The following is a 144,179-nucleotide window of genomic DNA, read 5'->3' as shown; positions in this document are numbered from 1 at the left end:
GTAACTGAGGGGCCTTTGTCCGAATACGCTGGCGATGTGGGGGGCGGGGCACTACGTGCCCACCTGGTGGGGTCTTGATGCTGGCATCATGGACTTCTCCGGGCCCCCATTCTAGGGAGTCCAGTCCTTTTGGTGGGTCTGGGTCTTCCTTCGTGCTCCGCTGCTACGGCCTTGCCACGGGGTTGGGTTTGCCCTTGACCCCGTGATTCTGGGGGCAGTAACGAGGTTGTTCCTCCGTTCGTTCCCGGGTGGCATGCGGGTTGTGCGTGTGTGTAGTCGTGGGGTCAAGCCACGGTCTGCTCACCCTGTGCGTTGAGTTGCTTGAGTGCCTCTTCGCACGGTCGGGTCCGTCGCCCTCCCGTGACGTCCCTAATAGGGGGGCTACCCTCCATTAGGGGGGGTCGGGGGGGCTCGGCCCTCCCTGTTCTGATGGTTTTGGGGGGCTGTCAGCGGGGTGTATTTGTCAGCCAAGTGGCTCCGCTTGGCCTCCCTTGTGCAGTAGCGATGCCAAGCTAAGCCACTAACGATACAGAACGTTAGGTTATGACTATAACCAAGTTCTGTTAGTTAGGGGCGATGCTTGGCATCGGACGGCCGCTGCAGCCCTTGTCCTCACCTTGTGGTGAAAGCTTGGGAAGGAGGAGAGCAGGTGACCACACACCTGCTTATGAAGGTAAGCTGATGAGGGGTGTGGTCAGACTAATACTGGTATTAGAGGTACATTTGTGGTTTATTCAGTACGCGTGCACGTACGCGAGATAGTGCAGTAGCGATGCAGTAGCGATGCCAAGCATCGCCCCTAACTAACAGAACTTGGTTATAGTCATAACCTAACGTTTTTGTATACCGTAATGTTACACCCCTAGTACTACTAATGTATATACTTTATACCCAGTTTAATCACCTGTACATTGTATATTACTAATGCACTTTATTGTTTATAAGTTTGGATGCCAAACTTCTTTTCATTGTACTGTACTTGTGCTGCATGATGACGATACATCTGAATCGAATCTAAATAAACATCTGGAAACGTATTTGAAGTACTGATTTGATTTGATTTGATGTTTTTTATTTCCGTGTCTTACATACAGGTGTATGCCCAGCCCATATGGGCTTACAAGACACATAAACAATAAGTATACTTGACAAATTACTTGACAAATTATGACATTGACAATAGGTTATATAGTTATAGACTTATAGACCAAGATGGCCACAAAAAAAAAGAAAACACAATAAGACGTAATGTAACAAGCTGTAAGCAATGTATGTAAACAAAGAAACAAGAGGAATTCATATACAATTATATAGGATATAGTGTGTTTAGTCTCAAGTGCCATGATTTCTCCAAAAATCCTGCAAAACTGAAGATGTCCTCCACAAAAAAACAACTGAACATACAACTCTCAGATTGCCAAAACAGATTTACAATTTGAATTTACTGACTGCTCTGTGTCCTTCTCTGGCAGATGGGGACGTGGGTTCGGCCTGGTTCAGTTCTTCGTGGCTCCAGACAATTTCCTGAACCAGCCCAACAGCATCCTGGGCATCATCTTCTACACTCTGCAGCTGGGCCTGGGTCAGCCCCCCCCCACACACACACTAATTATACTCTGCAGTCACCCCCCCCCCCTTATACTCTGCAGCCCCCCCCCCCCCCCCCCCACCACACTAATTACACTCTGCAGCCTCACCCCCCCCCCACCACACTAATTACACTGCAGCCTCACCCCCCCACCACACTAATTACACTCTGCAGCCCCCCCCCCACCACACTAATTACACTCTGCAGCCTCACCCCCCCCCCCACCACACTAATTACACTGCAGCCTCACCCCCCCCCCACTAATTACACTGCAGCCTCACCCCCCCCCCACTAATTACACTGCAGCCTCACCCCCCCCACCCTACTAATTACACTGCAGCCTCACCCCCCCCCCACCACACTAATCACACTCTGCAGCCTCACCCCCCCCCCCCACTAATTACACTGCAGCCTCACCCCCCCCCCACCACACTAATCACACTCTGCAGCCTCACCCCCCCCCCACCACACTAATCACACTCTGCAGCCTCACCCCCCCCCCCCCCCACACTAATCACACTCTGCAGCCTCACCCCCCCCCCCCCCACTAATTACACTGCAGCCTCAACCCCCCCCCACCACACTAATCACACTCTGCAGCCTCACCCCCCCCCCCACCACACTAATTACACTCTGCAGCCTCACCCCCCCACACTAATCACACTCTGCAGCCTCACCCCCCCACACTAATCACACTCTGCAGCCTCACCCTCCCCCACCACACTAATCACACTCTGCAGCCTCACCCCCCCACACTAATCACACTCTGCAGCCTCACCCTCCCCCACCACACTAATCACACTCTGCAGCCTCACCCTCCCCACCACACTAATTACACTCTGCAGCCCCCCCCCACCACACCAATTACACTGCAGTCTCACCCCCCCCCCCCCCCCCCCCACCACACTAATTACACTACAGCCTCCCCCCACCACACTAATTACACTGCAGCCTCACCCCCCCCCCCCCCACCACACTAATTACACTCTGCAGCCCCCCCCCCCCCCCACCACCACACTAATTACACTCTGCAGCCCCCCCCCCCCCCCACCACCACACTAATTACACTCTGCAGCCTAACCCCCCCTCCCACCACCACACTAATCACACTCTGCAGCCCCCCCCCCCCCACACACACTAATTACACTGCAGTCCGTCCCCCCCCCCCCCCCCCCCCACATTACACTGGGCCTCGTCAGCCTCACCCCCCCCCCCCCCCCCCCCCCACACTAATTACACTGTCTGGGTTTTTGTGTATTTAGACCAGGGACCCATGTTTTTAGAGAAAAAGTATGTTGCAGCATAGTTTCAGAGCCGTAGACTTCAGAGAGAGCCATAGATATTGATTCCCCCCAGTGTCAATCACATTCATATTGATCCCCCCCAGTGTCAATCACATTCTATTGATCCCCCCAGTGTCAATCACAATCATATTGATCCCCCCAGTGTCAATCACATTCTATTGATCCCCCCCAGTGTCAATCACATTCATATTGATCCCCCCAGTGTCAATCACATTCTAAATTGGGCAACAGTGTCTCAGGAGGTAGAGCGGTCGTCTGTTAATCAGAAGGTTAGGGTTAGACAGTGTCTCAGGAGGTAGAGTCTGGTAATCAGAAAGTTAGGGTTAGACAGTGGCTCAGGAGCATAGGCGGCGGATGGGCTTATGTTCTAGGTAGGCTGTATTGGGAACGCCCCCTCGCGCGTAGCGTGAGAAAAATTTGACCTTTTATTTTTGGTTTCACGCAAACTGTCCAGGTTCTGATTTCATATACACACACACTACTAGGCTATACTACAGCGAGCCCCACTCATTTATATATAGTGCAAATTAAGTGTTCAAATGAAGGCATCCAATAATATATGAACCATTGTCTTACCTTAATGCAGATAAATGCGACGTTTCGTCTTGGTGAGAATTGAATCACAAGTTAATAATAATTTAGGACCTGCTCCGAGGTCATCAATTGGCACACATGCGATGCATGCATGCAATTCGTATCTGCGATTAACCCATCCCGTCGTCCTTCCCCCCCAAGGGCAGCCGGGAGCAGACAGGCGTCAACGTGAGCCGCGCCAGGGGACCAATCCAAGTGCTCCTGTCCGTCTTCGTCAAGGACGCCACAGCGTTAGCGATCTTGTTGTTGTGCATGTTTTTCCATTGGGTTTATCTTATCGGGGGGGAAACCCTTGCGAGCACGGGGAGAACATGCAAACTCCACACAGAAAGGCCTGGGAGATACCCCACCTGGGTAACTGGCATCATGGAAACCTGGTCCCCAAGCGGGAATCGAACCCTGGACCTTCTTGCTGTGAGGCGACAGTGTTAACCACTACACCACCAGTGTTAACCACTACACCACCGTGCCGCTTTTTTTTTCTTGCAATGAAGTGAAAGTTTTTCGTAATTTAGATCTCATCATGCTTTGAAAACAATGTACATACAGTAGCTCTAAAAAGTTTCCACGATTTGATGAACTCGGACTCTCATCATGTCCTCTTAGAGCAAGCCCTTGTTTGCCAAGATAAAACAACATACAGCCTCAGGTGATCGCTAGTTATGCCTCCTCGCTTCTCTACAAAGCGATCGGCGGGCTGAAATTCAGAACACAGATGTTTGCTTTACTCTGCCTGCGGGATCAGATTCAGGATGATCATGTGAATGATGTGATTGGCCACATTATTTAACCTGAGCCTATGCGTGATTGGTTACTGCCTGTATACCTGGAATGTTAAACGCTGCCACAGATTGACACCTTCGTCGTTGACACCTCGGCCAGCGAGCCGGCTGCAGCACAAGACACACACTAGCCAGCAGCCTGCGCATATATATTATATACATTTCAACAGTAGCGGCCGCTGGCGCTGGTGCCTTGTGGTTCGCAGTTCGCGTTAATAGGTCGAGTTGAAAATGTAATGCTCTGAGATGCTCTGGAGCAATCTCTCTCGGTCTCTCGGATCAATCAAATCAAATAATTAACACATGTATGTTGTCATTTTAAACAACTCACCATTCATTCATTATGCATTAGCAGCAGCTAAATTATGTTTATAATGTTTGTATAATGTTTATACAAACGGGTGCGACACACACACACACAGACAGGCTGCCTAATTCTGCAGTATGCCCAATATTATTTATATATAAATGCTAAATATTTACATCAGACATGTACAGACAATGTACAAACAAACAATAATTCTACATATTAGGTACAGGCAAGCATATGGTGTTAGAGTTCTGCAGGGATGTTGTTGACAAGTTCTTTTTTAACCATGTTTTGAAGTGGGGGTGGGTGGGGGCTCCTGCCAGTCTTCAGTGTATTCAGGCCGTCTGGAATGTTAAGTGTCACCACACCTATCCATTGACGGACCCCAGCCCCCCCACACACACACAGGTACACAGGGGAAAAAAATAAAGGCTACATTTTTTTTTTTTTTTTTTTTTTTTTTTTTTAAATAAATAAAAATAATGTGTCGACTGGTCTGGGAAGGCACAGCCTGCCCCAGCCTTATACACCCGCCGCCCATGCTCAGGAGGTAGAGAGGTCGTCTGGTAATCAGAAGGTTAGGGTTAGACAGTGTCTCAGGAGGTAGAGTCTGGTAATCAGAAGGTTAGAGTTAGACAGTGTCTCAGGAGGTAGTGTCTGGTAATCAGAAGGTTAGGGTTAGACAGTGGCTCAGGAGGTAGAGTCTGGTAATCAGAAGGTTAGGGTTAGACAGTGTCTCAGGAGGTAGAGTCTGGTAATCAGAAGGTTAGGGTTGGACAGTGTCTCAGGAGGTAGAGTCTGGTAATCAGAAGGTTAGGGTTAGACAACTGTCTCAGGAGGTAGAGTTTGGTAATCAGAAGGTTAGGGTTAGACAGTGTCTCAGGAGGTAGAGCGGTCGTCTGGTAATCAGAAGGTTAGGGTTAGACAGTGTCTCAGGAGGTAGAGTCTGGTAATCAGAAGGTTAGGGTTAGATAGTGTCTCAGGAGGTAGAGTGGTCGTCTGGTAATCAGAAGGTTAGGGTTAGACAGTGTCTCAGGAGGTAGAGTCTGGTAATCAGAAGGTTAGGGTTAGACAGTGTCTCAGGAGGTAGAGTCTGGTAATCAGAAGGTTAGGGTTAGACAGTGGCTCAGGAGGTAGAGCGGTCATCTGGTAATCAGAAGGTTAGGGTTAGACAGTGTCTCAGGAGGTAGAGTCTGGTAATCAGAAGGTTAGGGTTAGACAGTGGCTCAGGAGGTAGAGAGGTCGTCTGGTAATAAGAAGTTTAGGGTTAGACAGTGTCTCAGGAGGTAGAGTCTGGTAATCAGAAGGTTAGGGTTAGACAGTGTCTCAGGAGGTAGAGCGGTTGTCTGGTAATCAGAAGGTTAGGGTTAGACAGTGTCTCAGGAGGTAGAGCGGTCGTCTGGTAATCAGAAGGTTAGGGTTAGACAGTGTCTCAGGAGGTAGAGAGGTCGTCTGGTAATCTGAAGGTTCCTGGTTCGATTCCGTCTCCTCCCGGCAGCGTGTCGAAGTGTCCTCGAGCAAGACACTTAACCCCTAACTGCTCCTGATGACGCCGCCTCCGTGTGTGAACGGTTGAATGTGAGGCATGAGTTGTAAAGCGCTTTGGATAAAACCATTTAAGTGGTTCAGTAAATAGGTTTTACTAAAGGTTAAAGGTCAGTCAGCTGGATGTTCCCTGTGCTTCCTGCAGGTCTGTCCGCCTCCCAGAGAGCCGCGGTGCTTCTTGTCTCCACCTCCTGGATGTCGGTGGCCGGCTCCGTCTACCTGGCCGGCGTGCTCCTCTTCGTCCTCGGAGACTTCTGCATGGTCTGCGTCTCCACCTACGCCGTCAACTTCGCCTTGCTCTTCACCAATCAGACGCGGAGGAGAGGGCTCCAGGCGGTCAAGCAGAAGTCTGGATAGAGAACGGGACGGATTTCAAGCCTTCGTTTGTCTGTTTGATGTGATGGTTTCAAGCCTTGGTTTGTCTGTTTGATGTGATGGTTTCAAGCCTTGGTTTGTCTGTTTGAGGTGATGGTTTCAAGCCTTGGTTTGTCTGTTTGATGTGATGGTTTCAAAACTTTCAAGCCTTGGTTTGTCTGTTTGATGTGATGGTTTGCCTTGGTTTGTCTGTTTGAGGTGATGGTTTCCTGAAAACCCATGATGGTGATGACCATTCTGGTGGCCATTCTGGACGATGGCGTTAAAGATGTGAAGACGGCCTCGACCTAAACGTCACATTTTCAATGCCGTCGTCTAAGAAAGGATCGTTGTCAAAGAATATAATGTTGTTCCTGTTTATCACAGTGTTACTGCTCTATCTCCAGCTCCATCTCACTTAAAATATGTAAATAAAGTAATTATCGACCTGGAAAAAGGTACATATTGTATGTTATGTTATAGCCATAAGTAATATATTGACGTATTTACAAAAATGAACAAATAAGTACATATATTACACATTCAACATTTTTAACTGTCAATGTTTTTTGAAAACATTTGAGTTCCCCTGCTGGGGAACAAACCCAGGACGCTCACATGGGAGCCTTTACCTCAAGAAGCTAACCCTAACCTTAAACACTGTGTCCTTAAACTAACCAAAACTAGTACAAAACGCCGCTGCCAGACTGTTGACCAGAACCCGTAAGAGAGACCACATCACCCCTGTCCTTGCATCCCTTCATTGGCTTCCAGTACGCTACAGGATAGATTTTAAAGTTCTCCTATTTGTTTTTAAAGCCTTTAATGGTCAGCCCCCCTCCTACATCTCAGACCTCCTATTCCAACACCAGGTCCCTCAGGTCAGCCGATCAGAGGCTCCTGACAGTCCGGAGGTCTAACCTTAACCACACTGTTACCTTAAACTAACCATAACATTAAGGTAACAGTGTTGTTACGGTTATGGTTAGTTTAAGGTAACAGTGTGGTTAGGGTTATGGTTAGTTTAAGGTAACAGTGTGGTTAAGGCTAGGGTTATTAATGTTATGGTTAGTTTAAGGTAACAGTGTGGGGTTAGGGTTAATGTTATGGTTATCAATCAATCAGATTTATTTATATAGCACATTTAACATGACACATGTCAAAGTGCTTTACAGAGGGTAGATACATAGATACATATAGACAACGATCACAACTCCGTTTTACGGGAGGGCACACAGGCAGGCACACAGGAAAACAGGGCATGAGTCAGTGAACGGGAAAAGCTAATAGGTAGAAGTGGGTTTTGAGCCTAGATTTGAAGGCATCTATCGAGGGGGCAAGCCTAATGGAGGTGGGGATGCTGTTCCACAGTTCAGGGGCTGCGACAGCAAAGGCACGGCCGACCCTGAGCTTAACCACACTGTTACCTTAAACTAACTATAACATTAACCCTTAACCACACTGTTATCTTTTCTCTGTGATGCATTGTGTTTTTGTTCTGTCTCTTATCACTTGAATGGTTCTTGCTTTTTATTTTTATATTTTATTTCTGCTGTATGTAAAGCACTTTGTGAGTTATCTCTGTGAAAAGTGCTATATAAATAAACTTTGCTTGCTTGCTTGCTTGCTTGCTTGCTTGCTTGCTTACTTACTTACTTACTTACTTACTTACTTACTTACTTACTTACTTACTTACTTACTTACTTACTTACTTACTTAAACTAACCATAACATTAACCCTAGCCTTAACCACACTGTTACCTTAAACTAACCATAACCCTAACCTTAACCACACTGTTACCTTAAACTAACCATAACCTTAACCACACTGTTACCTTAAACTAACTATAACATTAACCCTAACCTTAAGCACACTGTTACCTTAAACTAACCGTAACCCTAACCTTAACCACACTGTTACCTTAAACTAACTATAACATTAACCCTAACCTTAACCACACTGTTACCTCAAACTAACCATAACCCCACTGTTACCTTAAACTAACTATAACATTAACCCTAACCTTAACCACACTGTTACCTTAAACTAACCATAACCCTAACCTTAACCACACTGTTACCTTAAACTAACTATAACATTAACCCTAACCTTAACCACACTGTTACCTTAAACTAACCATAACCTTAACCACACTGTTACCTTAAACCAGTGGTTCTCCATCTCTTGCTGTCAGGACCTCCTTCCAGGGCCCCGTTCCATGTACGTGGTTCAACTAAGTCGATCAACATGTCCATTATCCAGCTTCAGTTAACCCGATGTTCAAAGCCGGGATTTTCCTGTTTCACAAAGGAGGATTCAGTCTCGTTAACTCAAGCCAGACTTGAGAGTCAGGCTCAAGTCAGGCTAGATGCGCGCTCCCGTTTTAGGTGGAAAGCCAGCACGTATCGATGGCAGAGACCCTGATTCTCAACGGCATTGATTGATTAATTGATTTAAGACTTTATTGACAGATTGCAATAGGCTCAATCGCCTCGCCGACAAGTTAAATGCGTTATCTATAGGCTAATTCTAAGTCCCTCATTACCTCAATCAATCAGATTATATTTCTTTAAACTTGCCTGCTGGATTGAATAATCAAATGAGATCCTGCTAGCGAAAATTATTAGTTAACTGTTATACAGAATTACGATACGGCTCTCTTACCCATTGATTGATGTATAGTCAATCTTTTACTTATCTTCTCTGTGGTGTAACGGGTTCTTCTTTTGACTTTCACACGGACGACCGGGGTTCAAGGCCCTAGTCTTTTCCTTCTTTTTGCAATATAGGAATAATTCAATTTGGTGCACGTTGAGAGCTATATAAAGAATGACATCCTCAATGCATGTAGATTTATAATATTTTAACTTAAAACCAGGCTACTTTGGCGTATAATCATTAATATTATATTCAAAAAAATCATATTGGAAACACGGGGATTTGAACCCCGGTCGCTGAACTGGCAGGGATGAGCACTACCGCTGGGCCACTGGGCCAGATGGGATAAATTCATTGTTTATACATTAATGAACGAGAGACCCGTGTTTAGAATATCCGTTGTTTTGAATGAAGTTTATCTCTTCATCCTCATTCATTAATGTGACGTCAACGGCTCATTCAATTTCTCAAATCCGTCAAACAGCGCATCTCATCAGACATCTTAATCCCAGTTACAATTAAAATAACCACATCATGTGTACATCGCACGAGCGAGCGCCACCGTCGCCACGGTATATATAACGTGCATTATTTAGGACAAAGTGAATTTAATATCAGCATTTTGGGTCTATTTTACATTTCAAAAGCCCCCTCTGGAAGAATGGAGCACAAAAACGTAATTCAGAATGGTATAATGCAGATCGTAGACTGTGGGAATAGTTTCAGGAAACGGGCTGTCACTTCTTTGCGGGGGCGTGGCGATAGTTCAGGCTAACTTGAACTTGAACTCTGCTTTCGAGCAGGCTCAAACTTTTGGATATGTTGTCATGGTGATTTGGGAAATCCAGGTACATGAAATCGGAAAGTCAGGCTAACACAGTTAGCCTGATAAAGTTATCCGGCTAACTCGGTTATCCCGGTACATGGAACGGGGCCCAGGACCAACATGTTTTGCCCCCTCATCCCAAACTAAATAGTCATGAAATGGGTCAAGTTTAAATGTATTGAACATTTGAAATAACATCTATATCATGAGCTTAACGACTTGTTAACGACTTAACAATAACATTCTACACCAGTAACAATAACCAGAAACTGGATTGTTAAAGATAATTAGTCTAATCCATGTCTCACACACACACGCACACACACAATGTGCAACATAATATCCTTCCAGAATAAAGTATTATTTAATAAAACATTTTAAATTATCGATGTTCAAGGGATGCTCCTCAGCAGCTTTAAAAATAATATATATTTTTAGATTGTTTTCATAAAACTACAGTCTGGACCTTCAGAACCTGCAGTGAAATCGAGTCCAGGACTGATTTTCATGACGCATGACTCGGACTCGGAAGGTGCAGACGAGGACTCAGATTGTTAATTGATAAATACAATTATTTATAATAAATTTAAAAAATGTAATGGACCCTAATCATTTGGCATAAGATATTGATGGCTAAGTGCATTTGTTTTGCTATTGTGTCACAAAGTAAATAAACTCCCTTTGAAACAGTGACCGCTGTGTGTTTAATGTGGACCTTTTTTAATTCGTACGTCACCTCTTTGACTGCCAGAGTGGAGTGGACTCGACCTTGATGACTCAGACTTGGACTCGGACTAGGGTAATACTAATGGGGACTCGACTCGGACTTGACTCAGGCTCTTCTTTGGTGACTTGGACTCAGACTCAAACACTGGGGACTCGAGACTCGACTCTGGCTCTTCTTTGGTGACTTGGACTCTGACTCAAACACTGGGGACTCGAGACTCGACTACACCACTGGCCTCCTGTTACTAAAATAGGGTGGAAACCTGACTTTAAGAAATGATAATAATGTGTGCTCGTGGTGTTTATTATTATTTAGTCTATGTCAGGGGTTCTCAAACCTTTTCATACCGCGACCCCATTTTATTTAGGATTTTTTTTGGGGACGCCACACTTAATGTATCGTGTAATATCAAACGTGGAATTAAGGAATATACAAATAAAAGCGCACGTCGTTGAACTCGATCATGCATATTTATTAGAAAATATAATTACAGCACTGTGTTATCAATACACATTTATAAAACGAGGCATATTTAGCCAGAATATGTTGCCAGAACATAAATACAAAAAAGTTTACTATTATTTTTTAACTTGCCAATGCCCCCCCCACTGTCATCTACCCGCGACACCAATTTGGGTCGCGACCCGTAGTGTGAGAACCACTGGTCTATGTCATTGTGTGAACTCCTGTCTACTTGTGTAACTTCTTCTATTAGTACTGACAGATTTGACAACCTAGGATGGCTTAGAGTAGACGACAGAGTACAGCAACTTGCAATGGGCCTGGTCTACAAGATACACTATACGACTAAGGTACCCATGTACATGTCAAAATACTTCCCAAAGGTCAGTGAATACCACAACCACTACACCAGAGGAAGCTCAACAAATCATGTTAAACCCAGATTCGGCTCAAACAAGGGACTAAATACGTTTCGCAATTATGCCACATCAATGTGGAACGCCCTACCCAAAGCTGTAAAGGAATGTGAATCCCTACCCACATTCAAAACCGCTCTTAAAGAGCACCTACGGGAGGCTGCAATTCGAAACTGGCCACCGTAAATGCCCAAAACCCCCACCACCTCCTAATAGACAGTCTCCTCCCCACCGCATGTATATATTCCCTCCCCGCCGTATGTATATTTCTCTCCCACCCACCCACCCCCTCCTAATGTACAGTCCCCTCCCCATCATATGTATATACTCTGTCAGGATCTAGGGGTAACAGTACTGTATATTTTAATACCGTTTATGTCACAAATGTATCAGTACTAAATACCTATATGTCCCTATGCCATAAATGTCATGTATGTTGTGTATGTCATAAATGTCTATATGAATTGAAAATGGGGGACCCTGATGGAAACAAGACAAACGTCTTTCTCAGGTCTGCATCCCCTTAACAATTGTGTGTATTGAGCCGTACTGTATTGTACCCATTCTGCAATCTGTTAAATAAAGTTTTCATTCATTCATTCATTCATTCACAGGAGGTATCCATGTTGTGACATAGTCTTACCGGCAGATGGAGCCAAATCGTGTTTCTCTGATAATGCTGTGGACTCAGTAGCTGTGTTTGACTTGGACTGATTTAGTATCTATTTCTGAGCCTGCTTTTGTACTGCAATTCAGGTTATAGTAGATTCAAGTACAGTACAACGAAAAGAGGTTTGGCATCCAACCAGAGTGAAAATGTAACAGTAAAGTGCAATAGTAATATACAATGTACAGGCGATTAAACTGGGTATGAGATATATAAATTGTGTGTTATCGTGTGTATATTTTATTGGGATTAATATCCGTATTGGCTCAAACAGCCAGGGGTACAGGGGCTGTTTAAATATGTGTCACTCTTATCATTTACAAAATATATATATTTGATTTATATTTAAAGCAGTGACTGTTTCAGCTGCTTTGACTCAGTGACTGTTTGATTGATTGATTGATTGAAAACTTTATTAACAGATTGCAGAATGGGGTACAATACAGTACGGCTCAATACACACAATTGTTAAGGGGATGCAGACCAGAGAAAGACTTTCGTCTCGTTTACATCAGGGTCCCCCATTTTCAATTCATAATGACATACTGTATGCAACATACAGATATATATCTTGACATTTCTGACATACAGGTATACAGTACTGAGCGTCATCCCTCGTGGACGTATTGGTATCACAGTGATGTTTGAGTTATTTCAACCTCTTTTATTACACCACTGTTTCCAAATCAAATGTATTTGTAAGGCCCGGCAACACATTAATGTCCCCATGGGCCGGATACGTCTTCTTTAAACAAGTCAAGAAGAAACATCACAATAAATCAAGAACAAAACATGAAATGAAATCCTAAATAAAATGTACAATAAATAAATGAATGCAACACTCCCAGACATACCCCACGCGAAGGTAAGGAAAAACGCACTGAAAACCTAGCAATAGGAAAAAAGCACCACAGGCAATGTGGAGGAGAGAAACCTTAGAAGGGCCGTTCAAGGGGGGATCTCCCTTAGATGTCGGTGATAGTAGTTGTAACTGAGGGGTACAATTCCCTGACTGTATTACTAGATATGATACTTACTACCACTACCTTTGTACTTAATATTCGGCCACCCAGTACTCGGCATAAATATATTATGATGAACACTGTCACGTAGATGAAACGGATCCAACACAAATGTACGAATTAGAAATAGGTCTTTATTTCTACACAGCGATGGTGTGTAGAGCAAGCACTTAATCAAATCAATCACATTTATGAATGGGAATTAGTATGCACTTTTATGGCAAGAGTATTCGTCGGTATATCAATAGAGAATGTCCAATCTCTGAAGGCGCAGGTGGTACATATACGACCTGGAATAGTTTAAGGAATAACAGCAATGATACTTTAATGATTATAGGCTGGATACACTAGGGGGGGTTAATCCGGTCGCTTGTAAGCCGACAGGAGTAGGAAGGGGGGGGGGGGTAGAATCCGGCTGCCTCATCCGGCCAAGGGTATCCCAGGTGAACCCACTGTAGTGCCGTTCAATGCGCCGGCGATCCTTGGACCACAGATGAAAGCAGATGGACTCTTTGTGGGCCGGCGTCCTCCGGTCCACGGAGGAGAGACGTGAAGCGACCTCGTCTTGCAGAGCGTCTCCTCACCTTGCGTCCTCTCCAGGGGGGGGGTTCCAACACACGGCAGTGTCGGGGGTCTTTATCCATGGAATAATCAACGTATACAAAGCATAATCCGTGCCTGGGAAGGCGGGCTGTCGTCGGTAGAATAATCCGGTATACAGGTCCACTCGCTCGTCGGCTCTGGGGCTCCTCGGGTGCAGCTTCACGTGGGGTCAACCACCCTGGATAAGCAGCCAGTTTTCTGCCCGAAACGATGGGGTGCTGACTACGGTAGTATTCTCACCGCACGAAGCACTATATATTAACAGACTATTATTAGCTTAATAGACTACGTCCAACTCGACGATATAGTGCCAAATATGACTATTCGAATATTAATATACACGATGTCTCAATACCGATGGTAAGCCGAACTTGGCCTTACTCCCACACGTGGCGTCGCGGGGAGGCTTTACGTCTGTGACTCTATTGGAGGGTAAGAAACTGGACTGAAAAGAAAGTCCTACTTTAGTAGCGCAGTATATATACGCACTATGAACAAATAGTCCCATTAGTGGTGCGGTAGCCAGATTCCTACGCGGAACTAGGACTTGTTCGTACATGTTGAGCGGTACGTTTGAACTGGGTCTGAGGGGTATGGCAGCCTGGCACCAAGGTCTCGACCAATAGTAGAATGGAGACTATTATGGGAAGTTCAGTAGGCTAGAATGGATATTCAATGCATATTGTACAAGGAATATACAAGGGATATCAGGGAATATTAGAGAATATACAAATACAATTAAATATATATATATAAATAAATATATATATTCGGTTTAATCTGGCCCTTCACAACAGCCACCCCCTGATTGGTCCCAGACCTAATCAGTTAAACAGAGACAGATTAATCGCGTTGTCTATTTACACATAAGGGTTTGCTGTAGGGGTCAGTCAACTTCACAAAGTCATAGGGTTATAGGGTCATGGTCATCATCGATTGTGTCTGGGAGTCGGGGCAGTTCTATGAGCCTCGCCACGGGACGGGTGTAAGTGCGACCCTGGACGAGCACTTCAGCTGCTCGGACCTTGCCGTCGGCACCGGTGATCACTTTGCTTACGCGGCCGGCCGGCCACATAGCTCTGGGCAGTGATTGATCAATAATCATGACGACTGTTCCTTCTGTCAAATTGTCTCTCTCCTTTACCCACTTCTGGCGGGTCTGTAGAGACGGTAGGTAGTGCAGTAGGAAACTGTTCCAAAACTTGTCGGCTAATACTTGACTGTACCTCCACATTCGTCGGCCGTTCGCTTCTTCAGGCCGGTACATTGTCTGGGGTAATGCAGGATCTAGCCGCCCCATCAGGAGTGTGTTGGGGTCTGCGGAGATAACAGTGCTCAATCCACAGAACACAGGCTTCTTATTCTCAGCCTCCTCCTGACTGGCTTCCCTCGGGATAGGCGTGGGCCACTCTCCTTCCGGGAGCTTTAGGAATGCTGGGCCATCACTGTAGACATTGCGACGGGTGAGGTCATCCAGGGGCATCCCCCGGGTGATGACGTCAGCTGGGTTCTGTTTTGTATCAACGTAGCGCCACTCTGTTTCTCCGGTTAACTCTTCGGTTAAGTCTTGAATCTCGGTGACTCTGACTCCCACGAAGACTTTGTACTTGCATGAGTCCGATTTGATCCAGGCGAGTACTGTCGTGGAATCTGACCACAGGATTGTTCTAGACACCGGTATGGTGAGCTCACGTTGGATGAGCGTGGCTAGGTGCGCTCCGGCTAGGGCTGCGCAGAGCTCTAGACGTGGGATAGATTGTTGCTTGCGTGGGGCTATTCTCAAGCGGGCGAGGACAAATGCTGTGTAGATCTCTCCCCCCTTTTCTTGGGCCCGCAAGTAGGCTACTGATCCGTATGCGACCTCTGAGGCGTCACTGAAGACGTGTAAGTCCATTTTACATGTCTCTGGCCTCACCGTGGGTGGGAAGTAGCTTCGGCGCATATTAACGCCTGGGAGTGAGTGGAGCTCCATCTCCCACTCTCTCCAGGTGGATGCAAGGTGTGCAGGAATGGGGTCGTCCCAGCCCTGGTCCTTGTCCCACAATGCTCGTACAATCATTTTTGCCCTGGTGGTGTACGGTAGAATACATCCTAGCGGGTCATATTGTCGGGCGAGTGTTGTGTACACACTCCGTCTGGTGGTCGGCGCCGCCGCCGGCCTTCCCTGCGCCGTAGTCAGGGGCTTGTGTCTGTAGTGAAGCGAATCTGTTTTGAATCGCCACACCAATCCCAGGGTCATCTCCTGGGCTTCTCCCGGGATTGTAGCCATCCAGGTCTCGCTGCTGGCTGCCTTGTCCTCGGAGGAGAGGCTGCGCAGTACTTGCGGATCGCTGCTGGCCCACTGCCTGAGATCAAAGCCGCCTTTGATCAATGAGGCGCAGAGTTTAATCAGGAGAGCCTCGGCTTCTTCCTGGGTTGAAAGGCTTTGTAGACAGTTGTCTACGTAGAAGCTGTTCTTTACGCTGTGTCGGACCTCTTCGTCCGCTGCTGGGTCCTCTGCTACATGTTTCTGTAGTGCAAATGTAGCACAGCAGGGGCTGCACGTCGTTCCGAAGGGGAGGACTTCCCATTGGTAGATGGCTGGGTGCTCATCTCCTGGCTTCTCTCTCCATAGGAACCGTAACAGGGGCTTGTCCTCCTCTACTAATCTCACCTGCAGGAACATTCCTTTAATGTCCCCGCTGATGGCCACCTTTTCCTGGCGGAAGCGGAGTAGAACGGCGAGTAGGGAGGGGCCGAGTGTGGGACCGGGCAGTAACTCTTTATTCAGATTTTGGGATCCGATCTGGTAGCTGCAGTTAAATACTATGCGGTCTTTACCGTTGTGATGGACCTTGTGGTGAGGCACGTACCACGATTCAGTGGTCTGGTCAGCCTCTTTAATGTCCATCTTGGTGACGTGTCCCGCTGTGATGAGCTTCTCAATCTCAGCGCGGTATACACTCTCTTGGGCGGGGTTCTTGGCTAAGCGCCGCTCCGTGTTCAGCAGGTACCGTTCTGTGGCGTCTGTCTTGGCGTGGAAAGTAGGCATTCCTTCTCGCCGCAGGAGTGGCGTGGCGTATCTCAACACGCCGTTGACCGGGACTCTCTTGGTCCCTGTCTCGAGGAGGTGAATGGCGTAAATGTCATCTTTAGAGCGAATGTCTTTCTTTCCGTTCTTAAAGGGCATTTGTTCCAAGGTCCATAGCCGCTCTACGTGTTGCAGGAGTGCGGTTTCTCCCTCTGTGACTCGGGAGTGGAGACATCTAGTGGCTGTACTTCGGTTGAGAGATTTGGCGAGCGGGCCTTGGAGAGTCCATCCCAAACGGGTCTCGACTGCTGCAGGACAGCCTCGGGGTCCGGTATGAACCCGGTCTATCGGGACAATGAGGTCTGCATGGTCGGAGCCTATCAACAGGGTCGGCATAGCATTGTCTATGAGCGGGATCGGTAACTTGCGCAGATGTACATATTTCTCCATCAGCTTGGCGACGGGGTATGTGTACCGCGACAGTCCTATTTCTTGGCTGGTGAAAGCGTCTGTAATCTGGTACCGTCGCTCAGGCTGGCCGCTTGCTGCGATAGAGAATGAGACATTCTCGCCCTTTATCGTCTTCAAATCTTGTCTTATTGTCCGAATTGTCATTTGGGTTTCGCTTCCCCGCAGCGGAGGCGAGCAGCAGGGTCTTCTCTGACCCGTCATCGAGGACGGCGTAAGTGTCCAGGACTTTATTCTGGTAGCTTAGTGTCACACGCACTACTTTTAGGAGTACTCGGGCTCCACTGCTGCTGGCGGGATCGATGTACATGACGCTCGCTTTGCTGCTGGATGGTGCGGGTGAAGGGCGCCGTCTGTTACTGTCGTGAAGTATGTCCAGATGGGCTCCATCGCACTTGGTGCACCTTTTCTTTAAGCGGCATTCAGCTGCCATGTGTGAGCGCGCACAGCGAAAACAGCGCTTGTTGGACTTTATCCATTGACTTGCTTCCTCCGCGTTCAGCTTGGGGAAGGAGTCACATTGCGCTAGCCAGTGTTCTTTCTCACAGTAGGGGCACACTATCTTCCACTTCTCCGTTCTGGAGGGGGTACTGTGGCTCCTGCTGCTCGGTACTGACTCCGATTGGTGCATCACAGTCACCGATCTTCTTCCATCATTTAGTCGTCTGGTTCCTTCTCTGGAGCCAGGGGTGCTCCGTCCGAATGTATCTAGCCGTAGGCTGCTGACTTCTCTCGCCAGGAAGTCTGCTAGATCGAGGAGGTTCGGTTCGGGGCCATTCGGGTCTCGGTGGTCTCTCTGTCGCCTAAAACGCTCCTGTCGAGCGGGCGGCAGCTTCTCCAAGATCCTTTCCACATTTGAGTTGGCGTAAAGTTCATGCCTCCCCTTCTCTCTCTGCGCTCCCAACATCCCTACCAGGGACTGCACTCTGATGGACAGGTCGTCCAGTGCTCGATTGTCTATTGCTGGGGGTAAGCGGTCGATGTGTCAGATCTCCTGGATCACGTAATCCCATATGCGCCCATACCTCTGGTCCAATGCTACCAGCGCTGCTGTGTATGGGGTGGTGGAAGTCGCGTAGGCGAGCGCTATATTATGTGCGCGGGGTACCTTTAAGTGCTTCAGTAGGATGGCGTATTTATGGCGTTCATCCAATACATCCACCAACATGGTCTCCAGACACATGCGGAGTTCTGTATACTGGGCCCGGTTCTCTTGGGTGAAGTCGGGTACCATAGGCGTGCCAATGTATGACGCTGACTGTGGATACATCGGCGAGCGTTGGGGGAGAGGCCTCCTAGGCGAGTCTCCTCCCGCTCCTTGGTATGGGCTGGTACCGGCAGTGTACCATGGCCCGCTTGTCCAGGTGCTGTTCCTCGGTGCGGGTCGTGCGTCGTGCTCACCCGTGTATAGAGTCGGGGGTCTGTAGCGCAGCTCCGCGGGAGTATAGCCTGGGCTGTACCGGACCTCCTGGTCCGGTAGAGTACTGTGCTGTCGTCGGGCGTGGTTCTCCTCCTCTTCCTCTTCGTCTTCAGTTAGGTCATCCAGTGCTTGTAGTCTCTGGTTTAGCCTCTCCACAGGATATGCTGCTCCTTCCCGGTTGCTAGGTCTCGCTTGGACCGGTGGGGGGAGGTGGTCTGTGGGGGGTATAGACCTCGTCTGTTGGTCAAGTTCAGGGTTGTTTACTCGGCTAGGGGATGCCGCCCTGGAGGTGTGTCTAGACGAGTTCCTGGAGCCTCTGGCGTAGGGAGAGGGTGTTGTCCGTCTGATCAGCTGTTCTATTAGTTGCGCTTGCTGTCTGTCGCGCTCTGCGTCCCGTAGAGCACCAGCAGCTGCTCGCTGGCTGTCTGCTCGGTCTCGGGCCACATTCTCTTCCCTCTGAATGCGTCTTATTTCTAGACGTATATGCTCTTCTTCGCTCCGCTGCTGGATCTGCAGTCGGTCGCGTTCAGCAGCGGCGTTCAGGCTGATGAGGAAGGCCTGCTGTAGGGTCCTCTCTGCCTCGCTGGGGGAAGGCGGTTGTATAGGGGAGCCTTCCCTCGGGGTACTCCTTGCGGAGCCTTGGAGCTCTATCTCCACGGTGCTCTCCCCGTCTTCTTCCGTGCCGAGTTCTGTCTCGGTAGCGTTGTATTCCTCCCGGGACTCATCGGGGACTACTTCTTCAGTACTGGCGGGGTGTGAAGTCATGTCTGGTTCCCACTGGTCCCCACCGTGAACTTGGTCAGTTACATTAGAACCCGTAGGGGCCTCTATGGTCGGGGTAGTCTGGGCGTTGGGGTTAGACATACTTTTACTTTCTAGTTTTACCGCGTTTACTGTTAGTAGAAGACTAGGTTGTTGACTGACAGCGTAAGCCTCTAAGTACTGAGGGAGCCGTCGTTCGCGCTGCGGGCGTTGGTTAGGAGGATCGTTTCGTGGAGTGTTCATCATAGGCCATTTCAATATTAATAACACTATATTAATATTACACTGATTACCATCCGGCTCGAAGGACCAATTGTAACTGAGGGGTACAATTCCCTGACTGTATTACTAGATATGATACTTACTACCACTACCTTTGTACTTAATATTCGGCCACCCAGTACTCGGCATAAATATATTATGATGAACACTGTCACGTAGATGAAACGGATCCAACACAAATGTACGAATTAGAAATAGGTCTTTATTTCTACACAGCGATGGTGTGTAGAGCAAGCACTTAATCAAATCAATCACATTTATGAATGGGAATTAGTATGCACTTTTATGGCAAGAGTATTCGTCGGTATATCAATAGAGAATGTCCAATCTCTGAAGGCGCAGGTGGTACATATACGACCTGGAATAGTTTAAGGAATAACAGCAATGATACTTTAATGATTATAGGCTGGATACACTAGGGGGGGTTAATCCGGTCGCTTGTAAGCCGACAGGAGTAGGAAGGGGGGGGGGGGTAGAATCCGGCTGCCTCATCCGGCCAAGGGTATCCCAGGTGAACCCACTGTAGTGCCGTTCAATGCGCCGGCGATCCTTGGACCACAGATGAAAGCAGATGGACTCTTTGTGGGCCGGCGTCCTCCGGTCCACGGAGGAGAGACGTGAAGCGACCTCGTCTTGCAGAGCGTCTCCTCACCTTGCGTCCTCTCCAGGGGGGGGGGGTTCCAACACACGGCAGTGTCGGGGGTCTTTATCCATGGAATAATCAACGTATACAAAGCATAATCCGTGCCTGGGAAGGCGGGCTGTCGTCGGTAGAATAATCCGGTATACAGGTCCACTCGCTCGTCGGCTCTGGGGCTCCTCGGGTGCAGCTTCACGTGGGGTCAACCACCCTGGATAAGCAGCCAGTTTTCTGCCCGAAACGATGGGGTGCTGACTACGGTAGTATTCTCACCGCACGAAGCACTATATATTAACAGACTATTATTAGCTTAATAGACTACGTCCAACTCGACGATATAGTGCCAAATATGACTATTCAAATATTAATATACACGATGTCTCAATACCGATGGTAAGCCGAACTTGGCCTTACTCCCACACGTGGCGTCGCGGGGAGGCTTTACGTCTGTGACTCTATTGGAGGGTAAGAAACTGGACTGAAAAGAAAGTCCTACTTTAGTAGCGCAGTATATATACGCACTATGAACAAATAGTCCCATTAGTGGTGCGGTAGCCAGATTCCTACGCGGAACTAGGACTTGTTCGTACATGTTGAGCGGTACGTTTGAACTGGGTCTGAGGGGTATGGCAGCCTGGCACCAAGGTCTCGACCAATAGTAGAATGGAGACTATTATGGGAAGTTCAGTAGGCTAGAATGGATATTCAATGCATATTGTACAAGGAATATACAAGGGATATCAGGGAATATTAGAGAATATACAAATACAATTAAATATATATATATAAATAAATATATATATTCGGTTTAATCTGGCCCTTCACAACAGTAGTGTTGCTATAAAACAGGCGAAACAGTTGGTAAGCATGTACATATACGTGTAGTGAAACACAAATATGGACATGCAATAGCAACTGGGGTACAAAAGAAAATGTTGAAAGATTGAAAATAGAATAGAGCTGATGACGGATCCATTTGAGGTATGGGGGCGACGTAGAGAGGATCGCATCATCACGGGACGTCCACCGCTCCGGTCATCACCATGCGACATCCACTCACAGGGAGACGGGGACAGTTTGCGTGTTTGTGATGGGCGGACATAGCAATAGATACATGTAGTAAGCATATATGTGAATAGAATAGATACATGTAGTAAGCATATATGTGAATAGAATAGATACATGTAGTAAGCATATATGTGAATAGAAGTACTTAACACGGCAATGAACTAGAACAGGCATGGTTTAGACATTGTAGGTCGGACAGAAGATGGTATGAAGCTGATCCATGACCTCAATGGTGCACATAACCAATGTGGGGGTAGAACAGTCGCTGCAATCTTGGCCATCACACCGAGACATCCACCACCTTGGTCAACACTACGAGACAACCACTCAGAGAGATGGGGGCAGGGGTTAGAGAGTTCCCATGTTTGTAGTGGGCGGAGTTGGAGCAATAAATACATGTAGTGAGCATATAAGCATACATGGTGACAATAGAATCAAAGTATATGAGAGAATTGTGAAATTAAGTATTAGATAGAACTAAGAACTACTGCAAGCGTATGTATACAGGATGAGATGCAAGACGATGGCTCAGGGCCCTATGCCCCGGGGGGCAGGAGAACCCATTCAGAATAGGTCAAGGCAGAGCAAGTAAGGTTCAGCACTGCAGGTCAGACAGAAAGCGATGTAAAGCTGATCCATGGGACCGGCGGTGCTCATGTCCAGCATGAGGTAGAAGGTCACTGGAATGTCTATATCGATATATTCACTGAGAGAGACAGGGACAGGGGTTAAAAAATTCTCCCATGTCTGCAGAAAAGCAGACATCCTAACTAAACTAGACAGATTAAGCTATACTAAGGGTCAGTCGCCGACCAGGTGAGATCAGGGTAGGTTGAAGGAGAGAGAGAAAAGATGGGTCTTAAGCAAGGATTTAAAGGCTTCGACAGAGCAGGTGCCCCGGACGACGGCAGGTAATTTTGTTCCACAGGTAGGGAGCGCGGTAGACAAAGGCTCTGTGGCCGGCGGATTTCTTTTTAACCCTAGGAATCAATAGAAGCCCCGCATTTTGTGAGCGCAGAGCATGAGCGGGTGAGTATCGAGAGATGAGATCGGATAAATAGAGCGGTGCAAGCCCATTTAAAATGTTGTAAGTGAGGAGTAGCACTTTAAAGTCAGATCTGGCTTGAATAGGAAGCCAGTGTAGGAAGGACAAGACTGGTGTGATGTGATTTTCTAGTTTTAGTTAGTATCCGTGCAGCCGCATTTTTCACAAGTTGAAGATTTTTGATGCTTGAATTACTGTAGGTAGGCCTGAAAAAAGTGCGTTACAGTAGTCTAGACGTGATGAGACAAATGGATGAATTCCAGGTCAGTCTGTAATTCTTTATCCACTCTTTTATACTTGTGTATTTATTTTAATGAGTATTTAATGTAAAGATTGTTTTACTACAGCTCATGTTGCCAGGTCAGCATTGCAAATCTTTTCGCACCTACTCCCGAACTACGCATGCGCAGATTGATGAACCTAGACTCCGTGGGCAATCTGCTCATGCAGAGTTCGGGAGTATAGGTGCGACAAACTTTGTTTGTCCGAGGTAAGCGACAGTTGTGATTGGAGGATCAAGAAAAGAGGGCAGGATTTGAGATAGGTCCATTGGATACACGAAATTGGGATGGGAGAAAAATAGAAAAATAAGGAGAAAAAGTGGATAAAAAAAAAAAGTTCTCATCCACATACATTTTCTCCCCCCACTCTCTCCCATGATTTCAGAATACCGGAAGTGTTGCGGTGGTCTATGGTCTGCTTCTCCACATCACAGCTGGTTGGTAGTATTGATTGATTGATTGATTAAATTGATTGATTGATTGGTTGATTGATTGATTGATTGAAAACTTTATTAACAGATTGCAGAATGGGTACAATACAGTACAGCTCAATACACACAATTGTTAAAGGGATGCAGACCAGAGAAAGACTTTCATCTTGTTTACATCAGGGTCCCCCATTTTCAATTCATCAGGACATATATGACATACATGACATACAGATAGACAGTACTGCTACATCTATACATTTATGACATACCAGATTTGCAAATACAGTACTGTTTGTGATACAAAAAGAGTCAAGAAAAGGGAGTATATACATTTGACGTAAAAACTGTACATTGGATGAGGTTGGGTGGGGTTGTGTGGGGGGGGTTGGGTACATTGGGATATTGACAACCATACTGGGTAATTTACATTTGAGGGGTTTGGGGTGGGTGGGGGTAAACACTGTACAAACAAGCAAAACTGTACATTGGGGGGGGGGGGGGGGGGGGGGAGACACTGTACAAACAAGCAAATCTGTACATTGGAATATTGACAAAACCATACTAGGTAAATTACTGTACATTGGAGGGGGTTGGGTTAGGACATTTACAGGGGCCAGTTTCGAATTGCAGTCTCCCGTAGGTGTCCCTTGAGAGTGGTTTTGAAAGTGGGTAGTGATTCACATTCCTTTACAGCTTTGGGTAGGGCGTTCCACATTAGCCTAGTAATATAATATATAACCTAGTTATATAACCTACATAGTTCAAGTGTTGTTCCAGGCCGTGTGCCGGTGGCTCGTTGCTGACGGCTCTGCAGGAGATTATTGTCAGGTGCTGCGGTGCTGAGAGACGGGGCTTCGGCAGGACAAAGGTCTCCGTCAGACACAACTGTCCGCGCCGTCTATATTTAGTTCCACATTCCCCGTCTCACGCACACACTGCAGTTTGCTTCTTCAGTAAAGGTCACTGACATCATCATGACAACGCTCTTCACCGAAGACGACGACAGACGATGACACATGATTTAGCATTTCTTTTAGTTGTTTGCATTCTTGTACCTCATTGTTTGCCTTTTGCACCTCATTTGTGCTTCAGGTTGTACTTTAGTTTGTATGGGTCGCCGATGAAATTGAGTCTCTGCACTTGACCCGTCCCGTCGTTAAATATCATCCTTCTGAAGTATAAACAAACTATACTGCTGTGACGATTTCAATAAAACAGACCATTCTGAGTCAATGGTATGCAGTGGCGTTGCGCAATATGTCGGGGCCCCCCCGCAGGGCAGATCACTCCCCTAAATCAAACCAAGCAGACCATGTACAGTATACAGTGGCTCGGCGGCCCGATCAAACCAAGCAGACCATGTACAGTATACAGTGGCTCGGCGGCCCCTGATCAAACCAAGCAGACCATGTACAGTATACAGTGGCTCGGCAGCCCGATCAAACCAAGCAGACCATGTACAGTATACAGTGCTCGGCGGCCCGATCAAACCAAGCAGACCATGTACAGTATACAGTGGCTCGGCGGCCCGATCAAACCAAGCAGACCATGTACAGTATACAGTGGCTCGGCGGCCCGATCAAACCAAGCAGACCATGTACAGTATACAGTGGCTCGGCGGCCCGATCAAACCAAGCAGACCATGTACAGTATACAGTGGCTCAGCGGCCCGATCAAACCAAGCAGACCATGTACAGTATACAGTGGCTCGGCGGCCCGATCAAACCAAGCAGACCATGTACAGTATACAGTGGCTTGGCGGCCCGATCAAACCAAGCAGACCATGTACAGTATACAGTGGCTCGGCGGCCCGATCAAACCAAGCAGACCATTTACAGTATACAGTGGCTCGGCGGCCCGATCAAATCAAGCAGACCATGTAATTCAATTCAATTCACGGCAGAACATATAGTTTGGCTCCACACACACACACACACAGCGGCATCACTTATGAACGGTTATTCGGTTACTCACCATTGTTGCAGCTGACGCGCCTTGCTCCAAATGTGTAGACAGTGAAACAAAGTTCTCCTCCAAGTCCTGTGGGTATTGTCTCCTCAACATTTCTGCAGCTGAGCGAATTGCAGTTCTGCTCAATGAATGAATCCGAGAGAGGAATCTGAATTTCCCCTCTAACTAGTGCTATATGCTTCATTGCGTCATTAATAAAGTTTTCAATCAATCAATCAAACAATGCCGTTTGTTTAAACATTCACAAGACTTGCATAACGTTACAACATAACGTTAGCTAGCAAGCAAGCTAATCGACATTATCTCCTTCCTCCATTGCAACGCTATCTACAGTACTAGAGAATTCAAAGTGCCCACGAGGCGATGACGTTGTTGTTGTTGTCATGTTTAGCTTTTATCGCAGGTGTATATATATATCATCAAACGATGCACAATAAGTTCATGAACAATAACAAAACACTCCACCCTGGGCCTGGTAGCTGCGGTGGTAGCCCTTTAGCTACGTTAGCTCCAACAAGTTAGCTTCTTAAACGGAGATACAAATTATTTTGTAAACAAGCTGCAGAGCCGCAGTACGGCGAAAGAGAAACCATTATCTGATTGGATCACAAGGCTGTCAATCATTCTAGCTGCAGAGCCGCAGAGCAGCAATAGAGAAACCATTCTATGATTGGATCACAAGGCTGTCAATCATTCAATCCCCCATTCAATGGCAAGAGTTTAACTGCACGGACCGTGCTTAGATGACGTTAATAGCCTATTTTGATTGGCTATTATTTATTATTTATTTAATCCTGGGTCAACCTGTGCAGCCATCTGCACGAATATTTACTGCAGTCATTACATTACAGCCTGCTCAGAGCTGTCAATTTTGGCCATTTTTGAAAACATTTCTAATAAAAAATATAATAATAATAATAATTAAAAAAATATATATATTATGTGTAAATTAATAATAATTATGAATTATGAGTGAATTTGTGTTTCACGTGTTGTCATAGAGAAACCTCCACTGCTGGCAATGCAGAAACCTGGTCGCCAAGCGGGAATCGAACCCAGGACCTTCTACCTGTGAGGCGACAGTGTTAACCACTACACCACTGTGCCGTATATATAATAATATTAGGGCTGTCAGTTTATCGCGTTAATTAGATTAATTAATTACACAGTAAATTATCGCGTTATGAAAATTAACTCAAAATTAATTACAATTTTTTATTTTGTTTTTTTTTATAAATTCCATGAGAATGTAGAATACACATTTACAGACTTTTTTTAATATGGTCCATTTGCATGTTCTTGGTATCTGATTCTAGGGACATCTATGAATCTCAGGGAATGTATTCCCAGTGTCAGAAATACTGTGGGCTAGATCCACAAAGAATGGATTGCACGGTGCAAGTTGCACCCTTACTTACAATTCATTATGAATTGAAAATGGGGGACCCTGATGTAAACAAGACGAAAGTCTTTCTCTGGTCTGCATGCCCTTAACAATTGTGTGTATTGAGCCGTACTGTATTGTACCCATTCTGCAATCTGTTAATAACATTTTCATTCAATCAATCAATCTGCGCAGTGATTGATTGAATGAAAATCTTATTTTGAGTCAATTGTAATGAACCAAATGAGAATATCAATAAAAAAAATGTTTGACTGTGAATAACACCATGCTCAAATTGACCAGACCTGAAAAATCTAAGCAAATTAATAGATGGAAGATGATTAAACAGAAGGTTTTGTAGATACAGTACTGAATTCTGCCATCTGGACACATGCAATTTGAAATATGATTATAGAATATAGATATTTTAATCGCACTAAATAATATATAATAATAATAATAATAATAATAATAATAATAATAATAATAATAATAATAATAATAATAATAATAATAATAATAATAATAATAATAATAATAATAATAATAATAATAATAATAATAATAATAATTATTATTATTATTATTATTATCATTATCATTATCATTATCATTATCATTATCATTATTATTATTATTATTATTATTATTATTATTATTATTATTATTATTATTATTATTATTATTATTATTATTATTATTATTATTATTATTATTATTATTATTATTATTATTATTATCATTATCATTATTATTATCATTATTATTATTATTATTATTATTATTATTATTATTATTATTATTATTATTATTATTATTATTATTATTATTATTATTATTATTATTATTATTATTATTATTATTATTATTATTATTATTATTATTATTATTATTATTATTATTATTATTATTATTATTATTATTATTATTATTATTATTATTATTATTATTATTATTATTATTATTATTATTATTATTATTATTATTATTATTATTATTATTATTATTATTATTATATAATATAATAATATAATAATATATATAATATATATAATAATATATATATAATAAAATAAAATAACTGATGTGAGCAATAAAAGAGAATTGGGCACTAAGGCTTGCATGTGAACAGAGCCTGAGAGCTGCAGGTCTTGGTTACATGTGGATAATCATCTACTGCCTCAACACACAGGGCCCCCCCAGGGCTGTGTTCTGAGCCCCCTCCTCTACTCTCAACACAGGGGTCCCCCAGGGCTGTGTTCTGAGCCCCCTCCTCTACTCACAACACAGGCCCCCCCCAGGGCTGTGTTCTGAGCCCCCTCCTCTACTCTCAACACAGGGGCCCTGTAACGTTTGGGGTTTCTATCCTCTCTCAGGAGTGGAAACCCTACTGCCATTCTGGAGTACTTCACCCTGTTCTCTGCAATTAACTCTGATTGATTGTCACCTGTGATTTGTTGTCACTAATTACTGCGTGTGGTTTGCTGGGTATTTTGCCTTTATAGTAATCCTTTGTTCTCCTGTCTGTTGTCGGATCTTCAACAGAAGTACTGCGAGCAGTCAGCCTCGGACAGAAGTGGGACATCTGGTCCGGTTTTGTTATTATGTTGTGTTAAACTATTTTCTCCGTCTTGTGTACGGTTTTCGCTATGCTAATTATCTCTCAGTTGTAGCCTGGCTACATTATGCTTTCTCGTTCCATTATCTTGCTCTAGTGTTTCTGATAATAAAATAACACATATTTTGAGAAGAGCAACACCATCTCCGCCTCCTTCTTCCTCTCTACAATTGGACTCAAAATTCCTACCTTGAATCATAACAGGGCCCCCCAGGGCTGTGTTCTGAGCCCCCTCCTCTACTCTCAACACAGGGGCCCCCCAGCGCATGTGTTCTGAGCCCCCTCCTTTACATGTGGATAATCATCTACTGCCTCAACACAGGCTTTTTATGAATGGGAATAAGGAAAGGCACGGGTCCACGCCATTGGTCGAGATAGAGGCACCTCGACTGGGCAGTGCTGGTGAACGGAGAGGAACGCGAGGAAGGCTTCCCGTACAGATGATTCGACCGGAGGGTGTCAGCTGAATGGGCAGATACACTACGTCGTACTCCTGATCAACGCAGCAACCGGGTTATACCGGTGGCGTGTGTAAGTATTGCAATACGGGCGGACTGTCCATGATTACCAACACCTGTTAGAGCTGTCGCCACTATAGGCTGTTGGAAACGGAAAGACTGCCATCGCTTTGTGATTTCAGGTCTGAGGGGGATGGACGTCCAGCTCTCTCCGGCTTGGAGACAGACGGCATCCTTCATGCACACACACAGTTCACCCATGCTACTGCTGGTTCTGCACCACGCTTGTTTGCACAATGCCGTATTGCACATTTTGTAGTCTCAATTATTTTAAGAGTTATTGGTTTATTTAGTTAGTTGGCGCCATAGGGTTTTGTATTATTGTATTTTCGTATTTTTGTAGTATTGTAATTTAGCATGTTTTTATTAGATTCTTATAAATATAATTTTATTTGTTATAATAAATATATATTTCTACATGTATGAACGGTTTCAGTGTCAGTCTCTCTCCTGCCATGTAAAGGTTGTTTTGCTTTCACCTGGTATAAGAAACGAACCTATGTGTATCCTATCATTTTCTATTTTTTATTTTTTTATTTACCATTTTAATTTAAATGGTATCACCCGGGGACTTTAACCTCGAAAATAAAAGTGGCATAGTCGGCAAACAATTAGTCTTTATTTGGTTTTACAGTAATCATGCACTCTGCACTTTATACGGTGCAAACCAATTAAATGATTGCTGCCATTCTTAAGAGTAAGTTATATGTGACTGAATCGGCCACCGTCACAAAGACAGAATGGTGAACGCATCAGACAGAATGGTGTCAGGATGGAGGTAGGTGAGTTCCAATTGTTGTAGGCAATCACAGAGACGGAGAAGGTATACTCTTGAACAGGTTCGACTTTAATAGTAAAGAACACAAAGAGTAATACTAGGATACTATGCCAAGGTAAGGGAAAGAGAGAATAGCTAATGGAGCTTAGTGGTGGTCCAGAACTGGAACCGGCCGCGTTATCTCCGAACGCCTATAGTGAAGACCTGACGAATGACAAGCAGATGAAAGGAATGTTACATAGCCACCAAATACCAACATTCCACACACACCCCTGTGACAGCCAATCAGAAGCCAACCCCTATGTGACAGCACTAAATGACAGGGAAAAACAAGTGACAGCAATCAAGTGACAGATGACAGAGAAGGTGGGTGGTTCCCGACCGTAGTCAAGAACCAGAATCATAACAGAATGGTGAACGCATCAGACAGAATGGTGAACGCATCAGAATGGTGAAGGCATCAGACAGAATGGTGAACGCATCAGAATGGTGAACGCATCAGACAGAATGGTGAACGCATCAGACAGATTTGTGAACGCATCAGACAGAATGGTGAACGCATCAGACAGATTTGTGAACGCATCAGACAGAATGGTGAACGCATCAGAATGGTGAACGCATCAGACAGAATGGTTTGCATATAACACAGAGGAAACACCATTTGGTTTAAAAGTGTGTAACCACACCCAAAACTATTTATTAATCCAGTATGGAACATAGAAACAATCTTTATAAAATATTGTACTGATAAATTCAAAACTAAACAGGACGCTTTTTAACCATTGTTAAGTTGATTTAAACAAGATATATAGTTTAAAGTAAGATTGGATTATTAAATTATGTTTAGCCTATACTTAGAAGATAAGTAATAAACTTAGGAATCAAAATAGAATAAATATAGTCTCTTTTGTTAATCATAAGACCAAAAATAAGCTAACTAATGTATTTTTAATGTTACAAAGATCTGCTAAAGATTGGAATAAAATAGATTAATTAATGGAGAATAATCTCTAGTTGGTAAAATACTAAAATTATATTAGACTATAGTTAAAACGCTAAATAGAATAACATGTACATTTCTATGGTTCCAAAATAGGGAAACACCCACAGATCTGGAAACGATCCTTATTTAGAGATAGTCTAAATCCAAGATGGCAACGTCAGCAAAATGGCGGCCGTCCGGAATATTCAACCAATCAGAGAAGGCCTCACCTCTGGTTCATGCGTCACCAGACGACAGAACTGGAGGCGGGGCCTAGGTCTTTTAACAGAGAGCCGACTCCAGAGAGACACAGAACACAACCACCCCGTTCGAGAACAGAGAAGATCAGCAGACGATTGCACGAGACGACCTGTGTTGCCAGGACAACGCATCAACAAACCTCATCATCACAACAACGAGAAGACGCAGATTATTATAGATATAATTCAAATACCTGTTCATCATTAGTTTGTGTTTTTGGATTGAATAAACACAAACTCTGTTTTTAAGACTTTAGACCTTCGTCAGTCTCGTTTCCTTCATTCAAGCAGCATTTGGGTGAAGCTTACTAGACCTGGTTTGATACGACGCAGAGAAAGAAACACCACTATACCAGCTTAGAATTATCACTGCAAAGCTTTAGGCTTGCAACGACACTACCCTGTCTATGCCCCATGACAGGGGAGCAAGAATAAGGGCCTCTGGGACGATGGGATGGGGTCTCTCCTCTCGGTCCGTAGGATCGAACTGACGGGAGAGCGCGTCAGGTTTGATGTATTTATACCCGGGCCGAAAGGAGATGGAGAAGCGGAAGCGCGTGAAGAATAACGCCCACCTGGCTTGGCGAGCGTTAAGGCACTTAGCCCCCTGGATATAAGCCAGGTTCTTGTGGTCGGTCCACACAATAAACGGATGTGCGGACCCCTCCAACCACTGCCTCCATTCCTCCAAGGCCAAGTTCCCGATTCCCCACGTCGTAGTTGCGTTCGGCCGAGGACAGACGATGCGGAAAGAAAAGCGCAAGGATGCACTTTCCCGTCCTTTAAGCATCTCTGAGAGGGCGGCTGGGTAGCACAGCGGACTAAGCGTCTGTCTACCACCGCAGAGACACTGGTATTGACACTGGGTGGTAATCTGGTCGTTGTAAACAGCAACTCCTACAGGTCGGTCAGGGCGCCTGCACAGCGAGGGAGGGAAATGGTGAAGGTAGTGTGACCTCCCACGCGTTACACTTCACCAATAAGAGTCCTCGCTGCCAGGTGAAAAGAGGCTGCTGGCTGTCTCCTATCGGAGGATGCATGTGATAGACTTCAGGGCTCCCTAGACGACCAGTGGGGGGCACATGCGTGCAACAACCAGGAAGGGGAGGGGGGAATTGGCATAACGACTAAATTGGGATGGGAGGAAAATACAGAAAAATAGGAGGAAAAAGTGGATAAAAAAAGCATATCTGAGAGAGCACCCCCCCACCGCGACATCGGAAGCATCCACTTCTACCATAAATGGAAGCTCCGGATCGGGGTGGATCAATACAGGGGCAGGTAAATCGATGTTTGAGGTCACGGAAAGCGTTCTCTGCCCGAGGTGACCAGTCAAAGCCTGGTCGTGAGGGCCGTTAAGGGAGCAGTACAAACCCTAAAAAGGACACCGTATCTGTATGGAAAAAACGACATAGTGTCTTTATTTTGTAAACAGTGGATAACTCAATGGCATGTAGCAAACAATACGGGTGAGATAAGGAATCTCCACAACCCGGTATAAGGAGGAAAATAAAAGACGAGACAGCTGAGTCTCTGCAAAAGGATAATACAAAACAAAACACTTCACAGGGAAAAACAACGAAAGAAGCCAGACTCCAAAACGGGGTGAGTTATAATAATAACACGGCAGTTGATGGTGCTGCGGTCGTGCACACCAAAGTACATACACTCCGTTATTACTCTGTACAAAATAAGTCAGACACAATAAACCATGAACTCCAGACGGGAGCGAAAAGGGTAGCGTTTTGCACGGGTACTCACGTTAACTGTCAGTGAACGACTGACAAAGAATAGGACACCGGGGGGAACATCAGAGGATAGGACAGCGGGCGTCAATCAGAGCAATCAAGACAATTTAGGAGGAAGGAAAGGGTGAAATACTCCAGGCTAACACCAGGGCCCTCATTTATCAACAATGCGTAGAAAGTGTTCTATTTCCGTTCCTACGCACAGAATTTAGAATGTGTGTACGCACAGAAAAATCGGGATTTATCACACGTGCGTACACAGGTCCTACGCACACCTGCAAGTACTCCGTGTTGATAAATGCCACTTGTTCTACGCTCCGCGCTCGTGCACGATTTTAAGTATAGAACCGCCCGTAATTATCTATATACGGTAATGAAACACCCCCATGAAATGTGGAAAAATGGACTAAGCGGAGCGAACGCGTGTTATGGGAGAAATACGCGACAGGCTGACAGACGTGCACACAGTGATGTCGGATATGATCTTCCTAAAGACCATTGCTGCCTGGGCAGCGCAAACACTAATAAAGACCGTTAACCACTGTTTGCCGTTGGTGTCATTAATAACCATGCTGTAATATGACTGCCTTTTTTCGTTTTGTTCGATTAATACCCAGGGATTAAAGTTCTCCGTCAATTTTATTCCAAATCGCGACGGATTTTCCGTAAATTTTCTACCTGCATGGTTTAATATGATTTGTAGAGGCATACAATCTATTTTGATGTCGGTAGGTAGCCTATATAAATGATATATAACAGCATAGCCTACATCAGTGGTTCTCAACTGGTCTAGCCTCGGGACCCAACATTTTCCTTAGTCATTAAGTCGCAACCCAAATTTTTTAACGACTATGATTTTTTTCAAATGTTGTTTTTGCAGCACTGTTAAAAACATGAAACAAACACAAAAAAGTGCAACAAAAGTGCAACTAGGGCTAAAAAACCAATGAAATAAAATAATAATAAATGCTTCTTAGCAGATTTCTTAGCTTAACATAACAGACCTAAGTTTGGGGGAACTAATTGGATAACTGGGGTTGCAACAAAAGTGCAACTAGGGCTAAAAACCCAATGAAATCAAATAATAATAAATAATATGCTTCTTAGCAGATTTCTTAGCTTAACATAACATACCTACGTTTTGGGGAACTAATGGGATAACTGGGGTTGCAACAAAAGTGTAACTAGGGCTAAAAACCCAATGAAATAAAATAATAATAATAATAATAATAAATAATTATGCTTCTTAGCAGACTTCTTAGCTTAACATAACAGACCTACAGTAATAATAATAATAATAATAATACTTTGTTTTATATAGCGCCTTTCAGAGGACCCAAGGTCGCTTTACATAAGGGGGGGGGGGGGGGAGATAACAAGTCAACAAACATAGTGGACAGACACAACACATACATATAAAGTGAGAAAGTTAGGGGTTGAAGGCCAGGTTGAAGAGGTGGGTTTTGAGCAGTTTTTTAAGTAAGTTTGGGGGAACTAATGGGATAACTGGGGTTGCAACAAAAGTACAACTAGGGCTAAAAACACAATGAAATAAAATAATAATAATAATAAATAATATATCCTTCTTAGCAGACTTCTTAGCTTAACATCCCAGGGAACTAATGGGATAACTGGGGATGTTGTTTGCTCCTGACAAGAGTCTCAAAGTCTGGGGTGATGGTAGACAAAGCAACTCCTGAGGTCATGCTCAATGTCCAATCTGTTCCTCTGCTTTGTCTTCAGCTGGACCAGAGCTGAGAAGCCACTTTCACAAAGATAGCTAGTGCAACAAAAAAAATATATACCGACCCACCAGTTGAGAAACACTGGCCTACATTATGCAACAGTAATTTGCGCATAACGCAGCATGGCACAGACACGTCACACGGAGTCCCGCGAAGCCTGCATACAGTAAACTAACTTGATCGTTAATATAACTGTTGTCCTTGTATCATTCTATACGCTTATGAAAACATTTAATAATATTTATAGGCTATAGGCCCTCGTTTGGCCATAATAGCCTATTCGCAATGGCTAAATCTCCTCGCTGACGGACCCATGTATAGCCTATATCATATTCCTATATGTCTCCAAGGAATCGTGGGGCTCGGGGAAGAAAGGTTGGGAACCCCTGCTATAGCCTATATCCTTTATAATGTTATAGGCTATTTTATGTACAGTAGTCTATTTATGATTTGTTTCCATAGCCTGTATTGTGCCGAATTCGGATTCCCTGCCAGAATTGGACCCCCATGGGAAAACGCGCATACACTCATCATCCTACCCAGCATGTAATACGTTCTTTGTTAGAACTCAACTCGTTATTATTTTGCGCATAGATACCTGTGCCGCGCCCCAGCACCACTCCCTCGTCGCAAGCATTATCGCCGTCGTGGGAAGCTAGGCGGCTATCTGGTGAGACTGAAAGCCGGCTTGGAATACAGATCGGGATATGGACCGACCTCATGGCCTGTCGCTAACCTTGCGCCCACTGGATCCGGCCGGCACCTGTCTGGTACCTGTCGTGGGCTCGGATGAGCTGTTTCAGCCCCGCGGCTACTGCTCTACTCGCCCCCACCTTCGCGGGGTGAATCTGCGAAATCTCCGGTCTCTGTATCGTGCTCCCCAGGCCGCTGATGGCTCGGACCCGCCGCTCCCCTCCAGATTTGGCCTGGTAAATGCTAGATCACTGGCTAACAAGGCTTTCATACTGAAGGATTTCTTCATTTCCCGGGGACTGGATTTCCTTTTTATAACCGAGACCTGGCTACATGATGGTGAGTCCAGCACAATCACCGAACTCTTGCCGACAGACTGCAGCTATTTTAACACCCCGCAGATGTCAGGCCGAGGAGGGGGGTTAGCGATTTTTTACAAAAGTGGCTACAAGTGTAAACCACTATCGCTACCTTCACCGTTCTGCAGCTTTGAGCTGAGCATGTTTGAGATCAATCAAACCGTGTTGTGTGATGTGATCTACCGCCCCCCATAAGTACAATAAGGATTTTATTAATTACTTTTCTGCCTTCCTGGCCGATATCATGCCAAACTATGATCATGTCCTGATTGTCAGGGATTTTAATGTGCATGTGTGTTGTTCCCAGCGGTGCGTTCCTGATATCAACTCTGATTGCACCAGTGGCGGCTGGCCGATAGGCCCTCCCTGGTTAAAAGAAGAAAAAGATTTTTCTTTTTTATATATATTTGTTGGGCCCTATACATAAAATAAACATGTTTAAAATGAATAATATTTACTCATTTTAAGTATGTTTGTGTTTCCAATGCACAATATAACGTTAATATATCAAATATAAATAATTGTTTTCATTAACAGGAAGTGACTCCTTTCCGTAGCCGCATTTCTCTCGGGCTAGACGCAATAGTCGTCTATTCTTTTCGTAGCCGCATTTATCTCGGGCTAGACGCAATAGCGCTTACAGTGGGCGTGCACTGGTTTCATCGCTGTATCCGTCGCAGCCAATCAGTGCGTAACGCGCTGTGCGTTGAAATATGATGTATTATGATGGAAGCCGGGCGCTTTTTCAAGCGATCTATTATCATCTAAGCAAGCAGCGTCTATACTTTCCGTAGCCGCATTTCTCGGAGACGCTCTCTGATTGGCCGACGCCAGTACTTTCCGTAGCCGCATTTCTCGGAGCCGCTCTCTCTGATTGGCCGACGCCAGTTTCTGGTTAGGCTTAGTTAGTTAGTTAGTTACTCGATGCTGTTGTGTTGTGATGCAGTCACCACCTGGGGTCTGCCCGTCAGGAAGTCCAAGACCCACTGGCAGAGGTCATAGTTCAAGCCCAGGTCCCTGAGCTTGGCTATGAGTTTGGAGGTGACTATGGTATTGAATGCCGAGCTGTAGTCGATGAATAGCATTCTCACATAGTTCCCCTTCCTCTTGTCCAGGTGTGATGCTGCTGTGTGCAGCACATGGGCTATGGCGTCCTCCGTGGACCTGTTGGGGCGGTATGCAAATTGCAGGGGGTCCATGTTGATGGGGAGGGAGGAGCAGATGTAGCCCTTTACTAGCTTCTCAAAGCACTTCAAGTCAAGTCAAGTCAAGTCAAGAGTTTTAATTGTTACGGCATACAGGTATACAATGAAATGCGGGTGGTCTTGCCCGCAACGATGTGCAATACAGTGGTACAACATATAATAGAATCAAAAAATGAAAAAAACAACATTGTGCAGTAAACAGGTAACAGGTAACATGGAGTGACATCTCGGTATCTGTACATAGTTATTTACAGAGCATATGGGACATGCTAGTTAGCTTTGGTAGTGCAATACACTTTTCCTGTTATTCTAATTTAAAGTGTCCTTTCCTTTGGCCATAAGTGTGCGTGTGTGCGACATGAGTGTGTGCCCGCTCATGTTAAAGTGTTAAGTGGCTGCTCGTGTGTGAGCGTGCACAGCGTGCGTGTCGTGTGTGTGTTCATGTGTGCTTGTGTGTGGATAGTTCAATGTTCTGAGCACTCAATGTTCATTGTTCATGGCTCTGATGGCCTGGGGGAAGAAGCTGAGCATAAGCCGCTCTGTCCTAGTAGCTGGGGTTCGCAGGCGTCTGCCTGACCTCAGCAGCTGAAACAGGCTGTTATTGGGGTGGTGAGGGTCTTTCATTATCCTGCAGGCTCTGGATTTGCACCTCTTGTTGTATAGAACCTGCAGGGGGGGTAGTGCAATACCCGTGGTACGCTCGGCTGAGCGCACCACTCTCTGTAGGGCCTTCTTGTCCTGTGCCGTGCCAATTTCCATACCAGGCAGTGATGTTTCCGGTCAGGATGCTCTCTACAGCTCCTGAGTAGAAGGACTGGAGTATCTTCCCCGATACTCTGAACTTCCTTAACTGTCTCAGGTGGTAGAGGGGCTGTTTCGCCTTCTTTACTACTGTGTCTATGTGTGTTGACCATGTCAGGTCCTCTGAGATGTGGACCCCCAGGTACTTAAAGCTGCTCACCCTGTCCACGGTGGCCCCGTTAATCATCAGTGGTGTGTGCGTCTCCTGCTGTCCTCTCCTATAATCCACGATCAGCTCCTTGGTTTTACCAATGTTCAGGAGCAGGCTGTTGTCCTGGCACCAGCGTTCCAGTACCTCAACCTCCTCCCGGTAGGCCTTCTCGTCGTTGTCCGAGATCAGCCCCACCACCACCGTGTCGTCTGCGAACTTCACTATGGAGTTGGAGCTGAACTTGGCCACACAGTCGTGTGTGTAGAGTGAGTACAGCAGGGGGCTCAGAACACAGCCCTGGGGGGACCCGATGCTCAGGGTGATGGTGTTGGAGGTCTGACCCCCCACCCTGACCGCCTGGGGTCTTTCGCTCAGAAAGTCCAGTACCCAGGCGCTCAGGGCGGAGCTCAGACCTAGCTCGATCAGCTTGTCCACCAGTCTGGTGGGGACTATGGTGTTGAACGCTGAGCTGTAGTCAATGAACAACAGTCTCACATAGCCCCCCTTCTGACGGTCAAGGTGCGAGAGGGTGCTGTGCAGTACCTGGGAGACCGCGTCGTCGGCTATGGCTATGGAGGTGAGAGCTACAGGGCGGTAGTCGTTGAGGCAAGCAGGCTTGGATTTTTTGGGTACAGGGATAATAGTGGACTTCTTCAAGCAGGTGGGGATGACAGCCTGTTCTAAGGACAGGTTAAATATGTCAGTGAATACCGGGGCCAGTTGGTCGGCACAGACTTTTAGGACGCGGCCGGGGATGCCGTCCGGTCCTGCTGCCTTCCTGATATTCACTTTTTTAAAGGTCCGCCTCACCTCATGCTCTGTTACCCTGAACACTGAGTCTCCATCAGCAGCAGACCCCCCCCCATTGCCGTGGCTTGTGGGCTGGTGTTGTTATTACCAGCATCAAACCTCGCATAGAAGGTATTGAGGTCATTTGCTAAGGAGATGTCACTGTTCAGTTTGAGGGAGGTGCCTTTGTAGTCTGTCATCGTTTTGAGCCCCTGCCACATAGCTCTGGAGTCAGCCTGTTCAAACTGGAGTTCAATTTTATCCCTGTAGCGCCGTTTTGCCTCTGTCACTGTCCTCCTTACGTTGTATCGCGCCACCTTGTGGTCATTCATGTTGCCTGCCACCAGGCCGTCGTTGTATGCTTTGGTGCGCGCTTTCAGAGCTTCACGGACGGATTTGTCTACCCAGGGTTTTTGATTTGGGTAAACTCTAATTGTGGTAGTGGGGATTGTTTCTTCCACCAAAGTACGAACAAAGTCCAGCACTGTCTCCGTGTAGACATTAATGTTATCTGTGTCGCGGAACACGCTCCAGTCTGTGCACTCAAGCGCAGCTTGGAGCGTCTCCTCTGACAGGCAGGGCAGGGCATCTGTGCAGCCTCGTTTATTCACTGATTCCATGGAAACGGTGATGAACACAAGGTCTGGGCTTCCTTACATAGAAAATACTTAGAACAATAGTCTGTTTGCTTTTCTGATTACTGCATCGTTGCACAACTCGCGAATGTTCAGACAGGCCTTGCTCAGGGTGTGTTCATTTCTGTGTGTTATATAATGTCTGAAAGGCTGCTTTCTCCTCATGCATGTTTGCGTTTAACAATCAGTAGTAAATGATGGATGAGTGCGCTGTGTGTGGATCTGTCACCAAGAGCCAGTTGTTGGTGTTGTTGCTGCACCTGTAGAATTCCTTCCTCTGTCACGCTTTCTTCAAGAGCAGGAAGTGGAACAATTAGTCAGCAACGGTTTCACAAGCAGGAAGTGTCAGGGAACAGCAGACATGTGATTCATCTTGACCCTGTGTATATTATATATTTATTATTACCATATATATATATATATAGGCTGTCAAAGTTAATGTTATTAATGCGTTAACGCACAATTATTTTAACGCCACTATTTTTTTAAGGCAAGATTAACGTTTAAAAAACATTTATAATAATAATAATAATAATAATAATAATAATACAAGTCCTCAGCCCTTGTGTGGGTGAATGCAACAAGTTCCCAATGTTTTCTTTCCCCTATTATTTCATGCACACTTTATTCATTGTTTTAAATTATTATTTTCCTCATCATTTTGTGTTAAATGGCTGCATAAAGCAAGCATTTGTTGACTCTCATGTTGATAAGAGTATTAAAACTTCAGATCAGGTTAAGGTAGATTTAGAACAGATAAAAAATATGCGATTAATTTGCGATTAATCGCGAGTTAACTATGGACAGTCATGCGATTAATCAGATAAAATATTTTAATCGTTTGACAGCCTTAATATATATATACCTGTCTGTACATACCTGCATATAACCTCTATATATCTACATATCCCTTACCTAATCTTACTAGTTATGCTGCTGGTCAGATTTACTACCATAGTGTCTTTATACCTGCCCATTAATACTACAACTCTGTACATACATCTCACTGTACATACTATTACTCAGTAGTACTAATTTATATATTTTATACCCAGTTTAATCACCAGTACATTGTATATTACTAATGCACTTTACTGTTACATTTGCACTCTGGTTGGATGCCAAACTTATTTTTGTTGTACTGTACTTGTGCTGTATGATGAAAAATACAAATAAATAAATATGAATCTAATATAATCTAGTCTAATGCAATGTAATATAGTCTAGTCTAATCTAATCTAATCTAATCTAATCTAATCTAATCTAATCTAAACTAGTCTAGTCTAATCTAATCTAATCTAAACTAGTCTAGTCTAATCTAATATAATCTCATCATTATGTGTGTATGCGCTATAGTGCACATGTAACAGCATCTAATCTAATCTCATCATTATGTGTGTAGAGCTATAGTGCACATGTAACAGCATCTAATCTAATCTAATCTCATCATTATGTGTGTAGAGCTATAGTGCACATGTAACAGCATATAGTCTAATCTAATCTAATCTCATCATTATGTGTGTAGAGAATAGTGCACATGTAACAGCATATAATATAATAGAATATAATCTCATCATTATGTAGAGCTATAGTGCACATGTAACAGCATCTAATCTAATCTCATCTCATCATTATGTGTGTAGAGCTATTGCACATGTAACAGCATCTAATCTAATCTCATCATTATGTGTGTAGAGCTATAGTGCACATGTAACAGCATCTAATCTAATCTCAGCATTATGTGTGTAGAGCTATAGTGCACATGTAACAGCATCTAATCTAATCTCATCATTATGTCATTATGTAACAGCAGGAAGGACCATAATGATTAGAGAAAACGGCTCCTCCCCCGGACCGCCAGGACTCATACCGCTGTCCCCTCCCTCAGTTCCCACCAATGAAGGGCTGTTGAGCAAGGCACTAACTGCTCCTCAGACACGTGGCTGCAGCTCACTGTTCCACTCTGTTTCACTCTGTTTACACAACAAGCCCCTGACTCGGATGGCTTCATTGGAATAGCCTGACGATCGCACCCTGTCATCAACACAAGGCAGCAGTGACGTAACCAGGGACTATTTCTGTTCTTGTAAACAGAGCGATTCATCCGTGCCTGTCATGCCGTCACACTGCTGCTGAAACCACGATTGTTCTGCAAACAATGGCAGCAGACACTCGAAATGTCTCCACTATTGTAATCCATATACTATAAATATAATGTTCCATTCTTCAGTGTTTCTCAACCGTAGCACATGTGTTTGTCTTCTCTTACACTTGGCTTTGGAAAGGTCTCATACTTGACCAGCTAGCCTAAAGTCTCATAACTGACCAGCTAGCCTAAAGTCTAATAACTGACCAGCTAGCCTAAAGTCTAATAACTGACCAGCTAGCCTAAAGTCTCATAACTGACCAGCTAGCCTAAAGTCTAATAACTGACCAGCTAGCCTAAAGTCTAATAACTGACCAGCTAGCCTACAGTCTAATAACTGACCAGCTAGCCTAAAGTTTCATAACAGACTAGCTAGCCTAAAGTCTCATAATTGACTGGCTAGCCTAAAGTCTAATAACTGACCAGCTAGCCTAAAGTCTCATAACTGACCGGCTAGACTAAAGTCTAATAACTGAGCAGCTAGCCTAAAATCTCATAAATGGTAAATGGTGCACTCTGGTAAACTCTTTTATCCAAAGGGCTTTACATTATGTTCCTCACATTTTACCCATTCAGTCACACATTCACAAACCGACAGGGGAGGCAACGATGCAAGGTGCCAACCTGCTCATCGGGAGCAATTAGGGGTTAAGTGACTTTGACACACTGCCCGGGAGGAGCGGGAATTGAACCAGGAACCTCCGGATTACCAGACGACTGCTCTACCTGTCTGCAATACAGCTTTGATAAAGATCTGGTTCACGTAAGGTCCTGCGTCAATGTTTAGGCTACACTACATGGCACTATCACTGCCAGTGTTGGGGGCTCCTATATGTTGCCCAAATATTCCAAGAAAGGTGATTGTCAACTATGTCAAACTCTCCCAAACGTTGAGTCTGGCCATGTGATTGCATAGTCCCCCCCACCCCCTAGAGTCACTGCATTCCACTCTCAAGTCAACCGCCCCACACAACAACATAAGAAGGAACGAGGAAATTGTCGAGCTTTTATGCTGACATGTGGGAGGGGCTCAATCCAGGACAGGTGACAGGTGAGGTGGGACATTGTATATAAAGAGTGAGTAGGGTGAACTCTGCAGTCACACGATGGCTGTGAGGAGGTTGGTCTACGTGCTGGCAGCGCTGAGTCTCCTGGCTGCAGGTGAGTCAACACAATGAATTGACTGATCACTGCCGCTTTGGGAACGGTTGTCGTTGCTAAAACAACTCGTGACAATATGATGCTTTGGCCTCACAAACACATGGTGGCTCACCTGGCAGGTGATGTGTTCATGTTTGAGACACGGGGGCTCACCTGGTTTCAAGTTTCTTTAATAGTTGTCATACAGAAGTACAGAATACTTTCATACAAAATGCTTCTTACTGTTACGCTCCAGAGACTGTGCTAGACAAGATAGTATCAAATAACATAGTATAGCATGTAATTTAGAAGAAGAAAAAGAGGTCACAGTGTTCGGTATAGACATATGTACAATGTTCTGAGTTACCATATAATATACAATACTATGCAGTGTACTAATGTACAGTACTATATAGTGCAAAGCAGAAATGGGATGAGGTACAGTTTAGGTACAATTTACAGTAAGGTGTACGAGTTGTAGTGCAATCCTTCATCAATAAATATAAAGTGTGGGGAGTGGGTGCTACAGTGTGTTTGTTTAAAGTGAGTGTGTGCTATAAAGTGTGTGGAGTGGGTGCTACAGTGTGTCTGTTTAAAGTGAGTGTGTGCGTGTGGATGTGTGTGCTATGTGCGTTTGGTGGTTGTTGTTGTGTAGTGTTCATTGTTCGTTAAGCAGTCTGATGGCCTGGGGATAGAAGCTTCTTCTGAGTCTTTCTGTGCTCGCCTTGAGACTCCGGTATCGCTTGCCTGACCGCAGCAGTTCAAAGAGGCAGTTGTTCGGGTGACTGGAGTCTTTAATGATTCTCTTAGCCTTGCCCTTGCAACGCTTGTTGTAAATGTTCTGGAGGGTGGGGAGCCCCCTTCCAATTGTGCGTTCGGCTGAACGTGTCACTCTTTGTAGTCTGCTTCGGTCTTGTGCAGTGCTATTCCCAAACCAGGAGGTGATGTTGCCAGTCAAGATGCTCTCTATTGTACATGAGTAGAAGTTCTTAAGGATCTTCTGACTGACTTGGAACTTCCTTAAGCGCCTGAGGAAGTAGAGGCGTTGTCGTGCCTTCTTCACAACACTGTCAATGTGTGTGGTCCATGTCAAGTCCTCGGATATGTAGGCTCCGAGGTACTTAAAGCTGTTGACTCTCTCAACCGGTGCCCCGTCGATGCTGAGGGGGCTGTAGTCCTTGACCCCCGACCTCCTGAAGTCCACAATCATCTCCTTTGTTTTGCTGACGTTCAGGGAGAGGCTGTTTTCCTGGCACCATCCCGCCAGGACCTTGACCTCTTCCAGGTAGGCCATCTCGTCGTTGGCAGAGATCAGGCCCACCACCACTGTGTCGTCAGCAAATTTGATGATTGTATTGCTACTCCGCTGAGCCACACAGTCGTGTGTGTACAGGGAGTAGAGGAGGGGACTCAGAACACAGCCCTGGGGGGCCCCTATGTTGAGGGTGATGGATGAGGAGGTGCAGTTGCCTGCTCTCACCACCTGGGGTCTGCCAGTCAGGAAGTCCAAGACCCACTGGCAGAGGTCATAGTTCAAGCCCAGGTCCCTGAGCTTGGCTATGAGTATGGAGGGGACTATGGTATTGAATGCCGAGCTGTAGTCGATGAATAGCATTCTCACATAGTTCCCCTGCCTCTTGTCCAGGTGTGATGCTGCTGTGTGCAGCACATGGGCTATGGCGTCCTCCGTGACCTGTTGGGGCGGTATGCAAATTGCAGGGGGTCCATGTTGATGGGGAGGGAGGAGCAGATGTAGCCCTTGAGTGAGTGATGTGAGTGAGTGATGTGTTCACCTTTGAGACGCGGGGGCTCATCTGGTGAGTGATGTGTTCACCTTTGAGACGCGGGGGCTCACCTGGTGAGTGATGTATTCACCTTTGAGACGCGGTGGTTCACCTGGTGAGTGATGTGTTCACCTCTGAGACGTGGTGGCTCACCTGGTGAGTGATGTGTTCACCTTTGAGACGCGGTGGCTCACCTGGTGAGTGATGTGTTCACCTCTGAGACGTGGTGGCTCACCTGGTGAGTGATGTGTTCACCTTTGAGACGCGGTGGCTCACCTGGTGGCGTGAACACTTAAGGTAACCTACTTGCGTTCAGCGTTTCGTTCCGCGTTTCTCTGATTGGCCACGACGCCCACGTGACCACGCCTAGCACGCCCCCGCGGCAGAGCGCTCTCCTTCGCGAATACGCTGGTTCAGAACGCAAGCCGCCATCTTTAATGTGTCACATACTGTAGGTCGCATAGGTAATATTAATAGGTTGCCGCGGCATTATGCATTCGTAATCCCCCCTACATAATAACCATGCAGGTTAATCAAGCAACGCTCGCGCAATACCTAGCTTAATAATAAGTAGGCAATTGGCACAAGTGTAAGTATACATTCGTCACTCAGTTTTAATATCGATGGATAGCTCAACTCGTTCGTCAGCTTGCTGTAGAGCCTATGGTCAGTCGGTGACAAGTTCAAATCACTTCAATTTTTTTTTTATTTTTTTTTAAGTTTAATTAATTTATCATCTCTCTATATAAACGTAACTAGCTATTCATATCAATCGAAATAACGTTCATCTCAGATATTTAAACATGGTCCCCAAAATGAATGGAAGCGAATGAGGAGCCTGACACCTGGGAGGAATGGGGGTGTTGCAGCGTTGGGGATGTTTAAAAAATATAATTTAATATATAATATAATATATTATACGGCATGCAAATTTCTCGATTCTGATTGGCTGAAACAGTCATTTTACACGTCTTTATTGGCAACAATCCACGCTGCTGGCCCAGGACCCGCCCACAACCGACCCACATCACATCACTCCGCCGGATCACAAGAAGGTGGCCAATAATATTTACAAATGGATATGTTAATGGCGACTAAACGACTAAATATGAAGCGATTCTGTCAGGGGGAATGTGTTAGCCCTTTAAACAATGTTGGATGATGTAATTGATGGGTCTTGAGGCAATCTAGAACAAAAGAAAAATCGCGGTTTGATTGATAGATTAATTGATTGATTTAAATTTCTACTTCCTTCTTGCTACTGACTGCAGCGTTCTCTCTCACTGTCCGACGCTGGCGTACCCACAAACACACACACACACATACACACACACACACACACACACACACACACACACACACACACACACATACACACACACACGCACACACACACTGTGACACACACACACACACACACACACACACACGCACACACACACACACACACTCCTGTCTGCAACAGCGGGGGAGTCAGACTGAGAGAGAAGCAGCGCTGTTTTAAGTGAGCATGGTCTATTGAATTGATTGATTGGTTGATTGCTAATTTTATTACTGTACCCCTGGTTTCCAACTGGTTAAGTTTAGGCTAAAAGAAATAAATAAAAAAATAGGGCGAAGAAAACGTTTTTTTCCTATGCATTCCCTTAACAATTGTGTGTATTGAGCCGTACTGTATTGTACCCATTCTGCATCTGGTAATAAAATTTTCAATCAATCATTCCAATAATACACAGTTGGATGTGTTAGTTGGTTGGATGCACTTCAAGCTGCTTCCACATGAGGCAACTTCTCTCAATCATTCCAATAATACACAGTTGGATGTGTTAGTTTGGTTGGATGCACTTCAAGCTGCTTCCACATGGAGTTGTGGGAACTACTTTTTCTGGCGGATGGTTTTTTCAATAAATCTTCGATTAATGTGTGTTTATTGTATAGAAATAAGGTTGGATGAATCTGGCAGTTGTATAAAAGCTTTACACCACGTGCAGTCGTGATTTGTGACCAATAAACCATGCCTAGGGGGGTCTAACGACCCTCGGCTGCGCCTCGGGCCTAACAACCACCCCTAGGCATGGTTTATTGGTCACAAACCACTCCTGCGTGTGATGTAATGCTTAAATAATTTGTGCTTCACCTAAGAATTTGGTCAGCAGCCTGCACTGATGTACAGTGTTGTCACGCGAAATAACGTTATGAATAAAAACACGAAATAACATTATATAACGTTGCGTTACAATGTACAGTTTCTAGTTAATCAGTAAGAGTGTACTGTACATACAGAGTTAAGAGTGTACTGTACATACAGAGTTAAGAGTGTACTGTACATACAGAGTTAAGAGTATACTGTACATACAGAGTTAAGTGTGTACTGTACATACAGAGTGTACTGTACAATACATATAGTTAAGTGTACTGTACATACATAGTTAAGTGTGTACTGTACATACAGAGTTAAGTGTACTTGTAACTGCCCCCCGGCTTGGTGTTGAAATAAAGATGCGGTTATGTTTCGTACAGATGCTTTTATTTATTTTCTCTTTTTTCTCTTGCATTTCAGCTTAGCAGTACTGTAGCTTTTCTTTGGTAGTTGCACCGTGTTTGTACAGGTAGTGACGGTTGCATCATTTGCTCCGTTTGCACCCCGTTTGCACCGTTGCACCGTGAAAATTGTCCGGCAGCAGGTGCCTTTGATTAGAATCTACTTCGTGAGTGCACCACTTTATATGTTTATAAATGTTTGGCGGTTACACACATAAATATACAACAACATATCTTCAACAACAGTAATAATAATAATACATTTGAGTGTTCGACATACCTTATTCCGCTTTACCAAGGGTAGTTAATTTAACTGGAGTAAGGTCCTTTTATCATACATATTCGCTGCCTGCTCCGTCGTTATCTCTGAATTACTTCCGCCTTGGTCACACAGGAAGCTGTGACTTTATACTAAAGGAAGACGAGCTCTGCCCCCATGTGGACACTAAATGAAAGTGCACAGGTGGCTCCGAAATATTATTTTCTTAAATAGATAAATAGAGGGCTCAGTATTCTGAGCCAATACAGAGAAATTGATCATCTAGACCAACGCAAATCAAAGCTTACTGACAGTAAAGATGATAGGCATCTTTACCCTTGGCGGTCAGTTACACTCCCACCAAATCCTGCTATGACTGATAAGCACAAAACAATTAATTTAGTCATACAGGATTTCCTTTTAGATTTCACATAGCATCAAAATAATACAATTCAAGCGTTTCTATACTAATTACTCTCGAGGAGGAGTACCAATTTCTGGATCGGTCGCTCGAGGACTGAAGGTCTGGTAGAGTGATCTTTTCGCTCCCCAGTCTGTATTTTTACTCAACGTACTAGACCGTCGCTCTCTGGAATGGCTTCGACGACCCGACATAGTTGCCACTGGCTTCTTGGTAGGTTACTGTCCTTGAGGATGACTATGTCGTTCACCTTGAGGTTACGCCGTGGTACGTGCCACTTCTGGCGTGTAGAAATGTTCAGGAGGTATTCCTTCTTCCAGCGGCTCCAGAATTGTTCAATTAGGTACTGGACTCTGCGCCATCTCTTGGTTGCATACATGTCCTCTTTAACAAATCTCCCAGGGGGTGGAAGAGCGAATTTAGACTTCATCATGACTAGATGGTTTGGTGTTAAGGGTTCTAGCGCCATAGGATCGTTGATACCATCTACTGTCAGTGGTCGGCTGTTTACAATAGCTGTAGCTTCATAGAAGAGTGTTCTAAGAGAGGCGTCATCAAGTCTGCCTGGACACAGAGCGATAGTGGCGTTCAGCACATTTCTTACTGTCCTGATTTGACGTTCCCAGACACCACCTGCATGGCTGGCGGATGGAGCGTTGAAGACAAATTCACACTGTTTCTCTGCTAGAAAGATCTCCAGTAAACTGGCGTCACATTGTTTGAGTGCTTCTTTAAACTGGTTTCTAGCTCCCACGAAGTTAGTACCGTGGTCGCAATGAAGTTGCCGAACAGCTCCTCTGAGGCTGATGAAGCATCTCAAGGCGTTAATGAATGAGTCTGTTGATAAGTCTTCAAGCATCTCGATGTGGACAGCTCGTGAAGCTAGGCAAGTTAGTATCAGGCCATACCTTTTGTACTCCTTTCGAGCCTTTTTAATCAGAAAGGGGCCGAAGCAGTCCATGCCACTGTATGAGAAAGGCGGTGAGTCTTCCACACGCTCTTTAGGGAGTTCAGCCATTTGCTGCTCTTCAGTAGGTCGTTGGAGTTTCCTGCATCGTACACAGTTGTGAATCAGCTTGGCTACTAATTTGCTCCCACCAATGACCCAGAATCCATTTGCTCTCAGTTCCATTTGGGTTTGACTTCGGCCTTGGTGACAAACTTGAGCGTGGTGATGAGCCGTAATTAGCTTGGTGATAGGGCTGTCTTTTGGCAAAATGATGGGATGTTTCATTTCTTGACTGAGGGATGAGCGTCTCAATCTTCCACCCACACAGAGAAGTTCTTGATGCAGAATTGGATCAAGGGAATGAAGAGCACTTGAACTTGGAAGAGCATCTCCTTCCTGGCATCTCTTAATTTCCTGAGAGAAGGCTTGCTGCTGGACAAGCTTGATCACTATTTTGGCAGCTCTTTCTCGTTCTTGACTGTCACCAGTTCGGTGTTGTGTACTTTTCCCGATCCCAGCCTCTTGATTCTTGCGACTACTTTCAGGATCTTTGACCATGAAGAGATCTGATTTAGGCGACTTAGAATGTCTGTACAACTGTTAACTTTGGTTGTGAAAGCTTGGACAGCCTTAACCTCAGGATCGCCTACGAGTAGGTCTGCGAAGGGATTCAGTTTGGGATGTACTTCTTGCTCCCAGAGAAATGTAGGACCCGACATCCAGTTTGTTGAAGGAATGTGAGATGCCTGAAGGCCTCTGGAGGCATGATCTGCCGGGTTCTCTGCTGTTCCGATATAGTGCCATTTGCTTGGGTCAGTGTTTTCTCTTATCAGTTGGACTCTGTTCGCGACGAACACATGGAACCTTCTTGCCTCATTATTGATGTAGCCCAGAACTACTTGTGAATCTGTCCAGAAGAATTCTTCATCGATCTTCATCTGCAGTTCTCTTTTCAGCAACACACTTAATTTGGTTGCGACCACTGCCGCTGAGAGCTCTAGTCGTGGGATGCTTGAGACCTTGGTGGGTGCTACTCTTGCTTTGGCCATCACAAGACTGGAGTGTACTGTATTTTTGTCATTTTTGTACCTGAGGTGGGAACAAGCGCCATACCCCATGCTGCTGGCATCGGCAAAGTGATGCAGTTCCGTCTTGATGATGTTGCCGAAGTCATGTGGGTGATAGCATCTAGGGATTGTGAATTCCTTTAAGTTATGTAGCCCGATCTTCCATTCCTCCCACCGTGGCTTTAAGTCATCTGGCAGTGGATCGTCCCATCTTATGCCTCTGCGGCATAGTTCTTGGAGTATGCGTTTTCCGCTTAGGGTGAATGGGGCAACAAACCCGAGTGGGTCATAAAGAGAGGCGACGATGGAGAGGATTCCTCGACGGGTTGAAGGCTGGTCTTTCATGTTGACATTGAAGCTGAAGGTGTCGTTGTCTATAGACCACTGAAGGCCAAGTGCATGCTCAGTTGGGGTCGCTTCCAGCTTAAGTTCGAGAGGGTCAGTGATTGTTGCTCTTTCTGAGGGTTTCACACAGTCGAGGACGTCTTTGTGGTTAGAGTTGAATTTGTGGAGGCGTAGGCCTCCTCGTTTGCACAATTTTTGTGCCTCGATGATCAGTTTCTTGGCCTCTTCGACTGATGAAACGCTGGCTAACCCATCATCAACGTAGAAGTTCTTCTCAATGAAGGCTGAAGCTGCTGGGTAGTCTTCTCTATGTTGGTGTGCCATGTACCTTAGGCCAAAATTGGCACATCCAGGAGACGAAGCAGCTCCAAAGAGGTGAACTGCCATCCTGTATTCCTGTGGTTCCGTTTCCAAATCACCTTCTCTCCACCACAGGAACTTGAGGTATTTTCGAGAGTCAGGGTGGACGAAGAACTGGTGGAACATTCTTTCCACGTCGCAGATTATGGCCACGTCTTCCTTTCTGAAGCGGCATAGAACTCCTATTAGGGAGTTGATTAAGTCGGGACCGGTCAATAGACAGTCATTTAGGGAAACTGCACAGAATTTAGCTGAGCAGTCAAACACGACCCGTAGCCTGCCAGGCTTTTGAGGGTGGTAAATGCCGTGATGAGGAAGGTACCAAGCGATCTCTCCATATGAAGTGGTATGGTCAAGTTCTGCGTCACCTTTCTCGATGATGTCTTTCATGAAAGCCTTATAGCGTTCGTGATACTCCTTATCCGTCTTTAGCTTCTTCTTTAGAGACTGGAGGCGGACTGTAGCTAGTCTCTTGTTGTTTGGTAGGGATGGTGGGCTGCTACCCTTGAAAGGTAGAGGCATCTCGTAGTGTCCATCTTCTTTCTGTCCGATGTTCTCGCTGAGGAATTGTATGAAGTGAACATCTTCTTGAGACACGTACTTGTCCTCGTAGTTCCTTTCAGAGAAGTCCGACTCAAGTACTTTAAGGACATCTGTTGTAGACGGGGCTGGTATTTCTTTTACTGACACTCTATGTACAAAGCTCTGGCTCCCTTATCGGTCCAGATGAGGGTTAGATGAGCCTATTATGCTCCAGCCAAGCTCTGTCCTCTGTGCAAAAGGTTCGTTTTCACAGCCTGTGATGACTTCGAGTGGAGCTAGCGCTGAGGGACAATCGCATCCTATTAACATACCCACTTCACAGTCTAGAAGTGATGGTAACTTGTTTACGAGATGCTTGAGGTGAGGCCACTGTAGCGCTGTTTTACCAGTAGGAATGTAGGATTTGTCTACTGGGATGAAGCTACGAGTGTAGGCTTGTGGCACTCTGATGTTGTTTGCAAAATGGAGTCCTCTGATTTGTAGGCCGCTGACACTCTTGCTGGTTATAACTGTATTTACAGCAGTCATTGTACTGAGTCTCAGCTTCACAGGTTGACTTTCCACACTTAACTCCTTAAGCAGGTCCTCTAAGATAAACGTTGTATCACTCTGTGTGTCGAGTAGTGCGTAAGTGAGCACCGTTATCTGTGGCTCTTGAACTGAAGACACAAGGACTGGGACAATGCTTGAGGTCGCAGAAGCACATCGGGTTGTAGTGTGAGACACGACTCTGCGGACTTCTTGGCCCCGGTAGTTTGCAGTAGATGTGCCACTCTGGGTTGTCTCTGGTGCTTGTGACCTCTCTTCGTGCAGACACGTTGGATGACGACGGTTGCAGGTGTTGCAGGTATGTCGCCGTTTACAGTCCTTGCTGGAGTGTCCCTTCTTTAGACATCCAAAGCAGAGGTGATTTTGGTAGATGTACGTTCTCTTATCCTCTATAGACCTTGATGCGAAGTTAGTGCATGTAGCAATGCCATGATTCTCATTCTTGCAGATTGGGCAAGGTGGTCTGGCTCTATAGGGTGAATACTGTGTCTCCACGATGTTGCTCTTTATGTGAGTGCTTGTATTCAACGCTCTGGCTCTCTTGGAAAACCTCTCGTCTGAGGCTCTGGAGTTCAACAGTAGTGGGGTAGCGATGGGGTTACAAGCTATTCGTGCCTCTTTGTTCAGAAACTTTGAAAAGTGTGCAAGACTTGGATAGCTTCCAGATTTATCTAGCTCTTCTACGATGATCCTGCTCCATCTTCGCACAATCCACTCAGGTAGTTTCTTGAGCAGTTTGTGGTTCTCTTCACAGTCGTTCAAGATGTCCAGTCCTCGGACATGTGGAATTGCCTCTGTGCATCCCTGTAGGAAGTCTGCAAACTCTCGGAGCGCCAGAGGATCGTTTGTGTTTATCTTAGGCCATCTCATTAGCTTGTCTCTGAACGCCCTTTGTATAATGAAGGGGTTTCCATACCTCTCTTCCAACACTCTCCAGGCACCTTTATATGCTTCTTCGGAGTCTCTGTAAAAGAATCCTTCCACAGACTTACGAGCTTCTCCAGTAAGGTACATTTTCAGATAAAACATCTTATCACTTGTTGGGAGAGGCTTTCGGTGTATCAGGGTCATGAAGGTCATCTTCCAATCAACAAATTTCATAGGGTCACCGTTGAATATTGTTGGTTCTGGTGTAGGTAGGCGATTCATGCTTAATGCACTTGTGATAGCTTCGGCTAGACTGAAGGCCTCTTGGTTTGCCGTCGCGCTGGGAGATGCTTGACGTTGGAATGCTGTAGGATGTAGCGGAGCACTATATTCAGGATTTTGGTGAGCAGTATTTATTTCATGGTCAGTGACTTCTTCTTCTTCGTTGTCTAGATCACTTCCCGAACTGTATGCCCTCACTCGGGCTGCTGCTACCTGGACTTCCTTCTCTGCTTGTAGCTGCTGTAACTTCATCCTCTCCTCCTCCAGCTTACGTCGACTCTGCACCTTCATCTTCTCCATTTCCATCAGCATGGCTGCCTCTTCCCCCTCTAGTTGGAGGAGACTGGTTTGCTGAGCCTGGATCACTTGAATGGCCTTTACCTCTTCTTCTTTAGCCGCGAGTTCAGCTTCCCTCCGCCTGTTTGATGCCTTGGAACGTTGAGAGTGAATTGTTTCAGTATTTGTGTGACCATATACAGATCTGTACTCTTCTTTGTTCAGAGCTATTCTCACCCTCTCCTTCTCAAGTCTTTCATTAAAATCTTCCTCTTTTGTTTCCAGCTGCTTACACACAAGCTCTTGGGTGTCTGTCGTCAGCTGAATACAGGCGTCCATTTTATTTGCGATCTCAGGAGTCGTGGCATGGTTACGTAAAATGGACTCATATAAACTTCTTACTAAGTCACAACTTGCTTGAATGTCTTGTTTTAGTCTTTCAAGTTCTTCTGCTGGACAGAAGGTTCTTAGCTTCCCTCTTGCTTCCTTGGCTATCTTCTTCCACTTCTGATAAGCTTTGTTAAAAGCTTTCTCATTCCTCTTATCCTCCACTTCACGGTTTTCTTTTCCTTTCTCGGTTAGAGTTCTTTGGCGAGCACCTGTTCTGTTCTGTTCCAACTCCAAGAGGTTGCCAGCTTCGTCTTCTTGGGCCGACATTGTGCTTGATCACATACACTCAAAATATCAAATAACTAGATGGTATTTAAGAGTTCCACTTGCTGGGATGGATATCAGACAGCATAATATTCATTAAACATACAGGAGTTGCCACACGTCCGTGGTATTGCTGGGATGGATACCAGACAGCATGAGGGTAATTAGATATACAGAAGTTGCCACACATCCGTGGTATTGCTGGGATGGATACCAGACAGCATAGGGTTAATTAGATATACAGGAGTTGCCACACATCCGTGGGTTTGCTGGGATGGATACCAGACAGCATAGGGTTAATTAGATATACAGGAGTTGCCACACATCCGTGGGTTTGCTGGGATGGATACCAGACAGCATAGGGTTAATTAGATATACAGGAATTGCCACACATCCGTGGTATTGCTGGGATGGATACCAGACAGCATAGGGTTAATTAGATATACAGGAGTTTCCACACGTCCGTGGGTTTGCTGGGATGGATACCAGACAGCATAAGGTTAACTCAGTAGGCTCATTCTTCCTTCTCTTCATACATGTTGTTGTGAAGGGCCAGATTAAACCGAATATATATATTTATTTATATATATTTAATTGTATTTGTATATTCTCTAATATTCCCTGATATCCCTTGTATATTCCTTGTACAATATGCATTGAATATCCATTCTAGCCTACTGAACATCCCATAATAGTCTCCATTCTACTATTGGTCGAGACCTTGGTGCCAGGCTGCCATACCCCCCAGACCCAGTTCAAACGTACCGCTCAACATGTACGAACAAGTCCTAGTTCCGCGTAGGAATCTGGCTACCGCACCACTAATGGTACTATTTGTTCATAGTGCGTATATATACTGCGCTACTAAAGTAGGACTTCCTTTTTAGTCCAGTTTCTTACCCTCCCATAGAGTGACAGACGTAAAGCCTCCCCGCGACGCCACGTGTGGGAGTAAGGCCAAGTTCGGCCTACCATCGGTATTGAGACATCGTGTATATTAATATTTGAATAGTCATATTTGGCACTATATCGTCGAGTTGGACGTAGTCTATTAAGCTAATAATAGTCTATTCATATGTAGTGCTTCGTGCGGTGAGAATACTATCGTAGTCAGCACCCCCATCGTTTCGGGTAGAACTGGCTGCTTATCCAGGGTGGCCGACCCCATGTGAGGCTGCACCCGAGGAGCCCCAGAGCCGACGAGCGAGTGGACCTGCATACCGGATTATTCTACCGACGACAGCCCGCCTTCCCAGGCACGGATTATGCTTTGTATACAGTGATTATTCTATGGATAAAGACCAACACTGCCGTGTGTTGGAAACCCCCCCCCCGGAGAGGACGACAGGTGAGGAGACGCTCTACACGACGAGGTCGCTTCACGTCTCTCCATCGTGGACCGGAGGAAGCCGGCCCACAGAGAGTCCAACTGCTTTCATCTGTGGATCGAGGATCGCTGAGGCACCGAGCCGCACAACCGTGGGTTCTCCCAGGATACCCTCGGCCAGACGGATACAGCCAGACTCTACCCCCCCCCCCCTTCTCCAGTTGTCTTACAAGCGACCGGAATTCCCCCCTAGTGTATCCAGTTCTATAATCATTAAAGTATCATTGCTATTATTCCTTAAATATTCCAGGTTGTACATTTACCGCCTGCGCCACCAGAGATTGGACGTTCTCTATTGATATACCAACGAATACTCATTTGCCATAAAAGTGCATCCTATTTCAAATCATAAATGTAATTAAGTGATTGCTCTACATACCTTTTGCTATGTATTAATTATTATTAAACGCAGACTTTCGACTTGGTACATTTGTGTTGGATCGTTTCATCTACGTGGGAGTGTTTACCATAATTATTTATGCCTAGTACTGGGTGGCCAGAGTCTAAAGTACAAGAGGTAGTGGTAGTAAGTATCATATCTAACAATACAGTCAGGGAATTGTACCCCTCAGTTACAATTGGTCCTTCGAGCCGGATGGTAATTAGTGTAATATTAATATAGTGTTATTAATATTGAAATGGCCTATGATGAACACTCCACGAAACGATCCTCCTAACCAACGCCCGCAGCGCGAACGACGGCTCCCTCAGTACTTAGAGGCTTACGCTGTCAGTCAACAACCTAGTCTTCTACTAACAGTAAACGCGGTTGTTGTGAAGGGCCAGATTAAACCGAATATATATATTTATTTATATATATATATTTAATTGTATTTGTATATTCTCTAATATTCCCTGATATCCCTTGTATATTCCTTGTACAATATGCATTGAATATCCATTCTAGCCTACTGAACATCCCATAATAGTCTCCATTCTACTATTGGTCGAGACCTTGGTGCCAGGCTGCCATACCCCTCAGACCCAGTTCAAACGTACCGCTCGACATGTACGAACAAGTCCTAGTTCCGCGTAGGAATTTGGCTACCGCACCACTAATGGGACTATTTGTTCATAGTGCGTATATATACTGCGCTACTAAAGTAGGACTTTCTTTTCAGTCCAGTTTCTTACCCTCCAATAGAGTCACAGACGTAAAGCCTCCCCGCGATGCCACGTGTGGGAGTAAGGCCAAGTTCGCCTACCATCGGTATTGAGACATCGTGTATATTAATATTTGAATAGTCATATTTGGCACTATATCGTCGAGTTGGACGTAGTCTATTAAGCTAATAATAGTCTGTTAATATATAGTGCTTCGTGCGGTGAGAATACTACCGTAGTCAGTACCCCATCGTTTCGGGCAGAGAACTGGCTGCTTACCCAGGGTGGTTGACCCTATGTGAAGCTGCACCCGAGGAGCCCCAGAGCCGACGAGCGAGTGGACCTGTATACCGGATTATTCTACCGACGACAGCCCGCCTTCCCAGGCACGGATTATGCTTTGGATGCTTTGATTATTCCATGGATAAAGACCCCCGACACTGCCGTGTGTTGGAACCCCCCCCCCCTGGAGAGGACGCAAGGTGAGGAGACGCTCTGCAAGACGAGGTCTCTTCACGTCTCTCCCCCGTGGACCGGAGAGAGCCGGCCCACAAAGAGTCCACCTGCTTTCATCTGTGGTCCAAGGATCGCCGGCGCATTGAACGGCACTACAGTGGGTTCACCTGGGATACCCTTGGCCGGACGAGGCAGCTGGATTCTACCCCCCCCCCCCCCTCCTACTCCTGTCGGCTTACAAGCGACCGGATTAACCCCCTCTAGTGTATCCAGCCTATAATCATTAAAGTATCATTGCTGTTATTCCTTAACTATTCCAGGTCGTATATTTACCACCTGCGCCTTCAGAGATTGGACATTCTCTATTGATATACCGACGAATACTCCTTGCCATAAAAGTGCATACTATTTCAATTCATAAATGTAATTAAGTGATTAAGTGCTTATTCTACACACCATCGCTGTGTAGGAAATAAAGACCTGTTTCTAATTCGTACATTTGTGTTGGATCCGTTTCATCTACGTGAGAGTGTTCATGATAATATATTTATGCCGTGTACTGGGTGGCCGAATATTAAGTACAAAGGTAGTGGTAGTAAGTATCATATCTAGTAATACAGTCAGGGAATTGTACCCCTCAGTTACAATTGGTCCTTCGAGCCGGATGGTAATTAGTGTAATATTAATATAGTGTTATTAATATTGAAATGGCCTATGATGAACACTCCACGAAACGATCCTCCTAACCAACGCCTGCAGCGCGAACGACGGCTCCCTCAGTACTTAGAGGCTTACGCTGTCAGTCAACAACCTAGTCTTCTACTAACAGTAAACGCGGTAAAACTAGAAAGTAAAAGTATGTCTAACCCCAACGCCCAGACTACCCCGACCATAGAGGCCCCTACGGGCTCTAATGTAACTGACCAAGTTCATGGTGGGGACCAGTGGGAACCAGACATGACTTCACACCCCGCCAGTACTGAAGAAGTAGTCCCCGATGAGTCCCGGGAGGAATACAACGCTACCGAGAGAGAACTCGGCACGGAAGAAGACGGGGAGAGCACCGTGGAGATAGAGCTCCAAGGCTCCGCAAGGAGTACCCCGAGGGAAGGCTCCCCTATACAACCGCCTTCTCCCAGCGAGGCAGAGAGGACCCTACAGCAGGCATTCCTCGTCAGCCTGAAAGCCTCTACTGAACGCGATAGACTCCAGGGTGAACGCGATCGATTGCAGCTACAGCAACGGAGCGAAGAAGAGCACATACGCCTGGAAATAAGACGCATTCAGATGGAAGAGAATGTGGCCCGAGAACGAGCCGGTGCTCAACGGGACGCAGCGCGCGACAGACAGCAGTCGCAACTAATAGAACAGCTGATCAGACGGACAACACCCTCTCCCTCCGCCAGAGGCTCCAGGAACTCGTCTAGACACACCTCCAGGGCGGCATCCCCTAGCCGAGTAAACAACCCTGAACTTGACCAACAGACGAGGTCTATACCCCCCACAGACCACCTCCCCCCACCGGTCCAAGCGAGACCTAGCAACCGGGAAGGAGCAGCATATCCTGTGGAGAGGCTAAACCAGAGACTACAAGCACTGGATGACCTAACTGAAGACGAAGAGGAAGAGGAGGAGAACCACGCCCGAAGACAGCACAGTACTCTACCGGACCAGGAGGTCCGGTACAGCCCAGGCTATACTCCCGCGGAGCTGCGCTACAGACCCCCGACTCTATACACGGGTGAGCACGACGCACGACCCGCACCGAGGAACAGCACCTGGACAAGCGGGCCATGGTACACTGCCGGTACCAGCCCATACCAAGGAGCGGGAGGAGACTCGCCTAGGAGGCCTCTCCCCCAACGCTCGCCGATGTATCCACAGTCAGCGTCATACATTGGCACGCCTATGGTACCCGACTTCACCCAAGAGAACCGGGCCCAGTATACAGAACTCTGCATGTGTCTGGAGACCATGTTGGTGGATGTATTGGATGAACGCCACAAATACGCCATCCTACTGCAGCACTTAAAGGTGCCCCGCGCACATAATATAGCGCTCGCCTACGCGACTTCCACCACCCCATACACAGCAGCGCTGGTAGCATTGGACCAGAGGTATGGGCGCATATGGGATTACGTGATCCAGGAGATCCGACACATCGACCGCTTACCCCCAGCAATAGACAATCGAGCACTGGACGACCTGTCCATCAGAGTGCAGTCCCTGGTAGGGATGTTGGGAGCGCAAAGAGAGAAGGGGAAGTATGAACTTTACGCCAACTCAAATGTGGAAAGGATTCTGGAGAAGCTGCCGCCCGCTCGTCAGGAGCGCTTTAGGCGGCAGAGGGACCACAGAGACCCGAATGGCCCCGAACCGAACCTCCTCGATCTAGCAGACTTCCTGGCGAGAGAAGTCAGCAGCCTACGGCTAGATACATTCGGACGGAGCACCCCTGGCTCCAGAGAAGGAACCAGACGACTAAATGATGGAAGAAGATCGGTGACTGTGATGCACCAATCGGAGTCAGTACCGAGCAGCAGGAGCCACAGTACCCCCTCCAGAACGGAGAAGTGGAAGATAGTGTGCCCCTACTGTGAGAAAGAACACTGGCTAGCGCAATGTGACTCCTTCCCCAAGCTGAACGCGGAGGAAGCAGGTCAATGGATAAAGTCCAACAAGCGCTGTTTTCGCTGTGCGCGCTCACACATGGCAGCCGAATGCCGCTTAAAGAAAAGGTGCACCAAGTGCGATGGAGCCCATCTGGACATACTTCACGACAGTAACAGACGGCGCCCTTCACCTGCACCATCCAGCCGCAAAGCGAGCGTCATGTACATCGATCCCGCCAGCAGCAGTGGAGCCCGAGTACTCCTAAAAGTAGTGCGTGTGACACTAAGCTACCAGAATAAAGTCCTGGACACTTACGCCGTCCTCGATGACGGGTCAGAGAAGACCCTGCTGCTCGCCTCCGCTGCGGCCCAGCTAGGGCTGCGGGGAAGCGAAACCCAAATGACAATTCGGACAATAAGACGAGATTTGAAGACGATAAAGGGCGAGAATGTCTCATTCTCTATCGCAGCAAGCGGCCAGCCTGAGCGACGGTACCAGATTGCAGACGCTTTCACCAGCCAAGAAATAGGACTGTCGCGGTACACATACCCCGTCGCCAAGCTGATGGAGAAATATGCACATTTGCGCAAGTTACCGATCCCGCTCATAGACAATGCTATGCCGACCCTGTTGATAGGCTCCGACCATGCAGACCTCATTGTCCCGATAGACCGGGTTCATACCGGACCCCGAGGCTGTCCTGCAGCAGTCGAGACCCGTTTGGGATGGACTCTCCAAGGCCCGCTCGCCAAATCTCTCAACCGAAGTACAGCCACTAGATGTCTCCACTCCCGAGTCACAGAGGGAGAAACCGCACTCCTGCAACACGTAGAGCGGCTATGGACCCTAGAACAAATGCCCTTTAAGAACGGAAAGAAAGACATTCGCTCTAAAGATGACATTTACGCCATTCACCTCCTCGAGACAGGGACCAAGAGAGTCCCGGTCAACGGCGTGTTGAGATACGCCACGCCACTCCTGCGGCGAGAAGGAATGCCTACTTTCCACGCCAAGACAGACGCCACAGAACGGTACCTGCTGAACACGGAGCGGCGCTTAGCCAAGAACCCCGCCCAAGAGAGTGTATACCGCGCTGAGATTGAGAAGCTCATCACAGCGGGACACGTCACAAAGATGGACATTAAAGAGGCTGACCAGACCACTGAATCGTGGTACGTGCCCCACCACAAGGTCCATCACAACGGTAAAGACCGCATAGTATTTAACTGCAGCTACCAGATCGGATCCCAAAATCTGAATAAAGAGTTACTGCCCGGTCCCACACTCGGCCCCTCCCTACTCGGCGTTCTACTCCGCTTCCGCCAGGAAAAGGTGGCCATCAGCGGGTACATTAAAGGAATGTTCCTGCAGGTGAGATTAGTAGAGGCGGACAAGCCCCTGTTACGGTTCCTATGGAGAGAGAAGCCAGGAGATGAGCACCCAGCCATCTACCAATGGGAAGTCCTCCCCTTCGGAACGACGTGCAGCCCCTGCTGTGCGACATTTGCACTACAGAAACATGTAGCAGAGGACCCAGCAGCGGACGAAGAGGTCCGACACAGCGTAAAGAACAGCTTCTACGTAGACAACTGTCTACAAAGCCTTTCAACCCAGGAAGAAGCCGAGGCTCTCCTGATTAAACTCCGCGCCTCATTGATCAAAGGCGGCTTTGATCTCAGGCAGTGGGCCAGCAGCGATCCGCAAGTACTGCGCAGCCTCTCCTCCGAGGACAAGGCAGCCAGCAGCGAGACCTGGATGGCTACAATCCCGGGAGAAGCCCAGGAGATGACCCTGGGATTGGTGTGGCGATTCAAAACAGATTCGCTTCACTACAGACACAAGCCCCTGACTACGGAGCAGGGAAGGCCGGCGGCGGTGCCGACCACCAGACGGAGTGTGTACACAACACTCGCCCGACAATATGACCCGCTAGGATGTATTCTACCGTACACCACCAGGGCAAAAATGATTGTACGAGCATTGTGGGACAAGGACCAGGGCTGGGACGACCCCATTCCCGCACACCTTGCATCCACCTGGAGAGAGTGGGAGATGGAGCTCCACTCACTCCCAGGCGTTAATATGCGCCGAAGCTACTTCCCACCCACGGTGAGGCCAGAGACATGTAAAATGGACTTACACGTCTTCAGTGACGCCTCAGAGGTCGCATACGGATCAGTAGCCTACTTGCGGGCCCAAGACCAGGGGGGAGAGATCTACACAGCATTTGTCCTCGCCCGCTCGAGAATAGCCCCACGCAAGCAACAATCTATCCCACGTCTAGAGCTCTGCGCAGCCCTAGCCGGAGCGCACCTAGCCACGCTCATCCAACGTGAGCTCACCATACCGGTGTCTAGAACAATCCTGTGGTCAGATTCCACGACGGTACTCGCCTGGATCAAATCGGACTCATGCAAGTACAAAGTCTTCGTGGGAGTCAAATTCACCGAGATTCAAGACTTAACCGAAGAGTTAACCGGAGAAACAGAGTGGCGCTACGTTGATACAAAACAGAACCCAGCTGACGTCATCACCCGGGGGATGCCCCTGGATGACCTCACCCGTCGCAATGTCTACAGTGACGGCCCCGCATTCCTAAGACTCCCGGAAGGACAGTGGCCCATGCCTATCCCGAGGGAAGCAAGTCCAGAGGAGGTGGAAATTAAGAAGTCTGTGTTCTGTGGATTGAGCACCGTAGCCTCCACCGACCCTAACATAAACGATTGCACGTCCATAGAGAGTGCACAACAAAGAACATTCCTGCGGTACCACCCGGAGTGCAAGTCCCCCGCTGATATGTCAGCAGCTAACTACGAGGAAGCAGAATTGCTTCTACTGCAGCGAGCCCAGAGAGACTCGTTCCCCGATGAATTGGCCTGTCTACAGGGAGGAAAGCCCGTCCCATCCGACAGCAGATTAATTCACCTGGCCCCCGAGAGCGACGCTCACACCCTCATCAGAGTGGGTGGTCGCCTACGCAGAGCCCCCAATCTACCGGATGACATTAAATACCCGATCGTATTGAACAGCCGACACAAGGTCACAGAGCTGATTATAAAGAAATACGATGAGGATGTACATCACGCAGGAGCAGAAAGAGTCTTCGCGGAAATCAGACGTCGTTACTGGATCCTACAAGGAAGAGAGGCGGTACGACGCTTCCAACGAACATGTCTAGACTGCCGCAAGTGGCGCGCGCAGCCCAGCATACCAAGGATGGCTGACCTTCCTCCATGTCGCCTCCGAATCGGTGACAAGCCATTCCACTCAACGGGTATGGACTGCTTTGGCCCGCTGCACATAAAGAAAGGAAGAGGAACCGAGAAGCGGTGGGGTATTGTATTCAAATGCATGACCACCAGAGCGATACACATCGAGCTTCTCCCGACCATGAACACAGACTCATTCCTTATGGCCTTCCGTAGATTCACATCACGGAAAGGAAGACCGTCTACCCTATTGTCCGATCATGGGACAAACTTCAAAGGCGGCGAAAGAGAGCTGAGAGAGAGCTTCCAAGCTATGGGCCCAGAACTTAAGACCCACCTCGCTCCAGCACAGGTTGATTTCCAATTCAACCCCCCAAACGCACCCCACTTCGGTGGCACTTGGGAACGAGAAGTGCGCTCCATAAAGACAGCCCTGTACGCAGTACTTGGGGCCCAGACTGTGGCGGAAGAAGTCCTAATGACAGTCCTCACGGAGATTGAGGGAGTACTTAACTCGAAGCCCCTCGGATATGTCTCCAGTGATGTGGCGGATATCGACCCAGTTACCCCCAACATACTCCTGATGGGGCGGCTAGATCCCACATTACCCCAGACCATGTACCGGCCTGAAGAAGCGAACGGCCGACGAATGTGGAGGTACAGCCAAGTATTAGCCGACAAGTTTTGGAACAGTTTCCTACTGCACTACCTACCGTCTCTACAGACCCGCCAGAAGTGGGTAAAGGAGAGAGACAATTTGACAGAAGGAACAGTCGTCATGATTATTGATCAATCACTGCCCAGAGCTATGTGGCCGGCCGGCCGCGTAAGCAAAGTGATCACCGGTGCCGACGGCAAGGTCCGAGCAGCTGAAGTGCTCGTCCAGGGTCGCACTTACACCCGTCCCGTGGCAAGGCTCATAGAACTGCCTCGACTCCCAGACACAATCGATGATGACCATGACCCTACAACCCTATGACTTTGTGAAGTTGACTGACCCCTACAGCAAACCCTTATGTGTAAATAGACAACGCGATTAATCTGTCTCTGTTTAACTGATTAGGTCTGGGACCTATTCAGGGGGTGGCTGTTGTGAAGGGCCAGATTAAACCGAATATATATATTTATTTATATATATATATTTAATTGTATTTGTATATTCTCTAATATTCCCTGATATCCCTTGTATATTCCTTGTACAATATGCATTGCATATCCATTCTAGCCTACTGAACATCCCATAATAGTCTCCATTCTACTATTGGTCGAGACCTTGGTGCCAGGCTGCCATACCCCTCAGACCCAGTTCAAACGTACCGCTCGACATGTACGAACAAGTCCTAGTTCCGCGTAGGAATTTGGCTACCGCACCACTAAGGGGACTATTTGTTCATAGTGCGTATATATACTGCGCTACTAAAGTAGGACTTTCTTTTCAGTCCAGTTTCTTACCCTCCAATAGAGTCACAGACGTAAAGCCTCCCCGCGACGCCACGTGTGGGAGTAAGGCCAAGTTCGCCTACCATCGGTATTGAGACATCGTGTATATTAATATTTGAATAGTCATATTTGGCACTATATCGTCGAGTTGGACGTAGTCTATTAAGCTAATAATAGTCTGTTAATATATAGTGCTTCGTGCGGTGAGAATACTAACGTAGTCAGTACCCCATCGTTTCGGGCAGAGAACTGGCTGCTTACCCAGGGTGGTTGACCCTATGTGAAGCTGCACCCGAGGAGCCCCAGAGCCGACGAGCGAGTGGACCTGTATACCGGATTATTCTACCGACGACAGCCCGCCTTTCCAGGCACGGATTATGCTTTGGATGCTTTGATTATTCCATGGATAAAGACCCCCGACACTGCCGTGTGTTGGAACCCCCCCCCCTGGAGAGGACGCAAGGTGAGGAGACGCTCTGCAAGACGAGGTTTCTTCACGTCTCTCCCCCGTGGACCGTAGAGAGCCGGCCCACAAAGAGTCCACCTGCTTTCATCTGTGGTCCAAGGATCGCCGGCGCATTGAACGGCACTACAGTGGGTTCACCTGGGATACCCTTGGCCGGACGAGGCAGCTGGATTCTACCCCCCCCCCCCTCCTACTCCTGTCGGCTTACAAGCGACCGGATTAACCCCCTCTAGTGTATCCAGCCTATAATCATTAAAGTATCATTGCTGTTATTCCTTAACTATTCCAGGTCGTATATTTACCACCTGCGCCTTCAGAGATTGGACATTCTCTATTGATATACCGACGAATACTCCTTGCCATAAAAGTGCATACTATTTCAATTCATAAATGTAATTAAGTGATTAAGTGCTTATTCTACACACCATCGCTGTGTAGGAAATAAAGACCTGTTTCTAATTCGTACATTTGTGTTGGATCCGTTTCATCTACGTGAGAGTGTTCATGATAATATATTTATGCCGTGTACTGGGTGGCCGAATATTAAGTACAAAGGTAGTGGTAGTAAGTATCATATCTAGTAATACAGTCAGGGAATTGTACCCCTCAGTTACAGCGGTAAAACTAGAAAGTAAAAGTATGTCTAACCCCAACGCCCAGACTACCCCGACCATAGAGGCCCCTACGGGTTCTAATGTAACTGACCAAGCTCACGGTGGGGACCAGTGGGAACCAGACATGACTTCACACCCCGCCAGTACTGAAGAAGTAGTCCCCGATGAGTCCCGGGAGGAATACAACGCTACCGAGAGAGAACTCGGCACGGAAGAAGACGGGGAGAGCACCGTGGAGATAGAGCTCCAAGGCTCCGCAAGGAGTACCCCGAGGGAAGGCTCCCCTATACAACCGCCTTCTCCCAGCGAGGCAGAGAGGACCCTACAGCAGGCCTTCCTCATCAGCCTGAACGCCGCTGCTGAACGCGACCGACTGCAGATCCAGCAGCGGAGCGAAGAAGAGCATATACGTCTAGAAATAAGACGCATTCAGATGGAAGAGAATGTGGCCCGAGACCGAGCAGACAGCCAGCGAGCAGCTGCTGGTGCTCTACGGGACGCAGAGCGCGACAGACAGCAAGCGCAACTAATAGAACAGCTGATCAGACGGACAACACCCTCTCCCTCCGCCAGAGGCTCCAGGAACTCGTCTAGACACACCTCCAGGGCGGCATCCCCTAGCCGAGTAAACAACCCTGAACTTGACCAACAGACGAGGTCTATACCCCCCACAGACCACCTCCCCCCACCGGTCCAAGCGAGACCTAGCAACCGGGAAGGAGCAGCATATCCTGTGGAGAGGCTAAACCAGAGACTACAAGCACTGGATGACCTGACTGAAGACGAAGAGGAAGAGGAGGAGAACCACGCCCGACGACAGCACAGTACTCTACCGGACCAGGAGGTCCGGTACAGCCCAGGCTATACTCCCGCGGAGCTGCGCTACAGACCCCCGACTCTATACACGGGTGAGCACGACGCACGACCCGTACCGAGGAACAGCACCTGGACAAGCGGGCCATGGTACACTGCCGGTACCAGCCCATACCAAGGAGCGGGAGGAGACTCGCCTAGGAGGCCTCTCCCCCATCGCTCGCCGATGTATCCACAGTCAGCGTCATACATTGGCACGCCTATGGTACCCGACTTCACCCAAGAGAACCGGGCCCAGTATACCGAACTCCGCATGTGTCTGGAGACCATGTTGGTGGATGTATTGGATGAACGCCATAAATACGCCATCCTACTGAAGCACTTAAAGGTACCCCGCGCACATAATATAGCGCTCGCCTACGCGACTTCCACCACCCCATACACAGCAGCGCTGGTAGCATTGGACCAGAGGTATGGGCGCATATGGGATTACGTGATCCAGGAGATCCGACACATCGACCGCTTACCCCCAGCAATAGACAATCGAGCACTGGACGACCTGTCCATCAGAGTGCAGTCCCTGGTAGGGATGTTGGGAGCGCAGAGAGAGAAGGGGAGGCATGAACTTTACGCCAACTCAAATGTGGAAAGGATCTTGGAGAAGCTGCCGCCCGCTCGACAGGAGCGTTTTAGGCGGCAGAGAGACCACCGAGACCCAAATGGCCCCGAACCGAACCTCCTCGATCTAGCAGACTTCCTGGCGAGAGAAGTCAGCAGCCTACGGCTAGATACATTCGGACGGAGCACCCCTGGCTCCAGAGAAGGAACCAGACGACTAAATGATGGAAGAAGATCGGTGACTGTGATGCACCAATCGGAGTCAGTACCGAGCAGCAGGAGCCACAGTACCCCCTCCAGAACGGAGAAGTGGAAGATAGTGTGCCCCTACTGTGAGAAAGAACACTGGCTAGCGCAATGTGACTCCTTCCCCAAGCTGAACGCGGAGGAAGCAAGTCAATGGATAAAGTCCAACAAGCGCTGTTTTCGCTGTGCGCGCTCACACATGGCAGCCGAATGCCGCTTAAAGAAAAGGTGCACCAAGTGCGATGGAGCCCATCTGGACATACTTCACGACAGTAACAGAAGGCGCCCTTCACCCGCACCATCCAGCAGCAAAGCGAGCGTCATGTACACCGATCCCGCCAGCAGCAGTGGAGCCCGAGTACTCCTAAAAGTAGTGCGTGTGACACTAAGCTACCAGAATAAAGTCCTGGACACTTACGCCGTCCTCGATGACGGGTCAGAGAAGACCCTTCTGCTCGCCTCCGCTGCGGCCCAGCTAGGGCTGCGGGGAAGCGAAACCCAAATGACAATTCGGACAATAAGACGAGATTTGAAGACGATAAAGGGCGAGAATGTCTCATTCTCTATCGCAGCAAGCGGCCAGCCTGAGCGACGGTACCAGATTACAGACGCTTTCACCAGCCAAGAAATAGGACTGTCGCGGTACACATACCCCGTCGCCAAGCTGATGGAGAAATATGCACATCTGCGCAAGTTACCGATCCCGCTCATAGACAATGCTATGCCGACCCTGTTGATAGGCTCCGACCATGCAGACCTCATTGTCCCGATAGACCGGGTTCATACCGGACCCCGAGGCTGTCCTGCAGCAGTCGAGACCCGTTTGGGATGGACTCTCCAAGGCCCGCTCGCCAAATCTCTCAACCGAAGTACAGCCACTAGATGTCTCCACTCCCGAGTCACAGAGGGAGAAACCGCACTCCTGCAACACGTAGAGCGGCTATGTACCTTGGAACAAATGCCCTTTAAGAACGGAAAGAAAGACATTCGCTCTAAAGATGACATTTACGCCATTCACCTCCTCGAGACAGGGACCAAGAGAGTCCCGGTCAATGGCGTGTTGAGATACGCCACGCCACTCCTGCGGCGAGAAGGAATGCCTACTTTCCACGCCAAGACAGATGCCACAGAACGGTACCTGCTGAACACGGAGCGGCGCTTAGCCAAGAACCCCGCCCAAGAGAGTGTATACCGCGCTGAGATTGAGAAGCTCATCACAGCGGGACACGTCACAAAGATGGACATTAAAGAGGCTGACCAGACCACTGAATCGTGGTACGTGCCTCACCACAAGGTCCATCACAACGGTAAAGACCGCATAGTATTTAACTGCAGCTACCAGATCGGATCCCAAAATCTGAATAAAGAGTTACTGCCCGGTCCCACACTCGGCCCCTCCCTACTCGGCGTTCTACTCCGCTTCCGCCAGGAAAAGGTGGCCATCAGCGGGGACATTAAAGGAATGTTCCTGCAGGTGAGATTAGTAGAGGAGGACAAGCCCCTGTTACGGTTCCTATGGAGAGAGAAGCCAGGAGATGAGCACCCAGCCATCTACCAATGGGAAGTCCTCCCCTTCGGAACGACGTGCAGCCCCTGCTGTGCTACATTTGCACTACAGAAACATGTAGCAGAGGACCCAGCAGCGGACGAAGAGGTCCGACACAGCGTAAAGAACAGCTTCTACGTAGACAACTGTCTACAAAGCCTTTCAACCCAGGAAGAAGCCGAGGCTCTCCTGATTAAACTCCGCGCCTCATTGATCAAAGGCGGCTTTGATCTCAGGCAGTGGGCCAGCAGCGATCCGCAAGTACTGCGCAGCCTCTCCTCCGAGGACAAGGCAGCCAGCAGCGAGACCTGGATGGCTACAATCCCGGGAGAAGCCCAGGAGATGACCCTGGGATTGGTGTGGCGATTCAAAACAGATTCGCTTCACTACAGACACAAGCCCCTGACTACGGAGCAGGGAAGGCCGGCGGCGGCGCCGACCACCAGACGGAGTGTGTACACAACACTCGCCCGACAATATGACCCGCTAGGATGTATTCTACCGTACACCACCAGGGCAAAAATGATTGTACGAGCATTGTGGGACAAGGACCAGGGCTGGGACGACCCCATTCCCTTGCATCCACCTGGAGAGAGTGGGAGATGGAGCTCCACTCACTCCCAGGCGTTAATATGCGCCGAAGCTACTTCCCACCCACGGTGAGGCCAGAGACATGTAAAATGGACTTACACGTCTTCAGTGACGCCTCAGAGGTCGCATACGGATCAGTAGCCTACTTGCGGGCCCAAGAAGAGGGGGGAGAGATCTACACAGCATTTGTCCTCGCCCGCTCGAGAATAGCCCCACGCAAGCAACAATCAATCCCATGTCTAGAGCTCTGTGCAGCCCTAGCCGGAGCGCACCTAGCCACGCTCATCCAACGTGAGCTCACCATACCGGTGTCTAGAACAATCCTGTGGTCAGATTCCACGACAGTACTCGCCTGGATCAAATCGGACTCATGCAAGTACAAAGTCTTCGTGGGAGTCAGAGTCACCGAGATTCAAGACTTAACCGAAGAGTTAACCGGAGAAACAGAGTGGCGCTACGTTGATACAAAACAGAACCCAGCTGACGTCATCACCCGGGGAATGCCCCTAGATGACCTCACCCGTCGCAATGTCTACAGTGACGGCCCAGCATTCCTAAAGCTCCCGGAAGGAGAGTGGCCCACGCCTATCCCGAGGGAAGCCAGTCAAGAGGAGGCTGAGAATAAGAAACCTATGTTCTGTGGATTGAGCACTGTTATCTCCGCAGACCCCAACATAGATGATTGCACTACCATAGAGAGTGCACAACACAGGACATTCCTACTGCACTACCTACCGTCTCTACAGACCCGCCAGAAGTGGGTAAAGGAGAGAGACAATTTGACAGAAGGAACAGTCGTCATGATTATTGATCAATCACTGCCCAGAGCTATGTGGCCGGCCGGCCGCGTAAGCAAAGTGATCACCGGTGCCGACGGCAAGGTCCGAGCAGCTGAAGTGCTTGTCCAGGGTCGCACTTACACCCGTCCCGTGGCGAGGCTCATAGAACTGCCCCGACTCCCAGACACAATCGATGATGACCATGACCCTATAACCCTATGACTTTGTGAAGTTGACTGACCCCTACAGCAAACCCTTATGTGTAAATAGACAACGCGATTAATCTGTCTCTGCTTAACTGATTAGGTCTGGGACCAATCAGGGGGTGGCTGTTGTGAAGGGCCAGATTAAACCGAATATATATATTTATTTATATATATATATTTAATTGTATTTGTATATTCTCTAATATTCCCTGATATCCCTTGTATATTCCTTGTACAATATGCATTGAATATCCATTCTAGCCTACTGAACATCCCATAATAGTCTCCATTCTACTATTGGTCGAGACCTTGGTGCCAGGCTGCCATACCCCCCAGACCCAGTTCAAACGTACCGCTCAACATGTACGAACAAGTCCTAGTTCCGCGTAGGAATCTGGCTACCGCACCACTAATGGTACTATTTGTTCATAGTGCGTATATATACTGCGCTACTAAAGTAGGACTTCCTTTTTAGTCCAGTTTCTTACCCTCCCATAGAGTGACAGACGTAAAGCCTCCCCGCGACGCCACGTGTGGGAGTAAGGCCAAGTTCGGCCTACCATCGGTATTGAGACATCGTGTATATTAATATTTGAATAGTCATATTTGGCACTATATCGTCGAGTTGGACGTAGTCTATTAAGCTAATAATAGTCTATTCATATGTAGTGCTTCGTGCGGTGAGAATACTATCGTAGTCAGCACCACCATCGTTTCGGGTAGAACTGGCTGCTTATCCAGGGTGGCCGACCCCATGTGAGGCTGCACCCGAGGAGCCCCAGAGCCGACGAGCGAGTGGACCTGCATACCGGATTATTCTACCGACGACAGCCCGCCTTCCCAGGCACGGATTATGCTTTGTATACAGTGATTATTCTATGGATAAAGACCAACACTGCCGTGTGTTGGAAACCCCCCCCCCGGAGAGGACGACAGGTGAGGAGACGCTCTACACGACGAGGTCGCTTCACGTCTCTCCATCGTGGACCGGAGGAAGCCGGCCCACAGAGAGTCCAACTGCTTTCATCTGTGGATCGAGGATCGCTGAGGCACCGAGCCGCACAACCGTGGGTTCTCCCAGGATACCCTCGGCCAGACGGATACAGCCAGACTCTACCCCCCCCCCCCCTTCTCCAGTTGTCTTACAAGCGACCGGAATTCCCCCCTAGTGTATCCAGTTCTATAATCATTAAAGTATCATTGCTATTATTCCTTAAATATTCCAGGTTGTACATTTACCGCCTGCGCCACCAGAGATTGGACGTTCTCTATTGATATACCAACGAATACTCATTTGCCATAAAAGTTCATCCTATTTCAAATCATAAATGTAATTAAGTGATTGCTCTACATACCTTTTGCTATGTATTAATTATTATTAAACGCAGACTTTCGACTTGGTACATTTGTGTTGGATCGTTTCATCTACGTGGGAGTGTTTACCATAATTATTTATGCCTAGTACTGGGTGGCCAGAGTCTAAAGTACAAGAGGTAGTGGTAGTAAGTATCATATCTAACAATACAGTCAGGGAATTGTACCCCTCAGTTACACATGTATTTTCTTTAGTAGGGTCCTCAACATACATGTGTTCTCTTCAGAGTATGGTCTTCATTGTACATGTATTTTCTTCAGAGTGAGGTCTTCATTGTACATGCATTTTCTTCAGAGTATGGTCTTCATTGTACATGCATTTTCTTCAGAGTATGGTCTTCATTGTACATGCATTTTCTTCAGAGTGAGGTCTTCATAATACATCCATCTTCTTCAGAGTAAGGTCTATTTCACATTTATCCACTTCAGAATGAGGTTTCATAATACATTTATCCTCTTCAGAGTATGGGTTTTTACTCACTGTTTATCATCTTCAGAGTATGGGTTTACTCACTGTTTATCATCTTCAGAGTATGGGTTTTACTCACTGTTGATCATCTTCAGAGTACGGGTAAGTCTTCGCTCACCACTGGTCGGTAAGTTTTCACTCACCACTGGTCGGTAAGTTTTCACTCACCACTGGTCGGTAAGTTTTCACTGTAACTGCCCCCCGGCTTGGTGTTGAAATAAAGATGCGGTTATGTTTCGTACAGATGCTTTTATTTATTTTCTCTTTTTTCTCTTGCATTTCAGCTTAGCAGTACTGTAGCTTTTCTTTGGTAGTTGCACCGTGTTTGTACAGGTAGTGACGGTTGCATCATTTGCTCCGTTTGCACCCCGTTTGCACCGTTGCACCGTGAAAATTGTCCGGCAGCAGGTGCCTTTGATTAGAATCTACTTCGTGAGTGCACCACTTTATATGTTTATAAATGTTTGGCGGTTACACACATAAATATACAACAACATATCTTCAACAACAGTAATAATAATAATACATTTGAGTGTTCGACATACCTTATTCCGCTTTACCAAGGGTAGTTAATTTAACTGGAGTAAGGTCCTTTTATCATACATATTCGCTGCCTGCTCCGTCGTTATCTCTGAATTACTTCCGCCTTGGTCACACAGGAAGCTGTGACTTTATACTAAAGGAAGACGAGCTCTGCCCCCATGTGGACACTAAATGAAAGTGCACAAGTGGCTCCGAAATATTATTTTCTTAAATAGATAAATAGAGGGCTCAGTATTCTGAGCCAATACAGAGAAATTGATCATCTAGACCAACGCAAATCAAAGCTTACTGACAGTAAAGATGATAGGCATCTTTACCCTTGGCGGTCAGTTACAGTACTGTACTGTACAATACAGAGTTAAGTGTGTACTGTACATACAGAGTTAAGTGTACTGTACTGTACAATACAGAGTTAAGTGTGTACTGTACATCCCCAACGCTGCAACACCCCCATTCCTCCCAGGTGTCAGGCTCCTCATTCGCTTCCATTCATTTTGGGGACCATGTTTAAATATCGGAGATGAACGTTATTTCGATTGATATGAATAGCTAGTTACGTTTATATAGAGAGATGATAAATTAATTAAACGTAAAAAAATAAAATAAAAAAATTGAAGTGATTCAAACTTGTCACCGACTGATCATAGGCTCTACACAGCAAGCTGACGAATGAGTTGAGCTATCCCTCGATATTAAAACTGAGTGACAAATGTATAATTTACACTTGTGCCAATTGCCTACTTATTATTAAGCTAGGTATTGCGCGAGCGTTGCTTGCGTAACCTGCGTGGTTATTATGTAGGGGGGATTACGAATGCATAATGCCGCGGCAACCTATTAATATTACCTATGCGACCTACAGTATGTGACACATTACATTTCCGCATTTAATTTCCGCGAGCGACCTCTGCCGCTCGTGCCGCGCTGCAACACACAGGAGCGGCAGGCGGCGATAAGGGGGCGGGCTAGCGCACGGTCACGTGGGCGTCGTGGCCAATCAGAGAAACGCTGAACGCAAGTAGGTTACCTTAAGTGTTCACGCCACCTGGTGAGTGATGTGTTCACCTTTGAGACGCGGTGGCTCACCTGGTGAGTGATGTGTTCATCTTTGAGACGCTGTGGCTCACCTGGGCCCTGTTTCTTGTACGTGGTTCAACTAAGTCGATCAAGATGTCATTATCCAGCTTCAGTTAACCCGATGTTTGAAGCCGGGATTTTCCTGTTTCACAAAGGTGGATTCAGTCTCGTTAACTCAAGCCAGACTTGCGACTCAGGCTAAATGCGCGCGGCCGTTTTAGGTGAAAAGCCAGCACGTATCGATGGCAGAGATCCTGATTCTCAACGGCATTGATTGATTAATTGATTTAAGACTTTATTGACAGATTGCAATACGGCTCAATCGCCTCGCCGACAAGTTAAATGCGTTATCTATAGGCTAATTCTAAGTCCCTCATTACCTCAATCAATCAGATTATATTTCTTTAAACTTGCCTGCTGGATTGAATAATCAAATGAGATCTTGCTAGCGAAAATAATTAGTTAACTGTTATACAGAATTACGATACGGCTCTCTTACCCATTGATTGATGTATAGTCAATCTTTAACTTATCTCCAATGTGGTCTAACGGGATGTTCTTTTGACTTTCACACGGACGACCAGGGTTCGAGACCCTAGTCGTCTCCTACTTTTTGCAATATAGGAATAATTCAATTTGGTGCACGTTGAGAGCTATATAAAGAATGCCATCCTCAATGCATGTAGATTTATAATATTTTAACTTAAAACCAGGCTACTTTGGCGTATAATCATTAATATTATATTCAAAAAAATCATATTGGAAACACCGGGATTTGAACCCCGGTCGCTGGGTTGGCAGGCTTGAGCACTACCGCTGGGCCACTGGGCCAGATGGGATAAATTCATTGTTTATACATTAATGAACGAGAGACCCGTGTTTAGAATATCCTTTGTTTTGAATGAAGTTTATCTCTTTATCCTCATTCATTAATGTGACGTCAACGGCTCATTCAATTTCTCAAATCCGTCAAACAGCGCATCTCATCAGACATCTTAATCCCAGTTACAATTAAAATAACCACATAATGTGTACATCGCACGAGCGAGCGCCACCGTCGCCACGGTATATATAACGTGCATTATTTAGGACAAAGTGAATTTAGTATCAGCATTTTGGGTCTATTTTACATTTCAAAAGCCCCCTCTGGAAGAATGGAGCACAAAAACTTAATTCAGAATGGTATAATGCAGATCGTAGACTGTGGGAATAGTTTCAGGAAACGGGCTGTCACTTTCTTTGCGGGGGCGTGGCTCTGCGTGATCCGGCTAACTTGAACTTGAACTCTGCTTTCGACCAGGCTCAAACTTTTGGATATGTTGTCATGGTGATTTGGAAAATCCACGTACATGAAACCGGAAAGTCCGGCTAACCCAGTTATCCAGTTAAAGTTATCCGGCTAACTCAGTTATCCAGGTACAAGAAACAGGGCCCTGGAGAGTGATATGTTGATTGATTGATTGATTGAAAACTTTATTAACAGATTGCAGAATGGGTACAATACCGTACAGCTCAATACACACAATTGTTAAGGGGATGCAGACCAGAGAAAGACTTTCGTCTTGTTTACATCAGGGTCCCCCATTTTCAATTCATCAGGACATATATGACATACATGACATACAGATAGTCAGTACTGCTACATCTATACATTTATGACATACCAGATTTGCAAATACAGTACTGTTTGTGATACAGAAGGAGTCAGGAAAAGGGAGTATATACATTTGACGTAGAAACTGTACATTGGAGGAGGTTGGGTGGGGGGGGGTTGGGTACACTGGGATATTGACAACCATACTGGGTAATCTACATTGGAGGTGGTTGGGGGGGGGGGGGGCACACTGTATATACAAGCAAAACTGTACATTGAGGGGGGGGGGGGGGGGGGGGCACTGTACAAACAAACAAAATTGTACATTGGACTATTGACAAAACCATACTAGGTAAATGACTGTACATTGGAGGGGGTTGGGTTAGGATATTTACAGGGGCCAGTGTTGAATTGCAGTCTCCCGTAGGTGTCCCTTGAGAGAGGTTTTGAAAGTGGGTAGTGATCCACATTCCTTTACAGCTTTGGGTAGGGCGTTCCACATTGATGTGGCATAATTGCGAAACGTGTTTAGTCCCTTATTTGAGCCGAATCTGGGTTTAACATGATTTGTGGAGCTCCCTCTGGTGTTGTGATCGTGGTATTCACTGACCTTTGGGAAGTATTTTGACATGTACATGGGTACCTTGGTCGTGTAGTGTATCTTGTAGACCAGGCCCATTGCAAGTTGCTGTACTCTGTCGTCTACTCTAAGCCATCCTAGGTTGTCAAAGTGGGCAGGGGTGAGGTGGGTTCTAGGAGTAAGGTCAAGCAGTAGTCTGACCAGTTTGTTTTGAGATGTTTGTAATTTTGTTTTTAGCGCCTTTGAGGTGCTTTGGTACCATGAGGTGCAAGCATAGTCGTAGTACCCCTGAATGAGTGCTCCTGCCAGAGTCTTCAGGGTATTCTTGTTTACCAGAGAGGAGATCCGGTACAAGAATCGAGTTCGTTGGTTGACTTTTTTTATTACATGTTCACCTCTGAGACGCGGTGGCTCACCTGCTGAGTGATGTGTTCACCTTTGAGATGCAGTGCCTCACCTGAGGGCCCTCATTCATCAACCTGACTTACGCACAGATTTGTGCTTAACCTGTGCGTACGATCATTTCTAAGCAAAGAGTGGGATTCATCAATTTCAACTTGAACTTGACTTAGTGCTTATGTGTACGCACAGCTCGGACCACACTTAGCTGACGCCCAGTGGTAGAATATATTATTACAACAAGGAAATGAGCTTCTGTGCATAATAACACTGGCATGTTCTGTATGCACCGTAGTTCATTATAGTTCATTGTAAAATAGCAACAGTAGTGTAATTATGGTCAAAACCCTATAAATAGCATTTGGAATAATAGATATTTCTCTCAGAATGAATGCAGCATGGTTTATATAGCGTTATCGGAATATACGGGGTGTAGGCTACTGACTGACTGCGCTCCGCGTAGCTTGATTGATTGATTGATTGAAAAGTTTATTAACAGATTGCAGAATGGGTACAGTACAGTACAGCTCAGTACATACAATTGTTAAGGGGATGCAGAACAGAGAAAGACTTTCGTCTTGTTTACATCAGGGTCCCCCATTTTCAATTCATCATAAATCATAAAGCTCAACTCGTTATTATTTTGCGCACAGACCGCAGAAACACGGGAACGTTTTGATTATATTTAAAAGGCTTTACGTTAAACGAAACAAGTGGAATGTCGAAGCTGTAAGCAGAATACAAGTCATATGAACACCCACGATATAGTGTTCTTCCCCCTTTTTACTGTATAAGAAAGAATAGAAAACGCATTGCAATGACACCAGATAGTGGACAGACTATGTATATGATGGGATTCAAGTTCGCGTTTATGTTGATCATAGGCATGCTGTCAGAGTATGATATCTTAATCAAACATTCTAGAACATTTGTCGTCACAGATCATGTCCTAATAGAACATAGGCTATGGCATGGTCCATCGTGATATTGTGTGGACTGTTATTACTCTACCGGTACCACCCATTGTGACAACAGCCTTGTGAGTCCCGCACACAAACATGATGGAATTCAAGTTCATGTATTGAAAGGCAGGCTACATCATACATGCAGTGAGATTCATTGTTCTTGTATATGCTCTCGTATTATTGTTTATATAGGCTACCCAATACTGACATCAAAATAGATTGTAGTATGCCTCTAGATATGCAGCAGGTAGAAAATTGACGGGAGATCCATCGCGATTTGGAATAAAATTGAGGAGAACTTTAATCCCTGGGTATTAATCAAACAACACGGGAAAAGGCAGTCATATTCCAGCGCGGTTTTTATTAGTGTTTGCGCTGCCCAGGCAGCAATGGTTAATAGATATCATATCCGACATCACCGTAAGTGTACACGTCTGTCAGCCTGTCTAACGAGTTGAGTTCTAACAAAGAACATATTACATGCTGGTATGCTGATAGAGTAAACTATTATATGAATATGATATGATATAAGGTATACACTGGTCCGTTGCATACACTGGTATGCGCAAGTTACTGTTGCATAATGTAGGCTATGGCTGCTATTATATGCAATCCATATAGGCTACCTAATAGTATATGATTTTTAGAGGCATCTATTTTGTTGTCGGTAATACCGACAACAAAATAGATGCCTCTAAAAATCATATAGCCAATCGAACACAACTAATAAAGGCATTCATATTACAGCACGGTTATAATGACACACAACCAACGCCAAACAGTGGTCAACGAACGGTCTTTATTAGTATTTTGAGCTGTCCAGGCAGAATTGCAGCAATGGTCTTAGGGAGCCGTTGATATCTGACATCACCGTTTACAAGTCCGCCTTTTATTTATCCCATAATACGCGATAGTGTCTTCTTGGTTCGACAGCAGTGAACATTGAACAATCTCCGTGAAGTTTCTCAGAGTTCCGCTCGGGTCAGTCCATTATTTCACATCCCATGGGGGGTGTTTCCTCACTTTCATGACCATATATGGATAATCATGCACGAGCATTGACGGTAGAACAAAGTGGTATTCATCAACACGGAGGAGCATAGGACCTGCGTACTAACGGTTGATGAATCCCGATTTTCCTGTGCGTAGTGTACACTGATTCTACATTCTGTGCTTACGTGTGGAAATAGAACATATTCTACGCACACGTTGATGAATGAGGGCCGGAGAGTGATGTGTGATGTGTGTGTACATTTTCTTTTTTCTTATTTAATATTTTCATCTTTGATGGTGAATAACACCATGCTAAAAATGATCAGACAGCTCGTTCAGCACCTTCTTGAGATCACATGTACAGAAAACCAGCAAATGAATAAAGGGAAGATGAATAAACAGAAGGTTTTGTAGATACAGTACTGAATTCTGCCATCAGGACACATGCAATTTGAAATATGATTATGGAATATAGAATATCAGGCCTATAAATGACCTTATTATAGCCAAGTCGCACATCTATGGATCGGGCAGTTTTTTGCTAGACGTTCACAGAAAGGTAGAGAAACGAACTCTCATTTATGCCAATAACGTTCAGGTTTGTGGGAGATAATCCCGAAAAATAAGATAAATAAAAAAGTTTATCCACAAGTCATATGATTTACAGGATCTGGCTTGAGCTGGGTTTTGGTAGTGTAGTTTTTCGAAATTAAAAAGCCCATCGAAAGACCTGGGTCTCCTCTCCTCATATGACTACAAACAAAATGGCAGTGCGCAATTCCTAGCGTCAATATTTGCCTGTTTCCGACTAGATTTCCAAAACTCATTTTTCACTAATAACACTTTAAACTATTGGTAAACAAACGTATTGCTGAAAATATACACTATGGCTGCGGTTTTGACAGGGTTAGGGTCTTTACTCTTGGCTACATTTGAAAACGAAAACGCAACATTAATTCATAGTCTGTAGAGATGGATTTATGGCGGGATGTCATTTTGGGTTCGGCGGTACCGGACCCATCGAGCTTAAAGCTCATATGGCTCTGGAAACAAAGCTCTTTCTAAAACGAGTCTTTCTGCACATGGGCAGTCTATACCTAGAAGCAGATGGTCTTTCTGCACATGGGCAGTCTATACCTAGTAGAAGCAGAAGGTATTTCTGCACATGGGCAGTCTATACCTCCAGATCCAGAAGGACGAGTAGTCACTCTAATTATCTCACTGGGATAGCTTATAGTAAATTAAATTGTGAATTAAATTGTTAACTTCTATCCCTAACCCTGGGCTCTATGCTGGGAACCATTGCTATAGGCTACGTGGAGCATTTGTTTTTGTCACGATTTGGTGCCTAACTCAGATTAACATGGTTTGTCTTTCCCAGATTCACATTCTCAACTTGATGGTAAGTTCATTCATTCATTCATTCATTCATTCATTCATTCATTCATTCATTCATTCATTCATTCATCCATTCATCCATCCATCCATTCATTCATTCATTCATTCATTCATTCATTCATTCATTCATTCATTCATTCATTCATTCATTCATTCATTCATTCATTCAGTCTTTATTTAATCTTGAAGGATCCTTGAGAACAAACTCTCATTTACTATGACGTTGAGAAATACGAAAGAAATACGAAAGTCAATCAATTAAACATTTAAAATAAATGTAAAAAAAGGAACTACAGTCTGTGGTGAAGTGGTTTTCTCTTGAAGATTTAAACTGATCAACAGATACTAATGAATTCAGTTTTAAAGTGCATTGCAAAACATTTCATGTTTCTGGGGCACATAAGCTAAAATCAGATTTTCCTAATTCAGTGCAAACTCTAGGAACCTTAAGTGTATAAACCAATCACCAGAGTGAGTATGATGATGACGGGCCAGAGCTCCAATCCAGCAATGAGGTGATGTAGGGAGATCATCAATAATGAGGTGATGTAGAGAGATAATCAATAATGAGGTGATGTAGGGAGATCATCAATAATGAGGTGATGTAGTGAGATCACCAATAATGAGGTGATGTAGGGAGATCATCAATAATGAGGTGATGTAGGGAGATCACCAATAATGAGGTGAAGTAGGGAGATCATCAATAATGAGGTGATGTAGAGAGATCACCAATAATGAGGTGATGTAGAGAGATCATCAATAATGAGGTGATGTAGGGAGAGATCATCAATAATGAGGTGATGTAGGGAGATCAGCAATAATGAGGTGATGTAGGGAGATCATCAATAATGAGGTGATGTAGGGAGATCATCAATAATGGCTTCATAAAGAAACAGATGCCACATCACATCTCTCTACTAGAGAGGACCAACCGTATCATACAGGATACAATGATACAATGATGGAACCATAATTGTCTCTCTGCCAGAGAGGACCACCCAACCGTATCATACAGGATACAATGATGGAACCATAACTGTCTCTCTGCCAGAGAGGACCACCCAACCTTATCATACAGGACACAATGAAAGGTACCAGACGTGTCACCGATGATAGATCAAGGGCTGAATAATAATAATATACAAACTCCAGAGGCTCCAGATGATGAAACACCTGATCTGCTGCCGTGATGATATTTCATCTAGAATCATCCTCGTTGTTGCTCAGCAACTAAACCAATGTCTCTTGTAAATCAATGTACAGTAACCGTTGAACAGTAACTCCAACATAACAACACAAATGTTATAAAGGATTTATTGACGCATCCTCAAAGAGTTTATTTCTCATGTCTGGCCTTGCTGCAAATTCTTTTCAGTGTGTGGAACCACCCCCCTAAACAATAGAATAGTAGGAGGAGAGGATGCTCCAGCAGGAAGTTGGCCCTGGCAGGCTAGTCTGCAGAGGTTTGGTGGCCATATTTGTGGTGGATCCCTCATCAACAGGGAGTGGGTGATGTCTGCTGCCCACTGCTTCAGCAGGTGAGTGATATAGACTTCTGACCTAACAGCTTTAGTGCCTTGCTAAACTTTAAGGTGGTTGGCACAGAGCAGGCTGGCTCAGAGCAGGAATACACCCTCCCATTCGTGCTCAGGATCGAACCAGCAACCTTTTGGCTACCGGTTGTCCTCCCTACAGTAACTCTAGGCCCTCTGGACAACCCAGGGGCGATATGTGATAGGGCCTATTTTGAAACACTTGACATCTTTCACGATTATGTGAGAATGCTGTTTCATCCAGAATTACATGCTGTATTTTCCTCTTTCAGCTCAAGCACCTCAGATTGGCGGATTTCCCTGGGTCTTCAGAACCTAGATGGCAGTAACCCAAATAAAGATTCCAGAACTGTTGCTGAAATAGTGCTTCATCCAGACTATGACGGTTTCACCAGTGACAACGACATCGCTCTGCTCAGACTGTCCTCACCAGTCAGCTTCACTGACTACATCAGACCCGTCTGTCTGGCAGCCAGTGACAGTATGTTCAACACTGGTACTGATAGCTGGGTCACTGGCTTTGGTGCCGTCGAGGAAGGAGGTGAGGATGTCAACAGTCTTGCTGTGGCCTATTGACTTATCAGGTAATATATTCTAAAATGTCAGTTGGTCTTTGTAAATCTTCTGTTTTTCTGTCTGTGCCTCAGTCGCTCTGCCTTTCCCTGAAACGTTACAAGAAGTGGAGGTTCCAGTTCTGGGGAACAGACAGTGTAACTGTCTCAATGGAGTCGGTACGATCACAGACAACATGATCTGTGCTGGTGTACTGGCAGGAGGCAAAGACTCATGTCAGGTACTGTTATATTCAAATCCACTCAAGCGTTAACCATGACAGGAAGTAAAAGGGAAAAAACAAACCTATTTCTATCTGTTTCAGGGCGACTCAGGAGGACCAATGGTGAACAAACAGGGCTCCGTCTGGGTCCAGTCAGGAGTTGTTAGTTTTGGTTTTGGCTGTGCTCGACCCAATCTGCCCGGGGTCTACTCCAGAGTGTCCCGTTACCAGTCCTGGATCAACTCCCACATCAGCAGTGACAAGCCAGGCTTTGTCCAGTTTACCTCCAGTGGGCCGGATGCTGACAGCAACTACACCTGTCCTGGACTGCCAGGGCCTGTTACCTCTGTTCCAGCCATTACAACTACGACCATAGAGCCAGCTGTAGTTGTTTCAAGTGCTAAAGGTGAGACTCAGAAGTGGTCATCTGGTTTTTTCTTGACAAATTGTATTTTAGTACTTGTTGCATATAAAAAGGTATTGTGTGATTCTAGTTGTTTTAATCTATTCTCTAGTGTGTGGAGCCACCCCCCTCAACAATAGAATAGTAGGAGGAGAGGATGCTCCAGCAGGAAGTTGGCCCTGGCAGGCTAGTCTGCAGAGGTTTGGTGGCCATGTTTGTGGTGGATCCCTCATCAACAGGGAGTGGGTGATGTCTGCTGCCCATTGCTTCAGAAGGTGAGTGATATAGATTTCTGACCTAACAGCTTTAGTGCCTTGCTAAACTTTAACCTGTTAAGCCCTAGCCCTATTTTCTGAAAATCCGCCTAAAAATACAGACCTACTGTAAGTAAATGGAATATTGCTCCACTTCTACAAGGTTCATTTGCATGTTCTTTGTATCTAGGGGCATCTATGGATCTCATGGAATGTATCCCCAGTGTCAGAAATATTGTGTCTGTTACTAGGCTTGAGTAAATTGTGATGAAACAAAAGAGAATATCAATTATGATTATTTTGCATCTTTGACAGTGCTAAAAATTACCAGACATGAAAAACTGCCACTGAGCTCATTCAGCACCTTCTTGAGATCATGTGTACTAATAATCTAAGCAAATGAATAAAGGGAAGATGATTAAACAGAAGGTTTTGTAGATACAGTACTGAATTCTGCCATCCGGACACATGCAATTTGAAATATTATTATAGAATATAGAATACCAGGCCTATAGGCCTAAATTACATTATTATAGCCAACTCGCACATCTATGGATCGGGCCAAATCTTCTCTTTCCAATGGCAGAGTTCAATTTGGATTTAGTATCTCCAGGCGCGCACTGAAGAACCGTGAATGAAATCTACTGTATGTACAGTACAGTTCCATTCTAATAATGGATATGGCTCCGCCATTTTGGATCCGTTTGCAATGCGGATTGTTGCTAAATGTTCACAGAAGGTAGACACACTAACTGCGCTCCAATCTATGCCAATGACGTTCAGTTTTGTGGTAGAGAATCCCGATAAATAAGAGAGATTAAAAAAATTCATACACAAATCATTTGCATGCAGAAAGCTAGAATCGGCTGGGTAATGTAGTTTTTCGAAATTTCAACGCTCATTGAGAGCTCTGGATGCCCTCTGCTCATATGACTACAACTGGTGACGCTTTGCTGATAAAAAATGCCGGATATTTGCAAAATTATTAACACATTCCATAAACTGAAATCTCAATAATAACACTTTAACATATTGGTAAAAAAACGTATTGCTGGAAATATACACTATGACTGCTGTAGTGACATGGTTATGGTATTTACTCTTGGATGCATTTGAAAAGAAAACGCTACTTAATGTCATACAGTCTAGAAACATTTATTTATGACGTGATGTCATTTGCGGTCCGCCGATTGACCGCTCAGGCTAAAGTGGTTAAGGTGGTTGGCACCGTTGGTCGGCTGGCTCAGAGCAGGAATACACCCTCCCATTGGTGCTCAGGATCGAACCAGTAACCTTTTGGCTACTGGTTGTCCTCCCTAACTCTAGGCCCTCTGGACAACCCAGGGGCGATATGTGATAAGGCCTATTTTGAAACACTTGACATCTTTCACGATTATGTGAGAATGCTGTTTCATCCAGAATTACATGCTGTATTTTCCTCTTTCAGCTCAAGCACCTCAGATTGGCGGATTTCCCTGGGTCTTCAGAACCTAGAGGGCAGTAACCCAAATAAAGATTCAAAAACCGTTGCTGAAATAGTGCTTCATCCAGACTATGACAGTCTCACCAGTGACAACGACATCGCTCTGCTCAGACTCTCCTCACCAGTCAGCTTCACTGACTATATCAGACCCGTCTGTCTGGCAGCCAGTGACAGTATGTTCAACACTGGTACTGATAGCTGGGTCACTGGCTTTGGTGCCGTCGAGGAAGGAGGTGAGGATGTCAACAGACTTGCTGTGGCCTATTGACTTATCAGGTATATATTCTAAAACGTCAGTTGGTCTTTGTAAATCTTCTGTTTTTCTGTCTGTGCCTCAGTCGCTCTGCCTTTCCCTGAAACGTTACAAGAAGTGGAGGTTCCAGTTCTGGGCAACAGACAGTGTAACTGTCTCAATGGAGTCGGTACGATCACAGACAACATGATCTGTGCTGGTGTACTGGCAGGAGGCAAAGACTCATGTCAGGTACTGTTATATTCAAATCCACTCAAGCGTTAACCATGACAGGAAGTAAAAGGCAAAGAACAAACCTATTTCTATCTGTTTCAGGGTGACTCAGGAGGACCAATGGTGAACAAACAGGGCTCCGTCTGGGTCCAGTCTGGAGTTGTTAGTTTTGGTTTTGGCTGTGCTCGACCCAATCTGCCCGGGGTCTACTCCAGAGTGTCCCGTTACCAGTCCTGGATCAACTCCCACATCAGCAGTGACAAGCCAGGCTTTGTCCAGTTTACCTCCAGTGGGCCGGATGCTGACAGCAGCTACACCTGTCCTGGACTGCCAGGGCCTGTTACCTCTGTTCCAGCCATTACAACTACGACCATAGAGCCAGCTGTAGTTGTTTCAAGTGCTAAAGGTGAGACTCAGAAGTGGTCATCTGGTTTTTTCTTGACAAATTGTATTTTAGTACTTGTTGCATATAAAAAGGTATTGTGTGATTCTAGTTGTTTTAATCTCTTCTCTAGTGTGTGGAGCCACCCCCCTCAACAATAGAATAGTAGGAGGAGAGGATGCTCCAGCAGGAAGTTGGCCCTGGCAGGCTAGTCTGCAGAGGTTTGGTGGCCATGTTTGTGGTGGATCCCTCATCAACAGGGAGTGGGTGATGTCTGCTGCCCACTGCTTCAGCAGGTGAGTGATATAGACTTCTGACCTAACAGCTTTAGTGCCTTGCTAAACTTTAACCTGTTAAGCCCTATTTTCTGAAAATCCGCCTAAAAATACATACCTAAGTAAATGGAAGATTGCTCCACTTCTACAAGGTCCATTTGCATGTTCTTGGTATCTAGGGACATCTATGGATCTCATGGAATGTATTCCCAGTTTCAGAGATATTGTGTCTGTTTCTAGGCTAGAGTAAATTGTGATGAAACAAAGGAGAATATAAATTATGATTTTTTTTGCATCTTTGACAGTGCTAAAAATGACCAGACATGGAAAACTGCCACTGAGCTCATTCAGCACCTTCTTAAGATCATGTGTACAAATAATCTAAGCAAATGAATAATGGGAATATGAGTAAACAGAAGGTTTTGTAGATACAGTACTGAATTCTGCCATCCGGACACATGCAATTGTCAGGATGGAGGTAGGTGAGTTCCAATTGTTGTAGGCAATCACAGATGGAGAAGGTATACTCTTGAACAGGTTCGACTTTAATAGTAAAGAACACAAAGAGTAATACTAGGATACTATGCCAAAGGCAAAGGAAAGAGAGAATAGATAATTATTATATAATTATTCGAGAATGTTTCATCCAGAAATACATGCTGTATTTTCCTCTTTCAGCTCAAGCACCTCAGGTTGGCGGATTTCCCTGGGTCTTCAGAACCTAGAGGGCAGTAACCCAAATAAAGATTCCAGAACCGTTGCTGGAATAGTGCTTCATCCAGACTATGACGGTTTCACCAGTGACAACGACATCGCTCTGCTCAGACTGTCCTCACCAGTCAGCTTCACTGACTACATCAGACCCGTCTGTCTGGCAGCCAGTGACAGTATGTTCAACACTGGTACTGATAGCTGGGTCACTGGCTTTGGTGCCGTCGAGGAAGGAGGTGAGGATGTCAACAGACTTGCTGTGGCCTATTGACTTATCAGGTATATATTCTAAAACGTCAGTTGGTCTTTGTAAATCTTCTGTTTTTCTGTCTGTGCCTCAGTCGCTCTGCCTTTCCCTGAAACGTTACAAGAAGTGGAGGTTCCAGTTCTGGGCAACAGACAGTGTAACTGTCTCAATGGAGTTGGTACGATCACAGACAACATGATCTGTGCTGGTGTACTGGCAGGAGGCAAAGACTCATGTCAGGTACTGTTATATTCAAATCCACTCAAGCGTTAACCATGACAGGAAGTAAAAGGGAAAAAACAAACCTATTTCTATCTGTTTCAGGGCGACTCAGGAGGACCAATGGTGAACAAACAGGGCTCCGTCTGGGTCCAGTCAGGAGTTGTTAGTTTTGGTTTTGGCTGTGCTCGACCCAATCTGCCCGGGGTCTACTCCAGAGTGTCCCGTTACCAGTCCTGGATCAACTCCCACATCAGCAGTGACAAGCCAGGCTTTGTCCAGTTTACCTCCAGTGGGCCGGATGCTGACAGCAGCTACACCTGTCCTGGACTGCCAGCACCTACAACAACACCACCAATAATTATAACAAGCATTACTACTGAAGTCATTACAAGTCCAGCACGTGAGTATCTTGTCTGAATGTAAAAATATGAATAGTGAACATCTGCACGTGTTACATTCTCCCAGTGAAACTCCTCGCTGTTAGGTGAAAAGAAGCGGCTGGCAACTCCACATGTATAGGATGAAGCATGTGGTAGTCTACACCCTCCCCAGACCAACAGTAGGGCAAGCATGTGGTAGTCTACACCCTCCCCAGGCCAACAGTAGGGCAGCATGTGATAGTCTACACCCTCCCCAGACCAACAGAAGGGCAGCATGTGGTAGTCTACACCCTCCCCAGACCAACAGTAGGGCAGCATGTGGTAGTCTACACCTTCCCCAGGCCAACAGTAGGGCAGGATGTGGTAGTCTACACCCTCCCCAGGCCAACAGTAGGGCAGCATGTGGTAGTCTACACCCTCCCCAGACAGACAGTAGGGCAGCATGTGATAGTCTACACCCTCCCCAGGCCGACAGTAGGGCAGCATGTGGTAGTCTACACCCTCCCCAGACTGACAGTAGGGCAGCATGTGGTAGTCTACACCCTCCCCAGACCAACAGTAGGGCAGCATGTGGTAGTCTACACCTTCCCCAGGCCAACAGTAGGGCAGGATGTGGTAGTCTACACCCTCCCCAGGCCAACAATAGGGCAGCATGTGGTAGTCTACACCCTCCCCAGACAGACAGTAGGGCAGCATGTGATAGTCTACACCCTCCCCAGGCCGACAGTAGGGCAGCATGTGATAGTCTACACCAGGGGTGGCCAACCTTTTTTGAACCAAGATCTACTTTTTTATTTACCACCTAGCATGAGAGCTACCAGCCAAAATTGTATATTGTAAGCCGTCATTTGAGGCTTTATAAAAGCAACATAATGAACACAAATCTGTCAGTGCCGAGTCCGACCTCATCTTAAATAACAAACAGCATTGCTTGTTGTAGTTAACAAGGAGAGGAAGAGTTGATTTAGCAAAAAAAAAAAAAAAAAAAAAAAAAATTAATAATCACATTTTATTAATCAAGATCTACTTGAAATCAGCCCGCGATCTACCTGTCGATCGCGATCGACTGGTTGGGCACCACTGGTCTACACCCTCCGCAGGCCGACAGTAGGGCAGCATGTGGTAGTCTACACCCTCCCCAGACAGACAGTAGGGCAGCATGTGGTAGTCTACACCCTCCCCAGGCCGACAGTAGGGCAGCATGTGGTAGTCTACACCCTCCCCAGACCGACAGTAGGGCAGCATGTGGTAGTCTACACCCTCCCCAGACTGACAGTAGGGCAGCATGTGGTAGTCTACACCCTCCCCAGTCCGACAGTAGGGCAGCATGTGGTAGTCTACACCCTCCCCAGACTGACAGTAGGGCAGCATGTGATAGTCTACTCTACACCCTCCCCAGACTGACAGTAGGGCAGCATGTGGTAGTCTACACCTCCCCAGACCGACAGTAGGGCAGCATGTGATAGTCTACTCTACACCCTCCCCAGACTGACAGTAGGGCAGCATGTGGTAGTCTACACCTCCCCAGACCGACAGTAGGGCAGCATGTGATAGTCTACTCTACACCCTCCCCAGACCGACAGTAGGGCAGCATGTGATAGTCTACAGTACACCCTCCCCAGACCGACAGTGGAAAATGCGTGCAACGACCAGGAAGGGAATTGCCATAACGACTAAATTGGGGGATGGGAGAAAAATATGTTTTTAGCGGATTCATTTACAGGTATTTTAACTTTTTTTAAAGTATCTTTTGATTTTCTTTCCCCCATTTCTGTGTCAGGGTCAGTGTGTGGCCGCGCCCCTCTGAACAACAAGTTAGGGGACAGCAGCAGCGTTGTCTCTGGGGGGACCTGGCCCTGGTTGGTCAGTCTCCACAGACACGGGGTCCACGTCTGTGGAGCAACACTCGTCTCCGACAGATTCGTCCTCACTGCTGCGCAGTGCTTCTCCAGGTGAGCCTCTCTTTGATGAGTACACGTAACAAAGCACGTTGAACGTCTGTCCCTTAGCAACGCTGCCGGCAAATATGTATATTTTCAGCACTACGTTTGTTTACCAATAATTTTAAGTGTTATTAGTGAAATATGAGTTTACAAAAATCTCAGCGCATTGAGTCAGAAACGGGCGCATATTGACGCGAGGAAGTGGCGCAGCCAAAAGTGAGTGTAGTCTTTTGAAAGAAGAGACCCAGGGCTTTCGATGGGCATTTGAATAAAAAACAAACTACACTACCCAGCTCACACCAGCCCCTGTAAAACTGGTGGCGCATTTTGCATTATAAAAAAGTTACTGTACTTACAGTAGATTTCATTCACTGTATTTGCTGCCCTGTTATGGGCGCCTGGTGGTACTAAATCCCGATTGACCTCTGCCATTGGAAAGAAGAGATTTGGCCCGATCCATAGATGTATTACTTGGCCATAATAAGGTAATTTATAGGCCTGATATTCTATATTCATATTTCAAATTGCATGTGTCCGGATTTTTTGTACACTTGATCTCAAGAAGGTGCTGAACAAGCTCAGTGGCAGTTTTCTTTTCACCATCAATCTTACCATGGTGTTATTCACCGTCAAAGATGAAAAGTATAGTAACAGACACAATATTTCTGACACTGGGAATACATCCCCTGCGCTCCATAGATGTCCTTAGATACCAAGAACAAGCAAATGGACCTTGTAGACGTGGAGCAATCTTCTATTTACTTGAGTATGTACTTTTAGGTGGATTTTCTGAAAATATGAATGAACAAAAGAACGAAACGCTATTCATCTTCCAACAGCTCCAGCCCAAATGCCAGTGAGTGGAGCGTGTCCCTGGGCCAGCGGCTGGAGAGCGGCTCGGACGTGTTTGAGATGTCCTCGGGCGTGTTGGACGTCACAGTGAGCAGCATGTCCGGTCCCAACGTGGCCCTGCTGCGGCTGGTCCACACGCTCAGCTACAGCGATCACATGCAGCCTGTGTGCATCGACCTGAGCAACGACATCAGCTTCCCTACTGGAACCCAGTGCTGGGTGGCAGGCTGGGGGCAGGGAAACCACACCAGAGGTAACCATTACATTAGTACTGGGTGGCAGGCTGGGGGCAGGGAAACCACACCAGAGGTAACCATAACATTAGTACTGGGTGGCAGGCTGGGGGCAGGGAAACCACACCAGAGGTAACCATTACATTAGTGCTGGGTGGCAGGCTGGGGGCAGGGAAACCACACCAGAGGTAACCATAACATTAGTACTGGGTGGCAGGCTGGGGGCAGGGAAACCACACCAGAGGTAACCATAACATTAGTACTGGGTGGCAGGCTGGGGGCAGGGAAACCACACCAGAGGTAACAGTGCTGGGTGGCAGGTTGGGGGCAGGGAAACCACACCACAGGTAACAATTACATTAGTGCTGGGTGGCAGGCTGGGGGCAGGGAAACCACACCAGAGGTAACAGTGCTGGGTGGCAGGCTAGATTACATTAGATTACATTCAAATGTATTGTCATCATACAGCACAAACTAAAAGAAGTTTGGCATCCAACCAGAGTACAAATGTAAAAGTAAAGTGCAATAGTAATATACAATGTACAGGTGATTAAACTGGGTATAGTAATAGTGCTAATCAGAGGTATGTACCAGAGCATGTGAGCGGAGCGCGAGCAGAGCGAGGAGCTGAGCGGATGGATTTTGAAGTGAGCACGGAGCGGGCTTTAAAATCGGTCAGAGTGACTCCGGAGCGAGAGCTCTCCTCCGCTCCCTGCCGCTCCCAGCCGCTCCCAGCCGCTCAGTGCACACGATCACACAGTGGTTTAAACTGACGTAATATACATTTAGTACAATGCCAAAGCAATAGGTGGCGATGTAGTTCAAACATGAAGGCCATTTTCAACCAATCAGAAGGGTGAACACGTCACTAGTCACTACACATCCTGCTAAATCAAAACAGAAAATCTGCAACCTGTTAATCTGTAGACCGTTTTCGCCTAAAGGTACATGCCTAAGTAAATGGAAGATTGCTCCACTTCTGCAAGGTCAATTTGCATGTTCTTGGTATCTAGGAACATCTAGGGACCTGGGGGTATGTATTTCCAGTGTCAGAAATATTGTGTCTGTTACTAGGCTGAGTAAATTGTAATGAAGAAAAGGAGAATATAAATTATGATTTATGATTTTTGCATCTTTGATCAAAAATTGATACGGGTAGGAGAAAATGGTCACTGAGCTCATTCACCACCTTATTGAGATCATGTGTACAAAAAATCTAAGCAAATGAATAAATGGAAGATGATTAAACAGAAGGATTTGTAGATACAGTAATTAATGATAATCGATTTTAATTATAAATTCATATTTGACCTTGAACATGCCCTTATTATGGCCAAATCATACATCTATGGATAGGGAAAATGCTCCTCTTTCCAATGGCAGGGTTGAATCTGGATTTAGTCATTTCCTTGCAGTTTTTACGATAATTAGCATTTTCCGATAAATTCGTATTTCCGATAAATCGCATAAAACATCGGTAAAATGAAAATATACACTTTGACTACTGTTTTTGATAGGGTTATGGTCTTTACTCTTTGCTACAATTTTTTTTTTAAAACATTAACCTCTTAACATCCAAGGGCCCACATGTGGACAATTCTTTGCCGACCTCTAGTGGCTCGGGTGTGCATTTCTTTTAATACAATATATAGATAGAATTAAAGCCCTATTTGTTGCCTGTCGATTACCCTTTCAGGTGACAAAATCCGTTCAGCGTTTCTCGAGTTACATGCCGATATGTGAGGCGTGCGCCAAAGTTCGCAAAAGTACACATTACCACCCCCGACTCCCGGGGCTCTAGTTCCGTCAATCATTTGGCGATCTCGAAAATATTTACACAGCGTTGTAGCCAATGAGTGTGGCTTTCCAATGATACCCCATGGCCCATGATATGATAATTGGGGATCTAATACGGTCTCTATTGATCGATTTATGATAAAGAAAAGCAGGGGGTCCTATAGGGGGACCTTAAGGCTTAACAGGTCACCTCGGGACTCGGGTGAACTAGTATTTAGCAACATTTATTTTCAGCAAGAAACAAACAAAATGCAATAAAAAAAGAATACATTCACTGTGTTCTGCCTCATTTATTGATGAAACAAAACCAACATCAACACAATGTACCACCAAGAGTGGAGAGTTTAGTCTCACAAAAAGAGCGCTGGTGTTGTTAGCTTACATGCTAACGTGAATGGGATCTGCCAGTATAAACACTTAGCATTGCGGCTAGGCTAGCGAACATTAGCATAGTAAAGCTAGTAGAATGGTTGAAAAATGTTATTTAAAAGATTGCAGAATGGGTACAATACAATACGGCTCAATACAAACAATTGTTAAGGGGCCCAGGGGGTGCAGACTGTTGTAGTTTGGTCAAATCAAGCTAATTTACATTATGCTCCAAACATTTTTATGTTTTCTGCTGGAGCGCTTGATGCGCAAATGAAGATGAGCACTGAGCGAGCGGAGAGCAGCTTGGGGGGGGGGGGGCCAACATGAGCGAATGAGAGCGGAACTAAGCCATCCTGAGCGAAGAGCAGATTTCTCGGCCGCTCCGCGCCGCTCACATGCTCTGGTATGTACAGAGTTGTAGTATTAATATGTACAGTGATACAGGTATAAAGACACTATGGTAGTAAGTCATACTGGCCAGCAGCGTAACTAGAGTAGAGTAGGTAAGAGATATGTACAGATATAGATATAGTATCTACTATGATATGTAAAAGGATTATAATGCAGGTATGTACAGAGAGATGTGGATATATATATATATATATACTGTGTACAGGGGCGCGGGAAGTGGGGGTGCGGGGGGTGCTCCAGCACTGCAACTGCAACTGCAAGGTTGTTTTGGCCTTTATTCTATTGGAATACCGAGGCTACTCAATGTCATAGAGCGGAGCGGCACTGCAGATTTACCCTATTCTTGGAATTCATTGCCAGATCCATAGGGGTGCTGTCTTGATAATGCAGTGTTATTAAAGCAGCGTGTAGCTGACTCATGAACCAGTTGGGATTCGAATAGACGCGGCCTGGAAGCGTCAGCGCGGAACTGGAAATCCGTTGGTAAAATAAATAGCGGCCTGGAATCGTTTTTGGGACAATTCGCAGTAAAGGAATATATCTGTCGGCGATGTTGTAAGCAGGAACGAATTGCAGAGAGGGAGGACTGACTGAAGTGGAGAGTGTGTTTACTTGTGTCTCAGAAAAGAAATGTCTCAAAAACGATATCTGATTTCTTTAATAATAATAACCTGGACTTGCTGCAGCATATGCATCAGGATATTCTGGACTCACTGGACATTCATGTTGTCATGAAGGAGTTTATTTCCACCACTCCTGAACGCAAGACCACCTTCTGTGTTTTACCGTCTTCGGAATAGGTAATGTGTGTTTATTATCGCTCCTGTAGCGATTGTTGTTGTGACAGTGACACACACACACACACACACACACACACACACACACACACACACACACACACACACACACACACACACACACACACACACACACACACACACACACACACACACACACACACACACACACACACACACACACACACACACACACACACACACACACACACACACACACACACACACACACAGATCCTGTGCGGTGTGCGAAACGAAAGTCCAAACGCTAGTTGCGTCTATCGACAATAAATCGTCTTCTGATTAGAGAAAAAACTGCTGCATTTCATGTGTGAACTGTCCACATGTTGGTGTTCAAGTTTGTCTGTTGTAGTGTAAAATATTGATCTTTCAAATGAATGGAAAATCACGAATGATGCGCTTCGCGCATGCATTTAATATGACGTTATTATTATTATTATTTATCTCCGACTCCCGCACCCCCAAGTCTGACCGACTTCCCGCGTCCTTGACTGTATATATATACGGTAAGAATAAATATATGTACTGTATACGGTATATACATGTAACGGTTGTGATATCGTCACCTTAAACTTCGATGCCCCGGGGGAGTTTCGGACCCGTGGTCTGCCGCACCACGGGTCGACAGCACAGACCGCTATACCAAGAGGTGAATTCACTCCTTGGCAACGTGTCTATGTGTCTTTTAAGGGAGAGAGTGAGTTTAACTCGTAGTACCGCTACTCGCCACAGTCACTTCACACCACTTGGAGTCCATCGTGACTGCGCCTTGTGGTACCATCTGTTACATACAGCATTATTGTACATGCCATCATACAGAGTTATATGGGTTATATGCAGGTGTATAAGTAGGTATATAGAAGGATTATATGCAAGTGTATTCAGACAGATATGGATATATATATATATATATATATATGCAGTAAGTGTAAATATATAAATATAAAACGTCCTACAACTAAACAGCTCCAAAACCGAAGCCATCCTAATTGGTACCCCCCACCAGGTCCAATCGTCCCCCATAACCAGCATCTCCTTCTCCGGCCATGACCTTCCCCTCTCATCCACTGTCACCAACCTGGGTGTAAAAATTTACCCTCACCTAAACTTTAAGGCCCACATCAAACACCTATGCAAAGCCTCCTTTTTCCACCTCAGGAACATTTCCAAAATCCGTCCCACTGTCACCCTCCCAGATGCTGAAAAACGTGTCCACGCCTTTGTGTGACTAAATTGTGTTGTGGAAATTGTTTGTAATTAGTTTCACCCAGCTGACAGAAACTGGAGGTGTGGCCTTTTGCTGCAGGTGTCACTCATCAGTAATTAGTGATAGTGATTTAAAGACTTGCTGGCATAGCGTCAGCGAAGCGTCGAGAAACGAAGAGGGACAAAGAGGAGGAGTTTTCCTGGAGTTCACCGCAGAGGGATCCACCGATCCACCCAGTGCTAAGTACACCATAATCCCATATTCCCGTCCCACTCTGCTATTTCCCTACTATCTCGCTTCCTCCCTAGCCCCTTCAACCTCCTCCTACCACTCTTGACACCACAATGTGCATCATACCTATATCCACAATCTGCTCCTCAAGAACAGAATCAACCCATCCACGCCAGTTTGCTAGCAACCCGGCTAATCTCTCCTACCCTCCTACAGCCACTAATACACCTGTCACAGTACAGGGAGGCTTATGGAATTGTCAATCAGCAGTCAAGAAAGCTGACTTCATTACTGCCTACGCCCATAGTCTAAATCTGCAGCTCCTGGCTCTAACTGAGACCTGGATAACCCCCAATAACTCGTCAACACCTGCAGCATTATCTACAAACTATAACTTCACTCACACACCTCGACCCTCCAGACGGGGTGGAGGCACTGGCCTCATGACATCTCCTTCATGGGCTACAAACCTAACGCAACTCCCAGAACTGTCACTCTCCTCCCTCGAATATCATGCAGTATCTGTCTCTAATCCTTTCAATCTCACCATTGTTACACTCTATCGCCCTCCAGGTCCCCTCGATCACTTCACAGATGAGCTGGACATGCTTCTAAGCTCCTTACCGGAAGATGGTACCCCGCTCCTTCTATTGGGCGACTTCAACCTGCCTGACTCATCTCAGTCGGTCCCAGTGGTCTCCCTCCTACAACAATTTGACCTGACTCCCACTGCCATGCCTCCCACCCACAAAGCAGGCAACTCCTTGGATCTCATATTTTCCCGTAACTCCAGCATCATTAACACCACGGTAACTCCCCTACATGTATCTGACCATTCCTTCATATCCTTCTCACTAACTCTCATGCTTAACCGAAAAGTCTTCACCCCAACTCAAACCGTCTCACTCAGACGCAACCTGCCCTCCCTATCCCCCTCCACCCTCTCCTCTGACATAATATCCGCTCTACCTTTGAGTGACACCTTCTCTGCTCTCCCCACAGAGATGGCAACCTCCACCCTCCTCTCAGCCCTTGCAACCTCCTTCGACAAGCTCTGTCCCCTCGTTGAGAAACCTGCCCGCCGTTCCCCACCCAGTCCATGGCTGACGGATGCAGTGAGAGAACAAAGACAGGTCCTGAGAGCGGCTGAGAGGAAGTATAGAAAGTCACGCCTCACTGCTGACATCGACACATATCACAACCTCTTGTTAACATTCTCCAAAACCATTACTAATGCCAAAGCTTCTTTCTTTCACCATAGGATCGAGGCCTCTGCCAAGAATCTTCGCAAACTGCATGCTACCATGTCCTCCCTCCTCACTCCCCCCCCACCTCCTCCTCCCTCATCTTTTTCTGCCGAAGACTTTGCGATCTTCTTTGAGGAAAAAGTGGAGAACATCCGCAGCTCCTTCTCCCAACCCCCACCCATTCCAAACGCTGAATCGAGAACCTCATCCTTCACTCTGTCATCTTTCTCTCCCATTACAGAAGCCGAGACCCTGACACTGGTAACGTCGAACCGTCCGACTACATGCCAGCTGGACCAGCTACCCTCCCCACTCCTCCAGACCATAGCACCGGACATCCTCCCATTCCTAACTGCAACCATCAACTCCTCACTCAACTCGGGGGTGGTCCCCACCTCCCTAAAACAAGCCAGAGTCACGCCCCTCATAAAAAAACCAACCCTGAACCCCACCGTCATAGCCAACTATCGCCCTGTCTCTCTTCTCTCCTTCCTTTCTAAAACACTTGAACGTGCTGTATCCAACCAACTTACTGCTTATCTCTTACAGAATGACCTCCTAGACCCCAATCAGTCTGGCTTCCGGACTGGCCACTCCACAGAAACGGCCCTCATTGCGGTCACAGAGGCACTTCACTTAGCAAAAGCGAAAGGCCTCTCCTCTGTCCTGATTCTCCTAGATCTATCTGCAGCCTTCGACACAGTCAACCATCAGATCCTCCTCGCGGCCCTCGCAGGAATGGGAGTGGCTGGATCTGCGCTGACATGGCTGACATCATACCTCAATGACCGCTCCTACCAAGTGTCATGGAGAGGGACTCTGTCGGCCACCCGCCCCCTCCGGACGGGTGTCCCCCAGGGCTCGGTCCTAGGACCCCTTCTCTTCTCCCTCTACACTAAATCACTGGGTAACATTATCACATCTCATGGCTTCTCATATCATTGTTATGCCGATGATACTCAACTCTTCCTCTCCTTCCCTCCCTCAGATATCCACGTCTCTGAGCGGATCTCGGCCTGTCTGTCTGACATCTCCGCCTGGATGACGACCAACCACCTCAAACTGAACCTAAGCAAAACAGAATTGCTCCACCTGCCGGCCAAATCCTCCCCCCTGACCGACCTCTCCATCACAGTCGAGAATGCAGCTGTGACCGCGTCGCCGACCGCCAAGAACCTTGGTGTTGTCCTCGACGACCAGTTGAACTTCTCTGCTCACATCGCAGCGACAACCAGAACCTGCAGATTCCTCCTGAGCAACGTCAGAAGGATACGCCCCTTCCTGACAAAAGAAGCCACCCAACTCCTCGTCCAATCAACAGTCATCTCCCGCCTCGACTACTGCAACGCACTGCTAGCTGGCCTCCCGGCCACTGCCACCAAGCCTCTTCAACTCATTCAAAATGCAGCGGCCCGCCTGATCTCAAACTTACCGAAGTCAGCCCATGTCACCCCACTTCTTAGGGACCTGCACTGGCTCCCCATTGCTGCACGTATCCGCTTCAAGGCCCTCGACCTAGCATACCGTGCGGCAAAGGGAACCGCTCCCGCCTACCTCCGGTCAATGGTCTCTAACTACACACCCTCAAGACCCCTACGCTCTGCGTCTTCTGGCCGCCTCAGATCTACTCCTATCCAAGCTCCCGGAGGGTCATCAAAGAGAAGCCGCCTATTCTCAGTCCTTGCCCCACAATGGTGGAATGAACTACCCATCCCAGTTAGGACAGCCGAATCCCGTCCAATCTTTCGCCGTCGACTAAAGACTCACTTCTTCAACCATTATCTGAAATGATAAAAAAAAAAAAAAATCTAACCCCGACTAACCTTAATGTCATGCACTTGTCCTAATAAACTAACCTACACTGTAACACGCAACACTTTGATGAACATTGTTACTCAGCTGATAGTTATACCCTTCTTGCTGTCTTGTCGCACAGAACTTGTAAGTCGCTTTGGATAAAAGCGTCAGCTAAATGACTAAATGTAAAAAATGTAATGTCTCCTCCAGGCTGGATTACTGTAATGCACTTCTCATCGGGATTCCTAGCAAGAGCCTCCAGAGGCTCCAATACATACAGAACAGCGCTGCTAGGATCCTGATGAGAGTGCGTAAACACGATCACACCCAGGCCCGGACTGGCCATCGGGAGCACCGGGAGTTTTCCCGGTGGCCTGGCCTGCACAATTTTTTTTTTTAAGTATCTAAAAAAAAAAAAAAAAAGGAAAAAAAAATATTATTTTTTAATTTTTTTTGCCAGGCCATTGTTTCTAGTTGTGGCGGCGGCGCGGCGCGATAGTTAGATAACCTAGGTGGGTGGGGAACAACCAGGATTTCACTGTCTGCAACAGAGTTGGAGAACTATCTGACTCTCTCCCTCACGCGGAACACACACACACAATGGAGCCGTGCTGCCGCTTGTGATTGGTGGAAGCGGGACCAGGCGATACAACTGATTGACAGCGTAGGCGGCGAATGGAATGGCAGACGGCACTCAGATGCAGAATAACAGCCAGGCAATGAGCCAGGTAGTGAGGGACTCGGGAGAGATACAGTAGAGCGAAAGTCAATTAACGTTGATGTCAAGATGGACAGTGGAAGAAAGAGAAAGGGTGGAGGAGAGAGGGATAAAACAAAGAAAAAGAAAGGCCCTTACAGGAGAGAGTGGTTAACTGTATTATAATAGTAAATAGAAAAATATGTTGTCCTCTTGCTTTTTTCTTTTTGAAGGTGGAGAGAGTAGCATTGCTAGTGCCACAACAGTTTTATTTGAGGTCCATAACAGTACATTGTACTAAGCAATTGTTGGCTCATTAGTTTGTGATTCACATGCACTAAAATTCACCAGAATGCAGGAAATTAAGTCTTTGTAACAAAAAAAATCCTGGTGGGGGACCCCCAGACCCCCCGCTTAAAAAGTGGCCTGATTGGGGCTATATTTCGCGCTATATCTCCCGGTATGAATTATTTCCCCAGTCCGGCCCTGATCACACCCATCCTCCACTCACTTCACTGGCTCCCCATCACCACCCGGACTGAATATAAAGTATCCCTTCTGACCCATCAATGCATCCACGGAAATGCCCTCCCCCTACCTAGAAGATATCCTCACTCCAGAACCCTCCACTCGTAACCTTCGCTCTGCCAACACAAACCGCCTCCTTCCCCCCAGGACCAAGCTCAGCACCATGGGCGCCTGTGGAATGCCCTCCCTGACTACCTCAGAGCACCACAGACCACTGCTTCTTTTAAAAGCCTTCTCTTAGTTTTAACCTTTTTATACATGCCTTGTGTGTTTTATCCCCTTTTTCTATGTTTTTATGCCTTGTTTGTTTCAAATATTTAATTGCCTATGTTTTTAAAGCCTATCTTTTTTACCCTGTAGCACTCTGAGATTTGGTTGGTTTCCAAATGTAGAGTGCATTACAAATTGAATGTATTATTATTATTATTATTATTATTATTATTATTATTATTATTATTATTATTATTATTATTATTATTATTATTATTATTATTATTATTATTATTATTATTATTATTATTATTATTATTATTATTATTATTATTATTATTATTATTATTATTATTATTATTATTATTATTATTATTATTATTATTATTATTATTTGATTTGAAATCTTTATATATATGTAAAGAGGAATGTAGTCATTGAGTATGACTTCATGATTTCTTGTTTTGGTTCAAAGATAGATTACTTTGTGGAATGCTCATCTCACCTGAGTGACTGTAATCATCCAGCAGGGGGCGATGAGGCTGGAGGTCTGCGGGATCTTGAGACCAACGTGACCAGTTGTGGGAACATTTCTGCCTCGGAGAACATCTGCACTTCTGCCCTGGAGCTCCAGCAGGTGGCGTGGCTCACAACATCCACTGCTGCTACACGTATACCGTACTCACTACTAACCTAACCCTAACTAACCCTCCAACACTCCTCCTACTAACCTAACCCTAACTAACCCTCCAACACTCCTCCTACTAACCTAACCCTAACTAATCCTCCAACACTCCTACTAACCTAACCCTAACTAACCCTCCAGCACTCCTCCTACTAACCCTCCAACACTCCTCCTCCTAACCCTCCAACCCTCCTCCTACTAACCCTCCAACCCTCCTCCTACTAACCCTCCAACACTCCTCCTACTAACCCAACCCTAACTAACCCTCCAACACTCCTCCTACTAACCTAACCCTAACTAACCCTCCAATGATCTCTCCATCCATCCTCCCTATTCCTCCCTTTCTCAATATATTTGAGTGATACACAAAGTGTTTGATATCCTGATTCCACACGTGGATCCTCTCAGTAGTACATACAATATTTATACAGAGATAGATTTGTCATTAACACTTTCAGTGCCCAGCAGGGGGCGCACATTTAGTGCTTGAATGCCCACCATCCACTTCAATGTTAGCGTTAATATCGCCTAATCTATGTTTTAAATTATGGCTATGTGTCTAATCTGCCCGTCGCTTATCAATGACTAATTTTCCAGTCAACATTGTCGAAGCGGATTGTTTTTTTATCGGTTCATTTCCGTTTTATAGCATTTTGAAAAGCCCTCGTTTTCAAGGGGGAAAAATATTCAGTTATAAACGCCCTGTACTGGAATATTCTAGAACGTTGTCATTTTTCGGCCTATTTATGAATCGTTTTCAAATAAACGCTAGATTATCGATAGTATATGTGTACGTATGCACGCTGGTGCCGCAAGCTGAAAATCTATTCTCTTAGTTCCTGATCGCTCGCACAGCCAAACAGCCATATCACACATAGGGGAAAAGCTTATATCTCCGTGAAAACAGGTCTGATTATCCTAAGACTGGTAAAATAGATTCCTTACCTGAGATCAGATGGTATCCAAAAAGATTATTCCAATTCCTGATCGCCATTCCAAAAATCAATCCTTTTATTGATCCAATGCAACGTACTGTAAACACATATTCCACGCATTCCTGAGGCTCCACAATGACTGGGATCATCTCCGGTTACATGCGTGAGAAGTAAAATGTGGATTCCGGAGTTTTTTTTTCTCATCCATTTTCATTGAGTCCATTCCAAAAGGGTGCATTACCATCTGGGAGACGATAGGGGGCGCTTTTTTCCACATCTGAGCTCCTGGTGGGGCTGGTTTCCCAACGGTAGACTCGGTTAATGAAATATGAATTCAGATCGCTAATAAAAAAAGAATTACGCTAATTGTCGTGGTGGGCATTCAGGGGGCGGACTGCTAACACGTGTTATGTCGTCCGTGGCATCCAAAGTGTTAAAGGTCCTATAGATAACATTCAGCCACTAGATGTCGCACTAGAGCACCAGCATGTCGTTTATCCAATCAGGTCATTCCACATGGGGGAAATGTGAAGTAGGGAGGGGATGCCTACAACACTCATTTTGGACCTGCCAAATTTTTTTTAATGATAAATTCATTAATCTGTATTTTATTTGGGGGGGAAACCAATACTTCTACACCTTTCTAAAAGCTCTGGGTGCATTATTTAAAAAGAAAATGATTACTCTACATAAACATTTTGTCTATAGCACCTTTAACCCTTCACCCCTTTTCCAGAAATGACGACTAACCTTCATACCGTGTTTTACTATTATGCACTTTGCTATTATGGAATCTACCTACTATATTACCTACCTATATTGCTACTATGTCTCTGTCTTTACTACTATGCACTCAAGACTGTAGCACTCAAGTTCAACACTGTTTGATGAACAATGTTACTTAGTTACCCTTAGCTGCCAGAGTTGTACCCTTCCTGCTGACTTGTTGTACCTTCCTGCTGACTTGTTGTACCTTCCTGCTGACTTGTTGTTCACAACTTGTTTTGTTCCCCAGGGAGGTCAGGGCTTTATAATGTGTTTTGTTCCCCAGGGAGATCAGGGCTTTATAATGTGTTTTGTTCCCCAGGGAGATCAGGGCTTTATAATGTGTTTTGTTCCCCAGGGAGATCAGGGCTTTATCATGTGTTTTGTTCCCCAGGGAGGTCAGGGCTTTATCATGTGTTTTGTTCCCCAGGGAGATCAGGGCGGTCCTTTGATGTGCCGGTCCGGTTCCTCCTGGTACCAGGCCGGTATGGTGACTCTAGATGACTCCGGCAGAAGCACCGATATCCAGACCTTTACCAAAACGTCCAGATTTGGCTCCTTCATCAAGGAGACGGTGGGGGACTTGCCCTCCCCGGCCACGCCTGCCACGGGAAACGCAGCAGCCTCCTCTCTTTCCTGCGTCCTTTATTTGACTGTCCCCACAATCTCCTTGTTCTTCCTTTCAGGCTGGTAGTCCGTCCTGTCATGGAATTGTTATTGGAGCCAGAAAATGTTAGTGCTTGTTAGCATCGCGCTTAGAACTGCTGGGGAACATGAAGCATTCTGTTGCTAAGCGATATTCCTGCTTCATGTTCACCATTGACCTTCACTAGTAGCTTAGCACAATCCCAACAAATGCTAACATTTTCTACTTCAACAGCGACTTTTTGGATGGACTCAAATGACAAACCTGGTGGGCTTCTCACAAGACGTGGCCACTCTGTTAACCCTAACCCTAACCAGGCAGGCCTCTCCGTTAACCCTAACCAGGCAGGCTTCTCCGTTAACCCTAACCCTAACCAGGTAGGCCTCTCCGTTAACCCTAACCCTAACCAGGCAGGCCTCTCTGTTAACCCTAACCAGGCAGGCTTCTCTGTTAACCCTAACTAGGCAGGCCTCTCCGTTAACCCTAACCAGGCAGGCTTCTCCGTTAACCCTAACCCTAACCAGGCAGGCCTCTCCGTTAACCCTAACCAGGCAGGCCTCTCCGTTAACCCTAACCAGGCAGGCTTCTCCGTTAACCCTAACCCTAACCAGGCAGGCCTCTCCGTTAACCCTAACCCTAACCAGGCAGGCTTCTCCGTTAACCCTAACCAGGCAGGCCTCTCCGTTAACCCTAACCAGGCAGGCCTCTCCGTTAACCCTGACCCTAACCAGGCAGGCTTCTCAAGACATGGCCACTCCGTTGAGGGCACTTTATGATGTATTTACATGAGAGGTTGATGCAGGGATTTTAAGTGTATCACAGTGTATGAGATCAGGATGTTGAGAACTGAACAGTCTCATCATGGTCACCATGGCTACAGTCTCATGATGGTCACCATGGCTACAGTCTCATGATTGTCACCATGGCTACAGTCCCATGATGGTCACCATGGCTACAGTCCCATGATGGTCACCATAGCTACAGTCCCATGATGGTCACCATGGCTACAGTCCCATGATGGTCACCATAGCTACAGTCCCATGATGGTCACCATGGCTACAGTCTCATGATGGTCACCATGGCTACAGTCTCATGATGGTCACCATGGCTACATGCAGTTGAAAGCTATTGAGGGGTAAAATTACAAGATAGAAATGTGAGAAAACATTCCAAGAAAACGTGTTGAGTCACCTTTAACATGTGAGGAGTCAAACTGAAGTGTTGAGTCACCTTTAACCTGTGAGGAGTCAAACTGAAGTGTTGAGTCACCTTTAACCTGTGAGGAGTCAAACGGAAGTGTCCGCCCTCTGGTGGCCAGTATGGAGACAGACATGTCCCCTACTAGCCCTTGACACAGACTGACAGAGACTTTTTTACCCGGACTGCCAGCGTGGCTGACACAGACGACCCCATAATGTGGTATGAAATATTATTCAAAGCCTGGCTAATTGACCATATTCACATGGCTGCCATTTTGGTCTTATGTCGTGCTCAGGATTGGATTCCTTCCCAATTATACATAATTATACACTATTTATATTAGTATTATATTGTTATACACTATTTATATTAGTATTATATTGTTATACACTATTTATATTAGTATTGTATTGTTATACACTATTTATATTAGTATTGTATTGTTATACACTATTTATATTAGTATTGTAATACACTATTTATATTAGTGTTGTCCTGCTAGTGTACATACTAGTGCTGTCAGGCGATTAAAAAAATTTATCTAATTAATTACAGGATTTGTAATTAATTAATCTAATTAATCGCATTTTAATCGCATTCCCATTTTATGCCTCATATTCTATATTCTATAATCATATTTCAAATTGCATGTGTCCGGATGGCAGAATTCAGTACTGTATCTACAAAACCTTCTGTTTAATCATCTTCCATCTATTAATTTGCTTAGATTTTTCAGGTCTGGTCAATTTGAGCATGGTGTTATTCACAGTCAAAGATAAAAAAAAATTGATATTCTCATTTGGTTCATTACAATTTACTCAAAATAAAATGTTCATTCAATCAATCACCGCGCAGATTGATTGATTGAATGAAAATGTTATTAACAGATTGCAGAATGGGTACAATACAGTACGGCTCAATACACACAATTGTTAAGGGAATGCAGACCAGAGAAAGACTTTCGTCTTGTTTACATCAGCGTCCCCCATTTTCAATTCATAATGAATTGTAAGTAAGGGTGCAACTTGCACCGTGCAATCCATTCTTTTTGGATCTAGCCCACAGTATTTCTGACACTGGGAATACATTCCCTGAGATTCATAGATGTCCCTAGAATCAGATACCAAGAACATGCAAATGTACCATATTAAAAAAAATCTGTAAATGTGTATTCTACATGCTTATGGAATGAATGAGATACAAAAAAAATATAATAATAAAAAAAAAAAAAAAAAACTTTTTTGTAATTAATTTTGAGTTAATTTTCATAACGCGATTATTTGCTGTGTAATTAATTAATCTAATTAACGCGATAAACTGACAGCCCTAGTACATACATCTTCTTCCGGCAAAAAAAAGTGTATAAGCTATCTAGGTTGAGTGGGGAATCCATGGCTCTCAAAACCATGAGCAAGGTGAATGGCAGAACTAAATTTCTGGCCAGAAAAGCACATTTATTAGACCCTGAAAGTCTTCGCATTCTAGCAAATGCACTTGTTTCTTGTTGCTTTGACTATGCTATCTGTTCTTGGTGGAGGTCTGACCAACGTTTTAAAAGATAAGTTACAGGTTTCCCAGAACAAACTCATCCGATTAACTCTAGGACTAGTCTCCAGAGCACATGTGGGCAAAAAACACTTCCAGTTGTTGGGCTGGCTCCCTCTGGAAGCCAGGTCCGTTCAACTTCAGCTCAACATAGTTCACAACATTTATAACAATAGGGCCCCCACTTATCTTACAAAATTATTTTCAGTGGAAACATGCATACCCATAACACCAGAGCCAGCAGACCTGTGTATTCCAAAGTTCAAAACAAATATGGGCAAATGTTCTTTAAAATTCTGGGGAGCCACAAATTGGAATTTGCTACCTTCACAGCAAAAATGCATTAGTAGCCGACACAATTTTAAGAAAAAAGTCAAATCATGGCTCCTCGACAAAGTTAAAAACTAGATTTTAAAATGCATGAAAATGTTGTCTGATATATTGTTGTCTGTGGCTACGTTTGTACTGCACTTAAAATGTACATGTCTATGTAGTTTGTCAATTTGTTATTTGTGGTCATGTTTTGTATTGTCTGACACCAAGGACCACAATGGAAATAAGTCTTGACTTTTTTGTGTAGCATCCTTGATGTTTTCTGGAATCTTGTATTTTTCTTTATGTCAAATCAAATCCCCCTAGTCGGTCCACTTGACTTGACTTGACATTGAAAGTGTCTTGATCTAGCACAGAATAGACGAGCCAGTCATGGTTTTATGATAAACAATGACTTCATAACTTACCTGCTAATGATAACGTTAACTAATGAAAATAATAAAGACACTTTCGCCGCCATGACTGCGTATCAATCAAACCCACCTTGTTGAGCATCTGCAACAACATAAACACACGGAGATGAGCAATGATTGTTGAATCGTCAACCGTATGAGAAACGGGTAAATATTTACGAAATCTAAGTGATTTTCCAACCTCGCGGAACTAGAGCTCGGTGAAGGCGCTGCTGGCTGTTCGCGCGTCACTCGGGGGGCGTGCTTCAGCGGCCAATCAGAGCGCAAAACGGCAACGCGGAACTGGAACAGCGTTGTAGAAGGCATTCACGCGTCCTGGTCGTTGCAACAGCGACTCCTACTGGTCGGTTGGGGCGCCTGTTCAGCAGGGAGGTGGTCTGGGGGAGATAGCGTGAAGTCTACACCCTCCCCAGACTGACAGAGGAGGCATGTGGTAGTCTACACCCTCCCCAGACCGACAGAGGAGACATGTGGTAGTCTATACCCTCCCCAGACTGACAGAGGGTGGCGCAATGACCAGGAAGCCTGAATACTTTTACCAACGGATTTCCAGTTCCACGTTCGCGTTCTGCGCTCTGATTGGCCACTGACGTTTCTGGTCGCGCCAATCGTGTGACGCCTATTTCTTTCACTGGTTAAGCTTAGGCACTCTTTCGAAGTTGGTTAAGGTTAGAGTTTGTCTTAGAGCAGGGCGATAGAACACCAGCCCTGATTCCAAACTCTAACCTTAACCAACTTCGAAAGAGTCGCCTAAGCTTAACCAGTGATAAACTAGGCGTTAGGTAGTTTGCTGCTCTTCGAGGGGGAAATGGGCGTGTCACGCAATTGAGGTGCGTGTATCCTTTCCGCAACGGAGTTCGGTTTTTCCGGGTTCCTCTGATTGGCCGCGACCCCCACGTGACCCGCCCCCCTATCCACCGCTCTGGCGCTGCCGCGGGCGGCAGAGCGAGCGGCCGCGGACTCGCTCGCTTCCTCAATTTATACGCATGGAAGTATTGACTGAATGAATGAATGAATGACTGAATGAATGAATGAATGAAAACTTTATTTAACAGATTGCAGAATGGGTACAATACAGTACGGCTCAATACACACAATTGTTAAGGGGATGCAGACCAGAGAAAGACGTTTGTCTTGTTTACATCAGGGTCCCCCATTTTCAATTCATATAGAACGACTACGCCGTAACAAATCATTAAAAAAATATACCGTTAACTGGAATATGTTGTGCCTTTACACATATGTTGGATTATGTAATTGGTTTGTCATGACAAACAAATAAAAAAATCGCGATTTACCCGCTGGCTACAACAACACAGTGATCGCTGAGCTCTGGCTCTGACTACATGCAGTCACTGAGTGTTGTTGTAGCCAGCGGGTAAATCGCGATTTTTTTATTTGTTTGTCATGACAAACCAATTACATAATCCAACATATGTGTAAAGGCACAACATATTCCAGTTAACGGTATATTTTTTTAATGATTTGTTACGGTGTAGTCGTTCTATATGAATTGAAAATGGGGGACCCTGATGTAAACAATGAGGAAGCTGCCGCGGCAGAGCGGTGGATAGGGGGGCGGGTCACGTGGGGGGCCAATCAGAGGAACCCGGAAACCGAATTCCGTTGCGGAAAGGATACACACGATTGGCGTGCACATGTCACATGACCAGAAACGTCAGTGGCCAATCAGATCGCACCAAAAAACGTCAGTGGCCAATCAGATCGCAGAACGCAAATGCGGAACTGGAAATCCGTTGGTAAAAGAATATACGCGACCAGGAATGTGACACACATTGACATAACAACTAAATTGGGAAGATATGGAAGCGATATGACCCCTTATGAGCGATCAAAGATCTCAGGTCAACTTGTGTCCTTATGCAAAAGTCTGCCTTGTGTTATGAATACATTTTTAGTTTCTTTATTTTGTAAGTTGCATGTTCTAACATTGCCAAAACATATGATTGTTTTAAATATATATATATATATGAAGTTACATATTTAAATAAATATTGTTTATAAAGCATACAATTGTACTGTACATATTTTTACATAAAGCATATCATTTTATTTAACAACGACAGTGTCATAGATGCTCAGTCTGTCCCTCAGTCTGTCGCCTCTCCGTCGCCTCAGTCTGTCCCCTCAGTCTGTCCCTTCAGTCTGTCCCCTCAGCTCAGAGTCTGTCAGGCCACTTTTTAGCGGGGGGTCTGGGGGTCCCCCACCAGGAACATTTAATTACAAAGACTTAATTTCCTGCATTCTGGTGCAGGGATTTAAAAAATGTTACCCTTTAAATGCCAGTGTTTGTGATGGCATCACAAATTATTGTTAAGAAACACACACAAATTTTTATATTTTCAATATATCAAATGCAAAGTGGATTTTTCTGGGGGGGAGGGGTATTACAAGCTAGCTGTTATGGTTTTGTAAGCAACCCCAACAGCACAACACAGACACGTATAGTTCAGAGTTAGCCAAAACGAAGGGCGTATTTATTTTCACAAACAGAAATGTGCAACAATTTATGTTAATCCAGTTGAGGGGAATGTCCTTTAGCAAAGTTGGGCTCTGCGGCTCAGCCTTTAGCAGAGTTGGGCTCTGCAGCTCTGCCTTTAGCAAAGTAGACTCTGCGGCTCTGCAGCTCTGCCTTTAGCAAAGTTGGCTCTGCGGCTCTGCAGCTCTGCAGCTTTACGCTATCCCACTCGAGGGGAAAAAAGAAACATAGAATGTCATTAGTCCACAAAACGTAGAAAATACAAGGGAGAGTCCAGTAACAAAACAATTCAACAAATCTTCAGTGTTTAACGAAACACACAAAAACGGTCGAAGGCAGTGAGTCCAGGACAAAAGACGAGGATATAAGTTCATAGAAAAATAGCCTTCCAAAAGACTCACCAGGAGCAAGGTCAAAGTGGAAAACGAGGCATGGGTCCACGGTGAGGCAGAGAGAGAAAACAGGAACAAACTCCAAGGGACGGCGGAGAAGCAAAACGTCTCGCACTGGAGAAACACGAGAGGGAACAGCAGTAGAAATGGTGGTGACAAAACGACCTGACAAAGAATGTTCTGCAAACCGTGTATAAGAGTCCTCCCGACGAGCTGATTGGAAACGCCTCTCAGGTGCGTGATGGTAATTGACGCTGAGAAGCGTGCAGTGCTGGGCCAGCCCTCACAGTACCCCCCCCCTCCACGGGAGCCACCTGGTGACCTGCCCGGCCTCGGCTCGTCCGGATGGGAACGATGGAAGTCGGTGATCAGGGCGGGGTACATGATGAGCTGGCGGGAGACCCAGCTCCGTTCCTTGGGACCATATCCCTCCCAGTCCACCAGATACTGGAACCCCCGTCCTCGGCGTCGGATGTCCATGAGCCGGCGAACCTTCCACTGGGGGTGTCCATCCACCATCTCGGGAGGAGGCGGATCTGGGGCAGGAGGCATTAGGGGACTGAGAGAGACAGGTTTTACACGGGACAATGCAAATTAATGAACATCATTTACATGTGTATGCATAACATCACAGCATGATAAGGACGTAAATATGCCGGGAATAGCACAGGGCTAATTTCCACCCGTAGTCCTAACATAAAACAAACACAAAACGGACCATACAACGTTCATTCATAAAAACTGACATCACTGACATGACCACACTAACATGACATTCAGTCAGTACAACATCACTAACATCCCTAATGAGTGCATATTTGGCTGTCTAACAGCCATTTCCTGAGTTGGCCCTTAAAGGTGGACAGGGTGGGACATTCCCTTAAGGGGACCGGAAGGCTGTTCCATGTTCCACTTCCCTTTATCGATAGACAATTTTTGCTGAAGGCGGTCTTTCTAAAATGGACCTCACAATCCCCTCTGGTGTTTGATCTAGTGGCTAATCCAGTGTTCCTTTTCTCGTGGATAAACTCCTTGAGAGGGGGAGGGATGAATCCGCATGGAGGCTGGAAGCCTTAGACTCACCACCGTGGGACTGAGCACCTTCCGGATCTCGAAAGGGCCGACGAACCGGGGGTTCAGCTTCTTGACGGTGGATTGAAGCGGAAGATCCTTGGAGGATAGCCACACCCTCTGCCCTGGTTGGTATGTCGGCGCAGGGATTCGGCGTCGGTTAGCTCCCCGACTGGCGCGCTCCGATGCCTGGAGCAGCGCTGTCCTGGTGATCTCCCAGACACGACGACACCGGTCGAAATGAACCTGCACGGAGGGAACTGCCACTTCCGACTCCTGTGCTGTGAAGAGAGGGGGTTGGTAGCCCAGAGATACCTCGAACGGTGAGAGGCCGGTGGCGGAGCTGACCAGGGAGTTGATGGCGTACTCGACCCAGGGGAGGAACCGGCTCCAGGATGCAGGCTTCTTGGCGGCAACACACCGGAGAGCAGATTCCACGCTCTGGTTCATTCTCTCCGTCTGCCCGTTAGTCTGTGGGTGATAACCAGAGGAAAGGCTAACAGTGGCCCCCAATCCCTTACAAAAAGCCTGCCATACCTGGGAAGTGAACTGGGGCCCCCGGTCCGAGACGACATCCTGGGGCAACCCATGGAGGCGGAACACGTGGCTTGTCAGGAGGTCCGCCGTCTCGGAAGCAGATGGAAGCTTGGGAAGGGCCACAAGATGGACCCCCTTGCTGAAACTATCCACCACTGTTAGAATGACCATGTTTCCCTGGGAGGGTGGAAGGCCAGAGACAAAGTCCAACGCCACATGGGACCAAGGGCGGCTCGGAATGGGAAGTGGCTGCAGCAGGCCGGCGGGTGCTTGGTGAGAGGCCTTGCTGCGGGCGCAGACCGGGCAGGCCAACACGAACTCCCTGACGTCGTTCCTCATGGTGGGCCACCAGAACCAACGAGCCAGGAAGGAGAAGGTGCGGTGGATGCCGGGGTGGCAGGCAAACCGGCTGGTGTGGCCCCATTGGAGAACCTGGGACCGGACAGAGTCGGAGACGAAGAGGCGACGAAAAGGTATGTTGCTCGGCGCAGGATGGAAACGTAGGGCACGCTTGACAACGGTCTCGATGCCCCAGGTGACTACTCCCAACACCCTGGCCTCAGGGAGAATGGGAGTTGGATCCTCCGTAAAATTCTATCAAACAGGTAATTCAAGCTCTGGTTTTGTCAAATCTTGACTATTATGCAGTATGGTCGAATGTAACGACGAATAAACTGAAAAAATTGCAAATGGTACAAAACAAAGCAGCACGTATAGTGCTTCGCTGTGAGTACAGAACTAATGTTGCAGCGATGCACAGTTGTTTAACTTGGTTACTTGTCAAACATAAATTACTCTGCTCACTCCTTGTATTCACTAGGAATATTCTTGTTACAAAGATCCCATACATTTTATATAACAATTTATCTATAAGTCTTGACAGACACAATCATTCAACCAGACATGCTTCTGCACAAGGTTTTACACTTCAGAAAGTGAGGTAGAATGCAATGAAGCAAACTGTCATGTTCCGTGGTATGCAGGAATGGAACTCTCTTCCCAGACATGTTAAGCAGGAGAATAGTAAATGTTGTTTCAAAATCGTGGTAAAACAAAATTTTCAACCAAAGAAATTGACATTCCCTAATAGATAGTGTCTACGTAAATGAAAATGTATGTGTCTGATAAAGAGATAGGTATATATAGATGAAAAGGCATGTGTCTGATAGGGATATATTATTAAAAGATTGTATAATTGGCTGATATGAACATAGATAATGTATGTAAAGCTAAATAGTATATTATGCTGTATTGTATTATGAATTAATTATGAGTAGGTATTATTGTATTGTATTATGAATTCATAAGGCGTATATATTGTTGTATTGTATTATGAATTTGATTAGGGTTTTTATTGTTGTTTTAATTGTCTGTATGACCTGTGAATGTTGTGAGTGTATAAGTCTGTAACTGTATTTTACGTGTTATGGACCCCAGGAAGAATAGCCCCAGCACTGCTGTGGCTAATGGGGATCCAAATAAACTTAAACTTAAACTTGGTGTGTAGCCGGGACAGAGAGTCGGCCTTCGTGTTGCGGGACCCAGGACGAAAAGTCAGCGAGAAGTCAAACCGACTGAGGATGCTGGCCCACCTTGCCTGCCGGCCGTTGAGGCACTTGGATGCGCGGATGTACGTTAAGTTCTTATGATCAGTCCAAATGGTAAACAGTTCCTCGGCCCCCTCCAGCCAATGACGCCATTCCTCCAAGGCAGCTACCACCGCCAACAGCTCCCGATTCCCTATGTCGTAGTTCCTCTCAGCAGGAAGGAAACGGCGAGAGTAGAAGGCGTATGGATGGACCTTCTGGTCCGTCGCTGACCGCTGAGACAGGATAGCCCCTAGTCCCGTATCCGAGTTGTCCACCTCCATAATGAACTGCCTCTTGGGGTCTGGGTGGAGTAAGACCGGGGCGGTGGTGAACCTGTTCTTGAGGGAACGGAACGCAGAGCAGGCCGCTGGAGACCAGTCGAAAGGCAGGGAGGGAGAGGTCAACTTGGTAAGTGGCTCCGCCACTTGGCTGTAGTTCCGGATGAACCTCCGGTAAAAGTTCGCAAAACCGAGGAAGCTCTGTAGCTCCTTCCGGGAAGAGGGCTCCGGCCACTCTACCACGGCCTGGATGCGTGTATACTTTCCGCAACGGAATTCGGTTTCCGGGTTCCTCTGATTGGCCGCGACCCCCACGTGACCCGCCCCCCTATCCCCCGCTGCTGCTGTTGTGTTTGCAGCGCGCACCAGAGCGGCAGAGGTCCCTGCCTTCCTCAATTTATACGCATGGAAGTATTGACTACGCCGTAACGAATAATTAAAAAAATATACCGTTAACTGGAATATGTTGTGCCTTTACACATATGTTGGATTATGTAATTGGTTTGTCATGACAAACAAATAAAATATCGCATCGCCATGATCGCCGGCTGTCTCTGGCTTGCTCCAGCGGACACCAGAGCTCAGCCATGCCGCTCGCGGCAGCATATTCTCGCCGCTGGCTGAGCTCTGGTGTCCGCTGGAGCAAGCCAGAGACAGCCGGCGAAATCGATGCGATATTTTATTTGTTTGTCATGACAAACCAATTACATAATCCAACATATGTGTAAAGGCACAACATATTCCAGTTAACGGTATCTTTTTTTAATTATTCATTACGGCGCAATCAATACTTCCATGCATTTGGGACCTCCATGTTTTGGGGGTATTCATCAGACAAATCGGATCCGGGGATTCGGCTCCTATCAGTCGGGCAAGAACTGCGGGTTTTCAGCCTCCCTCCTGGAGCTTAAGGGGGAGCTTAGTATTCCTGCCTCTGAGTGTGTTGTAGCCAGCGGGTAAATCGCGATTTTTTTATTTGTTTGTCATGACAAACCAATTACATAATCCAACATATGTGTAAAGGCACAACATATTCCAGTTAACGGTATATTTTTTTAATTATTCGTTATGGCGTAGTCAGTCAATACTTCCATGCGTATAAATTGAGGAAGGCAGGCAGGCGTCTCTGCCGCTCTGGTGCGTGCTGCAAACACAACACGTGGGGGTCGCGGCCAATCAGAGGAACCCGGAAACCGAATTCCGTTGCGGAAAGTATACACGCGGCCTGGATCTTGCTCGGGATCGGCTCGGGTCTGGCCGCTCTCCACGATGAAGCCAAGGTAATCAACGGAATCAGAGTGGACACGGCACTTCTCCGCCTTAACGAAGAGCCGGTTGCGGAGAAGGCGTTCAAGTACACGGCGGACATGATGGACATGCTCCTCGAGAGTCTTGGAGAAGATGAGGATGTCGTCGAGGTAGACCACCACAAACTCATCGAGCATGTCACGAAGGACGTCGTTCATGAGCGCCTGGAATACCGCCCGGGCGTTGGTGAGGCCGAACGGCATTACCAGGTACTCGTAATGACCTCTGGGAGTCTTGAAGGCGGTCTTCCACTCGTCGCCCTCACGGATCCGGACCAGATGGTAGGCACTCCGGAGATCCAGTTTAGTGAAGACAGTTGCCTGGGTGAGGGGCTCAAAGGTGGAGTTCATGAGAGGAAGAGGATACTTGTTCTTGATGGTGATCTCGTTAAGTTGGCGATAGTCAATGCAGGGTTGGAAGCCTCCGTCCTTCTTCTTAACAAAAGATAATCCAGCCGCCACCGGGGAAGAAGAGGGCCGAATGAGGCCTGCTGTCAAGGACTCGGAGATGTACTCCTCCATTGCTGCCTTCTCGGGGATGGTCAGACTGTAAAGGCGGCTGCCGGGAAGGGAGGCCCCAGAGCAGAGGTTGATTGCACAGTTGTAAGGCCGATGAGGAGGAAGGGCCTGAGCCCGGGACTTGCTGAAAACCTCCCCGAAATCATGGTACTAAGGAGGGATAGTAGAAAGGTCTGGAAGCGGGACACTAGGGGAACTCCAGGACAAAGGGCTGGGCGCAGCCTGAAGACACTGGGCATGACAGTAGGAGCTCCACTCCATGATGGTGCCGGAGGACCAGGCGATGTGGGGCTCATGCTGCGCAAGCCAGGGACGACCCAGAACTACTGGGACTGGAGTCTCTCAACGTGATTACCAGCAATGGTGAGGAGGACAGGACAGGTGCGCTGAGTGATGTTGGCCAGGCGGCGCTCGTCCAGCGCGAAGACTTCCAAGGGCCTCTCGAGGTTCTCAAGAGGAATGTTAACCTGCGTGACAAACTCAAAATCCAGGAAGCTCTCATCAGCCCCCGAGTCAATGAGAGCACCCACCGTGATCCGCTGGTCTGTCCAGGCCAGGGTAACGCTCGTCAGATGGTTAGGTGGTGCAGGGGTGTGGGAACAAGAAAAACGGCTCACCAGGATCTCCTAAAGCCTAGTCCTTTTGGCCAGGTAGGACAATTGTAGACTCTGTGTCCCATAAGGCCGCAGTAGAGGCAAAGGCCGGACCTGAACCGGGCCTCCCGTTCGGCCGGGCTAAGGCGTGTGCGGCCCAGCTGCATGGGTTCCTCCCTGGTCACAGGCTGGGAGGTGAAGGACCTACCAGTCGCGGGTGCGGCAGGACGAGCAGCAGTCCAGTCACGAGTGTGGGAGAACTGGGGAACGGTTGGGGGTCCCAGTCTGGCTTGCTCGCGCCTTCTCTCCCGGAGGCGTCCGTCGATGCGGATGGCGAGGCTGATTAGGGCCTCGAGCGACTTGGGATCCTCCCGGGTGGCGAGCTGGTCCCTCACAGCCTCGTTGAGACCCCTCAGAAAGGTGAGACGAAGCGCTCGGTCGTTCCAACCACTCTCGGTTGCAGCCAGTCTGAACTCCAGCGTGTAATCGGTGACTCTGCTACTGCCCTGCTGGAAGGTGCCCAACCGGGCTCCAGGATCCTGGCCACAAGCTGGGTGGTGGAAAACTCTTCGGAGCTCTGCCACAAAATCTGAGTAGGAAAAACAGAAGTTAGCCCTCATGGACCAGGAAGCAGTAACCCACTGTGCTGCTCGGCCTGTGAGCAGGTTAGTCATGTAAGCCACCTGGGCTGCCTCCGTCGTGAATCTGCTGAGTTGATGAATGAAAACTAACTCACAGTGCATGATGAATGTGGCACAGTCCTCGAAGTTACCGCCAAACAGTCGTGGGCTGGAGAGATGGGGCTCCCGGGGAGCGGGGTTGGGAGGTGCAGGGTCGGCCGCGGCGGCGGGAGGTGGTTCGGCTGGGACTCCTGCCAATGGTGGGCTTAAAAGCAGGGTGTTAAATGCTGAACTGAGAGCCTGCAACTGGTGTAGGATATCTGCCTGCTGATTAGCCTGCACAGCCTGCTGGGTGGTTAGTACGTCCAGAGAAGTCTGGAGTGGCTGGACCTGGGCCCAGAGGCCCTGCACAGCAGCCGCAGCCGCCTCTAGCTGTTGGGTGTGGGTGTTGGTCAGCTGGATCTGACCTGCCAAGGCTGCTCTATACCTAAACTAACTTTAGGTTAGTTGTAATGTTAGTTTAGGTTTGTGTTAACGTTAGATAATGTACAAAATAAACGTATTCCGCTGCTATAGACATCGCTCTTTTATTTTAAAAAAACCCCAGAAAGGAAGTCATTATATTAGCTTTAGTATTAGCTCCGGTTAGCTCAGAGCGTGCAGTAGTTAGTAGTATATTATCAATACCAGCCATTGGATTACTGTTTTCTAAATTGGGGAGGCTTTTAATCGTCAAGGTAAGAGGATTTTAAGTCATGGTATCCATAAACTTCAATCGGTTCGGATCCTTTGAATGAATGAGAATGTAAACAAACACGGCTTCGACGTAGAAATCACTGACTGCGCGCAGAGAGGAGTCGTTCGGCAAAAAATAGTTCAGAGTATATCTGCTTAGAAAACGTAATTGTCGAATTCAATTTTGCACGCACAGAGACAAAAAAGGCATGTATCTTCTTGTCTAACTCCAGGGAAGATGTTAAATAAGCTAATTTCCCAAAATGTTGGAGTTTTCCTTTAATAAAATTGCATTTATCTTTAGTCCTAATTCTGTCACTGTTTGATGTCACAAAGAAGGGTGTATCCGAAAGCTGTCTACAACATTTGTAACGTGATGAAAAAGGAAACAAATAATTAACTGTATTAGACATTTTGTTAATGATGAATAGGCTTCACTTCAGATTGGCACACAATAGCATCTGCAAATGATTTATAGATGTTTTATGAATGTCTTAACAAATCATTTGTTGAACATGAAAAATAAAGAGATACAGCATAGTCGTTTTTTCATATCCATTTTTCAAAGCATCTACAAATGTGTTACTACACATTAAACAACATTATTTAATGATGAACAAATCAAGTACAAACAATGTTGATAATGAGTTATAAATAATGTAGAACTAATCTGTAAATGTTATACAAATATAGTTATAAATTATTTAATAATAATTTATGAATGTATATAAATGGTTTAAATGTTATACAAATATAGTTATAAATGATTTAATAATAATTTATGAATGTATTTAAATGGTTTGTTCATGATTAGTTCATCATCTACAAATACCTTATAAATGTATTATAACAGGGTGTTATTATAAAGTGCTACCGTATTTTATTTTTTTTGTAATGTCAGATTTAAAAGTGGGAGTATTTAACTTTTTTATCTGACATAAAAAAAACTAAAAATCTAAAACTAAAAATGGTTATGATAAGGGCTGAAGTTGAATAAAAGATATATTTTTGTAGATTTTATGGTGTTTTTGAAGAGGGCAATTCAGTCCCCTAATGGTAAGATAGTAACTGTTAGGGATTGGGGTGTGGAGGTGGTGGTAGGACCCAATAGCAAACATGGCAGAGAGGTAACAGGCAGGACACGTGGGTAGTGATTCAAAAAGAGCTTTACTTAAAACATAAACACTGGATAACTACAAACAAAAACCTCTCAGCAAGCTGGAAGAGGGAAAACGAAAGAAAGGTGAAACAAACAAAAACACTAAAACTAGAATCACTTACTGAAAAGGCATTGCAACGGGAAATGGAAACACAAGGAACCAAGGAACACAAGGGCAATGAAACAGACTGACAAACTAGAGGACACAGACTAAAGTGATAACAAATACAAGATAGACTAAAACACACTAACAAGACAAGAAGAATACTCTAAACCAGACAGTGAAACACAAAGGGTAACAGACCGACAGGAAGAGACAGCAAAAGGGGGAGAACACAGAGGAATACAGATAATCTAATTACACACAACTGCAGAAGGAGTCCCAGAGGTAGTGAGGGGTATTGTCCAGAAAGTGGGGGAAGAGGTCCATGAATGAGTGGAGGGAAAGGTGTTGGGACAGGTAGTTCAAGGGTATGTGAGGGGAACTGTCCATGAGATTGCGGGGGGAAGTGGGCAGGAGGGATAAGTCCAGGAATAGGAGGGGGGAAGAAGGCAGGACCAGGTGGAACGTAACAGTACCCCCCCTCAAGGAACTAAAGCAAACCCCTGGGGAGGGGGGACCAGGGGAAAAAACGGGGAAGGGAGCCAGGATGAAGGGGACTCAGGAGAGGGGTCCTGGAGCAGGGGGTGGATAAATTAACCTAGGAGGGGCACAGGAGAAGGGTAACTGGGGAAAGGGACCAGAGAGGGGACTGGAGAAGGGAGGTCGGGGCGCAGGACCAGTGGAACTGGAATCGGGGACAGAGGGCCGACGAGGGGGACGAGGGGGAAGAGAACCAGGCATAGGACCTCAGGGAGGGGTCTCCCCGGAAGCAGGACCAGGCATAGAACCCCAGGCAGGGGTCTCCCCGGAAGCAGGAGCCAGACCATGAGTGGGAGCGAGACCAGGAGTCTCCTCGGGCGCAGGACCAGGAGCAGGAGCGGAACCAGGACCAGGAGTCGGGGTCTCCCCGGGAGCAGGAGCAGGTGCAGGGGTCTCCTCGGGCGCAGGAGCGGAACCAGGACCAGGAGTCGGGGTCTCCCCGGGAGCAGGAGCAGGTGCAGGGGTCTCCTCAGAAGCAGGACCAGGAGCAGGAGCGGAACCAGGACCAGGAGTCAGGGTCTCCTCGGGAGCAGGACCAGGAGCAGGACCAGGAGTAGGAGCGGGACCAGATGCTGTTTAAGAGAAAGAGATCCTAAAAGAAAATATATACATTCGAGGGGGAAGAAACTGTACATTAGGAGGGGGTTGGACATTTACAGAGGGCCAGTTTCGAATTGCAGTCTCCCATAGGTGTTCTTTGAGAGTGGTTTTGAAAGTGGGTAGTGATTCACATTCCTTTACAGCTTTGGGTAGGGCGTTCCACATTGATGTGGCATAATTGCGAAACGTGTTTAGTCCCTTGTTTGAGCCGAATCTGGGTTTAACATGATTTGTGGAGCTCCCTCTGGTGTTGTGGTTGTGGTATTCACTGACCTTTGGGAAATATTTTGACATGTACATGGGTACCTTGGTCGTGTAGTGTATCTTGTAGACCAGGCCCATTGCAAGTTGCTGTACTCTGTCGTCTACTCTAAGCCATCCTAGGTTGTCAAAGTGGGCAGGGGTGAGGTGGGTTCTAGGAGTAAGGTCAAGTAGTAGTCTGACCAGTTTGTTTTGTGATGCTTGTAATCTTGTTTTAACGCCTTTGAGGTACTTTGGTACCATGAGGTGCAAGCATAGTCGTAGTACCCTTGAATGAGTGCTCCTGCCAGAGTCTTCATGGTATTCTTGTTTACCAGAGAGGAGATCCGGTACAAGAATCTAGTTCGTTGGTTGACTTTTTTGATTACATTGGATGCCATTTTGTCACAGGAAAGATTTGCCTCTAGGATGGAACCTAGGTATGTAATTTTGTCTTTCCTTGTGACAATATTGTCACCCACTGGAACTGAGAAGCCGTCGGTCTTGCTGAGTTTGTTATTTAAGCCGAAGAGAATGGACTCTGTTTTGCACATGTGTAATGATAGTTTGTTATCAGCGAGCCATATGCAGATTTTTCCTAGTTCCGAGCTGAGGGTTTTTTCAACCTGTAGCTTGTTCTTGTCAGAGACCAGCAGGGCTGAGTCGTCTGTGAAAAAGAACAAGTTGCAGTCACAAGCTGACGACATGCATTTGCATAAATTAGGAACAGTAGCGGTCCTAGTATGCTTCCTTGTGGAACCCCACAGCTCACTGTGAGGGGGGGGGATAGGGTGCCCTTTACCTCCACCATCTGTTCTCTCCCCTCCAGGTAGGATTGCATCCAGCTCACTGATAGACTATCAAAACCAATTGCTTTTAGCTTGTAATAATAAGATTTATAAGATTTGTTTATTAAGGACAATGCAAATTAATGAACATCATTTACATGTGTATGCATAACATCACAGCATGATAAGGACGTAAATATGCCGGGAATAGCACAGGGCTAATTTCCACCCGTAGTCCTAACATAAAACAAACACAAAACGGACCATACAACGTTCATTCATAAAAACTCATAAAAACTGACATCACTGACATGACCACACTAACATGACATTCAGTCAGTACAACATCACTAACATCCCTAATGAGTGCATATTTGGCTGTCTAACAGCTATTTCCTGAGTTGGCCCCTAAAGGTGGACAGGGTCGTACATTCCCTTAAGGGGACCGGAAGGCTGTTCCATGTTCCACTTCCCTTTATCGATAGAACATTTTTGCTGAAGGCGGTCTTTCTAAAATGGACCTCACAATCCCATCAGAATGGAGTGATTGACAGTGTCGAAGGCTTTTTGTAGGTCCAGCATGACCATGCCGCAGTATTTGCTCGCGTCCACCTCTTGTTTGATGTGGTCATTAAAATAGAGAAGGCATGTGTCAGTGGAGTGGGATGTTCTGAAGCCAGATTGGAATTCGTAGATTCGATTTTTTTTCCGCTAGGTACTTTTCAACCTGTTCGTAGACGATTTTTTCCATGACTTTCGAGATGGAGGTAAGAATAGAAACAGGGCGGTAGTTGCCTGGGTCTAATTTACTGCTCTTTTTGTGCAGAGGGGTCACTCTTGCAATTTTGAAGTCCTTAGGGACGTGTCCCTGTTTTATGGAGAGGTTTATTATGTGTGTGATGACTGGGGTGATGGCGGCTGCTCAGAAGCAGGACCAGGAGCAGGAGCGGAACCAGGACCAGGAGTCAGGGTCTCCTCGGGAGCAGGACCAGGAGCAGGACCAGGAGTAGGAGCGGGACCAGATGCTGTTTAAGAGAAAGAGATCCTAAAAGAAAATATATACATTCGAGGGGGAAGAAACTGTACATTAGGAGGGGGTTGGACATTTACAGAGGGCCAGTTTCGAATTGCAGTCTCCCATAGGTGTTCTTTGAGAGTGGTTTTGAAAGTGGGTAGTGATTCACATTCCTTTACAGCTTTGGGTAGGGCGTTCCACATTGATGTGGCATAATTGCGAAACGTGTTTAGTCCCTTGTTTGAGCCGAATCTGGGTTTAACATGATTTGTGGAGCTCCCTCTGGTGTTGTGGTTGTGGTATTCACTGACCTTTGGGAAGTATTTTGACATGTACATGGGTACCTTGGTCGTGTAGTGTATCTTGTAGACCAGGCCCATTGCAAGTTGCTGTACTCTGTCGTCTACTCTAAGCCATCCTAGGTTGTCAAAGTGGGCAGGGGTGAGGTGGGTTCTAGGAGTAAGGTCAAGTAGTAGTCTGACCAGTTTGTTTTGTGATGCTTGTAATCTTGTTTTAACGCCTTTGAGGTACTTTGGTACCATGAGGTGCAAGCATAGTCGTAGTACCCTTGAATGAGTGCTCCTGCCAGAGTCTTCATGGTATTCTTGTTTACCAGAGAGGAGATCCGGTACAAGAATCTAGTTTGTTGGTTGACTTTTTTGATTACATTGGATGCCATTTTGTCACAGGAAAGATTTGCCTCTAGGATGGAACCTAGGTATGTAATTTTGTCTTTCCTTGTGACAATATTGTCACCCACTGGAACTGAGAAGCCGTCGGTCTTGCGGAGTTTGTTATTTAAGCCGAAGAGAATGGACTCTGTCGAATCTACGAATTCCAACCTGGCTTCAGAACATCCCACTCCACTGACACATGCCTTCTCTATTTTAACGACCACATCAAACAAGAGGTGGACGCGAGTCTCTGAGGAATTTGGAGGGGATGTTGTCATGGCCAGTGGCCTTGTTAGGTTGGAGGGCGCTCAGTTTTTGGAGTACCTCATCTATTGTTACCATTTCCAGTTTGAAGTCGTCTTTGCTGACCCCTAGGTTTTTGTAGTAAGCTACTATGTGTTCTACCCCATAATGCCCTGAGTGGGAGGGTAGTTTGTTTACCAGTGTTGTGGCTATGTTTGTGAAGAAAATGTTTAAGTAATTGGCTACTTCTAGCTTGTCTGTGATGAGTGTGTTGTCCGTCTTTATGTTTATGTTTGAGAATCTGTTTTTTTACTGCAGCTTAGTTGATTGCAGTGCATGTGAGCGGATCAGAGCGTGAGTGGCACGGGGAGCGGAGCGGGCGGTTTTGACGTGAGCGAGGAGTGGGTTTTAAAATGTGTCGGCGCGACGTCCGGAGCGAGAGTTCTCCTCCGCTCCAATCCACTCCAGGCCGCTCACAGTGGTTTAACACTGATGTTAATATACATGTAGTACAATGCCAAAGCAACAGATGGCGATGTACAAACATGAAGGCCATTTTCAACCAATGAGAAGGGTGAACCTGTGATATCCTGTTCAGGCTTTGTCACTCACTCCTGTTAGAAAAAGTATCGACGCCATTGTTGTTGTCGTTAGCTTACATGCTAACGTTAATGGCAGCGACCATAGCATTGTGGCTCGGCTAGCTATCATCGCTTAATAGAGCTAGTGAATGGATAAACAACGTTATTTAACATTGCAGAATTGGTACAATTACAATGCGGCTCAATACAAACAATTGTTAAGGGGCCCAGGGGGTGTAGACTGTTGTAGTTTGAGCTAATTTACACCATGCTCCAAAAAAAATAAAAAATCTGCCGAGCGATCTGGCGCGGGGAGCGGGGAGCGCTCGATTCAAGGTGAGTGGTGAGCGAGGGGAGAGCGACTTGGGGGCGGGGTCAACATGAGCGATTAGCGGAGCGGACCAAGCTTTAAAGAGCGAAGAGCGGATTTCTCGGCCGCGCCGATCCGCTCACGTGGCCTGGTTGATTGTTGAGTAATTTCCAAAGTTCACATGGTTTGTTTTTGTTTTCCTCAGTTTTGTCATTGATGAAGTTCTTTTTTGCAGTTTTGATCATGGAGTTTACGTCGGTCCTAGTATGCTTCCTTGTGGAACACCACAGCGCACTGTGAGGGGGGGGTAGGGTACCATTTACCTCCACCTTCTGTTCTCTCCCCTCAAGGTAGGATTGCATCCAGCTCACTGATAGACTATCAAAACCACATAACGAATAACGAGTGACATCAGTCAAAATACTGAATGAGAGACTGACTGGTGTAAATGGAGAATACGATGCAGAACATGAAGGACAGCGCTTGCGTGAGCTACGTAAGCCTCACTATGCCCGGTCCATTTTTAGCTCCTCTGCTTCAGAACTGACTGGCAGTCATTATTCCATGCACTCAAATGTTGCAGCCAAGTGAGCAGAAGCAGCGGCAGAGTTAGCTTCAAAGGAGGCTGAATATAAGATGCTATTGGAGGAAAAGAGACAAAAGGAAAAAATCAGAGCTTTAGAGGAAGAACACAGGAAGGAATTGGATGAACACAAGGCCGAATTGGAAAGATTACAAGTTGAAAAAGACTTAAAGGCTGCCCAAGCAAGACTTGAAGTTTACAACAGAGAAGTGAAAGAGGAGTCTGATGTTCGGTCTGCCCATGCAACAATGCACCCTTGCATAGCTTCCCCTCCATCTCAGAAGATGGACAGTATTATTATCTGGGCTCAGATAATAGCATGCCTCAAAATGATAATGAATGGACAGTCACATTAGAGATTGGCAGCTCACCTGTAGAATTTAAAATAGATACTGGAGCCGATTGTTGTATCATAAGTGAAACTGTGTACAAAACACTGGAGCCAAAACGGGTCCTACAGAGGCCAAAGAAGGTGCTGAGTGGTCCAGGGGGTGGATTGAACTGTTTAGGGCAGTTTATGACTCAGACCAGCTACAAGGGGAAAACATACAAATGCAGGCTCTACGTCATTAGAGGGCAGAGTGTGAATAACCTACTCAGCAGGCCAGTAGCTGTAGCTATGGGGTTAGTAAAGCGAGTGGGCGAGGTCAACACCAGTGAACAGGAGTTTGGCCTACTGAAAACACAGCCTGTGAAGATAGCTCTAAAGGACAATACCCAGCCCTATGCAGTATGCACAGAACGCCGGGTCCCCATACCGCTCCTGAGTGCAGTGAAAGAGGAGTTGGAGAGGATGGAAGCCAACGACTTCATTGAAGCCGTGACTGACCCAACAGAGTGGTGCGCACCCATGGTGCCAGTCCAGAAAAAGTCTGGAAAAGCACGGATCTGTGTGGACTTAAAGAAGCTTAATAAGGCTGTCAAAAGGGAGAGATTCATCTTGCCGACATCAGAGGGGATGGTAGCTCAGCTCAGCGGCTCCACAGTCTTCTCATCACTTGACGCAGCGTCAGGGTCCTGGCAGATCCCACTGGACAAAGACAGCCAGAGGTTGACCACCTTCATCACACCGTACGGAAGGTACTGTTTTAAACGTCTTCCCTTTGGGATAAGCAGTGCACCTGAGATATTTCAGAGGAAGATGGTGGAGACGCTGGAAGGGCTGGACGGCGTTGCCGTCTCTACATGGACGACATCATCATCCATGGCAGCAACACCAGCGAACATGATGAGCGGCTGCAGAAGGTTCTGGATCGGCTGGAGTCTGCAGGCCTGAAGCTGAACAATGAGAAGTGTGTGCTGAGAAAGGAGGAGCTGCACTTCCTGGGTCAGGTGATCAACAAAGATGGTGTACGACCCGACCCAGCCAAAGTGTCTGCAGTCAGCAAACTGGAACCACCAGAAAACGTGCAGGAACTAAAGAGAGCACTCGGCATGATCAATTACCTGGGGAAATATATTCCAAACCTCGCCACAGTGGGCCAGCCACTATATGCACTGTTAAAAGCAGACTCAGTGTGGATGTGGGGTCCGGCACAACAAGCAGCCTTTGAGCGAGTTAAAGAGCTCCTCACAACGTCACCTACCCTGGTGTACTATGATGTTAACAGGAGCACAGTGGTCTCAGCAGACGCAAGCAGTTATGGGATAGGCGGTGTCCTGCTGCAGCTCCATGGCGAGGACTGGAGACCGGTAGCATACTGCTCAAGGCGACTGAGCGACGCTGAAACCAGGTACGCTCAGATAGAGAAAGAGTGCCTGGCGAGCGTGTGGGCGTGTGAGAGGTTTCAGATGTATCTCTACGGCCTGCCAGCATTCAAACTGATTACGGATCACAAACCCCTCATCCCACTGATGAACTCCAGGGATCTCGACAATGTGCCACTCCGCTGCCAGCGACTCCTCATGCGGTTGATGAGGTTCAACCCGGAGGCTGAGTATGCGCCGGGGAAAACTCTGGTAGTGGCAGACACACTGTCCAGGAGCCCACAGGCAGACAAGGGGCTCAGTAGGGACACAGACGTGGAGTGTTACGTAGCAGCTGTGATGAGCAACATTCCAGCATCGCCGCAAAAGATAGACAGCATCCACGCGGAGACGGCGGCGGACGAGCAGCTCCAAGAAGTGATCAGGTACATACAAGAGGGGTGGCCTGAACACCTAGCACATATAAACACCTGTGTTAGGGAGTACTTTCCCGTTAGGATCGAACTGTCTATGCACGATGGGGTAGTGACCAGAGGGAGTAGAATAGTGATACCAGGGAGATTGAGGTCGGATATACTAGAACGCATACATGAGGGCCATCAAGGTCTTAACAAGTGCAGAGACAGGGCCAACACTTCGGTGTGGTGGCCTGGCATAGCCACACAGATCACACACAAAGTTGAGAACTGCATGTACTGTCGTGAGCAGAGGAGAGCACAGAACAGGGAGCCTCTCCTGCAGTGGCGGCTCCTGAATTATTCTCCAGATGGGGCGCTAGGGGGCGCTATACCAAACATGTACCACGCATTGGCCAAATAAAGTACAGTCTAATTCACAACTTGAAACAATATATAAATAGAAACGTTAGAAACAAACTCGCTCCGTCTCCAAACACACGCATAGGCAGAGAGAGAGAGAGAGAGGGAGAGAGAGAGAGAGAGAGCGAGAGAGAGAGCGAGAGAGAGAGAGAGCGAGAGCGAGAGCGAGCGAGAGCGAGAGAGAGAGAGAGAGAGAGAGAGAGCGAGCGAGAGAGAGAGAGAGAGAGAGAGAGAGAGAGAGAGAGAGAGAGAGAGAGAGCGATATTGCCAATCTACCTTGTTGTTGTTGTTAAGTTGACAGCAGAGCAGGCAGAAGGGCTTGAATAAATCCACTCCATTGTCCATTGTGCATGTCCCTCCACACTGCATCCATATATAGCTTATAGCCAACAAGTACTGTGAGATAACAACAAATAGCTGCATCTCACAACACAACAGCATAAACTCACTTTGTTTAATTGAAACGTGGTGGGCTTGATAAAGTGTATAATCCGCTGTTGATGATGTATATCCAGACCACTGTCCACTGTCCAGACTGCATCCGCCATATAGCTTGTTAGCTGTTAGCACCACACAACAGTACTTGATTTCTTTGTCCATTTCCGCGTCGAACAGACTGCAAACTACCTGGCGTTCTATCGCCATGCTCTAAGACAAACTCTAACCTTAACCAACTTTGAAAGAGTGCCTAAGCTTAACCGTCGAAAGAACTTGCAGTCACGCTCTAAGACAAATAGCTGCATCTCAGTCACAACAACACAACTATCTCTACCGCACCAACCTAGAATAAGCTAGAATTGGAACATAAAAAGTGGATTCGGCCAATCAGAGATCGTCTCCGCGAAATGCTGCTACGGAAAAAAAACTGACGTCGGCCAATCAGAGAGCGTCTCCGCGAAATGCGGCTACAGAAATTCTTGACGCTGCTGCCTAGACCGCTTCAAATCGCACCCGGATTCCAACATAATAGTCATATTTCAACGCACAGCGCGTTACGCACTGATTGGCTGCGACGGATACAGCGATCAAACAGTGACGCGCACTCAGAGCGCTATTGCGTCTAGCCCGGGCCGAGAAATACAAAAAAATAAAAAAATAAAAAAAAGTGAGTCACTTCCTGTTCAGGAAAACGAGTATTTTTTATTTTATATATTAACGTTATATTGTGCATTGGAAACACAAACATACTTAAAATGAGTAAATATTATTCATTTTAAACATGTTTATATTATTTATAGGGCTATAAAACAAAAAACAAAAAAATAATTTTTCTTGTTCTTCTCTCATATAACCAGGGGCCTGAGGGGGGGCGGCGCCCGAGCGCCCCTAGTGGCGAGCCGCCACTGCTCTCCTGTCAACACCTCTCCCAGACAGGCCGTGGAAGAGAATTGGCATAGATTTATGTGAACATGAGAGAGAGAGTTACCTAGTCATAGCTGACTACTACTCTAGATACCTGGAGATACTCCACATGCCTACCACGACTAGTGCACATGTGATCTTGAAGCTGAGAGCCACGTTTGCCCGGCACGGAATACCGGAGGAGGTTGTCAGTGACAACGGACCGCAGTTCAGCAGTGATGTCTTCAGAGGCTTTGCCTGTGACATGGACTTTAAGCACACAACCTCTAGTCCCCACAACCCACAAGGAAACAGTTATGCTGAACGTGCAGTCCAAACGGCCAACGGGATTCTGAGACAAAAGGACCCCCTACTTGCTTTAATGGTTTACCGTTCTTCTCCACACAGCAGTACGGGTGTCAGTCCGGCAGAGCTCCTAATGGGCAGGAAAATCAGGACGACGCTGCCCACTCTGGCCAAGAACCTGCAACCAAGGTGGACGAACAAACATCACGTCAGAGCTCGAGATGCTGCGGAGAAGAGCAAACAGGCCTTCTACTATAACAAACGCCATGGCGTGAGAGAGCTCACACCACTGCAGCGAGGAGACCATGTTCTCACCAGACTGGACAATCAAAAGACCTGGTCCACACCTGCAGTAGTGGCAGGTGAGAGCGTTACACAGAGGTCTTATCTCATCGAGACAGAGCAGGGTGCTCTGTACAGGCATAACCGTCGACATCTCCATGTGGTGCCCGTAGCGGGGCCTACAGCGAATGATGACACGAATCCCGGGAATGACACACCTGACATTCAGATGAGCCCAAACCATGGCTCGCCTGGTCCAACAAGGAACACTGATGGACTGATCCAAACCAGGTCTGGTAGACCTGTTAAACCTGTCCAGAGACTTGACCTGTGAGGGGAGAGTTCAATAATAATTTTTTTTGAAGGGTGTTGATATATATATATATATATATATATATATATATATATATATATATATATATATATATATATATATATATATATATATATATATATATATATATATATATATATATATATATATATATATATAAAAAAAAAAAGGGAGATGTCATAGTTATTGATATGTGTTGATACTGTTAAAGAGAAGATATCAAAGTTATTGATATGTGTTGATATTGTTAAAGAAAGATATCTAAGTTATTGATATGTGTTGATATTGTTAAAAGGAAAAGGGAGATGTCATAGTATTGTTAACTGACTACAAGAGGAGTATACGTTACGACATGTTTACGACAGTTACAGTAAGGGGGAGTGGCGGGAGAGGCAGGGATTGTTGGGATTGAGGAACCACCTGAGGTAGTAATAAAGCGTCTTGTTTACCAACCAACTGTTCCGTTGTCCGTTAATATCCAAGATATTACACTCCTAATGATGTAATTTGCCTAGCACAGGCTATCCAGGACAGCATTGCTATTAACAGACTTCCAATGCCGGAGCCTACCGTGTTTAATGGCAATCCAATTGACTTTGTTGAATGGAAGACTTAATTCATGTCTCTCATAGATGGAAAAAACATTTCCCCTGCCGACAAGCTGCACTACCTCAAGATATATGTAGGTGGCGCAGCTAACAAATGCCTAGAAGGGACATTCTATCGCAGCGACAGCGAAGCGTACGGTGACGCTTGGACCAAGCTCAACCAGAGGTACGGCCAGCCTCAACAATCATCATTCAAAGGGCCTTTAGAGAAAAGCTATCCACCTGGCCAAAAATACAGCATAAGGATGCGGAAGGGCTCAGGAACTTCTCAGATTACTTAAACGCCTGTGTGCAGGCCATGCCCCATGTAAAGGGCTTAAAGATCCTAAACGCCTGTGAGGAAAATCAAAAGTTGATACGGAAGCTGCCAGAGTGGATGGCCTCAAGTTGGAACCGGCAGGTGACAGCATGTCTGAGGGAGGGAAAGGATTTCCCCAGCTTTGAAGACTTCGCCAAGTTCATGTCCATGGAGGCTGAAACCGCCTGCAATCCAATCACCTCTTTCTTTGCTCTCCATTCAGCTGAATCCCATCAAGACAGACTAAGCACAAGGGTAAGCAAAGGAAACAAAGCTAGCGCTTTCAACACACAAACAGTGGTGGGAAATAATCAACAGACAACAACAAAAGAAAGGATCAGGGCCCCTTGCATACTATGTCAGGATATCAGTCACCAGCTTTGCAAATGTCCAGACTTCATGAAAATGCAACTGGAACACAGAAGGACATACGTCAAAGAGAAAAGACTCTGTTATGGATGTCTTAAGCCTGGTCACAGCACTAAGGAGTGCCGGCATCGCCACACATGTGACTCATGCAAAGGACGACATCCCACCTGTCTTCACAATGACAGCTACAATGAAAGGGCAAAAAGGGAGAATTCATCACGATGCAGTGAAATGGAACCAACACCTGCTCTGTCCCTCAATGTCACCAGCCAAAGTCAGTCAGAAAACAGCTCCATGATCGTGCCGGTGTGGGTGAAAAACAAAGCGACACAACATTCATCGAGCAAGAACTATGTAAAGAACTACAGCTGACTACTTGCCCAGTCAAACTGAAACTCACTACCATGATGGGTGAAAAAGTGAGCGGACATCTGGCCTGCGTGTGAGAGGATTCAACTCCATTGAGCACATCAATCTGCCTCCTGCTTACACCAAAGACTGCATACCTGTGAATAGAGAACACATACCAACGCACGAAACGGCCAAAAGATGGGGCCACCTCACAGCGATCGCAGACCAAATACCGCCTCTCTTCAGTTGTGAAGTGGGGCTACTGATAGGCTAAAATTGTCCAAGAAGTCTTGTACCCAGGTGGGTCATAACAGGCACAGATGATGAACCCTTTGCCATTCTCACAGACTTAGGGTGGAGTATCGTTGGCTGTTCAACACAACACTCTTCACAACTGTCAACCGGTCACTGTCACAGAGTAACTGTGAAGGAGATGCCTACAGTGACTCCATTGGATGCAATCAGAATCCTTGAAATGGATTTCAGAGACACTCAGGGAAACGACAAAACGGAGGATTTGATCTTTCTAGACTAATTGAAGGAAAACATAAAGATAAATGAACATGGACATTACGAGATGCCACTCCCCTTCAGAGAGAGGCCATGCTTACCAGATAACAAGCAACTTGCTGCTGTGAGGCTCAGTCACCTGAAAAGGAAGTTCGATGGAAATGAAAAGACTACACCAACTACATGAAGGACATCATCGACAGGGGTGACATAGAGGAGGTACGTACTGAAGGCACCAATGGAGAGAAATGGTACATACCTCACCATGGTGTATATCACCCCAAAAAGCCTGAGAAGCTGAGAGTAGTGTTCGACTGCTCTGCAAAGTACAAGGGAAGTAGCCTCAATGAACACCTTCTCCCAGGCCCAGACATGATCAACAATCTCACAGGTGTACTGATTTGTTTCCATCAGCATGGCATTGCACTGATGTGTGACATAGAAAAAATGTTTCATTCGTTTCATGTCTCAGAGAGGGACCGTGACTACCTACGCTTCCTTTGGTGGGAGAACGGCAACCTAAGCACTCCACCTCATGAATACAGGATGAAGGTCCATCTTTTTGGAGCTGTATCTTCACCAGGGTGTGAAAACTACGGATTGAAGCAGCTTGCCAAAGAACACAGTCACACACACCCATTAGGGTCTCAGTTCATTACCAGAGACTTTTATGTAGACGACGGTGTTGCCAGTGTTGAGTCTGTTGAAAAGGCCATTCAAATAGCAAAAGAGGCACGTGAGCTGTGTGCAGAGAGAGGTTTACGCATCCACACATTTGTGTCGAACAAGTCAAGTTCAAGTTCAAGTTTCTTTATTAGTTGTCATACAGAAGTACAGAATACTTTTATACAAAATGCTTCGTTCTGTTACGCTCCAGAGACTGTGCTAGACAAAAATAGATAAGTATAAAATAAAATAAGTATAGCAGTATAAAATAGAAGTCACGTAGGCCTACATAGACACAAGTGTTCAGTATGTACATATGTACATACATATGTACAACTGTGCTGTTCTCTAGAGCATTCCCTCAACAGAATTCGCCACAGACATTAAGGCAAAGAATCTCACATTCAACGACACAGCCCTAGAGAGAGCATTGGGAATAAACTGGAACGTTGAGAGTGACTGTTTCACCTTTAAAGTTGCATCAAAGAACCAGCCAGCGACACGGCGTGGCATCCTGTCATCTGTCGCCTCCATATACGACCTGCTGGGCTTCATAGCTCCCTACGTCCTCAAGGGAAAGAAGATTCTCCAGGAAATGTGCCATCAAGGAACAGGATGGGATGACCCGATTCCAGAGCAACTGAAGCCACGGTGGGAGAAATGGCAAGATGACCTTGTTAAGATGGAAAGGATACACGTAGCTCGCTGCTACCAGCCAGCTGGCTTTGGAAAGGTGATCAAAACAGAACTACATAATTTCTCAGACGCCAGCACCACAGGCTATGGCCAATGCACTTACCTGAGACTGAACACATTTCTCACAGAAAAGTAGTGTGACTTTGTAATGAATGCACCTCATGCCAGCCATGAAGGGGGCGTGTGGGAACGGCAAATAAGAACTGTGAGAAGCATTGTGACGGCGCAGCTCCGTCACTGACTCCGAGCAGCACGCACGCACACATACACACACCAAACATTCATCATTGGACTAAAATCAGATTGGAGACTGGATCAGATTGGACTGAGAACTGCAACCCCCCCCCATCATTCATTTAATATTATCATATACACCTTCATATACATTAATATACATACATTCATCTTATCATACATTACATACATACATTCATCTTATCATACATATGTAACGGGTGTAAAACTCACTCCCCAGAGGCATCCAAACTGAGCGCTTAGGAGGGAATTCCTTTCTTGGCGCAGCGGTTTGTGATGTCGCCCGCAGTGCGGACGCCTGGGGTTCGACTCCCACTCAAGGCATGGTCGAAGTCGTGGCAGGGGCGAGTTGTCTCTGTTACATTGGTGCCGTGACCCGGATGCCTTGGGTGGTGTGAGTTTAGGGGGGGTGAATGTAACGGGTGTAAAACTCACTCCCCAGAGGCATCCAAACTGAGCGCTTAGGAGGGAATTCCTTTCTTGGCGCAGCGGTTTGTGATGTCGCCCGCAGTGCGGACGCCTGGGGTTCGACTCCCACTCAAGGCATGGTCGAAGTCATGGCAGGGGCGAGTTGTCTCTGTTACATTGGTGCCGTGACCCGGATGCCTTGGGTGGGGTGAGTTTAGGGGGGGTGAATGTAACGGGTGTAAAACTCACTCCCCAGAGGCATCCAAACTGAGCGCTTAGGAGGGAATTCCTTTCTTGGCGCAGCGGTTTGTGATGTCGCCCGCAGTGCGGACGCCTGGGGTTCGACTCCCACTCAAGGCATGGTCGAAGTCGTGGCAGGGGCGAGTTGTCTCTGTTACATTGGTGCCGTGACCCGGATGCCTTGGGTGGTGTGAGTTTAGGGGGGGTGAATGTAACGGGTGTAAAACTCACTCCCCAGAGGCATCCAAACTGAGCGCTTAGGAGGGAATTCCTTTCTTGGCACAGCGGTTTGTGATGTCGCCCGCAGTGCGGACGCCTGGGGTTCGACTCCCACTCAAGGCATGGTCGAAGTCGTGGCAGGGGCGAGTTGTCTCTGTTACACATACATACATCCACTCATTATCATATATACATTCATATGTATAATCAAACATGCATTGACTTACTGACTTAAGCCTTTGCACTCCCTGCGGAGCATAGGCCACTGGCGATTTATTTCCATGTTGCACGGTTTTTGGCCTCCCGAATGATGTTGTGCCATCCCAGTCCAGTCTCTTTCATTTCCCCTTCCCAAGAACGCCGCCAGGTGTTTCGAGGCCTGCCATGTTTCCTCTTTCCAGGTTGGTTCCATCGTAGGGCTTGCCGGGTGATGTTTGTGTCTTCCTTTCTCAGGGTATGGCCTATCCACATCCACTTTCTCTTCTTTATTTCTTCTGGCGGGGGTAGTTGTTTTGTGCGCTCCCACAGGTCCAGATTTGTAATGACATTTGGCCATCTCACTCTTAGAATGCGGCGGAGGCAGGAATTTATGATGGACTGTACTTTCTGCTTCAGCCCTACGGTTGTCTTACAGGTCTCCGAGCCATACAGGAGGACTGATTTAACATTGGAGTTAAAGATCCTCAGCTTTGTGTTGGTTTTTATTTCGCGAGACCTCCATACTCGACCAAGTAGGTTGTATGCCGTTCTTGCTTTTCAAGTTTCAAAGTTTCAAAGTTTCAAGTTTCTTTAATAGTTGTCATACAGAAGTACAGAATACTTTTATACAAAATGCTTCTTACTGTTACGCTCCAGAGACTGTGCAAGACAAGATAAGTATGAAATAAAATAACATAGTATAGCATGTAAATTAGAAGTAAAAAAATTAGGTCACAGTGTTCAGTATAGACATATGTAAAATTTTCGATGCAGAATAGACGTAACTGAGTTACCATATAATATAAAATACTATGCAGTGTACTAATTTACAATACTATATAGTGCAAGGCAGAAATGGGATGAGGTGCAATTTAGGTACAATTTACAGTAGGTGTACGAGTTGTAGTGCAAATCCTTTATCAATAAATATAAAGTGTGTTTGTGTGATCTAAAGTGTGGAGAGTGGGTGCTGCAGTGTGTTGTTTGTTTAAGTGAGTGTGTGCGTGTGGGTGTGTGTGCTGTGTGCATTTGATGGTTGTTGCATAGTGTTTATTGTTCGTTTAGCAGCCTGATGGCACTCTGATGTCTTCTTCTGTGCCACCCGCTGTATCTACTACGCTCCCAAGGTAGGTGAAGGAGTTAGTTTCTTCGATGGCTCGTTCAATGTTTTGCTGGCACTTTGTGTTGATCTTCATAATCTTGGTTTTTACCCTATTGATCTTCAGAGGCTGTTTCCTTTAGTTTGTTGGTCTTTTGTTGCATTTGCTGGTGACTGTGTGATAAGAGAGCTAGGTCATCTGCAAAATCGAGGTCTTCAAGCTGGTGCATCAGTGTCCACTGGATGCCATTTCTGGCTCCTTCGGTTGTCTTCTTCATGTTCCAATCAATGGCCAGCAGGAACAACATGCATACATATTCATTAATCTTATCATACATGCATTCATACATATTACCATACAATATACATTCATACATATATTTATTTATTGGGTTATGTTTATACATTTATTTATTGGGTTGTTGTGGGGGTATTGGTGTTGCGGGTTGTTTGGTATAATGTGTGTAGGAAACGGCAAATTAATTGATGTGTAGCACCTGTTTAGTCTTGTTAATTAATTATGTGTGGCACCTGTTGAGGGGGAGGAGTTCAGGTGTTCATGAGGGCTGCGTGCCCAAGGAAGTGGGTTCTTGTCCTGCATCAGTTACACTGAAGGTGACCGAGGGACGTGCCGTGAGTGTTTTGTTAGTCTGTTTGTCTCTGTGTCGGGTTTCACCAGATAAAAGGTTACAGTGTAGGTAACTGAGGGAAACGCCTCACAGTAAGTGTTGGAATGTCATCGTGATGTTATTGTGGAACACACCTGACATTCGAGGTAGTATAGTATTTTTGTTATTTTGATTATGTCACTGTTTTTTAAATGTCACCTCTGCACCGTGGATGGCCGGCAATAAAGCAACACCAACATATTTTATTCCGACTACGCCATCATTTGTGTGAGTTTGTCACAAGCATCCTCAGTGCCACTCTGCTGCTCTCCCCTGGCAGGCTCAGTGATGCGTCATTGCGCACGTTCTTTTATGAGACCATGGCTCATAAACCGTCCACTCACGGTCGATACTCTAAACAGCCCAAATAGTTTAGAGCCACTTACTCCTAACCACCTGATCACAATGAAATCTACCGCAGCCTTGCCTCCACCTGGAAAATTCGAAAGAGAGGATCTGTATGGACAAAAGAGATGGCGTCAGGTTCAATACTTGACAGTACAATTTTGGAGTAGATGGAAAACGGAGTACCTCCACAGCATCATGACAAGACAGTGCTGGCATAACACTAAAAGGAACCTGCAAGTCAGTGATGTAGCGAAGCAGCGCCTCTACCACTTGAGACAGTTAAGGAAGTTCAGAGTATCGGGAAAGATACTCCAGTCCTTCTACTCCGGAGCTGTAGAGAGCATCTTGACTGGAAACATCACTGTCTGGTATGGAAACAGCACGGCACAGGACAAGAAGGCCCTACAGAGAGTGGTGCGCTCAGCCGAGAGTACCACGGGTATTGCACTACCACCCCTGCAGGCCTTATATAACAAGAGGTGCAAATCCAGAGCCTGCAGAATAAGGAAAGACCCTCATCACCCCAACAACAGCCTGTTCAAGCTGCTGCGGTCAGGCAAACGCCTGCGAACACCAGCAACTAGGACAGAGAGACTTCGGCTCAGCTTCTTCCCCCAGGCCATCAGAGTCTTGAACACTGAACTCTCCACACACAAGCACACATGAGCACACACACAACACACACTGTATACGCTCACACACTAAGCAGTCACTTTAGCATGAACACACACACACACACACATGCTGCACACGCCCACACTCAACGGTCACCTTACACAATGAAAAGGTCACTTTAAAAAATAAGAACGGGAGTGGTTCTTGTATAGTAAACAGAAGGATATAGCAAGCTAGCATAAGGACACATAGTATAACTGTAGATTGTACAGTATAGCATTGTATAGTAGTGTACATAAGACCCAGTGCCTAATCCGTAGCTAACTGTGTATTGCACTATCGCAGGACCTTAGCATGTCTTACCATGCTCTTGTAAACTTTATGTACATATACCTGTTGTTATTATTATTACTTGTATTATTGCATTGTATTATTGCACATTGTATTATTGCACAAATGTCCTTTCTCATTCCTGTCTTATTACTTGTGTTTCACATCGCTGCGGGCATGACCCCCCGCATTTCACTGTATGCTTGTATGCCGTGACAAATAAAACTCTTGACTTGACTTGACTTGACTTGACTTGACTTGATGTAGTCATGGACAATGATGACATCTTGCCACGAAGCCAATGGAGGCTTGGGAGTGTCTCAGAAGTCATCCAGGGCAAAGATGGACTTGTGAGACGGGTCAAGATTATCTTGCTTGGAGATAAGGGACTGAGCCACAAAGGAGAGGCCCTCCATAGTGGAGCGCCCTGTCCAGAAATAGGTTTTATTGCTAGAAGCTGTTTTTGCACTGATGACATGTGATATGGTTTTCTGTGTGATATAGACTTAAAGGAACACTCCAACATTTTGGGAAATTAGCTTATTTGCCATCTACCCTGGAGTTAGACAAGAAGATGCATACATTTTTCTTCTCTGTGCAATTATTCTTTATCATTATTATTATTATTTAAATTTTTCTTGTTTAACTGTGGATTGTGTTTCTTTTATAATGGTATAAATGATTATTTGTGTAAATAAGGTTATACGCCGACCATTAAGAAAATACATGTTAGTTTAGGAATAAGGGGCAGGTAATTATAAGATTTATTCTTCTTCCTGCTCCTTTTGTCCATGGAATGGCTATTTATGATTTTTTAATGAAGAAACTATGATTGTATTATTCCATGTGGCAAATAAAAACTCTGAACTGAACTGAACTGAACTGAACTGAACTGAACTGAAGACGTTGGGAACTAGGCTAATGGAGGAACCTACTTCCAGTGACTGACGCTAAGCTAGGCTAATGGTGCACGTCTTCCTACTCCTACTGCAGTGCATGCACAGAGAAGAAAAATTTATCTATCTTAACACTCCAACATTTTGGGAACCTGGAGTTAGACAAGAATATACATACCTTTTTCTTCTCTGTGCATGCAGTAGGAGTAGGAAGACTTTGGGAACTAGGCTAATGGAGGAACCTACTTCCAGTGACTGACGCTAAGCTAGGCTAACGGTGTGCGTCTTCCTAATCCTACTGCATGCACAGAGAAGAAAAAGGTATCTTCTTGTCTAACTCCAGGGTAGATGGCAAATAAGCTAATTTCCCAAAATGTTGGAGTGTTCCTTTAAATGAGTATTCTTGTAAGTAGAAATTATATGTTTTGAATGTTTAATTTTAGTAAAAAGAAAAGAAAAAAAACATTATAATTTGGTGGGAGTGTAAATAACCCCAAGAAAGGTTTATTATTTTTAGAGTAATTACCTGCTTAATATTTGTGATGTTACTGGTTTCAGTGTGTGCCTAAAGTAATCAATGTTTAGGTGGTTTTATAGAGATCTATGTCAATTAATGTTTAGGAATATCCAGGACTTTTATTATTAGAATTGATAGAAGCCTATGTATGTGTATGTGACTTTAATTTATTTAAATCCATGTCGCCGTGTTTTATCGCTGTCACTTTTTTGGACATGTTTGACAGGGTTAGTTCAAGGGTTCAGTTCAAGACAAGGAATACGATAAACAACAAGGTTTAATGGACCCGTATGAGGCCATAGCTCTTACGGTGGGAATTTGATTGTTTAAAGTGAATTAACTTCTTGGTAATGTGTCTGTATGCCTTTTAAGGGGGAGTGGGTTTACTTGCAGTACCGCTACGTGCCACAGTCACTTCACAACACTTGAAGTCCATCGTGACTGTGGATATACTCGCGGTACCTACGTTACACTTGTGACAATATTGTCACCCACTGTAACAGAGAAGCCGTTGGCCTTGCTGAGTTTGTTATTTGATCCAAAGAGAATGGACTCTGTTTTACCCAGGTGTAATGATAGTTTGTTATCAGCGAGCCATGTGCAGATTCTGCTGAGTTCAGAGCTGAGGGCTTTTTCAACCTGCAACTTGTCCCTGTCAGGATGTCAGGATGAGATAAGGTTAGAGAAAGAAGTAGCCCTAGCACTCTTAATTCGATTGTTAAATTCAGATATGCACCTCAGTTATAGGTATCAAACTATGGAACTCTTTGCAGAATGATGAAAAGAGTTCTACTAATATATTTCACTTCAAATGGTTGTACAAAGAAAAGATAAATAGACAGTATAGCACAGTTTAGTATAATATTGCAGTTTAGCATAACAGGATAATGTAGCATTACAGTATAGGCTAGTAAGGTATAGTAATATAGTATTATAGCAGCGTAACATAGAATAATAATATATTAAAATATTGTATAATACTGTATACCAATATAGGCTAGTGTAGTATAAATAGTATGATATAGTTATATTATAATAAAATAAAAATTATACAATTATATAGTATAGAAGTATAATATAGAAGAATACATTATATAAATATATAGATACATGTGTGTGTGTATGTGTGTGTATAAATAAATGAACCTAAATATGTAATTTAACTGATAGATACACAAAATGTATTTAGTTATGTTAATTTAATTTAATTGTGTTGATGTTTCCATTTTTTTGCAAAATAAGTATGTACATTCTGTTTGGTTTGGTAAACATTGCACTTAGTCTATCAGTATGTGTGTAACGGAGGTACTGTATCCACAGTCACGAGGGACAGTAAGTGAAGTGGCTGTGGACGTTAAGCGGTACTGCAAGTAAACTCACTCCCCAGAGGCATCCAGACCCAATAGCAAGAAGTGAATTCACCTCTTGGTATAGTGGTCTGTGATGCCGCCTGCAACGCGGGAGACCGGGGTTCAACTCCCACTCAGGGCGATCCCTTAACAGGGGTCGAATTGAAAAACACAATGCAGAGTAAGATCACACCGGCTACATGTGTGTAGCCTACACTACGCACTACGCACTGTACACTGTAGGGGCAGGTACAAATAAGAATGTTCTTCTTCCTGTTCCTTTCGGCCATGGAATTCAGTGGAGCATAATGTCATGTTGTAGATCTGGTATGTGATAAATGTATAGATGTAGCAGTACTGTTTATCTGTATGTCATGTATGTCATATGTGCACCTCATGGTACCAAAGCACCTCAAAGGCGCTAAAAACTAAATTACAAACATCTTAAAACAAACTGGTCAGACTACTGCTTGACCTTACTCATAGAACCCACCTCACCCTGCCCACTTTGACAACCTAGGATGGCTTAGAGTAGACGACAGAGTACAGCAACTTGCAATGGGCCTGGTCTACAAGATACACTATGCGACCAAGGTACCCATGTACATGTCAAAATACTTCCCAAAGGTCAGTGAATACCACGATCACAACACCAGAGGGAGCTCCACAAATCATGTTAAACCCAGATTTGGCTCAAACAAGGGACTAAACACGTTTCGCAATTATGCCACATCAATGTGGAACGCCCTACCCAAAGCTGTAAAGGACTGTGAATCACTACCCACTTTCAAAAACACTCTCAAAGAACACCTACGGGAGACTGCAATTCGAAACTGGCCCCTACAAATGTCAATGACCAAGTATGGCTTTGTCAGTATTCCAATGTACAGTGTACAGTGTGTGTGTGTCCCCCTACCCAACCCCCCCCACCTCCAATGTACAGCCCCCACCCACCCACCCAACCCCACCCCACCCACCCACCCAACCTCCTCCAATGTACAGTTTCTACGTCAAATGTATATACACTCTTTTTCTGGACACTTTTTGTATCGCAAACAGTACTGTATTTGCAAATCTGATATGTCATAAATGTATAGATGTAGCAGTACTGACTATCTGTATGTCATGTATGTCATATATGTTATGATGAATTGAAAATGGGGGACCCTGATGTAAACAAGACAAAAGTCTTTCTCTGGTCTGCATCCCCTTAACAATTGTATGTATTGAGCTGTACTGTACTGTACCCATTCTGCAATCTGTTAATAAACTTTTCAATCAATCAATCATATATGTCATTATGAATTGAAAATGGGGGACCCTGATGTAAACAAGACGAAAGACTTTCTCTGGTCTGCATCTCTTAACAATTGTGTGTATTGAGCTGTACTGTTTGTACCCATTCTGCAATCTGTTAATAAAGTTTTCAATCAATCAATCAAACTGCAGGCATGACCCCCCGCATTTCTCTGTATGCTTGTATGCCGGCCTGTGACAAATAAAACTCTTGACTTGACTATGTACTGTTGGACTGTAATAATTCCATGTACGAATAAATAATAAATTAAATGAAGATATCAACTATTTAAGATAGAGACGATGTACTTGGAGGTTGCAAGATTTCCATTGCCTCTCTGTTTTGCGACACAGATGTCGTAATTCAACAAGGAGAGCAGTTTACGGGGCGAACGGAGCGAGTGACGTCATCTAAGATGGCTGTGCATCGCTGTTAAAACCATAGATATCTATAGAACACTAGATAGCTTAAGGCGGAGTCACCAGCGTCACTGAACCGCCGCCATCTTGCTCCAGTTAGCCTTGAGTGAGAGTGAGTGAGCTGCACAGACAAAAATACTCATAACTCGCTGAAATATTGACGGATTTACAAACGGGTTGGTTTGCTATAAACATCAAAGATGTAGTTATGATACTACATACTTATAAAAAAAAGATGTTTAAAGATGTTTTTTTTTACAAACCGCTTGAATCATAGCCACGTTAATAATGCTTGTAATAAACCAAACCGTTTGTAAATCCGTCAATATTTCAGCGAGTTATGAGTATTTTTGTCTGTGCAGCTCACTCACTCTCACTCAAGGCTAACTGGAGCAAGATGGCGGCGGTTCAGTGACGTCGCTCTCCATTGGCCGGCAGCGCGGGCAAGCTATCTAGTGTTCTATATATATCTATGGTTAAAACTAGCAGCAAACGTTGCTACAGCCAGACTATTTACATTGTGGAGCTTTTAACTCGCTTCTCTGGTACAAAACCGTTATCAAAGGACAAGTTAAACAGAACACATTTGTGATCGGTCACCGTCAACTCCTCCGTGCAAACATTACTGACTTTTAACCCGATTGTGAACAAGATCAAGTGGGTTGCCTTTGTTGTGAGTCGGACCAGAGACATCCATGTTGGAGACAATTAAACGAGTCTCTTGCTAACGTCTCTGGCAGAACTGTACTGGACCAAGACGTTCTTGTGGAAACGGAGCAGACTGTGGACACCACAACACCTGTAAGTACAATTATATTTACATGGTTTTCCTCTTATTGCGGCTACATGTAGATGTAGACTGTCAATAAAAAGGCCGCGAGGAGTATTTCACTGTGACGCACATCGTATAATTCAGTTCCACGTCCAGAATATGCTTTTAAAGAATGTATTCTTTCACTTAATGAAACACACGTACATACATACCGTAAACTAATACCCCTCCTAATGTGTTCCCTCCCCCTCGTATGTATATATTTACTGTTAGGATCTGTTTAGTGTTCTGTGGCTCTGTCAGCCCAAATAAAGTGATTATTATTATCGCCGGTGTTCTGCGGAATCCTACTCCCTCCAGTACAGGACTGCGGTCAAGTGAGCCGTCTTTTGCTTTTGCGTGGTCAAATCAGCCGCTCTTGTTTTTCGAGTGCGCGATTAGTTCCAGGTTTACGGTAATGCATTCAAACAACCCTGGGACGCTGTTGTAATGAACCGACGTGACTTTTGATTGAACACAGTCTCACAAGTAGATCTTACAGAAATACTTAATATGACATTGAATGCGCATCGAATCAATAGGACGTTTAGTCGAATCAATAGGACGTTTCGTATGTGCAGTATTATTGAACATCGAATCAATAGGACGCGCAGTATATTCGACCACTAAAGCTACAGACAATTCCACAGAGGAACACTTCCGGTGAGGATTTCAAAGTAAAGGATGGCATGTGGTTCATTTCTATTATTTCATAAGTAGTTTATTACACTGCCATGTTTGTACTTAATACTTCTCAAGACTACTTGCAAATAATATTAACTACTTTTACTGTGTACTTTGAGTAATTTGAGTTTCAAAGTCCTTTTTATAGAACAATGAGTATTTTCGACTAACTTTGATGTGGGATAAAAAAAGATTTTCCCATAAGCAGTTTATGAAACTGCCATGGTTGTACTTAGTACCTCTTAGACTACTTGTACAAATTATATGAAATATTTTTACTGTGTACTTTTTGAGTAATTTGAGTTTCAAAGTCCCCAGAATCAGCATTTTCGACTAACTTTGATGTGGGATAAAAAAAGATTTTCCCATAAGCACTTTATGAAACTGCCATGGTTGTACTTAGTACCTCTTAGACTATCTGTACAAATTATATGAAATATTTTTACTGTGTACTTTTTGAGTAATTTGAGTTTCAAAGTCCCCAGAATCAGCATTTTCGACTAACTTTGATGTGGGATAAAAAAAGATTTTCCCATAAGCACTTTATGAAACTGCCATGGTTGTACTTAGTACCTCTTAGACTACTTGTACAAATTATATGAAATATTTTTACTGTGTACTTTTTGAGTAATTTGAGTTTCAAAGTCCCCAGAATCAGCATTTTCGACTAACTTTGATGTGGGATAAAAAAAGATTTTCCCATAAGCACTTTATGAAACTGCCATGGTTGTACTTAGTACTTATTAGACTACCTGTACAAATTATATGAAATATTTTTACTGTGTACTTTTTGAGTAATTTGAGTTTCAAAGTCCCCAGAATCAGCATTTTCGACTAACTTTGATGTGGGATAAAAAAAGATTTTCCCATAAGCACTTTATGAAACTGCCATGGTTGTACTTAGTACCTCTTAGACTACTTGTACAAATTATATGAAATATTTTTACTGTGTACTTTTTGAGTAATTTGAGTTTCAAAGTCCCCAGAATCAGCATTTTCGACTAACTTTGATGTGGGATAAAAAAAGATTTTCCCATAAGCACTTTATGAAACTGCCATGGTTGTACTTAGTACCTCTTAGACTACTTGTACAAATTATATGAAATATTTTTACTGTGTACTTTTTGAGTAATTTGAGTTTCAAAGTCCCCAGAATCAGCATTTTCGACTAACTTTGATGTGGGATAAAAAAAGATTTTCCCATAAGCACTTTATGAAACTGCCATGGTTGTACTTAGTACTTGGGTTTAGATTTTTCCTTTTTCCTTTTAATTAACATTTCTATTTCGAGGTCGATTCCATGCCGTATGAGTAAAATTTTAACATTTGGTTATTACTCTGGATATAAAATTAACATAGACAAAACAGAGGCACTGGCTATTGGGGGGAACATAAAGGCACTGCATTATATTTATTTTCATCTTATTTCCCATTTGATTGTCATTTTCTTTTAAAAATGTGTTTGATTTATCTCACCAGTAATACTTACCAATGTACAGTTTTGCTTGTAGTGTTCCCCACCCACCCCGCCTAACCAAACCCCCCCCCCCCCCCCCCCCCCCCCCCCCACGACTCCACCCCACCTACCCAACCTCCTCCAATGTACGTTTTTTTTACGTCAAATGTATATACTCTCTTTTCTGGACTCAACAGTACTGTATTTTTTTATCTGCAAATTCTGGTGTACCTGTTTTTTTTTTCTTTTTATGTTTCCCCCACGCCCCTTCCCCAAGCATAGCAGTCTCGGTACAGACATGATGTTAAACGTGTTGTAAAGTATATCTGCATATCTGTACTGTCTTGATTTTGTGCTGAATAAAAAAAATATGATGAACATTTCTATTTCACAATGACATTGCAATTCTAAATGATTGAATCAATACAATAGTTTTAGCAAAAAGTCATGAACATGTAGTTGTTTTTGATTATCTAGCACAAATGAACAGGGTTGGTTCATTATACTTTTAGACTGCATTGTCAAAATTTCACGAAACACAGTGAAAATTAATTTTGGATGTATTGCAAGAAGATATTTTAACTTTTACCTTTAAAACAGTATAACTGTAGTAGCACGTGCCAATATTAGAGTTTTTATAGTTTGTTTTTTAACTTTTGTTTTGGCTTTTGATGTTCAACTTACCTAGGTTGCTTTGATGTTGCAATAAAAACACACATACAAGCATCTTTGAAATTAGCATGATGTATTTGAAATACAAAATTACTATTTACACATATAATATCAATAAACGTAGATACTTATAACATATATTTGAAAATAAAATGAATATGAACACCTTTAACTATATATATACATTCTACTAAAAGTAAGTAGTCATGCCAATAATAAAAATATGAATATCCAACTAAACTACATAGATAAGCATAGGAGATGAGCAAATATTAAAAACAAAAAATGAAAGCTTATCAACTGAAACAGTCATTCAGTGATTGTGTCTATGTATGACAAAAACAGGCAAACAGATTGTTAAGTGTAAGTACAGTATTAATGTTTGCATGTTACTGCACTTTAACTGTTCCACAGTAAGAGGGCGCTATAGGCGTAAGGAGACGCAGCTATTGTAACTGACATCAGGTATCGGGTATAATGGATTGTTCCCTGCCCCTCTGTCTCTCTCTCTCTCTCTAGCTCTCATGGAGAGCAGGTCTAGTGGCGCAAATGTACATATTAAATAAACCACGCCAGTTACGGCTAAAGGAGAAAATATTAAAAACAAAAAATGAAAGCTTATCAACTGAAACACTGTCATTCAGTGATTGTGTTTATGTATGACAAAAACAGGCAAACAGATTGTTAAGTGTAAGTACAGTATTAATGTTTGCATGTAACTGCACTTTAACTGTTCCACAGTAAGAGGGCGCTATAGGCGTAAGGAGACGCAGCTATTGTAACTGACGTCAGGTATCAGGTATAAGGGATTGTTCCCTGCCCCTCTCTCTCTCTCTAGCTAAGTACAACCATGGCAGTTTCATAAAGTGCTTATGGGAAAATCTTTTTTTATCCCACATCAAAGTTAGTCGAAAATGCTGATTCTGGGGACTTTGAAACTCAAATTACTCAAAAAGTACACAGTAAAAATATTTAATATAATTTGTACAAGTAGTCTAAGAGGTACTAAGTACAACCATGGCAGTTTCATAAAGTGCTTATGGGAAAATCTTTTTTTATCCCACATCAAAGTTAGTCGAAAATGCTGATTCTGGGGACTTTGAAACTCTAATTACTCAAAAAGTACACAGTAAAAATATTTCATATAATTTGTACAAGTAGTCTAAGAGGTACTAAGTACAACCATGGCAGTTTCATAAAGTGCTTATGGGAAAATCTTTTTTTATCCCACATCAAAGTTAGTCGAAAATGCTGATTCTGGGGACTTTGAAACTCAAATTACTCAAAGTACACAGTAAAAATATTTCATATAATTTGTACAAGTAGTCTAAGAGGTACTAAGTACAACCATGGCAGTTTCATAAAGTGCTTATGGGAAAATCTTTTTTTATCCCACATCAAAGTTAGTCGAAAATGCTGATTCTGGGGACTTTGAAACTCAAATTACTCAAAAAGTACACGGTAAAAATATTTAATATAATTTGTACAAGTAGTCTAAGAGGTACTAAGTACAACCATGGCAGTTTCATAAAGTGCTTATGGGAAAATCTTTTTTTATCCCACATCAAAGTTAGTCGAAAATGCTGATTCTGGGGACTTTGAAACTCAAATTACTCAAAAAGTACACAGTAAAAATATTTCATATAATTTGTACAAGTAGTCTAAGAGGTACTAAGTACAACCATGGCAGTTTCATAAAGTGCTTATGGGAAAATCTTTTTTTATCCCACATCAAAGTTAGTCGAAAATGCTGATTCTGGGGACTTTGAAACTCAAATTACTCAAAAAGTACACAGTAAAAATATTTCATATAATTTGTACAAGTAGTCTAAGAGGTACTAAGTACAACCATG

At 45.5% G+C, this 144,179-nt stretch overlaps 2 protein-coding genes across 3 annotated transcripts in view; both read left to right on the top strand.

The window, feature by feature from the left end:
• The window catches only part of vkorc1 (vitamin K epoxide reductase complex, subunit 1), a 17,957-nt gene extending 7,302 nt beyond the window's left edge, over window positions 1-10,655 (top strand). Inside the window, exons 2-3 of the mRNA XM_084323652.1 lie at window positions 1,473-1,582; window positions 6,269-10,655. Coding sequence (XP_084179778.1) covers window positions 1,473-1,582; window positions 6,269-6,480 — 322 coding nt within the window. The 3' untranslated portion in view covers window positions 6,481-10,655. The remainder of the gene's footprint in view (window positions 1-1,472; window positions 1,583-6,268) is intronic.
• Window positions 10,656-42,136: 31,481 nt separating this feature from the next.
• On the top strand, window positions 42,137-125,454 carry LOC311236057 (transmembrane protease serine 9-like). 2 transcript variants are annotated; one of them, XR_014620193.1, is made up of 19 exons: window positions 42,137-42,210; window positions 78,550-78,570; window positions 79,942-80,104; window positions 80,392-80,660; window positions 80,767-80,912; window positions 80,997-81,300; window positions 81,410-81,572; window positions 82,999-83,267; window positions 83,373-83,518; window positions 83,603-83,906; window positions 84,016-84,178; window positions 84,836-85,104; window positions 85,210-85,355; window positions 85,440-85,737; window positions 87,498-87,669; window positions 88,500-88,765; window positions 98,588-98,697; window positions 100,876-101,468; window positions 125,380-125,454. XR_014620193.1 is itself a non-coding variant. In XM_084323645.1 (18 exons), exons 1-18 carry the CDS (start codon window positions 42,156-42,158, stop codon window positions 101,137-101,139), a joined length of 3,528 nt encoding a protein of 1,175 aa, XP_084179771.1. In that variant the 5' UTR covers window positions 42,137-42,155; the 3' UTR covers window positions 101,140-105,769. The 2 variants fall into 2 exon arrangements, 1 of the variants encoding a protein (XP_084179771.1); XM_084323645.1 differs by lacking the exon at window positions 125,380-125,454 and having other exon boundaries at window positions 100,876-105,769.
• Window positions 125,455-144,179: the final 18,725 nt, after the last annotated feature.

The sequence above is a fragment of the Notolepis coatsorum genome (assembly GCF_963971535.1).
Source record: "Notolepis coatsorum genome assembly, chromosome: 10".
Lineage (NCBI taxonomy): Eukaryota > Metazoa > Chordata > Actinopteri > Aulopiformes > Paralepididae > Notolepis > Notolepis coatsorum.
This window is presented reverse-complemented; position numbering and strand designations above follow the sequence as displayed.

What these genes read in the sequence shown, in the direction of transcription:
- LOC311236057 (XM_084323645.1), top strand. Translation starts at nt 42,156, where the DNA reads ATGGCTGTGAGGAGGTTGGTCTACGTGCTGGCAGCGCTGAGTCTCCTG. An exon ending in TGGTGCCGTCGAGGAAGGAG is followed by an intron (nt 80,661 to 80,766) that starts GTGAGGATGTCA and finishes TCTGTGCCTCAG; the next exon opens with TCGCTCTGCCTTTCCCTGAA. An exon ending in TGGTGCCGTCGAGGAAGGAG is followed by an intron (nt 85,105 to 85,209) that starts GTGAGGATGTCA and finishes TCTGTGCCTCAG; the next exon opens with TCGCTCTGCCTTTCCCTGAA.